The sequence below is a fragment of the Delphinapterus leucas genome, unplaced genomic scaffold (genome assembly GCF_059928025.1).
Source record: "Delphinapterus leucas isolate spDelLeu-1000000601 "Yukka" unplaced genomic scaffold, BTC_Dleu_Yukka2 spDelLeu_asBTCV2_sq53, whole genome shotgun sequence".
Taxonomy (NCBI): domain Eukaryota; kingdom Metazoa; phylum Chordata; class Mammalia; order Artiodactyla; family Monodontidae; genus Delphinapterus; species Delphinapterus leucas.
Genome location: NW_028322262.1, coordinates 2,967,375 through 3,111,553, shown reverse-complemented (window position 1 = coordinate 3,111,553; position 144,179 = coordinate 2,967,375). Strand labels below are relative to the sequence as shown.

Sequence of the window (144,179 nt, the reverse complement as noted above, 5' to 3'; positions counted from 1 at the left end):
TATTCTATATAACACAATATATAATGTATTAGTATAATTGTATAATATAAATATAATACATATATAAAACTATATATCTTTTAGTTATACATTACACATACGAGTATGTATAGCTATTTATAATTTTATTTACATAGGAATCTGGTCATCATAACAATTGATGTAAAAATATGCAATATTTTCAATCAAATGGGCCTTAACCTCACTACCTACACATAACTACTTTTAAAATCTTGAACCCTGTCTAACTCATGCTTCCATATCTCTCAACCGGCTTTTCTACACATGCACGTAGACACACATTTATACACGGTATACATGTATACTACCAGTTTTCAGTTCAATGTATATAAATATATAATATATAATTATATTCCTGTGTATGTATACAAATATAAATCAAAGGTATGTGTATAGGTAGTATTTCATATGTTTATATAAATATATCATACAAATAATGTATGTGTATATAAATACATGACTGTATACATACATACACAGAAATATACTTATTTAAACAAAAGGGACCTAAATAAACATAGCTCTCTAAGAATAAAAAGTTATGTCTCACTGTTTCAATAACAGTTTATAGTTTTCTACTGTATGTGCTTCTATAATTGTTATGAACATTTCCCATTTTTGTTGAATGTTAAGTTGTTTTAATTTTTTGCCTTTTTTTGTTTTTTGTTCGTTTTTTTTTTTTGGTACGTAGGCCTCTCACTGTTGCGGCCTCTCCCGTTGCGGAGCACAGGCTCCGGACGCACAGGCTCAGCGGCCATGGCTCACGGGCCCAGCCGCTCCGCGGCATGTGGGATCTTCCCGGACCGGGGCACGAACCCGTGTCCCCTGCATCGGCAGGCGGACTCTCAACCACTGCGCCACCAGGTAAGCCCAGTTTTTTGCCATTATTAATGAAGTTCTGAAGAGTACGGTGGGCAAGATTACTTGAAAAACTCTCCTAAAAGAAATGGGTTAGGTATGCTAGGTTAAATGTACACAACTTATTTTTAAGTGCGTGGTTGATTTTGGAAGTGTGCAGTCGAAATTTCCAGGACCCATGAAGGAAGGGTGGTACATGTGTAAGAGGTATAGCTCTATTAAGAGTGGATTGAAGATCTTGATAGCTTAGAACAGAAGCTGGAAATCCTGTTTTTATGGAGCCAAATGGCAAATATTTTAGGCTTTGTAGACCAAAGAGGCAAAATTGAGGATATTATTTAGGTACTTAGGTAACCATTTAAAATGTTACCAGTTAAAACGTGAAAATTATTCATAGCTCATAGGCCATAAAAAATAGGCAGCTGTCTGGATTTGGAATACAGGCCGTAGTTGAATGACACACCTGGTATAGAGACTTGTTTTTAAATGGCCATGACCACATGGGAGGCAGGAGGTAAGACTCCATCCCTACTAGATGGGAAGTTAGAACTAAACCTATCTATCCCTAGCTTCACCTTTAATGAAAGGGTGTGCCAGGAGAAAAAAATATCTGCTGGCAAAGGGAGACTAAGACCAAATTCTCTTGGCCTCTGCTCTGGGTAGGAAACAGGTAGGAAATCTTGAGAATTCTGAACCGCCGATCTGTGTTCACAGTGTTTGGGTTGCAAATTTATTTGCGGTCTTGCAAACAGAAGCCAAGAAATTAACTTAAAATGCTCCCAAATCGGTGGTATTCCAAACACAAAACTAAACCCTTTCTGGAGAGGTAGACCCTCAACACAGGCCTATGGCGTTCCCACAGATAAAGTTTAGCTAAACGTGAGCTCATGATCTAAATTTACACAATAATGAAGAAATCAGCTACAAGTGGAGAGAATCAGCAAAAACAATCAATACCAGAATTAAATTCCCAAGGCCATCCATCAGATGTTGGAATAATCAGGTGCCAGGCAGAAAATATACATAAAACTAGAACTGAAACAAGGAGCAAGGATGTTTTAAAAGACTGGGTAGGATCTTTCAAACATTTTTAAAGTACATGTCATTGATAAAGCTAAAAACTCGAAGGTCGTGTAATACAGCAGATTAATCGTGGAGAAGAGTGAAATTATGCTGTTTTTTAAAATATGGCAGATCAGATTTCCTGCCTAATTATATAAGTTGATTTATCTTAAAAAATACACAGTATTTTAAAGACTTATTGGCTGTAAAATAAGTTAAGGGTATTTCAAAGGGCTTCTCTGCAAAGAAAGGTGAGAAGTAGCAAAACACAGAAAGTCGAGGGGAATAAATGTCAATATATACATTGCTATAGGGTGAACTAAGCCTTAGGCCAGCAACTATGAGGAGGAGCTGACCCTTAGATACGTACAACTAAGCTGGAACCTTCAAAAAGTTCAACTATTTATAAGTAAAAAGATTTATTAAAATTAATAACCAAGTGTTTTAATTGACATCAGAAGAGTAAAACAATAAACCCTGAGAACATAGAAAAATAGACAATAAAGATATGAGCAGAACTTAATAAAACAGAAAAAAGTATAAAATTGAGGTGATTTAGTAAGTCAAAAGAATATTCTTTGAAAAGATTTAAAAAAACAAACTTTGATTAAGCAAAACAAAAACGTAAGTAAATAATATACAGAAAGAATCAGGACAATGTTATAGCAGAGAGTACAAACAGAGAATATATGAAATGCCAGTAAATTTGAACATTTCTGTAAAGTGGACAATTTCCTAGCTCCTAAAGTTTACCAAAACTGACACAAGAGGAAATTTGTAGCTGGAGTTCTTGCACCAGTAAAGGAATTAAGTCAATAGTTTACAATCTTTCACCAAGAAAATACCAGACCCGGCCAGATCATTTGGGAGGTGAATTCTATCAAACTTCTGTTAAACAGATAACATCAATATTAACAAAGAAAAACTTCTAGAGAGTAGCAAAGGAACAATGCTCCTTTATTCATCTTATGAAGTCTATATAATCCTAATACTGAAAACAGATTAGGACTGTAAGGAAAAAGAAATTTACAGGTCAAATTTACTTGTAACTATAAAAGGAAAAATTTTTAACTATGATATTAGCTACCCAAGTTCACTAGAGTAAGAAAAAGCATGAGCAAGTTAGGTCATCCAGTGAATGAAAAGGTAGTTTAATGTCAAGAATATATATCAATGGATTGAAATCACCACATTTTATCTCTTTCACCTGTCTCTTTAAAAAATTGGTAAGTACTTATATTGATCTCTCTTGTAGTAGGCACTGTGCCAAGTCACTTACATATTTACTCCTTTAAACCTTCTATCATCCCTGCGGGAAAGTTCTATTTTGCTTCCATTTCTTAGCTAAGACTCTAACCCCCAGGAAAGTAAAGCAACATTTGTAAGTTTTTGTGGATGGTCAGTGACGGGACCAGTACGGGAACATCCAAAGTCTGTGCTTGGAAACAGTGCCCCATGTTGACACTCACATTACAGATGAAAGGAAAGGAACCATGCACTTACCATATAGATTAAATCTCACATTACAGGTTAAAGGAAAGGAACCATGCACTTACATTATAGATTAATACCCACATAACAGGTTAAAGGAAAAAGAAACATGTGCTTCTCTCAAAAGTTGTAAAGAAGGCCTATCCATTTCTAAATATATTTCCCAATTTCTTTGGCTTGTTTTCTGACCTTTGTAGTGCATTTTGCCATGAGGAAAATTTTAATTCTTTTTTTTTTTAATTCTTATATAATTAAATGTATCCTTTTTTCTTTGTATCTTAGAAAGGTATTCCTCATGAATAATTTATTTCAAGTCTCCCAGGTTTCTGATACTTTTACACTTTCATTATTTTTTAACTTTTAACTCGTTGCTGTATCTAGAATTTACTAATTCTATGATAGCTATATTTTCCCACTTTTGTTGAATAATTTTTGCTGATCCAAAACGTGAATTTTATTTTAATCTCAATTCCCTTACGCTCTTGCATCTAATTTTAAGATGCTTCCTATTCCACTGGTTGTTTTGTCTATCTAAAACAAAATGCTACCTTAAAAATAATGTAATTATAATATAATAAATGTCATTAGTAAACAGAATACAATATATAATAAATAACATAATATACAATAACAAAATACAATTTACCATATAACAAGGTCAAAGGAGAGCAAAACTATACAATCACTTGAAATATCCCCCAAAAGATATTTTATAAAATTCAATATTCATTTGTAATTTAAAAGAAAGAGTAAAATAGGGATTGATGAATGCTTCCAAAATAAGAAGAAATTATATGTCTAAAAGAGAAAGAGGTAAGTGGTAGACTTTAGTAACACTGGCAATAAATGCAGGACAAGATGAGGATGCCTGATATAATGTTAAAGAAAAAGTATTATGTAACATTGTTTTTGCAGCACTGATGAGTTCAGTGAAAAGAGAATCTCATAGAAAAGAGTATCTCGTTCTTCTTAATGTATGTACACTTGTCCATTGCATGAGCATAACAGCTTATTTAACCAATATGTTACTGATCTGCATCTGGAGTTCTAGGTTTTCATGGAATTTTATTATGCACAGTTGTTTCAAACACTAGGACTTCCTCTTATGTTTATATCTTTTGAAAGAAACAATATCTCCACAGATGATTTATCTGTGCTGGCTGCTAGCTGACTTTGGGTACTTCTCAGTTCTTCCCTTTACCTTCCTAGTCAATATGAAAAGGGAAGGCAAGAAGGTCTCCTGTTTAGAGACTGTAAAGATAGGTCTTGGTGATAAAGTCTTGGTGGTAAAGGCTAAAAGTATTAACCCAGAACAAATGTTTTTCCAGCTGTAACTGTGTGTGATTCCCTTGGCTTGATTCCGTAGAGGATGTAAGACAAGACTGTAGAATCTGCCCTCAAAGTGCTTCCAGTGGGATGAGCTAAGTCAAGTATGGTGGCATATCTAATTCAAGACAAAATATAATGTCTCCTTTTCTCTCCTGGCAAAACTTGGTGGAGTGAATGTAGAAGTCACTGTATGCTTTAAATTAAAGCAACACAATAAATCTTGTATTGGAAGGTGCTTATTCTGGTCTCTTTGTGGAGACGAATTGGAAATTGTCTAGAAGAAGGAAAATTAGGTTCACCAAAGTTAAACTCATAAATAATTGAGCATTAATTAAATATCTGTGGTCTGTGTTTCTCTTTGATCATAATTTCTCCCAATTTATAGACCTCTTTGATACCTGATTAATCCTTGTCAAAGATGCAGTTAACAATGATTATTACTGTGTATTAGGTTTTGCCTGGGCCCTGAAGAAACTATCCTAAATCACCAGCTATGCTTGTCACTTGATTTCCTCACAGAGAACAATCAGAACTCCTTGTCTTAAGTGGCTTGGGATGAGAAACTAGTTAGTCTCTTAGATACTGTTAGAGGACCCTACAGAGCCCATTGGTGAAAGTTTGGAAAACACTGGGCTTCTTAAAATTGATTCTTGTAGTGCTTCAGGAAAGATCACTGAACCAAAAGGATAACGGTGTTTCTTGTTCTGTTGTTAGTGCTCTCCATGGAAACATTGCTGAAGCTTCTGGACTCAATTTCCTTCCCCATGTGTGAATGTCACTGAAAATATCCAACTCCATTCTATCCCCATATAACTTCAGAAACTAAGCAAAATGAAGACTCAAAATTCATTTCAAATAATGAAATGAATATATAACGTAGAATGGAACTGGGAAAATACCTGGTTTAAATTCTGGAAAGTACCAACTCTACAATTCTGGATAAGTTGCTTAATCTTGCTTAGTCTAATTTAATGCCCATCTCACAGGATGTTATGATAATTAATTTAATATCTTTGTATAACATACAGTGTTATGTAATTTCTTCTTGTCTTTCTTGAGTAAATTCATATCCTTAAGCAACTCACTGTAAACAACAGTTACTTGCTTAAATTACTCTTATCTTCTATTATCAGCTGAATTGTGTCCTGCTCAAGTTAATATGTGTAAGTCTTAACCCCCAGTACCTCGTAATATGACTGTATTTGGAGATAAGGCCCTTACATAGGTAATTGAGGTCAAATGAGGTCAAATGGGTGGGCTCTAATCCAATATGACTGGTGTCCTTATAAAAAGAAAATATTAGGACACACACATGCACAGAGAGAAGACCATGTGAAGACAAAAGGAAAACATGGCATCTACAAACCAAGAAGAGATACTTGAGAAGAAATCAATCCTGCTGACACCTTATCTCAGATTTCTAGCCTCTAGACCTGTGAGTGAGTAAATTTCTGTTGTTTAACCTCCTCAGTCCCTGGTACTTTGTCATGGCAGCTCTAGGAAACTAATACAACTTTTTATGGCCTCCTTGTCTCAAGTTGAAAGTTCAATATTTGGCATCATAGCTAGGAAACAAAAATATCATCTACATTCCTTGTTGTAGTCTTTCTTCCCCATTCTCATTGCTAGTAATTTCCATATTTGGGTCTGTTTTCTGTGCCTTGTAAACAGAGCGTTACGCTCATTTCTGGTCTTATTGCTAATATACAGTAAATGTGCAGATACTGAATAGATTTTGGAGAAGTGCAACATATAGTTGGCACATGTGTGTATGTGTGTGTATTCATATAATTTATACTTTTTCTCTATTTTTTTCCTTTGGTGTGAGCTAAGATTCTCTGCTTTTGTGACGAGTACTCCTGAATACTAATCCCTGAATTTACCAAGGTATTGATCTCCAACTATTATTTTAGAACTATCTATTTCTTCCTTCAATTCTGTCAATGTCTGCTTCACATATTTGGGGGATGTTTGGTACATATATGTTTATAGTTGTTATATCTTCTTGATAGATTGAACTTGTTATCAACATATAGTGGCCTCCTCTTCCTCTTGTGATAGTTTTTGATTTAAAGTTTATTTTGTGTGATATTAACGTAGCCATCCCAGATCTATCTTCCTTCCTTCCTTCCTTTCTTTTTCTCTCTCTCTTTCTTTCTTTTTGTTACTATTTGCATGGGATATTTTATTCTATGCTTTAACTTTCAACCAACTTGTGTCTCTTGTAATCAAGTGAGTTTTTTGCGGACAGCATGTACTTGGATTATGGTTGTTTTTAAAGTCCATTGGCCAATATGTATATGTTTATTGGAGAGCTTAATCCACTTACTTTTTCAAAAATTACTGATGAGGAAGAACTTAATTCTGTCTGTTTCCTGGTTGTTTTCTGTATGTCTTATGCATTTTTTGCCGCTTATTTACTCCATTACTGACTTCTTCTGTGGTTTGCCGATTTTCTTGTAGTGAACTCTTGATCCCTTTTTCATTTATTTTTGCATATAGTCTATTGATATTTTCTTTGTGGTTATCACGAAGATTACATTTACCCTTCTAAAGTTCAACCAATATCATTTGAATTGAAACCAACTTCAATAGCACACAGAAACTCTGTTCCTCTACAGTTCCATTCCTCCTCTTTACATTATTGTTGTCACAAATTACACCTTTATACTTTGTGAGCCCAATAACATGGACTTATAATTATTTTATGCATTTGTTTTTTCAATCATGTAAGAAATAAAAAGTAGGGTTACAAGCCAGTAGCGCAATACTGGCTTTAGTATCTGCCCATGTATTTATCTTTACTGGAGATTTCTATTTCTTTATAGAGCTTCGAGTTGCTGTCCAGTGTCCTTTCATTTCAACCTGAAGGTTCAATTTAGCATTTGTCATAGGGCAGTGTTAGGAAGTTGTAAAACAAATGCCCTCAGCCTTTGTTCATCTGGGAATGTGTTAATTTCTCCCTAAGTTTTGAAACCATTTTGGCCAAATATAGAATTCTTGGTGGACAGTTTCTTTCTTTCAGCACTTTAAATATGTCTGGCCTCTTGCTTCCGTGGTTTCAGATAGAAAATTAGCTATGAATCTTTTTGAGGATCCCTGCTTTGTAACAAATTTGTGTTTTCTTTCTCCTTTGGGAGAAAAGATTCTTTCTCTGTCTTTTGGCATCTGAGAGTTTGATTATACTGTTTCTTGTTGTGGGGTTCCTTGAGTTTCTCTTAGTCCTGAAATCAGCCAAAGATTTACAGCAACCACACACATACTGAACCAGGGAAGAGGCAATTGGAAAATGGCAGGAAAGCTTTGTGGCATTTTTACTTGCCCTTGCCCCATCCACTGTTAGTGTAGAGATGGTCTTAAAGTGGTGGAGTCTTAATGCAGTGATAGTCTTAAAGTAGCAGCAGACCATTCGTAGTATGGGACCCTCAATCCTGCTTCAGGAGGGAGCAGAAGAGACTGTACTCTCAGATTATTATGTGCATCTGTTCTAACCTGTCTGGGAGCTACCTGAAGGACTGACACAAGATGCTTATCTCTGTCTTAGCTAACCTGGAACACAGTCTGGAAAAGCAGCGGTCATTGCTGAAAATAAAGTGCAAGGTGAGCTAACAAAGCACAGATGGCTGGGGCAGAAGACTGTGCATTGAAATACAATAGACCACATAAGATGCAGGAGCAAAAGTTGGGGGAGATTCTTTGGGAACTTAGAACATACCAAAAGTACACATGTGTCCAGAGAAATTAAGAAAGCCGCATGCATACTCAAGATAAGATGCATGTTCTGAAAACACCAGAGGAGTCTCTAAGCTTTTACCATGGGCTGAGCCCTGAACTCAGTGCAGGTCAGTTAAATGTTGAAGGAGTGATCCAGCAATCTGCACAATGGGGAGAGGTGTGTGGTTTTGAGTGTGCATGTGGATGTGCTTGTGTATATTTGTTTCTGTTTGTCTTAGGTGCAGGAATTCAAGGACATCTCTGTCAAAACATTAGCTAAACATGAACTAAAGGAACAGAGACTTCAGTGCCTACATACGATAAGGAGTCATTGCAAAGCTATTTTGGAAAGTCAAAGTCGTTACAGTCATTGCAAAGCTAGTTTGGAAAGGTCCCTAAACAAACAGACTACTACAGCCTTCAACAATCAAAAGCCCAGAAAACCCTGGGAAAGTGGGAGAATCTGATTTCCATAGACACCACATGATAATATTTGAAAGCCAAATGTTCAACCAAAAAACTCACAAGGTATACAAAGACATGGAAAAGTATGGTCCATTTAAGAAAACAAATTAATTGATGAAACCATCCCTAAGGAAGCCCAGACTTTTCTCCATTGCATATTCTTGCCTCCTTTGTCATAGATTCATTGACCATAAGTGCATGGGTTTCTTTCTGGGCTCTCTATTCTGTTCCAGTGATGGATGTTTTTGTGCCGGTACCATACTGTTTTGATTACTGTAGGTTTGTAGCACAGTCTGAAGCCAGGGAGCATGATTCCTCCAGTTGTGTTCTTCTTTCTCAAGATTGTTTTAGCTATTCAGCATCTTTTGTGTTTCCATACAAACTTTAAAATTATTTGTTCTAGGTCTGTGGAAAATGCCCTTGATATGTTGATACAGACTGCATTGAATCCGTAGATTTCCTTGGGTATGATGGTCATTTTAACAATATGAATTCTTCCAATCCGTGACCATGGTATATCTTTCCAGCTGTTTGTGTCATCTTTCATTTCTTTTATGAGTGTCATATAGTTTCCTGGGTACAGGTCTTTTACCTCCTTAGGCAGGTTTATTCTTATGTATTTTATTCATTTTTGTGCGATTGTAAATGGGATTGTTTCCTTAATTTCTCTTTCTGATAGTTCACTGTGAGTGTATAGAAATACAAAATTTATATATAGAAATCTATTGTATCCTGCAAATTTACCAAGTTCATGTTTGAGCTCGAATAGGTTTTTGATGGTGTCTTTCAGATTTTCTATGTATCATGCCATCTGCAAACAGTGACAGTTTTACTTTTTCCTTTCCATTTTGGAGCCCTTTTATTTATTTTTTCTTGTCTGATTGCTGTGGCTAGGACTTCCAAAACTCTGTTCAATAAAAGTGGTGAGAGTGGGCATCCTTGTCTTGTTCCTGGTCTTAGGGGAAATGCTTTCAGCTTTTCACCATTGAGTATGTTAGCTATGGGCTTGTCATATATGGCCTTTATTATGTTGAGGTATGTTCCCTCTATGCCCACTTTCTGGAGAGTTTTTACCATGAATGGATATTGAATTTTTTCAAAAGCTTTTTCTGCATCTGTTGAGGTGATCGTACGGTTTTTAGTCTTCAACTTGTTACTGTGATGATAAGAGACCTAAGACAGCTACAGAGGCTAAGTGACCTTTCCTTCCCTGAATGGGTAGGTATCCTTGTTCTGCCTTCTAATTGAGTTAGCATCTGAGTAAAGAACTGCCAGGTGTCATTTAGTTCACAATACACTGCTGTGGCAATATAGAAATGAATTTGCCTAAGTCATTTGGCTTTTCTCAATTATAGTAAATGAATATACTGAATGAATACTTCAACTTAAGGAAATGTTCTTAAAAATATGTTAATGTAGGCAACTTCAGTGGAGAACTGAAAACAAAACAAAACATTCAGGTAAAGGGTTGAAATAAAAGTACACTCAGTTGTATCCAGTTTCCTCTTGTAAATCTCTCTTTTTAATTTGAGTGGACAGTCACTTGAGAATATCTGACTTGGGGCTAAGGAAATCTAAGCCTTCTTGGCCACACTGTATTCTCTTATGTCATTTAATAAAGACACCAGTTGGGTTGCTGAAAAAAGCGTGGGAAAAATCAATCCCTCACATCCAAAGGGCGGCTCTTGAAAATATGTGGGTTGTTGTAGTTATTTTGCTCTTCTGGACTCAGAAGTTCTAATCTTAACCTTAACCCCTCATGGAGAGAGACTTTGTAAACCAATTGCCACATTACTCGTTATGTGACTGTTGAAAAAGAGAAACCCAGCTCTTTTCCTGTGCTTTCAACCAGTTATCTTCTTCAAAAATCTGTTTGGATTGTTATACCTTAATCTTGCCTGGCAAGGGACTTACGGGAAGGTGCTTATTGTTTGAAAGTTTGGTGCCAGTATCTGCAAAGAAAGAAGAAAGGTGTGTTTATCAAACATCCCAATAGTGAAGGTGTGTGAAAGCAACTTTTGAAAAAGTTAATCTGTCAGAGTTTAGCCGTATTATTACATTTTATTTTATTCATTGAAAATGAATAGTTATCAATGAATCCTTTCTAGATTTTCTAGTTTCCCAAAGTTCCCTGTATTCACATTCTAAGAGGAAAAAATGGTATTTTAAGTCACTGCTCTCCACCTTATATTATTTATAATCACTCCTCGTGACCTCTTCCTTCCAAGAAACGTGATCCTGAGAAGTGTCCTTTGTTTGTCTTTGTGGAATAAGTGATGAGGATGCATCCTGGAGACCTGTGAGATGTTCAACTTGTGGCATAATGAAAGTAGGATGGGGAGTTCTGGAAAGATCTGGAAAGGTGGCTGGTAGAGTGTGGCCAGATGTGGGAGAAGAGAGACGTACAGAGAGAGGGAGAGGAAATTTTCAGAGGGAGAAAATGAAACAAATAATTAAATAAGTTTTGTTGTGTGGTGTGGGATGCAAGCCTCTCTCTCCCCCTTTCCTTCACAATGCCTTTGTTAAAGACTGTGTTTTTCATTAGTTTTACTAAGATAGGATTTGCCGTTTTGTTTGGATACTGAGAATGGACCCATGGAAACAGTTACATTTGGGTTATCTCTGACTGTCTTTAATGAAGAACATAAATATTGGCCACACTATCTATGCACATGCTATCACCATGCCTTTTTTGTTCTGTGTTCATATATCTAAGTCCTCTTCTTTCTTTAAGGTCAATCTCAAATCTCATCTGAAATGTACATTTATTGATAGATTCAACCCATAATGAACTGTCCCTTCTTTGTCCTCCTTAGGCTCTGATTATTTATAAAAACTCATTTTTGAACTTAGAAACTGTCCAATGTGATATATTAGTTATTTCACCAGCATGTGTTATATCCTCAACACAATTATACGCTTTTGTGGGGCTGGGATCATACATTCTGTAATTTTTCTCAGTACTTACACTTACTTTGATAAAAAGCACATTCATTCATCTAAACATCATTTATTGGGTGTTAATTAAATATCTCAACTCAGTAAATATTGTTTGAATGAGTGCATGCATGAATGAGGGAGTGTGCAATAGGTAGCCTAATGTACCGCCCAATGTGAGAAAACCAAAACCATAAACACAAAAGCAAGCCAAAAAGTGGACCAGGACTTTCTGTAAAATATCCTGCTTTTTGTTGGATGATGCCATGAAAATCAAGATGCTCCTGAAAGGTCTTAATAGCTGACCAAGAATAGTAAACAATTGAAATTCTCTCAGGCTTCTTCAACCCTATCACTGGACACATTTATACCTCTCAGGAATGATATTAAAAGAAGAGATTAATAAAGCTTTTATAGATGAGTTGATAAATCTCTAAAGATTTAAGTCTTCATTGCCTCCTAGGTTTTCTCTATTTTGGGTTTCCAAAAGATTTCAATAAACCACAGGATAATTAAAAATTAGACATTCTCTTTCTTACCTTGATGTTTTTTGATGGTAAACACCTTTTTATCGTCTCCATAGTGCTGCCCAATTTCCACCAGTACAGTACTTAAGTGAATTTTGCTCTGGATGGTGGGATATATAAGATGTAAACGAATTGTTTGTATATGTTTTAGAATTCTTCAAAAGGGCCTGGCCATGGAAATGCATTGAATATTACTTAAATAACTAAAGTAACTTCCTCAGAATTATTATTCTGTTCTGGTTAGGATACTATCTGCTCTGGTTTGTTAAAATTTCCCTTTAGAGTGGTTTTAATTTTGTTTCTGATAGGGTCCTAGGATTTATTGCCACACCCATCCTGCATCTGTTTTTCTTTGAATTACTCTCCTTGCAGTTTCTGATTCATACAGGGCCTTACAGGTTAGTGACAACCTGGCCATCACAACGCTGGGAAGGACAGGCCTACTTTTCAGAGGTGTTTATGTTTTCTGTACCTGAAGGTTTTCAGGAGATATCAATCTTCCTCACCACCGCCCTTGGCCCTCTTAATGGACTAAGCAGTTCCTCATGAAATTTCTGTAGGATATCTGTACCAACTTCTCAGTATTGTTCCATCCTGAGTCTAAATTCCTGGCCTCAAGGTAATGTTAGATTTCTAGCTCCAGCCCCTATTTACATAAGGCCTATACTAAGGAACGGAACCCACAGACATCAGTCCGCTCTTCTTTCTCTGGATTTAATTTCTCTGTTACTTTCTGAAACATGCAGGTGTTCCTTTCTTTCTTTTAATCTCAGCTAGGTGCTTTTAACTTTTTCAAAATTGACCCAGAATTTACATGTGTCTCCAGTAAGAGTACATTAAATTGAGCTTAGTCTGCTATTCTACTGGCATGTTTGAGATCCAGATAATTTGCTACTTAACTGGATTCAATGACCTGTATATTTCAGGCATCTAAAACTCACCACGTTCCAAATTTCCCTCCTTATAGTTAGTAATTTTCTTGGGAATCTGGATGACATTAAATGGAATAAAGTTAGTGAGTGGCCCAGGAATGCCTGAAAGTTTGTTTGTCAGAGTGGCCAGGGAAAGTGAAGCAAGGAAGAAAAGCAAATGAAAAACAGAATCACATTATTATGGCTGAGTTTACTCCCAGGATTCCATGCAGAGCTCTCTGTAGACCTGGGTTGGGTTATAACTTATGCCAGAGCTCTACGTGGGGCTGACACCATCTCATGCCAAGCTCTCAGTTCTGGGCTCACGTCATCTCTGGTCCACTCTGTGGAGTGGAAACTTTGGAGGAATGGCCAGTGTGTTCCGCGGCATAGGAAGAGGGAAATTGTGAATGTGACTTTCTAAATTGTGGAGGAGCTAACCACTGTAAATGTGCCTTGAACTATGTTGTTTAATTTGACCAGTCAGATCAATGACTTTCCCCTTGAATGAAATGCTGCTACGTATATGAGCAGAAAAACAAAACTGGTATAAGGAAGAGATAGCTAGTGGGAAGCAGCCGCATAGCACAGGGAGATGCGCTCGGTGCTTTGTGACCACCCAGAGGGGTGGGATAGGGAGGGTGGGAGGGAGGGAGATGCAAGAGGGAGGAGATACGGGGACATATGTATAACTGATTTACTTTGTTATAAAGCAGAAACTAACACACCATTGTAAAGCAATTATACTCCAATAAAGATGTTAAAAAAAAAACTGGTATAAGGAGATGGAGAGACTGGGAGTCTTATTTTCCCACCAATTAACTCTGCCTCTGACCATGACCTTCCCTTTGAGTCTCCTAGACCTTGGGGATGATCGCAGCCCCTTGGGTTGGGTGACGGCAACCCCATCTTCACTAGAACCTCTATAGTTAACTTTGATTTTTCCCACTCCGTCTATCCATCCCATGTATGCAGTCAGACATTTGATCTTGGACTTTTCCTGACAAAATATGCTTGAATATAACCATTTCTTTTCACTCCCACTGCTACTGCTATTGTCACTGCCTTAACTAGGGCTTTATCTTTAAGTTCTTTATATAAATATATAAATATCTATATATAAATATAACATACAAATAAATAAAATATTAATTCTGATGATTTTGAAGTCTTTTCTTGATAAAGACTTTTCCTGATAAAGATACACAATATCTTATATAAATATTTTTGTATTATCTGTTCTTTTCTTAGAATTTTAGCCATATGATTCTATCTCTTGGTTTGTCTAGAACTTTTTGATTGAATGCTGGCTATTTTATTTGGCTTTTTTTGTTTTTCTCAGTGGAAACGTTGTTTTGCTTCAAAATATTTTATTCTACCTGGGAGTAGCAAGTCTTCAAATTACAATTTTTTAAATGCTTTCAAATATCAATACTATAGGTGTCACAAAATCTAGAAAAATGACATTTAAAAATTAACTACTGCCAGATGTGTCTCTATAAAACTTTTCCCCCACTCTTTTAGCTATATATTCTTTAACTGCCTCCTCATACGACAGTTTATGTATTTTCGAAATAAAATTTTAAGAAATAAACTTTGTAGTTTTTAGACATAGATTTCTTGTAACATGGTTGATTAGAATTTGCTTCTAGTTATTAATAGTTTAGAAAAGTTTATTTCAGCTTCACAATTTATTATTGATAATGTCACATTAATTTTCATTGTTAACTTTGAGAAAACCTCTATGGATTACTTCCTCATAAGTATTTACTATTATAAATGCATTACTGATTTCAGTACTGCTATAGGTTTGTGCATTACAGGGATTCTGATAAAATGCTCACTCACACCATTCCATTACACACATTGTTGATGGCGTATATTCATTTATTTATTTATTTATTTATTTATTTTTGGCTGTGTTGGGTCTTCGTTGCTGTGCGCAGGCTTTCTCTACTTGCAGGGACTGGGGGCCACTCTTCGTTGCGGTGCACAGGCTTCTCATTGCGGTGGCTTCTCTTGTTGCAGAGCACGGGCGCTAGGCACGGAGGCTTCAGTAGTTGTGGCTCGCAGGCTCAATAGTCGTGGCTCACGGGCTCTAGAGCACAGGTTCCGTAGTTGTGGCACACCGGCTTAGTTGCTCCGTGGCATGTGGGATCTTCCCGGACCAGGGCTCGAACCCTTGTCCCCTGCATTGGCAGGTGGCTTCTTAACCACTGCGCCATCAGGGAAGCCCCTGGAGTATATTCTTGACAGAAGAAAATTTCCGTTTTGACTAAGCATTGATGAGAACTGAATCTTTGACTTATCTTTCACATGCCTGATGATTGAAATAATTTTCCACAGAATAGCTTCTGGTTTTGTACTTTTCAGTTGTTTCTTTCTTCTTCAAACGCACATGCTTTGAGAGCTGTGAAGTGCAAGACATGGCTATATTGTAAGGTGGTTTTTGTCCTTATGCTTCTGTGTCTTGTGCTAGGTTAAGTCAGTAGAGTAGTCAGTATGAGTACTGGAAGTTATTCCTGTAATGGGATAGTATATAGTCAATTACATACGGCGGTGTCTGAAAATCACATAATAGCCTCACTTAAAACATCTCCTTAGGGCTTCCCTGGTGGCGCAGTGGTTGAGAGTCCACCTGCCGACGCAGGGGACACGGGTTCGTGTCCCGGTCCGGGAAGATCCCACATGCCGCGGAGCGGCTAGGCCCGTGAGCCATGGCCGCTGAGCCTGTGCGTCCAGAGCCTGTGCTCCACAACGGGAGAGGCCACAACAGTGAGAGGCCCGCGTACCACAGAAAAAAGAAAATCTCCTTAGCCAGATTTCAAAAAAGCCTGTGGCCATTCCAATATGATCCAACATAGCGGAATATGATAGAAGGAAAATTGGCAAAGAAAGAGACGCTGGTCTTACCTGATGGAAGTTAAAACATCTCGCTTTTGACAATTTTGCAAAAACTTATAATTCCATGAACTAATTTCTAGGGTTCTTCATAGGACCTAAAAAGGAACCCATAGAGTTGTGGAACAACAATAGAAGCTGCTGTGATGAGAAGCCCGGGCACCGCAACAAGGAGTAGCCCCCGCTCGCCGCAACTAGAGAAAGTCTGCACGCAGCATTGAAGACCCAACGCAGCCAAAATAAAAATAAATAAAGATAAATAGATTTATTTTTTAAAAGTAATACTCAGGTTTGAGGCATGAGAAATATGATGAGGAGAAATTAGCTAATCCTTTCAGAACTTTTAAAATATCAAACTCAGTCTCTAAGATTTTAGCATTATATACAACGTTGGTTACTTATTAGTGGTTTGGGAAGGCCAATTTAAAATTTTCTGATCTTACTGTATTGAAATACACGGCCCTAATGTTTTCCACATTGACTATATGAATGATGAAGTAAAGTCAATCATGTATTTCCTTTCCAACTGGACAGAAAACAAAAATTTTAAAAGTGTTTGGACTACTGACTTTTGATTTCTTCTAAGGCAAGTGTATAGCTAATTTTTATTCCCTGATTAGGAGAAAAATGGTGGAAGAGGGCAGGGTTAAGAATTAAGATTTCAAGAGCGTGAGAGGTAGATGGCCAACCAGAGTTCCTAAGGTTCGGTGCCTGTAACTGTTGCCGCCACTTAAGCCTGCCAAAGCAGTGGTACGGCTGCTGCCCTCGTATTTGCTACCTCTGGAAACATTCTTGCCAGTAGTGGCGGCAGCGGGACTCAATTACCCCCTTTTCTCACTCTCTCCAGAAGCTCCAGATGGCGTCTTCTTTGGGCAACGTGGCCGACAGCACAGAACCAACGAAACGTATGCTTTCCTTCCAAGGGTTAGCTGAGTTGGCACATCGAGAATATCAGGCAGGAGATTTTGAGGCAGCTGAGAGACACTGCATGCAGCTGTGGAGACAAGAGCCAGACAATACTGGAGTACTTTTATTACTTTCATCTCTACACTTCCAGTGTCGAAGGCTGGACAGATCTGCCCACTTTAGTACTCTGGCAATTAAACAGAACCCTCTTCTGGCAGAAGCCTATTCGAATTTGGGGAATGTGTACAGGGAAAGAGGGCAGTTGCAGGAAGCAATGGAGCATTACCGGCATGCATTGCATCTCAAACCAGATTTCATCGATGGCTATATTAACCTGGCAGCCGCTTTGGTAGCAGCAGGCGACATGCAAGGGGCAGTACAAGCTTACGTCTCTGCTCTTCAGTGCAATCCTGATTTGTACTGTGTTCGCAGTGACCTGGGGAACCTGCTCAAAGCCCTGGGTCGCTTGGAAGGGGCCAAGGCATGTTATTTGAAAGCAGTGGAGACGCAACCGAACTTTGCAGTAGCTTGGAGTAATCTTGGCTGTGTTTTCAATGCACAAGGGGAGATTTGGCTTGCAATTCATCACTTTGAAAAGGCTGTCACCCTTGACCCCAATTTTCTGGATGCTTATATCAATTTAGGAAATGTCTTGAAAGAGGCACGGATTTTTGACAGAGCTGTGGCAGCTTACCTTTGTGCCCTAAGCTTGAGCCCAAATCATGCAGTGGTACGTGCCAACCTGGCTTGTGTATACTATGAGCAAGGCCTGATGGATCTGGCAATAGACACCTACAGGCGAGCTATTGAATTGCAACCACATTTCCCTGATGCCTACTGCAACCTAGCCAACGCTCTGGAAGAGAAGGGCCGTGTTGCCGAAGCAGAAGATTGTTATAATACAGCTCTGCGGCTGTGCCCCACCCATGCAGACTCTCTGAATAACCTAGCCAATATCAAAGGAGACCAGGGAAACATTGAAGAGGCAGTTCGCTTGTATCGTAAAGCATTAGAAGTCTTCCCAGAGTTTGCTGTTGCCCATTCAAATTTAGCAAGTGTATTGGAGCAGCAGGGAAAACTGCAGGAAGCTCTGATGCATTATAAGGAGGCTGTTCGAATCAGTCCTACCTTTGCTGATGCCTACTGTAACATGGGAAACACTCTAAAGAAGATGCAGGATGTTCAGGGAGCCTTGCAGTGTTATACTCGTGCCATTCAGATTAACCCTGCACTTGCGGATGCCCACAGCAATCTGGCTTCCGTTCACAAGTATTCAGGGAATATTCCAGAAGCAATTGCTTCTTATCGCACTGCTCTGAAGCTTGAACCTGACTTTCCTGACGCTTATTGTGATTTGGCTCATTGCCTGCAGATTGTGTGTGATTGGACAGACTATGATGAGCGAATGAAGAAGTTGGTCAGCATTGTGGCTGACCAGCTGGAGAAGAATAGGTTGCCTTCTGTGCAGCCTCATCATAGTATGCTCTATCCTCTTTCTCATGGCTTCAGGAAGGCTATTGCTGAGAGCCATGGGAACCTCTGCTTGGATGAGATCAGTGTCCTTCATAAACCACCGTACGAACATCCAAAAGACTTGAAGCTCAGTGATGGTCGACTGCGTGTAGGATACGTGAGTTCTGACTTTGGGAATCATCCTACTTCTCATCTTATGCAGTCTATTCCAGGCACGCACAATCCTGATAAATTTGAGGTATTCTGTTATGCCCTGAGCCCAGATGATGGCACAAACTTCCGAGCGAAGGTGATGGCAGAAGCCCATCATTTCGTTGATCTTTCTCAGATTCCATGCAACGGGAAAGCAGCTGATCGCATCCATCAAGATGGTATACACATCCTTGTAAATATGAATGGTTATACCAGGGGTGCTCGAAATGAACTCTTTGCTCTCAGGCCAGCTCCTATTCAGGCAATGTGGCTGGGCTACCCTGGGACCAGTGGCGTGCTTTTCATGGATTATATCATCACTGATCAGGAAACTTCACCTGCTGAAGTTGCTGAGCAGTATTCTGAGAAACTGGCTTATATGCCCCATACTTTCTTTATTGGTGATCATGCTAATATGTTCCCTCACCTGAAGAAGAAAGCGGTCATCGATTTTAAGTCCAATGGGCACATTTATGACAATCGGATTGTGCTGAATGGCATCGACCTCAAAGCATTTCTTGATAGTCTCCCAGATGTGCAAATTGTCAAGATGAAATGTCCTGAGGGAGGAGACACCGCAGACAGCAGTAATACAGCTCTTAATATGCCTGTCATTCCTATGAATACTATTGCAGAGGCAGTTATTGACATGATTAACAGAGGACAAATTCAGATAACAATTAATGGATTCAGTCTTAGCAATGGACTGGCAACTACCCAGATCAACATTAAGGCTGCCACTGGAGAGGAGGTTCCCCGTACCATTATTGTAACCACACGTTCTCAGTACGGGTTACCGGAAGATGCCATTGTGTACTGTAACTTCAATCAGTTATATAAAATTGACCCATCTACTTTGCAGATGTGGGCAAACATTCTGAAGCGTGTTCCCAATAGTGTACTGTGGCTGTTGCGTTTTCCAGCAGTAGGAGAGCCTAATATTCAACAGTACGCACAAAATATGGGCCTTCCCCAGAACCGTATCATTTTTTCACCTGTTGCTCCTAAAGAGGAACATGTTCGGAGAGGCCAGCTGGCTGATGTCTGCTTGGACACTCCACTCTGTAATGGACACACCACAGGGATGGATGTCCTTTGGTCAGGGACACCCATGGTGACTATGCCAGGAGAGACTCTTGCTTCCCGAGTTGCAGCTTCCCAGCTCACTTGTTTAGGCTGTCTTGAGCTTATTGCTAAAAATAGTCAAGAATATGAAGACATAGCTGTAAAACTGGGAACTGATCTAGAATACCTGAAGAAAATTCGTGGCAAAGTCTGGAAGCAGAGAACATCTAGCCCTCTGTTCAATACCAAACAATACACAGTGGACCTAGAGCGGCTCTATCTACAGATGTGGGAGCATTACGCAGCTGGCAACAAACCTGATCACATGATTAAGCCTGTTGAAGTCACTGAGTCGGCCTAAATAATGACTGTGTGCACAGGAGAATTACCCTGTACCTGAGCCTCAACCTTCTGGGGGAAAGGGAACTACTTTCTCCTTATCCGTACAATACCATGTTGCAGATGGGTGACAGACAATGATAAGAAATAGCACAGCTAGACTTGCTTCCTGCATGATCATGATCGTGATAGGGAGAGACACAAGAGATGGGAAACTGCTGTTCCACAAGGAGTCTCCATAGAATTTTGCAGCATCCAGGTGTCTGGAAGGTCTGGAAGGTAAGTCTGGAAGGTCTGATCTCCCTTGGTCTTCCATGGGATGGATGGTTAGTGTGGAAGGGAGATAGAGACTGCCCAGCCATTTTGTGATTATCGTGGATTGATTGAGTCTTCTGGATTAATATTTTTCTTTATATTTTGGGTATTGGAGCTTTTAAAAATGTTTGGTTTCGTGTATTTTTATTCATGTGAAGTGTATGATTCTCTTGAGATAAGGTTTTAAGCTAAAGTATTCCTTGTTTTAGTTTCTGAACTCTACAGATAAATGGGGACTTTGCTGGTGTAGTCTTTTTATAGGTTTTATAAACCACTGGAGCCTATATCAGTCATTTTAGTTTGTGACATAATGTTTGGAACTATCAGTGCTTTGTTGGTTTATAGATGATGGCTTAAATTCTTTTCCTGGTCCGTTTCCTTCTTCCCTTCCCCCCACTTTAAAAATTCTCCTGTAACTTGGCGAACAAAAAACCAAGACTGATTCAAAACCTCCCAGAGTGTTTCTCTTAAACACATCATCTGATGCCAAATAAAGTTTCTTAGGAGCGATTATTAATTCTGAAGGGCACAGTTGTGGTACTGTCACTGATGATAATAATAATGGGTTTTTGGCCTAGAGTTTTGACCTATTTCACCAGTGTTTTACCGTTGACTGCCCCTCTATGCTGCTTCCAAAAGTGATAGTGTGTGTTAAGATTTTTACTTTCACTTCTAAAGTTTGGTTTTTTTTTTTAGTGAGTCCTGTTCTTCCTTTTTCTTTCAGCAGAAATGAAATCCCAGGTAAGTATAAGTATTCAAATATTTGATCAGTAAGTCACAGTTATCTCCAGTACATTAAATAAGTTTCATCAAAAAACATGTTATAGGTAAAAAGCTCTGAAGGACCAGCTATGTATATGATAATTATGTTTCAGACCTTCTAGGGTATTATATATAATAACTTGTCTTCTGGACGTGGTCTTGAAGTCTTTATGGATTCAGCCTCAGTAGTAGCGAACTGCACTGCTACTTGGTTTGGAGTACAAATTAGACTTTAGCCCTCCTGGAGGTTGAGTTGTTGGTATTGAAAACCATAGGAATGAAATTATTGTATTTCAACAAAGGATCGAGGGCTTGAGGCTTAAACAAGGCAACATATGTGTGGGAAGCAGTCAGCCTTGAGAGCAGGTAAGGACATGCCAGGCATGCGGCCGCTGCTCGAAGGAACTGTCCCTACTTGTTCCCCTCCTTGTTCCATTCCATGGGAGATAAATCACCAGGGCCCAGAGATCAGAAAGAATGTAAAATGAGACAAGCAAAGCTGTCTGCCCCCTGCACATGCAGGTTATTTTTGATGCTTCTGGGTTTATGGGTTTTCTCCCAGGGAAGTTAACCTTGAGCCGAGACAGTCTGTAGATAATGGAAACCACCATCTGGCAACCTTCCGATTTCTAGTCTATATAATCTGCAACTGTAGCATAATAAAATTTGCCTTGCAACCATCAGTTGTCTTGGTCCTTCTGACCCCATCCGTCGGTGCTACTTCAGTTCCTTACCCCTTCCCTTCTGACCCTGGGCGGTGAGATCCTCTTTCTCCGGCTGGTCCGCGGCAAGTGGCACTCGAACAGGGACCTGAAGCGTGAAGGCAATTAAAAGAAAAAGAAAGTGCAGGTAAGAGAACCCTTATGCAAAATATGTGTGGCCACCAGTAAAAGTGCAACTAATAGAGGCATAAGGCAATAGTCAGAAGTAAAATAAGATGGGGCAAAAGGGCTCAAAGGAGTGTGAATTATTTGCTCAGGTTTTACTTTCGATGCTTAAAGCTCGGGGTGATAAAGTTTCTACCTCACAGTTGACTGAATTTTTACAGCATATCCATGGTGTATCTCCCTGGTTTCCTGATGGCGGCTCTGTTGACATAGAAATCTGGCAGAAATTTGGAGAAGATTTAAAAAATTATTATGAGTCTCGAGGGCCTACTCATACTCCTGTTGTTACATATAGTTTGTGGACTCTGATAAAAATATGTTTAGATTCTTCTCATGATAGTGTTGATTTGAATGTAAAGTCAGAAAAACATAAGCCTCTGACAGAAGGAGAGGCTGTATTATCAGCTACTGTGTCGCCACTTCCTAAACCGAAAGAGCTAATTAATTTAAATATTTTAGATGAAGAGGAACATTTTGACTTAACAGATGAGGCTTGTAAACATAAAAGAGAGAAATATCCTGAGGATGATTTTCTAATGGCTATGATAGATAAGTCAGTGAAAAAGCTGCAGGTTAATAAGGACTGTCTTCCTCAAAAATCTACATCTGTAAAAATGCTCAGTCCCTTGCAGCGCGCTGTACAAGGAGCAATAAAACGAGGAGAAGATCCTATTTTCTGTTGTCCCGTCATAGAAAGACCTGATCCTAGTAATCCTCAACAAGCTACTAGGGAGCATCAGGCTCTCCCTTTTAAAGTTTTGAAAGATTGAAAATCTGCCTGTGCTCAGTATGGGCCCACTGCTCCTTTTACTACTGTATGGTTGACAGGAGAAGCTATTGCAGGAGAAGCTCTTCCCCCCGCCGATTGGAAGTCTATTGCACGAGCTTGTTTAAATGGTGGAGATTATTTAATATGGAAGTTTGATTTTTATGAACGGGCTGCTGAACAAGCAGAAAAGAATGCTGCCCATAATGTTCCAGTTGATTATCATATGCTGATTGGGGAAGGACAATATCTTTCTTTACAAGATCAATTAACTTATCCCTTTGTTGCTTATCCTCAAATAAATCATTTGGCATTACAAGCCTGGAGGAAATGACCTTCTACACACAAAACTGAGGATCTTTCAACAATTAGACAGGGACCTGATGAACCATATGCTGATTTGGTAGATAGATTGTCACAGGCGGTGGGGAGACTCATTGTGGACGGACTCACTGGTACAATTGTAGTAGAGCAGCTTGCTTTTGAGAATGCTAATAATGCATGTCAGGCTGCGATTCGACCTTGGAGAAAACGGGGAACACTGGAGGATTATATTCGCCTTTGTGCAGACATTGGGCCTACTTACATACAGGGTGCTGCTGTGGCTGCAGCATTAACTAAAGTGGGGTTTAAAAACAATCAAAAGAAAACAAAGACTTGTTTTAAATGCGGAAAGGCAGGTCATTTTGCTAGAGAATGTAGATCTTTTAATTCTAACCCTAGTCCTTCCTTCCTTACTCAGAAACCTCCAGATGGTCAGAAAATCCCTGGTTTATGCCCTAAATGCAATAGGGGAAAACATTGGGCACAAGATGGTTGCTCAGTGGCCCACAAGGATGGGCCACCATTGTCGGGGAACTCCTCCCGGGGCCTTCCCCGGCCCCAACAAATAATAAGGGCAATGTCTGTGTATCCTCCTCAAATTATCAATCAGACATTAACCAAAAACAAAAATATACAATATCCTCGCTCTCCAGAGCAACACCGGGAAGCGCAGGACTGGAGCTCAGTACCTCCGCCCGATATGTATTAACTCCTGAAATGGGTCCTCAGGCCCTCTCTACGGGCATCTGTGGACCTTTACCCAAGGGTTTGATGGGACTATTATTGGGAAGAAGTAGTGTCACCATGAAAGGTTTAACTGTTATGCCAGGAGTCACAGATTCTGACTACGAAGGAGAAATAAAAGTCATGGCACAAACTATTAAAAATATAATAACTATTTCTCCTGGTGATAAAATTGCACAATTGCTACTTTTGCCCTTTGTACCTCATGGACAAATTTGACAACATCAAAAGAGAGAAACAAAGGCTTTTGGATCGTCTAATGCTGCCTACTGGATTCAGAATATAGGGAAAGAACGTCCAGAAATGAAATGAACCATTAATGGAAAGGTTTTTTCAGGTTTGTTAGACACTGGAGCTGATGTCTCTGTTATGACGCAGATACACTGGCCTAAACATTGGCCCATTAGTCCTACTATTACAGAACTTCACGTAATAGGACAAAGTTCTTCTCCTATGCAAAGTAGTCAGTTTTTATTATGGCAAGATAGTGAGGGCCATTCAGGATACTTCCAGCCTTATGTTTTGCCTGGGCTACCTTTAAACCTCTGGGGCCAAGATATATTAAAAGAAATGGGAGTATTACTTTATAGTCCAAACTCTCAAGTCTCTAATATGATGTTGGATCAAGGATTTCTTCCCACAAAAGGGCTGGGAACAAATCAACAAGGAACTGTCTATCCTATTGATGTGAAAATAAAAAAATGATAGACTAGGTTTGGGTTTTTCTTAGGGGCCTTGGATTCTCCTCCACTCACTGCTGATCCAATTACTTGGCTGACTGATGACCCTGTATGGGTGGACCAATGGCCCCTCACAAAGGAGAAGTTAGAAGCTGCAGAACAATTAGTACTGAAACAATTAGGGCATTTAGAAATTTCCAGTAGTCCTTGGAATACTCCTATTTTTATTATCAAGAAAAAATCTGGAAAATATAGGTTATTACAGGATCTAAGAGCTGTTAATAAAACTATGCTAATAATGGGAACTCTTCAACCAGGCCTACCCTCTCCAACAGCCATACCACACAATTATCATCTTTTAGTTATAGATTTAAAAGATTGTTTTTTCACTATTCCTTTGTTTCCTGAAGATAGAAAACATTTTGCTTTTAGCTTGCCTTCCTTAAATTTTAAGGAAGCCACGAGGAGATTTCAATGGAAAGTATTGCCTCAGGGCATGGCAAATAGTCCTACATTATGCCAAAAGTATGTGGCTCAGGCCTTGACTCCTGTGAGAAAAAGGTTTCCATCGTTATATCTCATACATTATATGGATGATATACTTTTAGCCACTGATAATATTTCTTTATTAGAGACTGCTTTTCAATTTTTACAACAGTCCTTACAATCATTTGGCTTGGTCGTTGCCTCAAAAAAAATTCAAAGACAATCTCCATTTTTATATTTGGGAAAATACATTGATAACACTACTATTAGGCCTCAAAGACTGCAAATTCGAGTTGATAATTTAAAAACATTAAATGGTTTTCAAAAATTAGTTGGAGATATTAATTGGCTAAGGCCTTCCTTAAAACTTACTACTGCTCAATTACAGCCTTTGTTTGATATTCTTAAAGGTGACTCAGATCCTTCTTCTTCACGCTCTATGACTCCAGAAGGATTTCAAGCTTTACAAATAGTCAATCAGTTCTACACAATTAACTAGAATTCATACTCACCTTCCAATTTTCTTAATAATTTGTCCCACTCCTCATGTGCCTACTGCCGTCTTATGGCAAACTGTTGGAATTATTGAATAGATTCATATGAAAACTACACCCTCTAAAGTTATTAACCCTTATTATGAACTTATTAGTAATTTAATAATGCAAGGTAGAACTAGATGCTTACAACCTATAAGTATAGAACCTTCTCAAATTATTATCCCTTATTCAGTTAGTCAACAAAATTGGCTTTTTCAACATAGTAATGAATGGGGTCTTGCTCTTGCAGGATTTTCAGGTACCTTGGAACGCCATTACCCTGCTGATAAATTGATCCAATTCAGCAAACTTAACTCATATCTTTCCTTCTATAATTAGGCAACAGCCTGTTCCTCATGTACCTTTGGTTTTTACGGACGGTTCTTCTTCAGGAGTGGCTACTGTAATCATTGACGACGGAACAAACCTCATTAAAGAAACTTCCTTGACTTCAGCTCAACGTGTTGAACTGTATGCTGTCATTATGGCTTTTAAACATTTGCCTTCTATATCTTTTAATTTGTTTTCTGGTAGTAAATATCTTATTAGCTTATGCTTTCTTCTGGAGACTGCGACCATAGGACATACTAATAACCCTGAATTATCATCCTCTTTTCGTTTGCTTCAACAGCTTATTCGTTCCCACGATGGTCCTGTTGCAGGTCTGTATATCCGTGCTCATTCTAACTTGCCTGGTCCATTGACTAAACTTAATGCGACTGCAGATGTTTTAACTCGATCTAAACGTGATCTTTATCCTGTACATTTTCCTCCCAAGAATAGAGTTGAAGTTACTCCTCCTCCTCAATCTCTTTTCCCTAAAGCAGGACATGTCCCAATTTACTGTACTCCTCCTTTCCGTTCGTCATGCTGTCAAGAATGGCTGATGTACTGCATTCATTATCTTCATACTGTTGATACTCATGGTCCATGTCCTGGACACCCTCATATTACGGTAAGTTATGATCAAACTGCTTCACAAGCAGCACAGCCGTTGCACACTCTACACCGTCAGTCGACGGCTACATTACACACACAATTCTCCCTTACTCGTGAAGCCGCCCGACAAATTGTTAAGCAATGCCCACAATGCTTACCTCACCTTCCTGTTCCACATTATGTTGTTAATCCTCGTGGATTATTACCTAGACATTTATGGCAAATGGATGTTACTCATATCCCGTCTTTTGGGAAATTACAGTTTGTTCATGTCACTATCAATACTTATTCTGATTTCCTCTGTGCTACAGCACAGACCGGAGGAGCTACTAAACATGTTATCACTCATTTATTACACTGTTTTGCTTTCATGAACCTTCCCAAAATTATTAAAACAGATAATGGGCCCGCTGCTTTTGCAACATTTTGTAATTCATTACAAAATTACCCATATTACAGGCATTCCATATAACCCTCAAGGACAAGGTATTATAGAACGTGCAAATAGATCTTTAAAGCTAACTATTGAAAAAATAAAAAGGGGGGAATTGTCTAGAACAACACCACATAACCTTATAAATCATGCTCTGTTTATTTTAAATGTTCTCACTGTTGACAAATTTGGCTGCTCTGCAGGGGGAAGGTTTGTGGCTGAGCCAAGATTGGCCTCTTAATCTCCGGAGGTCCTCTGGAAAGATCCGTTAACCAGCACTTGGCGTGGTCCTGATCCTGTGTTGATTTGGGGACGTGGTCACGTGTGTGTCTTATCCCAGATCAGCGCCTGGACCTTGCTGGCTTCCTGAGCGCTTAGTCAAGCAAATAGATGGCTCGCCGCAGCTCACCTAGTTCAGAAGATGAAGAAGCTCTGCACCTCTCCGGAAAATTTGACAGTCTTGATTCAGAAGAAGAAGAGGAGACCACTTGCCAGGACGACTCAAAGGAGTGATGTTCCAACTTGGGGACAAATTAAACAACTGGTTTCACGAGCTCAAGAGTCAGTGAAACAACAGAATAATCCTGTTACACCTGTAACTTTATTTTTGGTTATGTTGGCAACCATTTCATGTGTTCCCTCTGTTAATGCAGCAACTTACTAGGCCTATGTACCTGATCCTCCACTATTACAACCCATATCTTGGTCTGAAGCACAGTTTCCTGTATTTTACAATGATAACTGTTTATGGGCCTCTTATTGGGAATATAAAACAAATCAATATGTAAATTATACTAACTGGTTTAGTACCTATCCTGTCTGTCTTAGCCCATTGCATCTGGAAACTGGATGTGTAAAGGCTATTAGTTATGAGCATACAGATGTTTATGAGGGAACGGATCAATCAATGAGTGTGTCAGGCTCTCCAGGCATCCTTCGTTTTACAGGAACCAACATTACTCTTACATGCCCGGCTACCAGCCGACGAGAGGATCTTAAGGATACCATCATTTGGTATAAAATGGGCAAGCTATTAATATTAGAGGTCAAATCTCATACGCCTCACCACTTAGGGATTCCGCTATTACTATAGCCAAGGTTACAGGTGAAGATTCAGGAAATTATTTCTGTATGAAGCGTTTACTTGGAGGACAAGGGATACTTATAGCTGGACATAAGGTTACTATGCTTAACAGAAAATCAAAAAATCAATTGCCTCCTTTTATGACTGTTAACTTTCCTGGATCCAGTTTTGAACGTTGCAATGCATCTTGGAATAATAACCAAATATGGTGTACTATAGATTATACCAAGGTGTCAATTCTTATCTCTTCTTTTCCCATCATAGATAGGTTTATCACATTTCAAAAGAACAGGGATATATGGAAACTAGCTCTAACTTATTCCAGTACACCTGTTATAACTTGTGTTGCTCCTCCATATACACGTTTGTGTGGTTCTATTAACATTGGTAATTCTTCCAAAGGAGAATATAATATTAGCTGTGTTAATTGTATTTTTAGCAGTTGTATGTTCCCTTCTGCAGGAACGCAATCTGTGCTTATACTAAAGCAACCCATGTATGTTATGGTGCCTGTACATCTGAGAGAACCTTGGTGTGAAGATACTGGAGTACAGGCATGGGTGGAACTCTCTAAAGCCTTGCAGAGAAGGAGACGCTTTCTTGGGTGGCTAATAGTAAGTTTACTTGCCTCGGCTGCTCTGTCTGCTACCGTGGCTACTGCCGGTCTTGCTCTTTCACAGAGTATTCATCATGCTCACTTTGCTAATCAGTTATCTCAACATACCAGTCTTGCTTTATCTTTACAAAGTCACATAGATTTACAGATTAATAACAAGTTAGATGAATTTAAAAACGCAGTTTGGGGGATTGGAGATCAGATGGCAGCATTAAAATTGAGGATGCGTTTAGCTTGTCATGCAAAGTATACATGGATGTGTGTTACTCCTTAAAAGTTCAGTGACTGTATTTGGGAATGGGAAAAAGTAAAAATGCATCTGCTGAGTGTTTGGTCAGATAATAATATTAGTCTTAAGAAATTAAATGCTGAAATTCAGGATATACAAAGTACACATCTTGATGACGTTTCGCCAGAAGATGTAATTCAAACTTTACTGGATCATTTAAAGTGGTTAAACCCTCAGTCTTGGATTACTGGAAGGTTGTCAGGATTTATTACCCTGGCCATAATCTGCCTATTATTGATAGTAATCTTCTCATGTCTGTTTCGTATCCTCATGCAACAGTATACTACTCTCGGCACTAAACTTCATGGCATTATTTTGCAGCAAAAGTTAAAAAATAAAAAAGGGGGACCTGCGGGAAGCAGTCAGCCTTGAGAGCAGGTAAGGACATGCCAGGCATGCCGCCGCTGCTCGAAGGGACTGTCCCACTTGTTCCCCTCCTTCTTCCATTCCATGGGAGATAAATCACCAGGGCCCAGAGATCAGAAAGAATGTAAAATGAGACAAGCAAAGCTGTCTCCCCCCTGCACATGCAGGTTATTTTTGATGCTTCTGGGTTTATGGATTTTCTCCCAGGGAAGTTAACCTTGAGCCGAGACAGTCTGTAGATAATGTAAACCACCATCTGGCAGCCTTCCTTTTTCTAGTCTAGATAATCTGCAACTGTAGCATAATAAAATTTGCCTTGCAACCATCAGTTGTCTCGGTCCTTCTGACCCCATTCGTCGGTGCTACTTCAGTTCCTTACGCCTTCCCTTCTGAACCTGGGCGGTGAAATCCTCTCTCTCTGGCTGGTCCGCGGCACACATGAATATATGTTTTTGTCTTGCTGTACTGCACCTGTGCTGTCTAGTAACAGATATTTTGTCTGCTAGTAGTGTTCTGGATTATGTCTCTCCACAGCGCTGAGGCAGTGCACCTATTCTGTAGTTGCAGCTGATGCCGAATGTATCCTAGCTGACAAATTATTGATTAATAAGAACTTGAATTTCTGAAAGATTGGTACTGTTAACCAAAATCTGAGCAAGGAGTCTCAAATGTAATTCTTAGCCAGAATTACATGTTAATGAACCATTTAACAGTGTAAATCAAGGAACATCAGTGTAAGGATTTCTTTTAATTTATTTCTTACCTGCTTGAAATATCAGTTAAAGTTTGCCAGCTTGGTTGCAGATGAACGGACGTTTGAAGTTCACCAAACTACTTAATGTGGGATAGGATAATAGACTTCCAGCGCCCTCAAGGCTGTGACCTTGCAGCCATTTTACATAGCACATCCTCCTCCTATAGGGATGAACCTTTCCCTGGCCCGAAAAGTAGCAGCTCTGTTGAAGCTTTGCTTATTGTAACAGGCTTTTGTTTCCAGGTTACATGTCTGTGGAAGACTTAATTCTGAATAGAGATATAGATATTACTGGAAACTAAATGTATTTTCTATTATACTCTGCTTTATCAAAAAAGTAAAATATTTAAATTGTGCTACAGAAATTCAGAAGTTGTCTTGCAATCTTTAAACAATAAATGAATGAGTTGCCCTTAAAAAAAAAAAGAATTAAGCAGTTAGGCTTTGTGGACCATATACAGTTTCTGTAACTTCTCCTACCCTTTTTTCTTCGACAACCTTTCTAAACGTGAGACATTATTAGCTCACAGTCCCACAGATCCAGGCTGAGAGCCTGATTTGATTTGTGGCCATTATTTGCCGATTCCTGCTCTGCGTCCTTACTGAGGAGGGGGACCATGTTTGAGGAATCACTTCTTTGAATCAACTATTGGTCTTCTGGGGCTTGTCCTTACTCTCCTACAGTCTCTAATCAACATGGCGTCCAGAGAAATCTTGTTAAAACGTAAGTGAGATCATGTCACTTAAGTCTCTTCAATGGCTCCTTCACAGGAAAAGCAAAGTCCTCAAAGTGCGTCCACAGCCCTAGAAATGTGGGCCCCTGTTTCCTGTCTGACTGTTTCCTCCTCCTCTCCACTTTGCTCCCTCTGTTTTCCACACACTGACATCCTTTCTGCTCCTTGGATACTCCAAGCCCACTCTTGCCTCATTGCTTTTCCATCTGACTGTTCCCTCTGCTTGTACTATTCACTTCCCAGATATGCACCTTGCTCCCTCTCACAACCTTAAGTTCCCTCTTATATTTTATCTTCCCCAGAAAGCCCTCATCGATCACTTAGTTTCAGATCGCAGCCTCCTCCTACCAGCTAACAATCTCCATCTCCCTTCCCTGCTTGCTGTTTTTCTCCAACACTTACCTGATATACTATTCTATCCATTTATTTAGTTTTTATTTACATATTTATACTTTTTTTTTTTGCGGTATGCAGGCCTCTCACGGTTGTGACCTCTCCCATTGTGGAGCACACCCGGACGCAGAGGCTCAGCGGCCATGGCTCACGGGGCTAGCCGCTCCGCGGCATGTGGGATCTACCCGGACCGGGGCACGAACCCGTGTCCCCTGCATTGGCAGGGGGACTTTCAACCACTGCACTACCAGGGAAGCCCTATACTTATGATTTTATATTTGCTTATTTACTTTTGTCTCCCCCCTCAGCTCAAGAGAGACTATATTCATCTGTGTTAATCACTGCTGTGTTTCCTGAACATGTCTATAAATCATACTGAAGAATGGTGCCTGAACTTTGGTAAGGAATCAATCAATTTCCTTGGCTGGATGAAGAAATGTGTTCATAAATTAATGAACAGATCTTCGGGGCTTCTGACTTGAGGACTAATGGGAAGAGGATGGCAAATGGTTGGGACAGGGTACAGCAAGTAGTAGTATTTGGAGTACTCTGATAGCTATCCTAACAGATAAGATTGTGTTCATTTAAGTAGTTTTAATGAGAGAGCTGGGAACTAGGGACGCACAGCATTAAGGTTTTTATAATGCATTCTGTAGAGTTCTTTTTAAGTCTGTACAAATATCATTGAAAATATATGCATACATATACACCGCTGTTACTTTATTTAGTGCTTTACAAGAGTCCCTCAAGGAAGGGATAGTAGCAACTCTCAGTATCCTTCCTTTATGATGAGCTTAATTTATTCAAAGTTACATCATAATTTATTTGTAACTGTGAAACTAGACTTAGTTATTGAATAGACCCTCCCTAGAAACGTATGACATTAATAAAACCAACAAAACTTTGTTCAGTTTCCAATGATAGACACACTACAGACTCAATTATGGGCCATCCAGTTTAATGAAGGGAAGAAGTGATTGAACAAATATAGAGCAAACAGAATATGAAGTTTTATCCTCCATTAATATTAGTAACGGATACTGTGGGCTCCAATGCCTTCAAGATAGCTTGAGACCATCATCTCTGTGTCATGGGCAGGGGGATGTTCAGCCAGGATGTCTTTCACTGTCACTGAGAAAAATTTCCATAATATATAATGATACCTACTGAAACTGATATGGGGTATTTGGGTAATAAGGAATCAATTAGCATATTTTTCCGGAAGCCCTGACTACAAAATGAAGACAGTAGATTTGGACACTTTCAGCCATGAAGTTGTTTGGATATTCATCTTTATGCCTAATGAAATAAGCTTATTTCATCTCTGCAGCTTCCCATATACCATTTTCCCACCTCTGTTTTATGTTTGGAAAGACTTTTAGAAATTGAAAGTCAAGTTAAAAAGTGAGTGACAACTTAAATGATATATGGAATATTTTGCTGACTTACAAGAGCATGCAGAATTAAATATGACCCAGTTCAAATGTTTATTTTAACGTGTATGTTGAGGTGGAGTTTTCAAGGTGCCAGAAAACGAGAATTCACCTTCCAGTGTGTGCTACCAGTTCTGTTCATTGCACAGAATCATCTTCATAAAACATACTGTTTTCTATGTACCTGGTATATATCTCAATTAGTTTGAAGAATTTCTCAGATACCTCTTAATATGTAGTGCTCCAATTCCAATCTCGCCATGTCCTGTACCAGTGACACAGCACACAGGAGTTTTATTTCTCTTTATTTCTCTGGGTTGTTCAGAACCCAATGAAAGAACGATGGAATGGGATCAAAGAGATCAGGGTTCTTGTCCCAGATTTACCATAAAATAATTGTGTCCTCTTGGGAAAATTATAGTCATTCTAGGTCCCTTTTCTTTACTTTGACAGAGCTGCACTAGATGACCCCAAATAATATAGCACTCTTTCAGTAGTAGCTTAGATGTCATTGGTATTCTGAAACAAATGAAGACAATGACACATGGAGCTGTGCAACATCTCTGTAACTCTGTTGTCTTAGAGTTGCCTCCATTTTACAGATGATAAGATGACTGTGCATAGAAGTAGATGTTTGGAACCAGCGGTTCCAAAGTAAGTGGAGGTCAACCACAAATTTCCTTCCTTCCTGAAGCTCACTTAGCCAAAACATAGGCTTCTGAATAGTAAGCTGTAAAGCATATTATCAGTACATTTTAAAAGAAGCTATTCTTCTAGGATTTCCAATTAATAGCAGGAGGTTTTGAAATTCTTAAAAGATCATCTAATTTTGTGAGATTTACAGCTCTATTTTCCTGTCAAGCAAGTTGTATTAGTGCCAGACAGTCATCTGAGCTTCTGGATGCTTCTCTGAACCTCTTGAAGTTTTCTTCTTGCTATCTGAAATTCATGCCAGAGAAGCCTTTTTCTAGAGCGTATGTACAGACTTGTGTATTTTTATATAGGAAAGCGATGCAGTGAGTCAAGTCGGGGGTTAAGCCCTCATTCTCAGAGTGGTATTGAGCTCCTGGTGAAATATAATCATCATTTCGTCAGAATCGAAAAGCAGTTATCTCAGGTGTATAATCCCATTAACGATTTATACATTTACGTATGATACATGTATTCATTGTACCTACGAGGTGTGTTCTCTTTGGGAAGTACAAAGCTCTTAGAGACATAGGTTGTTCATTTTTTTGTTTTCCCACAAATACTGTGACCCTTTGAGCAGGAAGGTCTATATTTTACTAACATCTAGAACCAGCAGTTAACACGGTGTCTAAGATGTAGTCAATAAATATGAATTAGATAAATGAACACATTTTTATGTAAGAGCCAGGACATGGACAAATAGAAATTTTTCATTTTCAGTCACAAAGCAACAACAGACATAATAATGATACAGACAACAAGTGCTACGGTCATTCAAAGAAGGCATAGAATAGATAGAAGGATTTCCTCTGTGGCACAGGGAACTATACTCAATATTTTGTAATAACATCTGTATGGGGCACCTGCTCCACACCAGGCCCTATGACAGGTGCTTACATACTTTCCCTCTCCCCCATCCTATGGGGAAAGTACCTCTGCTATAGATTTAATATTTGCCTCCCCCATTAATAACTTTTTTAAACCTTATTCACATTGCATCAAAGGGATGCTTTGATGCAATGCTGAGGTCTTCTCAGCAAAGCTCATGGGAATTTGGTATATGAGGATCCATAATAGCGATCCATTTCATCGGTGTCAATCTTTCTGGATAGTTTGGGTGGAAAGGACAATTCCTGAAGGTGCGATACCTTCACCGCATGTACTAGCATTGGGTCTTGCTTGTGTGTGTGTCACCGACTTCAGCCTTGCTGTAGCAATAATAGCTAAGATACTGTACAGCTGAGAGGCTATTTAAGTATTTATAGATATATACATAAGATAAAAGCACCTAACTTTTTTCTACCTATTGCTTACTTTCCACAGCAGTGTACACACCACACTTTAGGAAACAGTGATGTTGTCCAATTTGTCTTCTCATTTGAAGATGAGAAATGAAGGTCTGGAGACCTTTCATTGCTCAAGGTCATTCGAGTGTTTAAGGGCGGGGTGCTGGGGTTCCTGACTTCCAGGGAACCTAACTTTTCTCTGAAATTATACTGCTCCTTAATCTCTTAGCAGTACATAAAACAAATATTGGTGACCTCGTGACATACCAGCCCTTGGGTGAAATGGATATCTGTGACTGGTTCTCAAACTTTGAAGAAATGGGAGTCTAGAAAAATAAACCCAAAACAGTCATGCAAAGACTCATTGGGCTGGAAGGGGAGCCCGTGGTCGTCTAGCTCAGTGCTGGGCTGAACCCTGGATCGTCCAAGGAGGGTCTTGGAGGCCTCTCTGCAGGCCAAGTAGTCAAGGCATAAGGGGGAATCAGGCAGGTTTGCTTCTGTTTCTTCATGTTATTTTCATGTAAGATAGCACTGAAAACTTCAGAAGTAACACTGGAAATGTGCTGTGCTTGTCCATTTTCATCTTATAGGTAATGACAGGAAGGCTCAAAGGGGGATCATGTTTTTCTAGCTGATAACAGACAACATTCCTCATCCAGCATTCCTATAGCTTAAAAAAGCAATAGAGGCAAGTGGGTCCATGAACGTGGGTTTTGTGGTCACGCAGATTTGAACTTGCATCCCAGCAGGGCTTGAATGGAGTTTTTCTCTCCAAATTAGGCAAATTGCTTCTCCAAGGCTCATGGGGTGGTCAGTGTTGTTATAGGGGAGTGAGGTAAAAGCATTTTCTTCACCATATCCTGCCCCAGACATGTTATCTGAAAGGAAGGAAGGAAAAATGGGAGGGATATATGGAGAAAGAGGGAGGAAACTAAGGTGGCAGAGAACATTCCTAAAAGTCCTCCATGTTACTTCTGCTGTGCTTCCACACGCTCCTTGGGACCTCGCTTGCCAACAGAAATGTTGATTAAGCACTCTGGTTCTTATGTACTTTCTGCATTGGGAACACTTATAGTTAGGTTTCAGGGCTCTGAACTCCCCAAACTGGGGAACTTGTCATTAGAAGGTCCTTTTAAAAAGCACAAGTGCCCCAAAGTTTAATGGCATTAGATTTTGGCAATGATTTCTTGAATATGACACCGAAGGCACAGGCAACAAAAGGAAAATAGAGAGATTGGACTTCATGAAAATTTTTAAAACTCTGTGCATCAAGACCCTATCAACAGAGGAAAAGGGCAATCACAGAATGAGAGGAGATGTTTGGAAATCATATATCTGATAAGGGATTAATATCTAGAGTGTACAGAGAACTCCTAAAACTCAGCCACAAAGCAAACAACCTGGCTAAAAAATGGGCAAAGGACTTGATTAGACATTTCTGCTAAGAAGATACATAAATGGCCCATAAACACCTCAAAAGATGCTCAGCATCACTGATCATTAGGGAAATGCAAGTCAAGACTACAGTGAGACACCACCTTACACACTTTAGGGTGGCTACTATGAAAACAAAAAATAACAAGGGTTGATGAGGATGTAGGAAATTGGAACCCTGTGCGCTACTGGTGAGAATGTAAAATGGTACAGCCATTGTGCAAAATATCATGGTGGTTCCTCAAAATGAAAAGTAGGATTACCATATGGTCCAGTTCCACTTCTGGGTATATACCCAACATAACTGAAAGCAGGTTTTCCAAGATACTTTGTATACCTATGTTCATAGCAGCATTGTTCACAATAACTAAACTATGGAAGCAACCCAACTGCCCACTGACAGATGAATAGATAAGCAAAACGGGGTGTATACACAACAGAATATTATTCAGCCTTAAAGAGGAAGTTCTGACACAGGCTACAACATGGATGAATCTTGAGGACATGATGCTAACCTACCAGTCACAGAAAGACAAATGCTCTCGATTCCACTTGTATGAGGCACCTAGAGTGGTCAAGTTCGTACAGACAGAAAGTCGAATGGTGGGTGCCAGGTGCTGGGGGTAGCGGTTGCTGGAGGGCAGAGAGTTCCAGTTTTTCCAGAAGAAAAGAGTTCTGGAGATTGGCTGCCGCACAACGTGAATCTCCTGAACGTTTCTAAACGCTACACTCATAAGTGATACGATGATACAATTTTATGTGCATTTCACTACAATTAAAAACCAAACATGGACTTCCCTGGTGGCGCAGTGGTTAAGAATCCGCCTGCCAATGCAGGAGACACGGGTTCGAGCCCTGGTCCGGGAAGATCCCACATGCCGTGGAACAACTAAGCCCGTGCTCCACAACTACTGAGCCTGCACTCTAGAGCCTGCGAGCCACAGCTACTGAAGCCCGTGTGCCACAACTACTGAAGTGCATGCACCTAGAGCCCGTGCTCCGCAACAAGAGAAGCCACCACAGTGAGAAGCCCACACACCGCAACGAGGAGTAGCCCCCGCTCGCCGCAACTAGAGAAAGCCCGCGCACAGCAACGAAGACCCAACGCAGCCAAAAATAAATTAATTCAAAAAACTATTAAAAAATAAAACACCAAACACAAGTGGCCCTCGGAGACACAGTAAATATTTTTGTCATTCACAGTTTAGAGCTGCCTCATTGTCAGGGTGCTAGTCTTCAGTCAACTAGCTGAGAACTGGTATGGAGGGGATGGGAACTTCCATGAAAGAGCTTCTGAAGCTAAGTAGCCTGGTCCATTTCCTAATTTCTTCAACGAATATCTGAGTGCTTGCTGGAGCCAGTCACTGCACTTGGTCCTCGAGATAGACAGCTGTGAAAACATTATACAGAGAGCCTTGCAATCTGGGAGTGAGAGGTGGGGTAGGGAAGGACCCGCAAATGAAAGCATGGAAGTTTTTAGCATGTTACCAGATGATGCAGGTTACGGGAACAATAAAGCATCAAAGGGAAAGAGGGCTACCCTAATTAGAAGGGGACATGTGGACAGACCGGAGAGAGCAGCCCCTGTAGATACGGAGAGAAAGAACCTTCTAGGCAGAGAGAATAGTAAGTGCAGGAGGCTATGGGGAGGGAGCTGCTAGGAACAGCCAGGGACAGCGTGCCAGTGTGTCTGGAAGGGCTTGAGGGAAGGGGAGGGACGGTGTGTGTGTGTGTGTGTGTGTGTGTGTGTGTGTGTGTGTGAGAGAGAGAGAGAGAGAGATGGGGGGGATGGGGAGGGGGAGAGAGGGAGAAGACTGCTTTTATTCGAACCCAGATGGGAGCCTCTGAAGGGTTTTGAGCTCCGAGCAACACGATCTGACTTGGGACTTACCAGGATCACCGTGACCACTGTACCTAGAACGGATTGAATGGGAGGGGGCAAAGCAGAAAAACGCATTTGAAAGGGGTGCACAGAAGGGGGGAGCAGGGCTGGTGGGACCTGAGGGGAGAGGTTTTCTGTCTCTTGCAGGGTGCCGGCTAGGGTTTAGTCTGGGAGTGGCCGCCCCGCTCCCCATCTGCAGCACTCTGCCCTCCTCACCTCCTGTAAACGGAGGCCAAGTGCATCCTTGAGGCTCTCCCAGAGAGTTGATGGCCTGCCTGGGACAGTCCTGAGTCACAGCCCCTTGGCTGTCACCAGCTCCGGGGATGCTCCTGTCCTGAGCATTAACCTCCCTCAGGGGGAGTCCTCATTCTCCAGGGAGGAAATGGATATCTCACTGCTGCGGGCTCTTAACTCCTGTAAAGAGTTGTCCTGCAGGACAAATGACTTCGCTGAACATGCTTCATGCAGGGAAGAATGGGTAATCTCAGAGAAGGGAATAAAACTTCTCAAAACTCCGAACCAGGGGATTGTAGAGAAGCTCGCTGTCTTCCCTCTTGGGTGCGTGTGTGTGAATTGGGTCTCAATTCGCCCCCGCGGACCATTCTTCCAGGGCAAGTTTTTCTTAGCGTCACTCGATTTCCTGAAGTGGGAGAATGAATACCCAGTGTAGAAAAGGGGGAAGAAAAGCGTGTTAGTTAGCATGAAATATGGTCATCTGATGACTTGTCCATTATGTATTTGAGGAAGCGAAGATTCTGAAGACCTTCACCTACTCAAAGAGAGGAAATTGCCTCTCTCTACACCAGGACCTCTTACTTTTGCCACTGGTGACATTTTGTGTCCGATAATTCTTTGCTGTGGGCTGTCCTGGGCATTGCGGGATACTCCTACAGTATCCCTGGCCTCTGCCCAGCGGACGCCAGCAGTCCTTCCCCAGCTGTGACAGCAGAAATGCCTCCTGAACTTGTCAATTGTCCGGGGGGCGGGGAGCTGGGGGGAGGGGGGCAGAATTGCTCTGGGTTGAGAGCCCCTGACCCAGGCTCAGCAGGCACATGGGTGAAGTCAGGACTGTGTATGTCATGTCCTCTCTGGCTAACAATAATCGATGGAGTTAAAACTAATAGCGGCTTCTGCTCGGTCACTGGGACAGCAGAGCATTCACTGTTCTGCCTTGAGAGAACAATTTTCCTGTGTTTTAACTAATAAGGCCCTTGTGATGGCTGGATTCTGGGCACTCCAAATAATAAGCGTGCCTATAAGGCAAAGAAACCAAAACCAACGTCCTCCCTGATTGCCAGGGAGGGGGCATGTTTTCTTTCCCCTCCCTCTCCTGGATCCATGCAGTAATTAGCCAAAGTAAAATGAATATTAGCTCATGCTTAATTGCCTTTACAGTGTACTCGCCAGCACTGATGCAGTAGTGCTAAAGCAATGTTTTTTAATAAATTGTTTTAAATTTATTTTTATTTTTGGCTACCTTAGGTCTTTGTTGCTGCGCGTGGGCTTTCTCTAGTTGTGGTGAGCAGGGGTTACTCTTCGTTGCGGTTCACGGGCTTCTCACTGGGTGACTTCTCTTGTTGCAGAGCACGGGCTTTAGGCGCGTGGGCTTCAGTAGTTGTGGCACGCAGTCTCCGTAGTTGTGGCACACGGGCTTAGTTGCTCCACGGCATGTGGGATCTTCCCGGACCAGGGCTCGAACTCGTGTTCCCTGCACTGGCAGGAGGATTCTTAACCACTGCACCACCAGGGAAGTCCCTAAAGCAATTATTTTTTTAACTTTATGGCTTTAAATAATCCTTGGCTCTGAAATTCCCTGTACCCCTCAGCTACGTAACCACAGGCCCCTCTGCCCTAAATCCTTTTCTTACACTTTGTAGCTTTTTAAGCAACGCCCCTCTTTAGGAAGACATAATTCCTTCTCTGTAGAAAACATGAAAGACCTGAACAAATCAAGATTTCTCCATGGAGAATTCAGCTAGTCCTGTGCTTAGCTCCGAACAAGGAAATCCATCTCTACACCAAGCACGCCATTACCCGGACTAATGCCTGACTTGAATAACAAGCAAATTATTGTGCTTTTAATTGTACCCTCCTCGGTCACAAAGTACGTGTGAGAGAGGAATGTGCCCACTTCTCCAGGAGAAACAGGTCAGGCCTCTAATCCTCCTTTTCTGTCACCTTCCCCTCCCCCTTTCCAATCCTTTCTCTTCTCAGCAGAGCAGAGGGACAAAAAAGAGACAACTAAATTATGTTTAAAATGGAAGAGTCTAAAAGAAGAAAAATGGCGGTCAGTACTGACTTGGGAGAGGATGCATTATCTATCCACAGCCTCTGCAGTGTGGGCCGAGGACTATCAGTGTTCTAACCGGCTTGCTGGAGGGCGATATCTGCGAGCCTAAACCAGGCTTTCTCAGCCTCAGCACGACTGCTGGGTGGGGTTGGATGCTTCTTTGCTGTGGGCCTGTCCTGTGATGGAAGAACTTTTAGCCTCCCCTAAGCTGTGACCATCCAAAGTGTCCCAAGACACTTTCAAATGTCTCCTGGGTGCAAAATTGCCCCTGGTTGAGAACCACGGCCCCAAGCCCTTCCATATTGGGATGTACTTGCTCTCTCTCCCGTTCTCTCCACCCCCCCATACACAAAACCCAAGAAAATCATGGTTCCTGTGTTAAAACTGGGGACATCAATGTGCTCTTCATGTAGGTAGAATGAGCGGAAAGGAAAAAGACACTGACTTGTGTGTAGTCAGGGGACAGAGTGGGAACCCCCTCAACGCCAAGACTGAAAAGAGTCTTAGGATGTGGGTGTGTTTCTGGCTCCCTCTGGGAAGTGGCAATGCCCCTGGTTGAACAAGCCAACTTTCGAACGCCTCTACCCTGTGCACTTTGGAATCGGGCTTGCTGTGGGCGAGATGAGGAGTGATGGCGAGGCTGCAGAGATGAAGGCGTCTGTGAAGGTGCTGACTGTCTCCTCCCACACTACTTGGGACAGGGGAGAACTACCCAGCTTCGGAGAGATACCCATTGCTCAGACAATGACGATCCTGTCTTGGACCTAAACATCGGGATGAAAGAGGGCTACTGACAAGACAGACGTTGTGCAAGCATGGGGTTGCACTTTCATTCCAGACATTGAGGCAAACATTTCACTCCTGGTGATATAAGACCTCCCCTATTTTTAGGAACTTACAAGAAGCATTATTGCTTGTTCTTACCGGCCAGAAGGAAAGGCTGGAGAACGAGCACACTGCAGTGAGCCCCCATCTCCACTAGATGGCGGTGTACACCTTCCTCAGAAGCCAGGCGGGCAGCGCTCCGGGCAGCTCGTTGGCCTAAGCAAGACAAGGGCCACTCTTCTTTCGGGAGACAGGCGTCTCCTGTCATTGTCGGCACAAACAGCCCCAAACAATTGCACTGACCACACAGCTGGGCACTGCCGTCTGTTCAGGAGTGAATGCTGGGAAAATGAACCACGCTGCTAATTTGCTTGATTGGGCGGAAAATAAGATCTCAAGTGACAGTGGGGGTAATTTATTTTTCCAACAAGAATAGGGGCAAAGCCATTTCACCACCCCCCAAGTGCTACCATAAATGAAAGCAATCACCTAATTAGTCCTGAATTACTAACTGGCAGGGTAAAGATCTGCTGGAAGTCAAGCTGAAGTGGGGAGTCTGGAGAAAGGGATGTGATTTCTGCAGGGGAGGAGGGGAGGGGTAGGGCGGGGTGGGAGGGGCGGGAGGGGAGGGGAAGGCCTGAAGCCCATTGTGAGGTCCTGCGCCCCTGTGGTCTGGGAGCCGTGCTGGCCCTGACCCTGGGAGAAAAAGAGGCTCAGTGATGTCTTCAGGCCGTTTATTTTGTGCAGGAGAATGACTTTATAAAGTGAAGGAAAAAGAACCTGTTGGAGAAAACCTATCCGAGAGTTTCTCTGAAAATGCTACAGATGGAGATGAACTGGCTTGGGAAGGAGAGCACAGCCCTGTGGCGCCTGGCCACCCCGCTGCTGGTGGACCCCCCAGGAAGGTTCTGTCACGGAAACGACAGGCAGATCTGAAACCAAGTTGGGCTTTACGTCATTAAGAAATCCCCCAAAGGAATGGAATAAAGGCCTCCTTTCACACTTTGGGTTTTGCATGTGTCCTGAGGAAGCGCCTCTTCCCCAGCTGAGACAGCGCGCTGTCCCCGCGACCCAGTGAGCGGCCCTCGTCCTGCGGGGAAAGCAAAACAGCAGCGGGGTGGGTGCGCGCCCAGAGCTGCCCCTCTCCCAATTGATCTGTTCAGGGATGACTTCTTGCGTTCTAGTTAGATGTGACTTTAATCGAAGTGCTTTCCTAAGGAGATTTATCACAACTGTGAACCGTCAGTTTGCACAGCTGCTGCTCTTTTAGGGAAACGCACAGGCTCGGGAGACGGAGGGGCCGGCGCGGGCTCCCCTCTTTCCCACGGACCGGCCCGCGTGCCCCTCGCCCACCAGAAATATGTGCGCCGCGTCCTCAGAGGCCGCCGCTTCTGTGCTCGGGCTCCTCTGCTGTTTCTGGCTGCTGAACAGCCATCTCCTCTCTCCTGGGAGGGACAGCTGGTTTCCTTTTGGGGCGCTCCCCTTCTCCCCGTCTCAGCTCCTGCAGCGGAGACGAGGCTGCCTCTCTCTCCCTGCACGCTGTGGGCTGGGTGTGCAACCCGGCTCGGGCCACAGTCCCCCACCGTGCCCTCCGACTCCGCTCGGCACCCACCACAGCCGGCAAAGCCCACACCACAGCCGGCAAAGCCCACACGGGGCGCCCAGTTAAAGGTGAACCGCAGATGAAAACCACGACTTTTTAGGGTGTCTTCAACATTGCATGCAACATACTTCTACTAAAAAAATTACTGTTTATCTGAAGTTCAGCTTTAACGAGGCGGGCATCCTGTATTTTGTCTGGCAGCCTTCTTGGTTCTAAAGGAAATGTTTGTCCAGAGCAGGTCAAATTGCAATCAGCCTAGGACTTTTAACTGGAGCTTTGGGGAAAAAATACTTAAAAGGTATCTGTTGGGACTGCTAGGCTGGTAGGATTCATGCTTGCAACTGCTGGGAGCCAGCTTTGCTATCATGTGGGGAGAGCTGCTTGAACTAGAAGCCAACACCACAGAGAGCAGACCTGTTTCATTTGAACAGGTGGATCCAGCTGTTCTTGAAGCTGGCCCGGTGGGTGGTAGAGGTCAGGGTGCTGATGGCCAGGAGGGATAATAATTTCCTACCCCTCAAATCTGGGAAATGAAAACAGCAGGGCTGAATGTGCCCACGGGGCATGGCTTCTGTTCAACTGGAAGAGTGGTGAATGGCTATTGGGTGACAAAAACAGTCGGTCTACTATATTCTTACTTTGTTTGCTAATTGTTTTGCTGTATGTAAACTCTTTGTTGCATTAGCTCTTGTTCATGACATCATGTCTGGAGACAGGGTCTGATAGACTTACATGTGGAATTGGAGACTTAAATTTCAAATCTGCCTCTGCCTGGTTGAGTGGTTTTAGGGTCCTCGTAACCTCTACAAAGTTGAGTTTCTGGGTCTGAAACCTAAGGACAGAGGTTATCGTAATCCATTTGGGCTGCTATAACAAAATACCAGAGCCTGGGTAGCTTATGAACAACAGAAATTTATTTCTCATAGTTCTGGAGGTTGGAAGTCTAAGGTCAGGGTGCGAGCAAATTCACAGTCCGGTGAGTATGCTCTACCTGGGTCACAGCTGGCGTGTTTTCTCTGTAACCTCCCATGGCAGAAAAGTCGAGGGACCTCTGTGGGGTCTCTTTTATGAGGGCACTAATTTTGTTCATGAGGGCTCTACCCTCATGACCTTATCACCTCCCAAATGCCACACCTCCTGATACCATCACTTTGGGGGTTAGGATTTCAACATATGAATTTTGGGGAAGGCAAATGTTAAATCTATAGCAGAGTACTTTCCCCATAGGATGGGGGAGAGGGAAAGTATGTAAGCACCTGTCATAGGGCCTGGTGTGGAGCAGGTGCCCCATACAGATGTTATTACAAAATATTGAGTATAGTTCCCTGTGCCACAGAGGAGATCCTTCTATCTATTCTATGCCTTCTTTGAATGACCATAGCACTTGTTGTCTGTATCATTATTATGTCTGTTGTTGCTTTGTGACTGAAAATGAAAAATTTCTATTTGTCCATGTCCTGGCCCTTACATAAAAATGTGTTCATCTATCTAATTCATATTTATTGACTACATCTTAGACACCGTGTTAGCTGCTTGTTCTAGATGTTAGTAAAACATAGACCTTCCTGCTCAAAGGGTCACAGTATTTGTGGGAAAACAAAAAAATGAACAACTTACGTCTCAAATAGCTTTGTACTTCCCAAAGAGAGCACACCTCGTAGGTACAATAAATATATGTATTATACATAAATGTATAAAGAGTTAATGGCATTAAAAACGTGAGATAACTGCTTTTCTATTCTGAGGAAATGAGGATTACATTTCACCAGGAGCTCAATACCACTCTGAGAATGAGGGCTTAACCCCCGACTTGACTCACTGCATCGCTTTCCTATATAAAAATACACAAGTCTGTACATACGCTCTAAAAAAAGGCTTCTCTGGCATGAATTTCAGATAGCAAGAAGAAAACTTCAAGAGGTTCAGAGAAGCATCCAGAAGCTCAGATGACTGTCTGGCACTAATACAACTTGCTTGACAGGAAAATAGAGCTGTAAATCTCACAAAATTAGATGATCTTTTAAGAATTTCAAAACCTCCTGCTATTAATTGGAAATCCTAGAAGAATAGCTTCTTTTAAAATGTACTGATAATATGCTTTACAGCTTACTATTCAGAAGCCTATGTTTTGGCTAAGTGAGCTTCAGGAAGGAAGGAAATTTGTGGTTGACCTCCACTTACTTTGGAACCGCTGGTTCCAAACATCTACTTCTATGCACAGTCATCTTATCATCTGTAAAATGGAGGCAACTCTAAGACAACAGAGTTACAGAGATGTTGCACAGCTCCATGTGTCATTGTCTTCATTTGTTTCAGAATACCAATGACATCTAAGCTACTACTGAAAGAGTGCTATATTATTTGGGGTCATCTAGTGCAGCTCTGTCAAAGTAAAGAAAAGGGACCTAGAATGACTATAATTTTCCCAAGAGGACACAATTATTTTATGGTAAATCTGGGACAAGAACCCTGATCTCTTTGATCCCATTCCATCGTTCTTTCATTGGGTTCTGAACAACCCAGAGAAATAAAGAGAAATAAAACTCCTGTGTGCTGTGTCACTGGTACAGGACATGGCGAGATTGGAATTGGAGCACTACATATTAAGAGGTATCTGAGAAATTCTTCAAACTAATTGAGATATATACCAGGTACATAGCAAACCGTATGTTTTATGAAGATGATTCTGTGCAATGAACAGAACTGGTAGCACACACTGGAAGGTGAATTCTCATTTTCTGGCACCTTGAAAACTCCACCTCAACAGACACGTTAAAATAAACATTTGAACTGGGTCATATTTAATTCTGCATGCTCTTGTAAGTCAGCAAAATATTCCATATATCATTTAAGTTGTCACTCACTTTTTAACTTGACTTTCAATTTCTAAAAGTCTTTCCAAACATAAAACAGAGGTAGGAAAATGGTATATGGGAAGCTGCAGAGATGAAATAAGCTTATTTCATTAGGCATAAAGATGAATATCCAAACAACTTCTTCATGGCTGAAAGTGTCCAAATCTACTATCTTCGTTTTGTAGTCAAGGCTTCCGGAAAAATATGCTAATGGATTCCTAATTACCCAAATGCCCCATATCAGTTTCAGTAGGTATCATTATATATTATGGAAATTTTTCTCAGTGACAGTGAAAGACATCCTGGCTGAACATCCCCCTGCCCATGACACAGAGATGATGGTCTCAAGCTATCTTGAAGGCATTGGAGCCCACACTATCCGTTACTAATATTAATGGAGGATAAAACTTCATATTCTGTTTGCTCTGTATTTGTTCAATCACTTCTTCCCTTCATTAAACTGGATGGCCCATAATTGAGTCTGTAGTGTGTCTATCATTGGAAACTGAACAAAGTTTTGTTGGTTTTATTAATGTCATACGTTTCTAGGGAGGGTCTATTCAATAACTAAGTCTAGTTTCACAGTTACAAATAAATTATGATGTAACTTTGAATAAATTAAGCTCATCATAAAGGAAGGATACTGAGAGTTGCTACTATCCCTTCCTTGAGGGGCTCTTGTAAAGCACTAAGTAAAGTAACAGAGGTGTATATGTATGCATATATTTTCAATGATATTTGTACAGACTTAAAAAGAACTCTACAGAATGCATTATAAAAACCTTAATGCTGTGTGTCCCTAGTTCCCAGCTCTCTCATTAAAACTACTTAAATGAACACAATCTTATCTGTTAGGATAGCTATCAGAGTACTCCACATACTACTTCTTGCAGTACCCTGTCCCAACCACTTGCCATCCTCTTCCCATTAGTCCTCAAGTCAGAAGCTCCGAAGATCTGTTCATTAATTTATGAACACATTTCTTCATCCAGCCAAGAAAATTGATGGATCCCTTACCAAATTTCAGGCACCATTCTTCAGTATGATTTATAGGCATGTTCAGGAAACACAGCAGTGATTAACACAGATGAATATAGTCTCTCTTGAGCTGAGGGGGGAGACAAAAGTAAATAAGCAAATATAAAATCATAAGTATAGTGCTTCCGTGGTGGCGCAGTGGTTGAAAGTCCCCCTGCCAATGCAGGGGACACGGGTTTGTGCCCCAGTCCGGGAAGATGCCACATGCCGCGGAGCGGCTGGGCCCGTGAGCCATGGCCGCTGAGCCTGCGCGTCCGGAGCCTGTGCTCCGCGTCGGGAGAGGCCACAACAGTGAGAGGCCCGCGTACCGCCAAAAAAAAAAAAAAGCTATGAAAACAAAACCTATGGATGGAGACCTACATGAAAGATGGAAGCGTTTAATAATGGCCAGAGTACATTACTGTGGCAGAAGCAGCAGCCCTTAAGGAGGACAACTTTATAAATTACAAATTGGATTTAAATAGACAGGGAATTGAAAGTGGAGACAGTATTTTCTGCAGAAGATGATGGACAGGGGAGAATAAAGAAAATAAAACTGAGATTGTTAACAAAATACAATGCTAAGCATATAAGTTAGGACTGAGTCCTTAACTTTCAGTTTTATTAATGAGTGGCTGAGTACAGATTACTGACTACACAGAACCAAGCCTGGGAACACATTTTATATTTATGATCTTTGTGCCTAAAACTAGATTCTCCTGCAATTTAATATGACACTAGGACAATGACTGGCCAAGTTTTAGATTAATCACTCTTACACAAAGATTTTTCATTCATATAATCTCAAACAAATACTGCGTCACCGATTAAGTTCCAGATCCTGTGCACTCTGGCTGAAGATATAAATATCTTGCAAGCCCAGCGTCACTTTCCTCTTTCTCTGGTAATAAATCACACTTTCTATTATGACAATGGCCCCAGTTATCGGCCCAGGAATAAACACTTGACTCAGGAAGAGCCAATTAAAGCCTTCCTTTAGAGTTGATCGAGAGCTTTAAGGTTAGAGTATTTCAATCTTATGAAATTTTTGTAAAACAAAATTATTTCAAAATCTACTAATTATTCTTTAAGTTCTAGAAACTGCATTCTGTGACTAAGAGGACAATTTATTTGCCGTCGTTTCTGCTCTGCCCACTTTATGTTTCTGTTATTGTGAGATAAAGGCAGTGGGGAATGGCAAACCATTTCTGATTCATTCAACACATGAGTGCTTCTTAGGTACAAAACACCATTCTGAACATTGTCCGAGGTAAAAAGATAAATAATACCTAGCCGCTTACCCTCAAGGATCTTCCAGCTTAGCAAGGGAAATAAAATATGCACACAGATGACTGCAACAAAAAGAAGATAACGATTGCTGCCAGATATTTGGGGAGAATGAGTAGAGCAAAGAGAGAACACAGAATAAGGCAACATTCAACAGTCAGCCAAGAACTATTTGTTGAGCAATTGCAAGCTGTGACCTGGAAATGGAAGAGGAGAACATAGATCTTCACGTGGGCAGGTGAAAAATCAAGTGTTATTACTTGTAACACAGCTCTTCAAATATATTTTTTGGCACCAAGTGCCTACTAAACAGCCTTAAATTAAAAACTAAATAAGGATACAGTCTCTATCAAATATAGCCTGAGGTACTGATGCCTAAATACTAGGATCACAGTATTTGTGTTCCCAAGGATGCCTTTCTATTGCTTTGCTTCTTTCCCCCTTTCCAAATTAGCTAATGCTGCCTTAACAGGATATCTATTTCACTTGTTCCAGCCTTTTTGATCCAATGTATTGAATAGCAGAATAGGTGAGTTACAAGAGGATATTTTGACTTCAAACAACAGAAATAAAATACTATATAATTGAAAAAAAAGAGGCAATCTTTCAGGCACATGTGGATCCAGGAGTTCACATGTTTTAACCAGGTCCCTTTCTCTCTTCCCCACCCCTTCTTCTCTCTGCCTTTTCTCCTCTCTGGTATCTCTCATTATGGGATTCAAATATTTCCCTGTTTATGTGGGAGCTTCTGGCACAGCTGCGGGCTTATACGCTCGCAGCTCCAGGGCTGGCTGGAAGGGGCGGGCGCATCACAGCATAAGGTTGCACGAGGTGTGCACTTATATAGCAGGGCATCACATCTATGAGTGATGGATGATCACATTGTATACAGGGATAGCTTCGCATAGCTTTTACATCACTTTTCTTGAAGATGGCAGTAAAATGGTATGTGTTTACAAAATCAAATAGTGTAACATTGTCCAAAGATATACATAAAGCATTTAGAGGAAGGAGGCTCCTTTTTCTTTTAACTCCGGCACGGATTGTCTATTGGACAGTGGTAAGCCTATGTCATCAACCTCGTTACTCCAGCAGAAGTCCAGGGATTAGCCCTGCCTAGCTCTTGTTAGCCTCTATTCCCTTCCTTGAACACTGTAGCCAGAAGGTTTTTTTCCTCCTCAAACCTTAAGTATTGAAACCTGGAGGAGGGGCATGTCTGAAAAGAAAATGATGGACTGGACTCTCCCTAGAAGGAAGATAAATGGGTGGTCAACAAGAAAAAAAAAAAATCCTCTGTACCAGGAAATGTTTGAAGTGTTGTTTGGGTATCAAAAAACGGGTGCCCTACACATAAAGCAACAAAGGATATTGGTCTAAAAAGAACACCATGGCCAAAGGTGCATGGCCTATTTCAACAGAAGATTTGAAAGTTAAAAGTTAACCTGTAAAACATTCAATTCAATTTCATCATTTTACAGATGGGCAAAGTAAAATTCAGGCACAGGAACAGAAGTGCCAAGGTCATACAGGTGGTTGGTGGAAGAGACAACCAACTTCCCAACTTCTGACGTTTTAGGTGTGTGTGTGTGTGTTGTTTTGTTTACGTGCAAGGACATTTTTCTTTAGTACACTAACATTACAACAGAAAGTATAGTCTTGTTTTGGTTTTCTCTGCGCCCTCAATTCTGTATAAGACAGTTTCCCTGCACTCCAACAGAAAGGCTCAGCAAGAGTAGAGACCACCATAAGCAGTACACGTGGGCACCAAGGGCAGATACATTGCCCTTCCTTGTGTAGGAACTAGGGCCACTTGTTGCTTTAATGGGCCAAGTTTGGGCTGGACCTGCAGGAGGGGACACCTTTGAAAAACAGCTTCCTAACTGCACTACAACCTGCTCTGGCATCCTGATTCCACTCCCCAACCCCCCCCAAATCTTCAGCCAGAAAAAAAAAAAAAGAATGGATCACTGGATCGATGGGGAGATTTCTGTCTGCTCCTCCTACTGTCACCTCTTTCTTGCTATTTCCTGCCCGAGGAAACCTGACATCAGCCCAAAAGCATCTCTGGAAATGGGTAGGAGGGAGCCTTACACCTGTCAGCGCCAGAGAAGAAAGTGCGCTCTGCAGAGTTCTCAGTTGTTCCATCTCTTGCGATGAAAGGAAGAAAAGGAGCGAATCCGCCACAGATTTACTGGAGACCAGGGTTACTTCATACGGCTCCGGCCACAGTAACCCCTGAAGACCAAAGATGCATTTCCATTCCCAGCATTTCCTGTTGGCGTCTTTCCCTACAGGCTAGCCCTGTGCCTGGCCCCGGAGAAGTCTCTGCGTAAAGGTTCTTTAGGTCATAGATCAGGCTCCTGTGTGTATGTGTGTTTTTCTTAGGAAAAACTGGCACAGACGAATTAGCAGTAGAGACTGGGGTCTCCCTACTACCCTTCATGCTTGGCGGCATCACCTTCGACTACCTCGCATTCTCCCGGCGCTGACAGCCCCGGCTCCGGACCTCAGGGTTGGAAGCAGTCAGCCCCAGCTAGAACCGCCCTGTCCGGGGCTGATGCCACCCTGTGCCTAGAATGTGCGTGTGGGTGCAGGCGGGCGAGCGAGCGGCTTCTACAGTGAGACCGAAGCAGGAGCTCAGCCTTCGACTGCGACCTGCAATCCCCAGATTCCCTGGGGACCTCGAAACTCCCAATCGGAGTTACTACCCCCCCCCACAGCCGCCCACCCTTTCCCTCCCCCTTTACCTCAGCACGCAGCCCCTCCCTGCGTGATGATGCAAAACCGTGGGAAGGGTGGGCGCTGGGAAGGGTGGGGAGAGCCTGAGAGCGAGCGAGGGTGGGAGGGAGTGGGCCGAGGAGGAGAGGGAGCCGAACGCGCGTTTAAAGCGATAGCCATCCTCGCTCTCTCCCCAGTGCTGGGCTGTTGGAGAGCTCGAGCTGCAAGCCACCAAGCGCGAGCTTGAGCGCGGCGCGCTGGCCGGGGAACCCAAGAGCGCACGGCGCCCCAAGCTGGCAGGCGCCGCGGGGCCCCCCACCCTCGCCGGCTGCCCTTCCCCGGGTGCCCCTACCCTCCTCGCCCGCAGGAGACCCTGGGCTTCCCCGGAGGAGCTCACCCCAAGGGGCCAGGACTCCGGCGAGCCCGCCACCGTCCCCTCGAGTGCCGCCGCCACCACCGCAGCCGCGGGAGCAGCATGGTCCAGCTGGGGAAGCTGCTCCGCGCCCTGACTTTGATGAACTTTCCCTGCTGCGCGCTGGAGGTGCTTCTGTGCGCGCTGGCGGCGGCGGCGCGCGGCCAGGAGATGTACGCCCCGCACTCCATTCGGATCGAGGGGGACGTCACCCTCGGGGGGCTGTTCACGGTGCACGCGAAGGGTCCCAGCGGAGTGCCCTGTGGCGACATCAAGAGGGAGAACGGGATCCACAGGCTGGAAGCGATGCTCTACGCCCTGGACCAGATCAACAGGGATCCCAACCTGCTGCCCAACGTGACGCTGGGAGCGCGGATCCTGGACACTTGTTCCAGGGACACTTATGCGCTCGAACAGTCGCTCACTTTCGTCCAGGCGCTCATCCAGAAGGACACCTCCGAAGTGCGCTGCACCAACGGCGAGCCTCCGGTTTTCGTCAAGCCCGAGAAAGTAGTTGGAGTGATTGGGGCTTCGGGGAGTTCGGTCTCCATCATGGTAGCCAACATCCTGAGGCTTTTCCAGGTAGGGGGGCGCTCCCTCCGGGGCAGAGCGCGCCGTAGCTCCCCGCGCTCTTTTTCCTGAAGGCTGGCTTGGACTCCAGGGGTGCGGGGTCTGGTCAGCCTTCGCTCATTTCCACCCTGGAGATCCTGCCGAATCCCTCCCACCTCACCCGAGGAGGTACTTTCCCTGTTTGATTCATTTCCCTTCCACCTCTCCCCTGTCCGCGCTCCACTCCATCCGGCTTGACTTTCTGGATTTATGGCCCCATTGACAAGAAACAGTCTCCGAAAAACAAGGGGATGATTTAAATGGGTTTGCATTAGAGTGAAATATGGTTCCAAAACAGGCTTGTAAAAGTGCCGGACTCCTATGAGAGCCACTTAGGCGCAAGGAATATGAAAGATGAGAAGACGCCTAGAAACTAGGCATTTCTCAACTCCCCAGCTTCCCTGCCCCAAGCCGCCCGACAAGCTGCAGCTCCCTTGGAAAATTTCGAGAAGAGCTTAGGGAGGCAGTTCTTAAACCGAAGGCTAGTTCTTCACCTACATTTGGACGTGAATTGCCCATTTCGCTCGGGTTGGATTTCCCGACCTGTAACCTGTCTCTGCGAGGGCATGGGGCGGAAGGCGTGGGGACTGTCCTCAAGCGGGGAGAAGCCACCCGCAGACGTGCCCCCAGGTGATTTGCTCTGGGCAGTTGTTTGCACCGTCTAAACTGCCTTTGCGATTCGGCCACTGGCAGGAGCCGGGCGATCAGCTTTCTACTCCTGCCAGCTCAGAGCCCGGAGGTGAGCTCATGCTAACTGCGAAACACAGTCGCTTTTTCTGCACCCACCCTGTGCCCATCCTTTCCCACGACCTCCCTAACGCAGCCCCCAACCCCAGTCCTGGGTTTTGAGGGCGATTCTCAGAGCCAGACAAGAAGGCGCCTGGAGGGAGGCAGTAGGGTGCGCTGAGCAAGGCCGGGCGGTCCTCTAGCTCCGGGTGCAGGCGGGCAACGGCGGAAGATGCGAGGTCGGCGGATCGAGCCAGCTGAGCCGTGGGCGGTGCTGCAGTGCTCTCTCACCGCCTGCTCCCGCAGCCTCGGCCCCACGGCTCCTGTGCCGCCCTAGGTATAGATGGATGGCTTCTGTATGAAGAAATTGAGTTTCAGGGTATGCGTGACTATGGGTTCTCTTGTTTCTCTGTCTTTCTTCCTGTGTGTCTCTCTCCTTGTGTCTCTTTCTCCCTGCTTTTTTTTTTTTTTTTTGTCTCTCTGTTTTTATGTTCTCCCTTTCAATTTCTGCCTCTCTTTTCCTTCTCTACCCCTATCTCCAAGTTTTTTGTTCATCTCTGTCTTGAAGTGATCCTTTCCTAATGCACAGCTCTCTCCCTGCCTGGTAGGACCCAAGCTCAGTTAGTCCCTTCTCCAGATGTTCTGGCTGACCCTTATGCTCCCCGTAGCTAAAAAGTTGGCTCCCTCTCAAGTGCCTTTCCTGAAGCATGTTGGGTTTCTGGAGGGGACTCCTTGTGAGATTCAAGCTGTCACTACATCAGCACCCAGGGGTATGAAGTTTGTGTTTGTGCCAGAAGGAGGGGTGTCTGTCTAAAGCTGCAGCCTGGTATGGCCCCTCTGAGCCTCTGAGCATCCCTAGCACCTGTTGAGTATGTCACCTCTAGATGTTTGCAAGGCCAAAAGTGCTTCTGGGCAGCCTTCACTTTGAGGTAATGCTTTCAGGAAGAGCCTGGGTTGTTGTAAGCAAAACCCAGAAGCACTTCCTTTACCTCTGAGCTTAACCTAGAGAACCTGAGGAGGCAGCGCTGCAGGGAGGATGAGGCCAGAAGTCACCTGAGAACCACAGGCGCAACTCACCGTGTTTTTACTGGAGCTCTGGGGGTTGAAGGCACATTTGCTGTTTGACATTTTAAAAATTATTTTGGTGCCTTCACTTGGAGCTTGGGAGCTTGCAGATGGGCCTGCCTGTCGAAAAAAGAGTGAAATCTTAAAGTCAAGAGAGAGCTTGCAGACTAGGCTGAAGGATTGTGTTTGCTGAAAAAGATTCCAGGGGGAGCTGATTCCTTCTCTGGTGTGTGGATCTGAGGCACTTGCAAGAAAAGAGAACGCTTGCCTTATGCTTAGTTCCCCCGTTCCCTGGGCTGGGAAGGAAAGGAACTGAATGCCAGCATTAGCAGTGTGGGTTGGGACCAAAACCATTCAGAGAAAACTCTGTCATTTTCCTCTAATTTGCAAATTGCAGCTATTCATGTTGGATTGAACAGCTGAGGGAAAAGAGCCCCCAGTTTTCACCTGCATTTATTGAGAAGAGGCTGGTAGTAGGAGGGATGCACCAACTTGTAGCTTGTGCTGCAAGCTGGATATAAGCTTGGTGTGAGCATCCTGGTTAACCACTGCCCATGTTCAAATATACAGAGATAGATTCCAACAATCTCTTCCCGCAGCCTTATTTTTGCGTGTGATCTTAGAAGCTCCTGGCATGTAAGTCCAGTCCCCAGTTTCCCAGCCTCTGTAAACCTGCAAAATGAATAGAGAGTATAGTGGAACACAGACCCATTGTTCAAAGACACAGTCACTTTAGGGAAAGAGGAAAAGAACGGGTAGGTGAATCTTCTCTGGGATTGCAGGGTTCAGCTCAATGAAGACGGTCCTGTATAAAAGAAACTTCTCTAAATGGTTGAATTCTTAGCTCTCCAGAGATCTGAGTTTTCTTTTCCCCAGTCCCTGTGGGTTGCTGTGGGGAATGTGCCAAACCTATCATTTGAGATAAAAAGTTATGGTGAGGTAAGCTTCTAGGCTGGGGGAAGGAAGACTTAGTGACTGAAATGGGGGATGCTAAGCACTGGGGGGCAGGAAGGAAGAAGGAGCTAGTAATGGATGTAACAAATGCTGCAGCTGCCGGCAAAGCCTGGATTGAAGTTCCTTCCTGAAAATGAGGACCCGGGCAAGAATGACCACTCAGATGTAAACAGTGTCTCTGACTGGGAATTCTCATCTGCCTGCCGGTGGGCCAGAGCTGAGCAAGTCCTTTCTCTCCTCTGTATGCACACTGAATTGGTTAGTAAGTGACGTGTCAGAGGACAGGAATCATATTCAGTGGATCTTTCAAATCCAGGAGTTTGAGGCTAATGAAATTAGTGTGTGGCCAGGGCTCTGCCAACTAGAATTAAGTCACTGCAGCCACACTGCAATGCATTTTCAGCCTGAAGGGAGCATCAGGGAGGAATTTCGGGAGATTTGTTTCTGAGCCTGTACAAAATAATACTCATAATGCTAAGAAAGATTAAATGTAAATTAATATTGACTACGAGTAACATATTTAAAAAATAATCGCCGAGTGGGGGATGGCTTAAAGTGGAGAGATTATATAATATGGTGTCCAAAGAATAAATCTCCCCTGACCACTGTTTCATGGGCTATAAGTAAGATATATTACAATGGAAAGTAATGGGAACGTTTTTAGTCAAGGCTTCTCTGCTATTGACTTGAGAGCAAATACTCTGAGAGTATAAATTACTCTTGCTATGTGCTGACTCTGAATGAACAATATTTCGTGTGCAGTGACATGGTCTAAGCTATAGACTTGGAATTGAATGGCATCTGTTTCAATTGTTTTGTTCTCTCAAGAGCAACTAGATAGAAAAAAGTGGTCAATTTGACCCTTGTGGGAGCGTGTTGCAAATCTAAACCTGTGTCCCTCATACCATAAATGAAATACATTTGTAAATTTGTAAGTGTTTTCTTTCTGTTCATTGATGCTTGAGTATAATCTCAAACTTTGGGAGCAACATTTTATACATAAGTAGTTGGTTTTCTTCCTTTCTTCTTTCTCTTTCTCCTCTCTCTCCCTCTCTCTGTTTCTATCTCTCTCTCTTTCTCCATCTTATGTAATTGGATAGAACTGGGCACCTAGGATGATGTGGTGTTACTATAGTGGGATTTTTTTTTTTAAAAAAACAACTCTAACTTACCCTTTTAAAAATTTCATAAATACAGGTGTCAGTGCCATTTGGAATAGTCTCTATAACAATTTCTGTCTCCACATTTACTGTGTTTCAGCAAATTTACCTAATAGATGGTGAGTGAGCGATTTTTAAAGGGGCATTTTTTAGAAGAGCGGAGAGGGAAGGAATAGAGACAGGCACATACTGGATTTGAAGTTACCTCCACGTGTATTTTATGTATGTATACCCATACAATTAAGAAGTCTTTGGATGTTTTATCTTCAAGAATAATTCAGATAATGGATTACTTGAATATCATAAACATTTAGGGTTTAACAGATTTGTTACATATAGACGTTGTATCATGGATTTAAAAGACCATAGCCAGCGGGCAGCGGCGGGCGGAGCGACCGCGGGGCGGCGCGGGCTGGGCGGCGGGTGCGGGGGTCCGTGCTTCCTCGCGGTGGAGGGCTGGGGTTCGCCGAAGACGCCGGGTTGCGCCGCGTTGCCAGGTTACCGAGCGCGTGCCCCGCGCCCGCTCTTCCGCCCGGGCCGCCCTCGGCGCCGCCTTAGCCGCGGTGCGGGCTGCGCGGGGCGCCGGTTCCGCGGAAGCCTGGGTCGGGCGCTGCGTGCGGGACTCTCGTCGCTCGTGGACGGGGCGCGAGCGCGCGGGGGACGTAGGGCGCCGACCTGGGCCTCCCCGGCGCTCCGGCTCCGCTCAGGGCGCCCGCTCAGGGGCCTCCGGCGCGAGGCCCCCTTTGTGGTCAAGATGGCGGCGCCCAGGCGGGCGGCGCCGAGGTGAGCTGGAGTCGGGCCCGGAGAGGGGCGAGTCTGCCACGCCCAGGACTTGGACCCCGGGCAGGTCTCCCGTCTCCCGCGGAGCGGCAGGTGAGTGGGCGCGGCCGCGCGTAGGTCCCTCTCGTGGGGTGGTCAGCTCTCCGTGCGTCCGCAGACTTCTGTCGTCTGATAGTCAGATCTGGGGTGGCCCAGGTTGGAGGCGAGGGTGCTTGATTGGGGAAACCTGAGGGGTTTAAGGACTCTATTGGGATCGTTTCAGACCCCAGCAAGAAGCTGAGCAAGTTTCCTCCTGACTCTCTTCCCGGCTAAGTTTTCTCCCTTCTCTGAAGGCGCCAGCTTTTCTGAATCACCTTGTTACCCGGGGGGATACAGTTGGTGGTTCTGACCGTGGAACGGAGGACCTGGCGCGGGGAAGCCTGAGCTGGTTCTAGTTACTTTGTTTGCAAAGCACTTGTTTTGTCTTTGGAATCTTTGTGTATGTTAACCAACGTTGGGAAGAGCCAGCGTTTTCTCCTCCAAAACACTGTGAGGGGTAACTTTATACGTAAGAAACAAGATGGCGTTCACATCCGTCTCTTTTCCAACCACTGAGTTTTGGTTGTGTTTCCTTTCTTTAAGTTTGTCTCGTTCTGAAGTGATAACAAACAAACAAACAAAAAGACCATAGCCAATTACACAAAGTATACTCTAGTCTCAGTCCTGCCATTAATTAGCTTAAGTCATTTAATTTTTCTAGGCCTCATTTTTCTCGTGTGATGTTTTTTCTTTGAAAAAGTATAGTTTCTAGAAGTCTCTAATCTCTGTGTCATAGTTCAGCTTGGAGAAAACCTGTTCTTATCCAAACTCCATGACATTGTATTTCCAGCTCCAACTTTGGACTTTGAGTGAGTTGGGGGCAACTTTTTCAGGATATTTTCACACAGCTTTTTTAGTTAATACCAGTCTAGCTGACTTGTCATACTCAGACTTTCGTCCATATTCTTTTACCAGTGTGTTCCTTAGTCATATATATAAAGACTGTTGTGCGCAAAATGACCTCCTGGGTCAGCTTACTGCATGGTCATCGACAACAGGGCAGGGAGTAAGATTCTGTGGATTTTACAGAAGCAGATACAGGTTTCATTATCCATGTCCTCTCCCCTTTCATCTTACAAAAACAGCAGGCTTTTCTTGGAGAACTGCCAGATAATGCCATCCTGCCTCCTCACGGCCCCGGGGATGAACTCCAGTAAAGCAGGTGATTGGCTCATGGGTAGGCATCTGACCTCGGCTGAGTCTATCAGACTCCTCCCCAGGACTTTTCTCTCAGAGAAAAATGGAAGAATTGTCTTTTCTCTCTGGAATTTCTAAGCTGGGGAGATATGACTCTGGGACTCCCAGTGACCATCCAGCACAAGAAGAGACTTTCTGTAAAATAAAGTCTTGCAGAGGTAAGCAGGGCTGAGCGATGGAGAGAGAGCTGGAACCCTGCTGATACTCTGGAACTTGCAGATCCAACTGTATCTGAATATGGCTGCATCCCTGAATTTCTAGTACTTGTTTGTTGAGGTGGTTGTTGTTGTTTGGTTTTTGTTTTTAAATTTCCTTTGACTATTTTGAATTTGTTTTCAGTAATGTGCATTTGAAAGCATCATAGCTAAAAGAGCTAATTTCCTACATTAATGTCAGGTTTGCTGAGTGGCATTCCTTAAGTGAAAAATAATATCCGTTATTTTCTTTAAATAAAATCCTTCTAGCTCAGGTTTGAGATACTCAAAACTCTGCCTCCTACCCCCCTCTTTTCCAACATTTACTATATCACCTTGAAGCATTTGTGACCACATCTTTCCCATCTAGACGCAGTTGAGAGAGAGAGCAAAGACTTGTGATATAAACTGCAACCTATATGCCTCCTACCTGGAAGCTTTAGAACATACTTGATTCTTGTCATTAAAGCAAATCTTTTGTTGTTGTCTCCAGGACACAGAAGCATTTTCATGGCATAATGGAGTACAAAGTACATTAAGCCTAACTCTACTTCTCACCCTCTTTTACTTTAAATAGGCAGAAAAGAACAATCTCAAACACATTTTCCCAACAAATAAAATACATATACGATTATGTTTAGAAGACGTTTATGCAACACATAGTTAGACTGATTAATTAATGGACCTTTTGCCAATTGGCACAGTAAATATATATGTTCAATGTGCTTAATTAAAAAGAAGACAATAACATATTTTTACAGGTTAATTATCTGAGAAGAGTATTGTGCCAGCACACTTGATGCTACAGTATTTCATGTTTGACAGGTAATCTTCTTTCAATTATATTTACTGCTAAATGTTTCTTGGATCAAGCTATTAAATTATAAGGTCAAAAGTAAAATGATACGAAATTACAATGATAAAGGGACACATATCCCACTTTATGAGAATAGAAGTTCTAATTTCTTTTCAATACTACTAGTAGTGACCACAGTACTAATTTGAGCCCTTACTATGAGCCACTGTGCCCATATGCATTTAGTTCTTACAGTAGTTCTGCAAAGGGCATATAATAATCCACACTGCAAAGCTGAAGAAAGTGATTCTCATAGCTGAAAGTCACATAGCTGGTGAGTGGCAAAGTCTAGATTCAAACTTAGAGTCGTCTGACAATGCCCAGGTTGTTGACCACTATGTACACTGCTCAATTGTTGCACCAATAAAGAAGTGCTTGAAATAATTATAGATTTGCCTACCCTGAAACTGCAGTGATTTAAAGACATCAAAGTTGCCAGTTGCTTAACCACATCTACTTACAGTAAGAAATTACATTTTATTTCATTTCTAAAACAAGATTAATTCTGCAGGCCCATAGAAACTTGAGCACACAAATCCTACCTCCAAATGAAAGATGCTTGTTTTCCACTATTCAACAGATGGCCCTGTACAGAGGCAATAAATATATAGTAGAATTTTCATTCAAATAAATGAGAAGAGAGGTTTCTTCTTGTCCTGATTCAGTGCCCATCATTATGGATTATGATGGCTCTTCCCAAACTTTACTTCATTCACTCCACTCTTTCTACAAAACTCCAGTAATGGAATCCATCATTCAGATATATGTGCAAAGCGAAAGGACTGTATTAATACAGTTGCTGAAAGTCAAGTTGATAGAGCACAGGAAATACATCCTAATAAATGCAACATTAATGTTTGTGTGGGCCTTGGAGTTAGCGGTAGAAAACTTTTCAGTTTAATGGAATATTTTGCCTCTTGCTGTGGAAGTGTGGCTTAATAGTCTTGTAATTGGTCATTTACAGAATCCTCCATCTCTGGGTTTCATGCTTTCTTTACTCTGCAGCTGTTGATTCCTTCTCTTGTTCTGGATGGAAGATAGCAACGAAGCCACTTCAAAGGGCTCAGCCTGCCTTTTTGTGTTATTGTTTAGATGAAGATATTTCCATTTATTAAAGCACACTATTTAAACATTTTTATCATGTTTCAAAGTTGACTGTGTTCTGAAGGTATGAGCACAGGCAGACATAATGGGGGATGTTTTCCAGGAGAGAACATACCCTTATCAAAGGAATTATCAGAATTTTCATGTATGGATTGAGAATCAAATTCTGGAGTTAGACCTGAATTTAAATTCATACTCACAACTTATTACCAGTCTCATCTTGATCAAACGGTTACCACACTTCTCATCAATTTCCTTATCTTTGAAAGCGGAATAAGAGAAGTATGCCTGGTGGAGTTACACATAAAGCTCATCTGATAGAATATTCATAAGGATTTTGCACAAAATATACATGGATATATTTTAGCACCGAGTTTAGCATGCGATTCGTCTTCAATACATTTAAGAGCTATTATTTTATTATTATTATGCTATCGTTAAATATCACTATTACTTAAATGTCATTATTGCTAAAATTGCTGTAAAACTACCGCAATAACCCATGATGAATTCCCCTCTTCTGTTTCCTTTGTTTAAATGGAAAATATATATATAAATCTAGACAGAGAACACTTTAGTGATCCTATTCAGTGGAGTGAGAATTTCCATGGCACTGATTAAAACAAATCCTGAATTGCATGGACTTAAGATAGCAGAGAGGGGCTTCCCTGGTGGCGCAGTGGTTGAGAGTTTGTGACCCGATCCGGGAAGATCCCACATGCTGCGGAGCGGCTGGGCCTGTGAGCCATGGCTGCTGAGCCTGCGCGTCCGGAGCCTGTGCTCCGCAACGGGAGAGGCTGCAACAGTGAGAGGCCCGCGTACCGCAAAGAAGAAAAAAAAAAAAGATAGCAGAGAGGCTAAGAGATTTGAAGTTAGACATCCCCAGGTGTGAATTCTACTGTGACCCTCTTCTAGCTCTAGAACCTTGAGGAAGTTACTTAAACTTTCTGAGCTTCACTACTAGTTTCCTCATCTGTATCTTTTTCAGGACTATTTATCAAGCATCTTCCTGTTCTCTATGCTTGGACGTATCAATGAATAAATCAGACAAGAGCCTTTGCCTGCGTGCTCCTTCTTGCATGCTTTCTCCCTCCTTACACTCTCGTGTGGAAACGGATGTTATAAATAAATTCTGTGCTTTGTCACAAGTTGACGGGCGCTGGGGGATAAGGAAAAGGATGTGAAGCTCACTGAAGAGGCTTGGGTTGGGAGTGCTGGAGGAGTGTACAGGTAGGTTCCGATTTTAAATAGGGTAGTCAGGGTGGATTTTATAAGTTGACATTTGAGCAAAGACTTGAAGTGAGGGAGTTGTCAGAATGTATGATGGGGAGACCACTCCCTGGGAGCAAGAATAACCAGTCCCCAAACTCTAAGGCAGAAATATGCCGGGCAGCTTGGAGGAATATCAAGGAGGCCACCCTGGCTGACTTAGTCAGTGGGGAGGAAGAGACAGCAGGAGGGCTGGAGGTCGGATATGTGATGGGTTGGATTGGGTAAGTCCTGGGAGGCCATCACATGCATTGTGTCTTTTACTCTAAATGTAGGCAGCCAGGGGCAGGATTTTAGCCGAGGTGTGGTATGAACTGTCTCTTGTTTGAAAAGCATAACTCTATCTGTGGCCTTGAGGATGTGGGGAGAGAGTGGAGTCAGGGAGAATCTCGGGAGGCAACTACAGGATCCTCGAGGTCTATGCTGGTGGCCTGCACCAGGCTGCTAGCGGCTGGTAATTCTCAGAAGTGGCACATTGGGAAGGTTGTGACAGCATTTCGTGGTAGATTGAATGCAAGAATGGAAAGGAAGAGGGAGTCAAGGGTGAATTCGAGATTTAGGGCCTGGGAAACTGGAAAGGTGTGGTTACTGTCACCCAAGATGGAAAAAGTTTGGGGTAGAGCGTGTTTGGGGGATTAAAGACCAGTTTTGGAGGTATAAGATTTGAGATGTTTTCGTGACGTCCAAGCAGAGATGCTGAGTACACAGTTGGATACACAAGTCTGCAGTTCTGAAGAAAGGTCTGAACTAGAGATACACTTTAATACAATGGAGATATTAAGAATAATGACATGGAAGCGCTATTTTAAAGATAAAATGAAGTCATGCAATTAGCACTCTGTCTTCTCAAAACATTGAATAACTGTTAGCTAAAATAATTACCTGAAATGAAAAAATACCTATAGTTTGTTTTGTTGTTTGCAGTAAAAGTGAATAAAATGTCACAATTATTTTAATAGTATTTGTGACACAGTAGTTTTAGTTAAGACACCATGACTACAAACATTTACAAGAAACCTTTCCGTCTCCTACTTTTCACTCTGATAGGGTACTTGGAACCATATTTTGTAAGGTTTAAGTTAGTTGCCATAGGGTACCTCTTTAATTAGAAGTAATTCTGAACTTTCTAGTTCCATGCAGTTTTGTATACATATATGTATAATTATTATTTTATGATTTATCAAACTCAGTTGAAAATTTGCATCACTGATATACATTAGAATTTAAGCATTTACCCAGGTATTCAAGGGAAAAAATGTACTTGTCTTGTAATTTCCATAGGGGAAATTACACATCTTCCCTTCACTTTGCAATTGAAAACATGGCAGGGGAAATACTTGTAATTTCCTTAGGGGAAATTACACATCTTCCCTTCACTTTGCAATTGAATTTGCAATTGAATGCAGGGGAAATACTATCTTACTGGTCTTTGAGTTCCCCTTAGCTATCTGCAAGTCCTTAAACAGCCTTTGTGGCTTAACCAAAATTGTCTTCCATCTTCATTCCGCTAACAGATATTGGTCTAAGCATGTGCTTATACTAAAAAATGCATGACCACGTTGTCTCTACACATCTATAATTTTATGTTAACACTATCATTATGTAAGCTATACTTGAATTGTAATTATAACAGATTTTATGTCAACACACATCCATTTCTAGTGTTCATCTGGTGTTCAAGGGGAGAGCAGCATGTCGTAAATTTTATCAAAATATAACATCTGAAGAGTAGAACAGAGGGTAATTGTGTAATTCTGTATTCACTCTAATTAAGTTCAGTGGAGTTGGCATAATAGAATTAAGGTGAAAAAAAAAAAAGACATTGAGGTACCATGGCTCCCTCTCCTAACACACCCTTTTTGTATCCGAGAGCAGAGACTCAGCACCTTTCTGTACAGAAATGGAGACAGGAAGAGGCCAGAGGATGAATGACAGGCACGAATGAGGTGGAACTTTGAAGAGCAACATGGAAATGAAATAATTCTTTTGTATTTGGTAGGTGGGGAAAATGTACCAGCGTGTATGCCTGCTGGGACCACGTTTTCCAGAACAGTTAATCCCAGTGTCAACTATGCTGTCCCACCTTCCTCGTAAGTAGGAACATACTGTTACTTGAATCTTTGCTTCCTGTTTCTTGATACCTGGTTGAGAAGATTATCACAAGAACTGCATCTTGTTAGCAAATACACTGTTTTGAAATGATTGACACTCACTGAAGAGTGGCAACTCCAAGCTTGCTCTCTCTTGATCTTGGAGTATTTAAGTCTGGAGTGCAGGAGTGGGTTATGGGGAAAGACCATTGGAATTCTTATGTCTTCAGCATAATGGTTATAGCATAATGGTTAGGAGTGTAGGTGCTGGTTCCAATCTCTGCTTTCCACTTGCTAACCATATGAGCTTGGGCAATTTACCTGATTACCTGAACCTCAATACTCCTGCCTATAAAATGATGTTAATAATATTTCATCCCCATAGACTTGTTTTCAATGTTAAAATGAAGTCACTTACACCAAGCACTTAATACAATGCCTAGAGCATAGTAAAGTCTATTATTATTACTATTACTACTACTACTATTATTATTATTACTATCACGATGCCAGGTGCTATTTTTCCTATGCCTTATTCCATTATCTTCTGCCCTGTTCCCCCATTTCTGTCTTGTTTCTGTACAAGGGTAGGTTTGTCACAGAGCATTTTCTTTCCCTAGTGTCTGACTCTTAGTCATCAAGGTGACTGGTCCACGACCCCGGCATTCATTGCTGCTCGTTGAAGCAACCCATTTTGAGAAGGGGAGTTGGATATTGATGCCAAGTTGGGTCAAGGAGAGAGAATTTTCTCTCTTCTGCACTCAGAGAGCTAAGTGAAATATTCAGGCCTCAGAAGGAGAATCAGGCAAAGGGCAACATGCTTAATTTCATACCTTAGTGATTAAGAACAAGTCAGACAGGCTGGATTTGAACTCATTTCCGTCATGTACTGACAACGGGATCTTAGGTGCTTTTGTAACCCGTCTGAGGCTCAGTCAACATCTGAAAGAGACGAATAACATTATCAGAACCTAGTGTATAGCCTCGTTGTAATAAGTGAGTAAATCCTTTTAAAACGCTCAGCACGTTGTTTGGCATATAAACACTTAATAAAATTTAGCTTCTTTGACTACTACCGCTGCTAATATTATTAAGTAGCTGAGCAGATCCGAGGCCCATTTTTTTCTTAGATTGCACATAATCATTTGGACAACCAGCTCACATTGATCAACCGTTGCTTATATATAAACCCCCATGAACCCAAAGGTGCTTTAACTCTCTCCCAGTCAGAGCCTGTTCTGGGGGCAGAAGCAACACCGGCACTACCCCCGTCATCTTTGCCTTTATTGTCACTACACTCGCCTGCCGTACTGAGCACTTTCTGTTTGCCAGGCACCAAATTTAGCCCTGCGTATGCACTATATCATGTAGGTCTCACACTCCACTCAGGTGGGAGACATTATCATCATCCCCAGTTTTCAGGTAAAGACGCTGAGGTGTTGGAAAGGCAAGAAACTTGACCCACAGCAAGAGATGGAGCCGGAGTATTCAAACCCTTCTCTCTGACCTCAAGAACCCTTAAATATTAGCATACTACTACATCCTGGTAAGAAAATCTGCTTCCAGCCACTCTGGTGAGAGTAGAAATGATTCTCAGTCCCCACATTCCTCTATTGCCCATGCCACCCTAGCCTCAGGACTAGGGGGGAAAGGAAGTGATCTCTTCAAAGAGCAGCCAAAGGGAACCTACTCCCTTCTGCCTTTTCGTAATCAACTAACCAATATTTTATTTCCTTCTTAAGAGTCCCCACATGTTCCTTTTGGTACTTAGCTTGGCCTTTTAGAATTCTGACATTCTGTACGTGACTCATCCACTGTATTTCATGTTAATTTATTGAGGTCAAGTATAGGGTCTTACTCATCCTGAAGTCCAGTTATCCCCTGTCACATCTAACTCTGTTCTCTTCTTCTTGTAGGACATCTGCAGGTATTTATTTGAATTTTGTTGCATTGTTCTCATCAATAGTACATTAAAAGTTATACAGAAAGTGCTTTCTTATAAGGAAAACCATCTAAATAGATTTCTAGCTCTTTACTTTTTATAGCACTATTGTAGAGATTATAGATCTCCAGGTAATATTTTTTAGATTGAGTTCTTCATATCATCTTATTTTTACATATAATGATAAATCTGAATTTTCTCTATCAAACCTCCGAGACTTCACTGGCTTGTAACTTAGCTTGTTGATTATGTGTTGTTGACTTTTCCATTTACAATGATATTTGATCCTGGTAAGGATGGGGCTGGGTGGGAAGGTACATCTTAGGGCCATAAATTGGTTTTGTAGAGAACTAACATAAAGATCTAAAGCCTCATCATATTTCTGCAGAACTCATGAATCATTTTATTATAATTCCATTCATTCAGGGAGTATAAAACCATTTTCCAATTGTTATTCCTAATTTGTTCATCTTCTCTTCCTTAGTCTTAGTGAGAAGAGAGCAGGCTGAATGGAAGAAAGTCATTATGACCACTGGGGCCCCTAGGGTAGGCATCAGTCCCAGAGTTTTGTTTTCATCTCTCCGCTATTAATATTGGCTAATGTCTTGAGTGCTTACTTGGTGCAAATTACTTAGCCGACCATGGCAAATGGATTGTGTCATTTCATCCCCTGATAGTCATACAATTAATGTATGTATTATTATGATATCCCATAATGCATACATGGAACAGAGCCTCAGAAGTAGTTATTTGCTCACCAAAATATGGTAGATGTGGAATTTGGACTCAGGTCTGATAGACTCCTAAATCACTCCTAGTGATTTTTACCACTAAATTAAAGTTGTATACCTCTGGAGAGTAGATAGTTTCTAAAATTTCCTCAGCTCTAACGTTTTATAATTAAATTTTTGTCTGATGGCAAGCTTAACAGTTAAGATGGGTAGGAAGGAATGCCAGCCTGTTGAATGGAATTTCCCTGAAATAAGCCTGTTTTATGACACCAGTTCACTCATTCATTCACTCAGCATGTATTGAATGTTTGCTCTGTGCAAAGGCATTTTAGGCATCACAGTGGAGTGAGCGCCCCTTCCATAGACTCTCCTGCAGCACTCAGAGAAGTCTTGGACTGGTTTGCCTGTTATGGAATGGGGCTTGGTGATAGAAGCCTGGTTTGTCCTCCACTGATATAACTAAGACATACTCATATGAGTTTATAGGCATCTTGAAGCCGTGGGATAGTAACACACATGAATCTTACCATTTTTGCCTGGGATTAATGATATAAAGGCTTTGGATTTGGGTATGGAAAATGGGTGCAATTATGGGCGTGTTGGTTCTACATATATATGGACATCACGTGTCATCAGCCTGCAGCTACCTGCCATTCCTCACTACTTCTTTTCACAAACCAAACAAGTACCTTCTTATCTCTCCTGTGGATAAGCTCTTGACAGTGGCACTAGGGCCTCCCTCAATAAGTACATCATTGGCTAAACCAGTGCTTTCTCAGATATGCTCATTGAACAGCCCTTAAGGTGGACTGACATTCCACTGCCTAGAATAGAATATGGTGTTCTTTAGAAATCGGGGGGAAAAAATAGGCCACCAGATGTACTTTCTTTACTTTAAATTGTATATATATATATATATATATATATATATATATACGAACAATTGTTATATATGTGTATGTATACTTGTTCATATATATGAATGATTTAAAATTGAAGAGAGATATATATATACACACACATATATATATGTATATTTAAATTTTGGCTTCTGTTAGCAAGTAGTAAATTAAATTATTAGCAGATCCATACTGCAGGGAAATAACCAATCAGATTTCATTCAATAGCTTGCTTTTTTGTAGATTTATGGTTGTGATTTTATATCTGCAGGTATGTTTGCTGAAGAAAATATTTCTACCACTTTACGCAAAATTAAATTCATTTAATACCAATGCGGCATGTCCCAAATGTCTTAATACAGTTTTAATCTTTAATCGCATCAGAAGTATGGAATTAGAAACATACCCCAAAATCATTTGAAGATATAATTACTTTCATTTCCCTTATACTTCTGAGACTTTTGAAAAATAAGTATTTAGTTGTACTTATCTGTTTCTGTCTCTCTAAGGATAGCAAACACTGAAACACAATTATTTTTAAAAGTCAATATTAAAAGTATATTGTCCAAGATGATCAAAACTAAGGAAGTGGCAAAGAAATTCAAAAATTTAAACTTTCAAAGGGTGCTTTTTTTGTGAATGTGTAGTACTTGTTCTTCTGAAGGAATTAATCTTTTTAAAAATTTAATTAACTTATTTTTTATTGAAGTATACTTGGTTTACAGCATTGTGTTAATTACTGCTGTCCAGCAAAGTGACTCTGTTATACATATGTATATACATTCTTTTTCATATTCTTTTCCATTATGGTTTATCACAGGATATTGAATATAGTTCCCTGTGCTATATAGTAGGACCTTGTTGTTTAGCCAATCTATATATACCAGTTTGCGTCTGCTAATCCCAAACTCCCAGTTCATCCCTCTCCCACCTGCTTCCCCCTTGGCAGCCACCAGTCTATTCTCTATGTCTCTGATTCTGTTTCTGTTTCATAGATAGGTTCATTTGTGTCATATTTTAGATTCCACATATAAGTGGTATCATGGCATTTGTCTTTCTCTTTCTGACTTACTTTGCTTAGTATGATAATCTCTAGTTGCATCCATGTTGCTGCTGCAAACGGCGTTATTTCATTCTTTTTTTTATGGCTGAGTAGTATTTCATTGTATATATGTACCACATCGTCTTTATCCATTCATCTGTTGATGGACATTTAGGTTGTTTCCATGTCTTGGCTATTGTGAATATTGCTGCTGTGAAGATCAGGGTGAATGTGTCTTTTTGAATTATAGTTTGGTCTGGATATACGCCCAGGAGTGGGATTGCTGGATCATGTGGTAGGTCTATTTTTAGTTTTCTGAGGAACCTCCATACTGTTTTCCACAGTGGCTGCACCAACTTACATTCCCACCAACAGTGTTGTAGGAGGGTTCCCTTTTCTCCACACCCTCTCCAGCATATGTTATTTGTAGACTTTTTAATGATGGCCATTCTGACTGGTGTGAGGTGGTACCTCATGGTAGTTTTGATTTGCATTTCTTTAATAATTGGCAGTGTTGAGCATCTTTTCATGTGCCTATTGGCCATCTGTATTTCTTCTTTGGAGAAATGTCTCTTTAAGTCTTCTGCCTATTTTTTTGATTGGGTTGTTTGCTTCTGTTGTCATCAAGTTGTATGAGCTGTTTGTGTATTTTGGAAATTAAGCCCTTGCTGGTCGCATCATTTGCAAATATTTTCTCCCATTCTGTAGGTAGTCTTTTCATTTTGTTTATGGTTTCCTTTGCTGTGCAAAAGCTTGTAAGTTTGATTCTGTCCCCTTTGTTTATTTTCATTTTTATTTCTATTGTCTTGGGAGACTGACCTAAGAAAACATCGGTATGATTTATGTCAGAGAATATTTTGCCTGTGTTCTCTTCTAGAAGTTTTATGGTGTCATGTCTTATGTTTAAGTCTTTAAGACATTTTGAGTTTATTTTCGTGTGTAGATAGGTTCATTTGTGAAAGGATGTGTTCTAACTTCACTGGTTTATATAAGGCTGTCCAACTTTACCAACACCACTTGCGGAAGAGACTGTCTCTTTCCCATTATATATTCTTGCCTCCTTTGTCAAAGATTAATTGTCAAAGATTAAGTGAGGTGTGTGGGTTTATTTCTGGGCTCTGTATTCTGTTCCATTGATCCATATGTCTGTTTTTGTGCCAATACCACGCTGTTTTGATTACTGTGACTTTGGAGTACTGTCTGAGTCTGGGGTGGCTATGCCTCCAACGTTGTTCTTTTTCTTCAGGATTGCTTTGGCAATTCTGGGTCTTTTATGGTTCTGTATGAATTTTAGGATTATTTGTTCTAATTGCGTGAAAAATGTCATGGGTAATTTGATAGGGATCGCATTAAATCTGTAGATTGCTTTGGGTAGTATGAGCATTTTAACAATATTAGTTCCTCCAACCCAAGAACATGAGATGTCTTTCCATTTCTTTGAATCATCTTCACTTTCCTTTATTAATGTCTTACAGTTCTCAGTGTATAAGTCTTTTGCCTTCTTGGTGATGTTTATTCCTAAGTATTTTATTTTTGGGGTTGTGATTTTAAAAGGCATTGTTTTTTTACATTCCCTTTCCGATATTTCATTGTTGGTATAAAGAAATGCCACCAATTTCTGTATGTTAATCTTGTATTCTGCTACCTTGCTGAATTCGTTTATCAGTTGTAGTAGTTTTCATGTAGAGTCTTTAGGGTTTTCTATATATAGTATCATATCATCTGCATCTAATGACAATTTTACCTCTTCCTGAAGGAATTAATCTTGAAGTTCTACTAAGACTTTTGGGATACCTGTTTTAATGAGCCATTACTTCCTGCCTGAGATTGCACTATGCACCAGAGATTCTAGAATTAGCATAATAAAACTAATAATGCAAACAACAGCAACAAATCTTCACAAACCTTCCTTGCAAGGAAGTAAAGTCCACTGGAAAAACAGACAAGTGAAACACACATTCAAAATGGCAGTGATTCTCAAACATTTATGTGCTGAAAAATCATGACAAGCATGATAACCAGGGCAATTACTAGACCCCTTCTCCAGCTGGTCAGGTGTAAGGCCCTGTAACTCTATTTTTGGTGAATGCCTCCAGGAGAGTCTGAGACAGATGTTCTCAGTTGTCGTCAACCTTTAGTGTGCATCAGATTTGCCTGAGAATATTGTTAAAACACAGATTGCTGGGCTCCAGTGCCAGAGTTCTAACCAGTTCCCAGGTGTGGCTGATATTGCTGGCCCAGGGACCACATTTTGAGAACCACCTTTCAAAACGCTGCAGTATGCGGTTGTGTGTGTTGTGAATGAGACGGGCCCAGAGAACCACAGGAGGGCAAAGGGACTCTGCCCTAAATTAGTCAAAGGTAACAATAGCAGCTAGAATTGATTGACCCAAGAAAAAATTATAAGAACTTTACCTGCATTTGCTCATTTAATCCTTTCAGTAAGGTACATAGGTGCTACTTAGTGTTCCTCTTTTACAGGGGTGTCCAGAGAAGGTAACTACTTTGCCCACGTCCTAAACTGGTAAGTAACAGATTAAGAATTCAAGTCTAGGAAGTCTACCCTTTCTGCATGTAGAGAGGAGTAAAGGGTTGTCAGTGAAGCCTTCCTGGGGGCCCTGGCCTCTGAGTGTAGATAGAAGGATGAGTGGACATAAAGATCATTATTTGTGTGTGGTGGGGGTAGGGGAGGAAGTATGAGGGCTTCCAGAGAGCCCGCCCTCCCCATGCATCTGCTATAAGCAAGTCTGATGATCAGGAGTCTGGAACATGAGTATGACTATGGGATACTGAGAAGGGTTCTAGAACCCTGTGGTTAGAGTTCTGGATCAGTTAGTAGGTAACAGAAAGTGAATGAGTGATTTACCTTACTTTCCACGGGTAGCAGGAAGTTTGGAGATAGTCCCTCTAGCGTTAGTCCAGCTGCTGAAGGGCATCACCAGGGGACTGGGTTGCTTCGCTCTTCCAGCTTCCACATCTCTAGCACGTCCACATAGCTTCAAAGTGACCCCAGAATCTCCAGTAGTGTTCCAACAATTTGGGCAGGAAGAAAGAAAAGGAAAAAAAAAGAAATTAAGTAAGAAAAGAAAGGCAGTGTCTAACTCAGAGAGCAAATTTTTTACCACAGATGGTCAGCAGACTTGCACTTAGATCTCATCAGCTCAGATTTTAAACTGGCCACCTTAGCCTTAAGGATAATGGGGTCTCCTAAACCAGGGCTCTGATAGTAAGGAATAAGGAGAGAGTGGTACTGATTAGCAGTGCCTGCTGTCCCAAACAAATATTATCCCCAAACTATTTTTTTTTATCCTATATTTTACTTTAAAGAATGGAGGGGAAACATTATGTATCTGTAAATAGCCTTTTAGAAAGGGTACAATTATATAGTTATACAACCCCCTGGAGGGCTCCTTTCTTCTAAAATCTCTTTAAAAACTGTTCAAGGTTAAGGACATTTTTATCTTAATTTAGTAACTTGCAGTCGATTATCTTGGAATGACATCCTCTCTCTGCAGATGTTCTGTCAGGCTTTAGAAAATTCTAGAAGTGGACGGAGAAGTGTTATGGTACATGTATTTGCAGTATGCACGTCTTTGAAATGAAATCCATTTAGGGACCAAAAGGCATTTCATGTCTTTGCTATACATTTTCACATATTTGCCTTTCCAGAATTCCTTTGAGCAAATCTGTTAGATGTAACCCATCCGTTTCTCCCATCTGAATTGTTTATTACTAAACGTTCTTCAGTATGCTCTCACTCCCCTCTGTCAAAGGCGTTTCTCTGGGTCCTCACCCTTCTCATCTCATATGTGAATGCGTATCTTAAACTGAAGCAACAGTCTGCTATGACTTCTCCATAACTTGAAGAACCCGTCTTTGTGGGAAAAAAAAGTAGACTTACTAACTTAAAAGGTAAAATGCGCGCAATGTTTCTGAGAATTAAAAACTAAGATAAAAACATAAGCAATGGAAAAAACTTACAGTGGATCCTTTTCAAAGACTTTATTTTACAGAGAAGGCAACTGAGGTGTAAAGAAAAAATGCGTTAGTTAAACGCTAAATAATAAACCTTAAACCTCAGTGGAGCAACACATGGACAGTTCATTTCTCACTCACTCAGGAGTGTAGTATGGACTTTGGTGGTCTGAGGGTCAGTTTTCTGCTCAGTTATTCAGGGACCCACCACCTTCATCAAGTGGCTCTACGTTTGTCCTAAAAAGGAAAGGAGAGAGGAAGCTGCAAGCTACAATTATCAACTCGTTATCCTTCAGACATAAACTCTTGAGGTCACCTCTGGTCACATTCTTTGGGATAGAACCATACCCAGATGCAAGCGGAGATGGAGAATGTTGTTCCTATCTTGGTCCTAGTGATGCCTCTACAGGCTGGAGGAGCTAATTAAAGTGTAGTCAACAGCTCGTTGTTTCTGCCACAATGAGTGATTAGCCTAAGACTGTGGATTAATTATGTGTGTGTGTCACATATACATATAATACACACAAACATGTATGTGTGTGTATATATCCATTTTTTAGCATGAGTTGACACATGGGGCTTCTGCCGTATCAAAAGAGTACAAACTGCCTCTTGTTGCTTTTCCTTAATTGAAGTTGACTACTACTATCTATTTCCCTTCATTTTGCTACCTCCCACCCCCCGCCTTTCAGTATTATATGAAAATTCTGAAAGAAATAATTTCAAAGTTTCCAGTGCTTTTCAACGTAATAGAATACTCAGACCTTAACAATTTTCCTGTGTGAAACTTTTGCCAGACTAAAATAGTTAACTTATGAAAAGTAAATTTAGATTGATACAAAAGAGAAAATAAGCTGATTTTTTTTTTTTTACACAAATACCCCGAGCCAGGGTGGAAAATAAATGGAAAACTGGAGGAATTTAGATCCTTTTGTTGTAAATTTAAATATTTTTAATTGTAAAAATAATACAGGCTCATTGCAGAAACTCCAAAATTGAAAGGATTTAAAGAAAAAAGGAAAAATAACTCAAAATCCCATTTCTGATAAATCATCTCTGTAACATTTTTGAGGGTATCTTTGGAAACTTTTCTGTGACGGGGTGCATATAAATACAATGCAAGTATAAAATACCTTTAATTATTATATCAAACTACAAAACAGTTCTATAGCATTTTTATTTAGTAATATAAGTATGATTAGTCATCACCTAATAAAAATCTGCAGCATCATTTTTAATGGTTGAACAGCATTCTATTATTTATTTAACCAGTCCCTGCTGTTCAACATTTAGATTATTCCTGTTTTGCTTTGCTAAACAATGAGACAAGCATCCTTGTTCATATGTCTTTGAGCATTTGTTTATTTCCTTAGAATGGACTTCTAGAACTTGAATGGCTGGTTGTCAGTTCTGGTACATACTGACATATTGTCTTCCAGAAAGGTTACCGTGCTTTTTATTTCTACCAAGAATTTAACATCCAGTGTGGTTTCTTACACACACTCATCAGTACCAGTATTATCAATATCAATACCAGTATTATCAAGTTTTTTAAAACTTTGTCATTCTAGTCAGTAAAATATGACACCTGAATTATTTTATTTGTATTTCTTTGATTAATAATAGCAAGGTTGAACATATTTTCATATCTTTATTGGCTGTTAATACTTTTTAGTTTGTGACTTTATAACATCCATTTTTCATCGATGTATAACAACCTTTTATATATCAATGTGTTTATTTTGTTGTTTGTTGTAAATGCAATTTTTTTCTCTTCATTTATTAATTTTTATTTTGTGTGTGTTAAACTTCTTTAATACTGTCAAGTCTATTCAAAAACCCTTTAATGAACACAACAAATGTGGAAAATCAGTCATTCTCCTGCATTTTGTAATCAGTTTATTTCCTTTTGGGCAGTATGGAAATGTAAGTTCTTATTTCATCTTAAGGTTGGAAAGAATCTATTCCCTCGGAAAGGGATTATAGTCTCCATGATGCAGTAATGGGAGATTTTATAGGGTAGGCAGGGTCTACAGAAGAAAAAACCCTAAATCACACTCCATTGGTGGTTGCCTTATTTATAAAAATGGCATTTGAGGTTGTGTGACTGCCATCAGGTAAGCAAAATTAATTTTTAGCATGAAGTACTCCTATCAGCAAGAACAGCCTAGGATAGGCTAGCAGTAAGAAGTGAGGGGTTATGGGATTGGGGCATAGCCTCTGTTTCCTCCAATGCAGCTGGAAATTTAAACTCTGGGGCTCCTGCTTGATCCAATCAGCCCAGCTAGTATGTGTTGCCAGGTAGGGTGAATAGACTCAGAAGTACAAGAGCTCATCCTTGGTCCCCTCTGGAAATGAGCAGAGAATACTGTGTCAAGCAGAGGTGATCAGTCCATGGTCTGGAGACTTGGATCTCCTCACATAGTCCTTAAAGTCAGGGTGAGACAAAAGGCCAATACAAATTATATTGATGACAGTATCAATGAGGTGACATTGAGTCCTTTGACCCAACGTGTGTCTGCAGTGTGCCATCCGTTAGTAAATGGGCAAAGCCATTTGACAGATCTATCTGATACAATGAATGAATCTGACACTTATATTTTGAAAAACTGAAACTGTATCCATTTGTCAAGAACAGTGGCTACTTGTTCTGCTTTATTCCCCCTGGTAGAACTAGGTAACATTGCAGGCAGTAGGACGTTCCAGCATTTCACCCTGGAGTAGCCCCAAAACTGAAGAAGCTGTCTTATCAGTAGTTAGCTCCTTGTCACCAAGAATATTAAAGTAGATTTGTATGATTAGCAAATTAAAGAGACTGTAGTGCCTACCACTACTGTATTCACTAAGGCACCCAAGTTATTCTAAAGAAATCCTAATAATACATTAGGACCGTTTTGAATATTTTTATTTGATTAGCCGTAATCTTCTAGTTATAACATCCATCACCATTTTGACCACTGAAACTTGGCCTTCTTTTCTTACAGCCTAGCCCTGTGGTCTTGGGCTAATCACTAACCTGCTTACATACAATTTTCTTCTCTATGAATTAGAAACAATATTATATGCTTTGAAGGACTGCAGGAAGATGAGCTGTAATGTTTATCAAGTGCCTAGTAAGTAGCCTGGCCCATAATAAATACTTGGCTAATTGTAGATGTTAGTTTCATTTTTAGTTTTATTTCCAAACATTGCTCTTTACTTTTGGAACTCTAAAATTTGTTTTGAGAGTGGAGGACTTGTTGTTTGGATTCCTCCAACACTCTCTGTATACTCTGTACTTCTATCCCTAGATCATTTATATTAATGGAATAAATGATCTTTGGTCTGGTGATTCCAAGGTGACGAGGAGCTAAATGGAGGTTCAGTATACACCTGGAAGTATGGATTTTCATGCCCAGTGCAAATGTGGGAAAGGCATCATTCCCACATTATAAAGGGGGTAAAGACCTCCAACTTGAGGAGACTCTGGGTTGAGAGATGAGAGATTTACAGGTACTGTGTTTATCCTACAGGGTACCACAGGGGCTTTTATGTTCTGTAGCAAGAATTTGCACCTTATACCCTTGTAGTTAGAAGTAAAGCATACCACATAACTAATATCTAGTAAGCATTAGAGTTAGAATAAATACCATTTATTTAACGTTTCCTTTGTGTTAAGCAATTTACAGTTACAACATATGGATGGATACTATATTGTAATGGTTAAGAGTGTAGTTTTTTGAGCTGGATAATCCTGGATTGGAGTCTCATCTTTATTACCTCTTTTTTTTTTTTCTGTTTTATTGAGGTATAATTGACAAAATTGTAAGATAGTCAAAGAGTATATCATGATGATTTGATATACATATCTGTTGTAAAAGGATCTTTCCCATCACGTTAATTAATACATCTAACAGCTCATGACACCTTTTTCCTTTGTTTCTTTTTTTGGTGAGAACACTTAAGTTGTATTCTCTCAGAAAATGTTAGTTATACAATACAGTATTATTGACTGTAGTAACTATGTTATACAGTAGATCCTCAGACCTTATTCATCCTGCAGCTGAAAGTTTGTACCCTTTTACCAGTCTTCCCCTCTTTTCCCCACCCACACCCCAGCCCCTGGCAACCAGTTTTCTACTCTGTTTCTATGAGTGTGGCTTTTTTTCTTTTTAGATTCCATTTATAAATGATATCATTCGTATTTATCCTGTCTGGCTTATTTCGTCAGCATAATGCACTCCTGTTTCATCTATATGGTCACAAATGAAAGGATCTCCTTCATTTTTTTAAGGCTGAATAATATTCCATTACCTCTTAAATGAGTGACTTTTGGTACATTGTTTACACTTTCTAAGCCTCAGGGTTTCTTTTCTTCTGTAAAAAAAAAAATATATATATATATATATACATACTAACAAGTTATTTTCTGATACGTGGAATGTTTGTTGTTTTTTTTTTTTTTTTTTTTTTTTTTTTTGCGGTACGCAGGCCTCTCACTGTTGTGGCCTCTCCCGTTGCAGAGCACAGGTTCCAGACGCGCAGGCTCCGCGGCCATGGCACGGCATGTGGGATCTTCCTGGACCGGGGCACGAACCCCTGTCTCCTGCATCGTCAGGCGGACTCTCAACCACTACGCCACCAGGGAAGCCCCTGGAATGTTTGTTGAATCAACAGATAATTAGTTGAGATCATAAATGTGACACTTAGCACTGTATTAACATTTATTAATACTCTCCCTGTTAATTTCTACAATAAATTGTATAATAAGTAACAATAATAATAGTACTACTAGTAGTTTTAGAAAATGCATAGGATGTGCCAGGCATCATATACTGTACTACCCTCCTTCATGTGTACCACAAGTTACATGTGGATATCATCTTCCACGTTGTTTCCTTTAAAGAAAATTGAAGCTCAGCAAGATTGAGTAGCTTGCTCCAGATGTGAACTCAGGTCTGAATCACTCCACATATAGGTTCTTAATGACTCCATGTCTTTAATTCCACATCTGCATTTGTTTGCTGTTGTTGTTTTTAACTTTCCAAGCATCTGATCTGAAATTCCTTTCTCTTTGGGGAATTTTCCACTTTGTGGGTCTTGGTGAGAAGCAGAGCCTTCCTCCCATTATACAAGCTGAACATGTCAGATACACTGTTTACTCACATGCTCAGTCTCCCTTACAGATGGAAAACAGTCGGGCGACCTCGGGTTGGCCAACTGCACCCCTCTCTTGGATTTTGAATTACAAATAAATGATGTAAAGAAGCAAGGCCAGCAGTGCTGGGTCAACCTCCTGTTTCCTGTTCCTGCTTGGTAGCAAGGCCAGCTAGGACTTATAACATCACTTTGGCCTGATCCTATAATTGCAATAGCATAGCCTTGGCTTTCGGTTGTTTAGTCTGCTTCTAGTTACTGAGACCTAACCATAAACTTTCAAAAGTTTCCTTTTCTGCTCAAATTAGCCGTATCTGGTTCCTGATGATTACAAATAAGACCTTTCCTGATATACAGTGGTGACCTACTTATCCAGGCAGATGTAACATCGTCCTGGCAGGGACAGAGGACAGGCAAGTTCCTTGAACAGCTGAACAAGAAGAAAAAGACCTAAGAAGGAAGAATTGAAGCCAGTTCTGCTTGTGTTATAATTCTACCCGCAGCTGCCTCTGTTTCACAGACCACATGCTAAGGACCATGTCCCTTCCCCTGTAACAGACAAGCAAAGTAGACCCAGGCCTTCCAACCCAGAGACCAGCTGAGCTGTACCGTGGACAATCTAGGATGTGAAAGACTTCACTCAATGTCTTTGTCACTTGACACATTGCTCCTCTCTTTGGGAAGTAGCTTCTTTGTGTGACAAGAATATGCTAAACCAACACTTAAGTGGACAGAGGTGAAAGATGCCGAAATTAGCTACAGAAAAAAAGGCGTAAAGACTTGTATTTTCTGTTATTTGAAGGTGTTAAGACCCCACATAGAATATGAGTCCTTTAAAGGAAAGTTGTGAATGGCCCAGGGAATGTTGAATTTCCATGTGGCAATATGTTCTTGATCGGTCATGATGATGATGATGGTAGCATCGGTAGCATTTATCAGTGTTTCCTGGGTGAGAGGCACTTTGTCCTAATGACCTTTTAACCCCATGATGACCCTGTGAAGTAGGAAATACTGTTTCAGCATCTTCAGGGTTTTTCTTTTTTTTTTTTTTATCAGGAATTTACCCTAGATCACAGTTGGGTGGTAGAACGACCAGAACTGGACACTAGCCTTTCCTGAATTCCCAGAGTGTGATCTTAGCAGTTATATTGCCTGATGCAGAGCCATGTAAATGTTGCCAAAGCAATGAAACGTGTACCTATTTCTAACAGATTCTAACTCAGAAGCTCTGGGGTTAAGTGCAGAGCAGTTGAGTGTGATTGTCTTTACAGACAGTAGATAAGAGAAGTTGTTTAAAAGTATATTTGCATATTGCACTACACTGTCATATCTGTGATTGGTTAGCTATTGAGTAACTAACACAAATCCCAATCCCATCTCTAATCTCATTCATCTCTTGTATGATATTTGACCTAATTGAGGCAGTTTTTTTTTTTGTTCTTTCCCACAAACACACATCGAACATCCAAAACATGCTTACCATTTGTGAGCATATTAGTTATTTAGGAGTTGAGTAAGAGTGAGAGAGAAGGGCTTCCCTCGTGGCGCAGTGGTTCAGTGCTCTGCCTGCCGATGCAGGGAACGCGGGTTCGTGCCCCGGTCCGGGAAGATCCCACATGCCGCGGAGCGGCTGGGCCCGTGAGCCATGGCCACTGAGCTTGCGCGTCCGGAGCCTGTGCTCCGCAACGGGAGAGGCCACAACAGTGAGAGGCCCGCGTACCGCAAAAAAAAAAAAAAGAGAAAAAGACACATAAATATGAAATACGGTCATCATTTATTTAATATCCTTTATGTTGTTAATCCCTCTTAGCATTTACTGCCATTCACTCATTTGTATTATTTGGGGTATAGCAGTTTATTCACACAGCATTTTTACATATGGCTTATCATTTGTATTCTATTTTAATAACACTAATAATTGTAGACTATTGACAAACTCATCAGACCCTACATATTCATTTCAAAATCATGAAAATAAGGTGGAAAATGAGGTGTAAAGTGGAAAATCTATGTGTATGTTTTCATTGGTGGAATGAGGAGCTACCTGAATATCACTCCTTCAGCTTTTCCTTCAAATGGTGCACTTTTTCCTCCATGCATAAGAGTCTCTTCCATTAGGTAAACAGTAGTCTTGAGGGCAAACCTCAGAAGTAGAAACAGGAGAACTTTTCAGTTGTGATAAAATCAAACATATTTTTCTTCAGTAGTGAAAAAAACATTCTTCACGAGAAGTTCAACCACCGTGAGTTCCATGGTGAAAAACTTTACACTTATAGATGCAACTTCCCCCAGAATTCTGAGAAATGTCGGTAGTAGAGAGGGGTGTTGCATACACCTGTTTCATTTCCCTCTGACTTTTCCTTCTCCTTTCTCTGTTGACATTAAAATCTATAGTGAAAGCACATAGTAAGCAATCTAGGACAATTGATATGACATTTGATCTAAATCTCCAAAGTCTATTTTAGATGGGGATGCTATGAGAGTCACAGGAGGGGAAAAAATCTAGAATTATTCTTATGTGATGAAATGTACTAAAATAACAAAAGCAAATCTTATTTCTAGCTAATAAAATAGCATTCCTTATATGATGTCATATTATGGCAGAAAAGAAATATATGCGTCTATTTTCTTCTATATTAAAACTGCTAAGGAGTGGGGACCAATGAACTAAATCAATTGTTTTGGGTTCAAGTTGTAGTTTTTAGTAGCCATCCTTCTTAGCAAGTTTTCAGAAGCAAATGTAGTTCCTTTACTATCACCACTAAATGTGCAATTGTGTAGATTTGTGGAAAAAAGTATTATCAAATATATATACTTCAAAATGATTTGTGTAAATTTTTCTATTCATATTATTATTCTCCCCAAGTAAATCAAAATCTACTATATACTGTGTTTTTCTTCTATAGCTTAAAAGGGGAATGTATGTTGAAACTTATTCAAATATTTATTAGGTGTCTACTAAGTGCCAGGCACTCTACTAGGCAGTAGAGATGTTGTATTAGAGGTGGAAAATGTCCTTGACCTCCAGAACTGATACTCTTGTAAGAGAAATACTGGGTCAAACTAAGTCAACAGTTTCTTTGCTACAGAGCTTTTTACGAGTCTTGTGAATTATGAGTCTCTGATAAGGAGATGTAGTGGACAACAGATCCCAAATTTATTTGAAATCTTTTCCTTCATGGACTGTCTCATAGGATTTATGATCCACTGAACACACCTTGAGAGACACTAGTATTCTGCAGTGGTTAGTTAATTGTTTTCTATTAAACAACTATATACTGAATCCATGATATTATTATCTGGATTTTTTGGAGGATACAATGATGTACATGGCCACTGTGATGATAAGGGGGTCCAGTTTAGTTAAGAAGAGAAACCACAGGAGTTATAACTTAATGTAACAAAGAAATACACACACATATACATATATTTATATGTAAATTACTATTTATATAGTATACAGTGTCTTCTGAAGAAGATCGAGTTGTTTGTAACTTGGGATCTCACAGGAGGTTTCACAGAGAAGGTAGACCCTGAGCTGGGCAGAATTTCAGTAAGTTAATTTGGTTCTGACCGTACAATAAAATCAGGTATTTGCACTGGTCAATCTGACCTTGATGGAACAGCATTCCATTTGCAGGGAATAGTGTGATCAAACATGCAGTGGTGGAGATTGCCAGATTGTAATATTCCAGTACCTGGAAAGTGTTGGAACATCTGCTTTCTCCACGGTCTAGAAAAGTGAATCTCGAGTGAAATGCAAGTATAATGGAGGCCAGTGCTCTTTGCTTTGTACACTGCTTTGATTCTACAACATGCAACAATGTAGTGATCTGTTTCAGATTGTCATTATTCGAGAGGGTTCTTAGCAACAGGAGTGGAAAAGGAAGACCTCTCTTCCTGTGTTTCTGCCCTATGCTCTTAAGCCAGAAAAGGTACCAACATCACTGACCTGACCTTGTCTCAGGTATCTATCAGGATCTACTAGAATCATTCTAGTGAAAGGTAACTAGATGTCCAAAGGACTTAAAAGATACACTATAACCTTTGTATACTTTATATACCTGGTGAAACAAAAATGTCACCTGAGTGGTCCCCTTCCCTAGAAATACCAGTATGTTTTTCCAGTGCATGGCAGAACTTTGCAGGTAAAACTGGGATAAAGGTGAAGAACAGTCTTAAAATTCTAGTCCTTGAACAGCACCTAACACAAAACAGGTTTTCAATAATCTTAGCAACAGTATTCACAAATAATGACCATCAGCGTAACTGCTCTTTTGTGCCAAAATACATTACCATATTACTTTTTTTCCTTCAGCTTTACAACTTGGGTTCTATTATTGTTTTCATTTTACAGGTTAGGAAGTGAGGCTCAGAGATGCTAAGTCACTTGGGCAAGGTCACAGAGCTTGTAGGAGATAAACCTGTACGCTTACTGTTGGATCCTACAAACCAGACCATAATTTAAGTCCTTCAAAATATACCTCAGGACATTTGAGTAAATTAATGAATAAATCCTCCTAGTCAGACTGACCAGATCATTATATTAGGTTCAGCTATAAGTGGAGGAAAGTCATAATCATAGTTGGACAGTTAATACAGTAATTTACTTGCTTTGAATTTTCTAAATGATGTTTAGCTGGTAGTTTCATGATGATAACCATCGAATAAAAACAGGCATATTTTGGTGTTTGGAATAAGATCTCATATTGAGTAAAATACATATTGATTTCTAGACCTATATGATGTGAGTAACAGATGACATTGAGATGTCATCTAGAAGTACTCCTGTGCAGTTCATCATGTCAACCCAGCTAATAATTTTAGAATGTTCAGAGGGAATAATATATGCAGCCATAAAGCATATTTCTAATCAATGCAAATAATATTTTTCCTATGCTAAACCCAGAGTTAAGTTATAACACGCATCATAAGATTAATGGGCCATTTTTTCTTCATCACTTTGCTAAATGACTTAGTCTGGAAACCATTCAGAAGGTTGCGAATTGGAGCTGAGCAGTAGTAGTGAGACTGTGCCTCTGATGATGAAACTATTTCCACCCCGACCCCTACCGTTCCCTTCTTGGGAAAGAAGGCAACACTTCTCCTAGAAAAAGTCACAGGTTCATAAGCTGGCTTGTATAATACGTTTGGAGGAATAGTGTGTCTTTTAAGCAGAGCCTATCTCGGCATATAAAATAATTTTTACCTACCATTTAATGAAATTAACACTCGCTTTGAGGCTAGGTCTTTTGCCATTTGACTCCTGGATCACGTCTATGGATATATTTTTTTCTTGAGACGAAGTGTGAACCCAATATAGTATCCATCATTCAGTCTATGTAGCTGATGTACATCATCTGAAGCACAAGCTCCCTGAGGCCAGGCACTTTATCTGCTCTATCAGTGTAGCCCTGATGCCTAGTGTCTAGCTTTTGGAGATTCTTAATAAACATTTGTACTGAATAAGGTATGTATATGGTGAGCAAAAGTTGGCTTCCCATTTTACAGTCAAGAGTATCCCACTCATGTTCTGTGAACACTGGATAGCAGAATCTTACTATGTTATTTTTCTGTTCCCTTTGCAAGTTTCCTGAAAGGGCATTCCTGTCCTTAGAATGTCCATCTCCTCCCATCTTCCTGGAGAATAACTCTTCTTTCTTAAATACTTAGCCCCGTTATTGACTCTTTAAGATTGAATGTATTACCTCCTTACACACAGGAAAATGCAGTGCTTTTTTTTTTTTTTCGACAATTTATCACCAGAAAATTATTCTAACACCTTAAATTCTGGACCTAAAATGCCTGGACTAGTGGTTCTCAAAGTCTGGTACCCAGACCAGCACATCAGCTGCACGTAGGAATTTTTAGAAGTGAAAGTCTTGGGCCCTGCTCCAGACCTACAGACTGGGACACTCTGGGGGTGGGGCCCGCTACCTGTTTCAGCAAGCTCTCTTGGTGATGCTGATGCGTACTCAAGTTTGAGACCCACTGCTTAGACCTAGAACTTAAGGTTTAGGCTTTGGACAGATCTGAGTCCTAAACACTACTGAGACACTGGAGTGACCATGAGCAAGTTACTTCTGGGAACCTCTTAGCATCTGTGTGCCTTGCTTAGCTAATAGTGATTTTAATTAATTAGAATAATGCACACGGTGTACTCAAGAGAGTAACCAAAGCATACTTTATGTTCCATAAATTCTAGCTGTTTACCATTATCATCAATCAGAGCTTACTGACACGTCCTGAAGACATTCTTCTAATAAGTGTAATAATGTGGTTTGTAAAATTAACAGCTTAGAAGAGCATATTACGAAGTTCATCAGACAGGGTCTCAGCAGAAAATCAGGGGTACATCAATAAGGATAAATTGAGCCCAATGTAGAGAATCAAGAGATAGTGTAGTGCCCTGGGTTCAGTAAAAGTGTGGCTACTTTATAAGAGATGAAAGAGAAAGGAAGCCTTGCTGGAGAGAGAGTCCTCCCCAAAGATGCTGTGATGCCCCACAGAGAAGCACTATACGTTAGTTGGGGGATGCAGCCAACTCCCAGCAATTTGGCAAGAATTAATACCCTAACTTCACTCCCCTCCTTCATTCCCTACAGTCTTCTATTGGTACTCTTCATTGGTGAGCCAAACAGAAGCCAGAGCAAGGACACTTACTAAGATAGGCCATGCAAGCCATCCATATAGAATTGGGTGGAGAAAGGATGTGGAAGGGCAGATAGGACATATTTCCCGCAGGTGGTGAGTGAGCTGTAAAATCACTCGCCCTTCTAACATCATTGCCATTGCAGGAGCACGGAGGAGCCAGTGGTTAGTTCTGACTTGGCAGATCCAGGAGACTGCAGGACAGAACTGGTATATGAGTTGGGCTTTAAAGGTAGATTTGAATTTTAATGGAGAGTATGGAGTAAGAAATGGTGAACCAAGGGAAAGGGAGATTCATTGCAAATGGAGAAAAGAAAAGTGGCATAAAGACAAGAAAAGTCAAGACTTATGGAAGAGATAGCAAATACTCTGCGTGTGACTGGAGCAGAGAATGGGTAGACGAAGGCTGGAAGTTAAGATGAAGTCATCCTTGAATAACATTAAAGTTTCCTCCTTTAACCTCAATTTCCACCTTCTACTCCCTTCACTAACATTGGTAAATTAAAAGTGAATTTGACTGGGTTGGTGGCAATGGCAGTATGAAGCAAAGAGAGGAGAATAAGAGTAAAAAATTTAGTAGTACCTTGGTGAAGCTGGGTAAATGATGGGTGGTGGTGTCACGTCAAAGCATGGGCAAGTGATTGTGACAAATATAGGCTTATTTCTTGACTATATGACTTCAGTTAAGGTACTTAAGCCCTCTAGGCTGCAGTCTCCCAACCTGTAAAATGGGGATAAAACCTCGCTTCCTCCAAGGTTTCTGTGAGGATCTGATGAGAAATGGAAGTAAAGAGTTGAGTCCAGCAATCAGTTTTTAATACATATAAACTAATGTGAGGATAAGGGTAAGAATACTTGCTATCATTTATTGAATACTTATTATGTGTCCAATATTGTGCTAGTCTATTTACATATCTTTTCTCACTTAGCTTTCTTTTCTCTTATCTGCCTTTCTATAGGCAAGAGATAACTGATGGCTCAGTTATGAGGAAACGCAGTTGTGAGGAAAATGTCAGAGGGAAAATGTACCAGAGAGTTAATTCCTAATGGATCTGTCAGCCTTAAACAGAGCATGTCTGTGCTAAAATGTGTAAAATATCTGTGCTAAAACTACTCAGTTGGACAAGTTTTGATAAAGTATTAACGAATAGGCATAAACAGCTTGGAGCTTTTTGGGGGGTATGTGGTAATATTAGTATTGGTGTGATGACTTTTGAAAGTTCTATGGCGTATAGAAGTCAAAAAGAAGACCCGGAAAGGGGGAAAACTCTCTCTGAAAGTTATTGGGGAAGTCTGGCTAGTAAGACTCCAAAAGGGAGAATCAGTAAGAGGCCAGGTTATTCATAGGCCTTCTAGGAATGTGTCCATGAGAAATATTTACAATGATTGGATGCCGGAATAAAGGAGAACACTGGCTCCATAAATGGTAACTTATTTTCCACAAACAGGCTAATGATAAAAATAATGAAAATCTGATGGATTTTTGAGAGTTTCATTGACCAAACTGAGACAAAAGTACATAACAGCTAGATGCTCATAGTTTTAATCAGTTCACTTTGGAGTCAAGCAAAGATAGCACCTGAAATGGTAAGGGACGTTTATGCAAAGTCACAAAGATTTTTGGTGGTGCATTTGGGATATAAACCCATTTCCGTAAGAATTCTTTCAGAAGTCAAATGTTTGCTTGTCAAAAGTAGCATGAACTTACTTCCAGGAAAAGTTCCTAAGAAAAAATAATTTGAGTAATGAAGAACACTGATGTAACAATTAATTTAAGAACCCAGAAACAGAGGTAAAGAGTAAAGCAATTATGGGTTAAGAGTCTGCATAGGCAGAAGGAGCGGAGCGGCTGCTGCTCAATGGCGGAAAAGCGGCCGGTGTTCTGACCGCTTCGTCCCCCTAGCAGTTGCGGGGGAGTTTCCCGCCGGCGCGGCTGGAGTCTCTGTTTCTCAGGGTTCGGTGGCTGGAAGATGCTCCAGAGAGACGAGGCTGCGGCGGAGGAGGTGGCGGCGGCCGAATCGGCAACGGCGCTAGGGTGGAGAGAAGGCGGCGTGCGGGGCCCAACGGTGTAAACAGCCCCGGAGGCGGCGGAGGCGGTGGCCAAGACCCCGAGGGGGAAGCGGCGCCTCCTGTGGAAGCCTGGGCTGAGTGCAGCAGAGAGGTTCTGCGGCGGGCGCGAGCGGACGCCCTAGACCTTGCCTCCCTCCCTCGCCCCAGGTAAGGCCGCTGGGCGCCCCGCCGCAGGGGGAATGGCTCGCGGGCACCGCCGAGGCCCCGGACCGTTTTCGGGGTGCCGCCGAGCTGCGGCCGGGACCTCTCCCCGCTTAATCCTCGCCTCTTTCCCTCGGCCGCGGAGCCCAGAGGAGCGGGACGCCGGGCCTGGCTCCTGGCTAGGCCCCTTCCCCAGCCGCCGCCTCCGCGCTCGGCCGAGGCTGGGAGAGGCTCGGGGCAGGGAATTTTAGTTTGCTCCAAAGCCTGGAAGTAAACTGCTTGTCCCTGTTCTCTGCGAGCATCTCTTTCACCTGAAAGCACTGGGGCTACTCCAGGCCGTAACTCGTCCCTTCCTGGTGCATGCCTGTTTGAAAACACTACCTTTTCCCATTTGTTTCCTCATTAGCTTCTGCCTTCCTCTGCGCTCCATTTCACTTCTTCGTTAAATCTTCTTTCTCGCTCTTCTGTCTACGTGTCTCACCACCTCCTTCCTCCTTAGCGACTTTATTTAAATCGTTTCTCTTTTTCTTCTCAGGAGACTCCGGTCTTCTCTTCCCTGTCTTCCCCAGCAGTCCTTTTCGGATGTCATTCTTTTTACTAGTGAAGTTCTTATATGAAACTGCTATCGTCAGTATCCCAAATCTACCAGAGGCCCATTAAGAATAGACTCACCAGCTTTAAGTGGCAGATCAGTTTCTGATTTCACCGAGCCTAACATCCTTTTTTAAAAATTGTATTATTAAATGTAGAGTGTGGAAATAGCCCTGAAGCTATTTTTAAAATGAAGGGCTCAATGAGTGTTGGAAATAGTTATTTCATTTTTTCACGTTGCATGACCTCTAATGTCAGATTGAGCAGATCTAGAACATTTTTGCCCATCTTGTCTGGCAGAATGCTTCTTAAGCGTTTTGATAGTTGCTCACATTCATCACTATTCAAGTTGGCTTAAAAGCAGTTTGAAAACTTTAGAAAAAAGACATTATGAGAACAACTAGGAAGCTGTTTTGATGAAGTCACTGTTAAATACCTTTTAAAATAGGCTTCACATGTTTAATGTATCAAAATAAAGTTGGCGTGGGTCTTGTAAAAAGGATTATTTAGGAATTTGAGTAGTCTTAAGAGTTATGTAGCTATTTTGGGAAAAACATTCTTTTTCTGTTAACAAACGTTTACAACTCCTGTGATGTGAGAATTACCGAGGTTTACTGTGGGATTAACACAGGAACTCATTTTATTTGAGCTACTATATGGATGTAGAAGTGGTAAATTGCTCAGGTTAGAGTAAATCAGTATGTAGAAGAAAAAAAAAACAAGAGTCTGCATAAATTCCCCTGGAAGGGGGATATGGTCAGACATGGCAATTTGAAAACAGTGAGTCACCAAAAGTAAAAGTAAATTACAAGCTGTTTTGGGGGTCTTCAAGAGAGATTTTATAGATTGACCAACAACAGCAGCAAGGATAAAATATAACGCTGTCATGTAGACTGCAGCCTGAAAAGAAAGCATTGCAGAAAAGCCACATCATCCTGAATTTATATTTCCGTGCATTTGAACAGATTGGAGAGCAGTAAAGTTGTTTTAAGAGCGAGTGATTTAAGTCAGCCAGCTTGTGAATAATACAAGATATTTTTGCATTTACATTAACTTATGTCCATAAATAACGAACTTTAACAATGAACAAAATCCATAATCCTGATAATGCTAAGAAAACTGGAAAGATACCTTTACCTTGAAAAGACAGGATAAAGAAGACAGCATAGAAATTTAGGGAGATTGCAGTTTTGGAAAAATTATATTAACATTTATTAGCTGCTACAGCTTTGAAATGTGATGATTTAAAGAAAGAAGTAGACTGTTGATTTCTAAAAGGTAATGTGTTGGCTGAAAGAGAAGAGAATCTTGTTGAGACCTAAAGTGTTCTTTTAAGGATATATTTCAATGTCATTTCAAAAAATAAACACATTTCCCATAACAAAACAGTGAGGTTAATGGAATAATGCAGGTGAAAGCTTTTTGGCCCAAAGGAGTTCCGTCCTTTGGAACAAAGTTTTATTGTTGAACACACCATGACCCAGGCCTGTGAGTGCCAGCACGGTGGCTGTTTTTACAAGATCTGGTACAATATTCACAGTAGTTCTGGCCTTAGCACTAGGCAAGGATCATTCTTTTTGTATCTTCCTGATTGCTTCCTCTACAGAAATGGGATAATCCCTCCTCTTCTAAACTGGAAAGTAGTTTCTTCCCTCAATAAAACTAGTTTCTTCTCCAGGTTGAGCTTTTCCAAATCTTAGAGGTCTAAAATGAATGATACGAAACATACTATATTTGCATCTGTTTTTATTTAAGAGTTCTCTAAGGAGATTTACCTAATTAAATAGGAATTTCCTAAGAGATGCCAAAATAAACAATCAACAAGTTTTCTTTAGAGATCATATATATTATATAACAAGATCCACCTAAGAGTTAAAATATAAGTAGGTATACAATTTAACTATTTGAAGATAATTTTTCTTCTTACCACTGAAGCAATAAGCAGGTAGTAGTACAATTTGGGGAAAACAATATTTCTGGCTTTTGTTTTATTTTAATTTGTGATATTCATGAGATCTTTTGTGAATCTTTTGGGTATATAGTAAAATTCATGGGTTTTTAACTTTGTATTGACTCGTATTTTTGTAGGTTTAAAATTTTTCTTCTGGCTTTAATTTATACTATCTCCTTTTACTTTTTCATTTAGAAATAATGTATTTTTCTCAGGATTGCAATCTCAGTGCAGTCCTCTACTTTTCTATCTCTTAGACGTCTACATTTTTGTCTAGTTAGTACATTTCTAGTGTTTTATACAATTGATAAGAACTCTTTAATCTTATGAATTCTTTATATTTTCTCTTTGGAGACAAGACTTATAGGGATTTCCTTGGGCTTAAACTAGAAAGAAAAACGAATTTGCATATGAAATGTTGAAGGCTTTGTTACAAAGAGGGTTAACATTATATGTATGTTTGAAATAAACTACTTCAACCAGAGCACCTAGCTGTTAGCCTCCAGATTAATATCTATCATAAAATATGTGCATGCTTCCAACACATGGCATTGCCTCCTATTACTGCATGTCCAGGAGAAATTGTTTTGTCTTGTAGCAAAGGGCATTAGCTCTTTGCACGTTTTTTTTTTTTTTTTTAATGACAGCTATCCAAAAATCAAGCTGAACCCTTGTATATGAGGACAGAAAAGGACAATTTTTAGACAGGTCTAATATCCAGTTGTACCTTTCAGTCACTTAGAGAGAAGGCTTAGACCCCTGAAGCCCAAAGTCACAGGTTTTTTAGGATTATGGTGGTATATACCTCCAGTTTATAGAAAAAAAATGCGTTGTAGAAAGTCCAAGTTAAATTAGGACTAAAATCCAAGTTAAATCTAGAACTAAAGTTTTACTGCCCCAAATACTTGTAAACTCTAGGTTACTGCTCTGTTGTCCATTTCATCAGTTGCAAAATATTCAAGTTAGTCTTTCAATGCTAACAAGAACATAAAAATGCATTATGTCTAAAAGCAGAACATGAATGCTAAGCCAGATCGGCGCATTACCTGAGAGTTTGGGGGGCCACCCAAGCGGCATCTACTTGTTTGCTACTGACCTTCTGTTAGACTTGCTCAAGAATTGTTACCATGAAATAACATACACCTTATGTACTCTTGAGTTTATTGAAAACACACAGCAAATGTGCACACACACACACACACACATACACACCAGCACACCAGCACGCACCTACTCTAGAGCCTAGAATTTTAAGAGTCAGAACTTTTTACTTGCTTCTGGATTAAGATGGACCCTGTATTTCCTCAGCATGCTAATTAGAAACTCTATAAACAATTCAAAACCAGCTTCTTAAAATTCTGTTTTAAAAAAATTGATGTTAAATATTATCCTCAGAGAGTTCTACTGTGACTTTTCAAATTGTTTTTTTCTCCCTTCATGGGATAAACAGTTAGGGTTTCTTTTTGTTTGTTTTTTTATCTCTCATTGTAAAAAATTCTATCTTAAAAGCTGATTTATTATTTCTTCCTTAGCATGGATGACATGGGAACAAAGCTGATATTTCATCAGTCTTGTTTTTATTGAAGTTGAAAGGTTATATATTTCTACTATCTACTGCAATAATGCCAAATATTTTTATAGTGCTTGTAAATCTTATGACATTATTTTTTTAGTTTGTATTTAAGGCATTTACTCAAAAGGGACCATATGCCTCAGTTCATGTTACTCTATCATCAGTGTGTACGGTCACTCTATTTTCTAATACTTTTAAGATTGGTTTTGGCCCCGACGTTCCTCTGCCAGATTTATTTCCTTTATTTTCCCCTATATAGCACCATTTGGGCCATTTAATATGTAATTTCCCAACTCACCTTTCATAGTTATTTTAAACGTGTATATATTTGAAATATCGAATTGTTTTGTATTTTCTAATTTTTGCAAAAGTAGTATCGACTAAAAATCACATCCTGTTCTTTTATTTTTTCTACACAAAATTATTGTTTTAAAATTTGTGTTGCTCCATAGAAATTATTGCTTCTGGCCACTGTCTAATATTCCACCATATGTTAATACCATGTTTTGCTTATCCATTACCCTGGTGATACATACTTAGGCTATTTTCAACACTTTATGTCCACCATAAGGCATTAATACACTCTTTCCACATGTCCCCTTGAGTAACAGTGCAGCTGTGGAATGGCTGAGGTGGAAGTCATATATATGCCTTATTTCACAGATTCCTCCCCAGAATAGCTGTACCATTTCCCCCTCACCAGCAATACTTGGAATTTCTCTCTTGCCATATCCTTTGTCACCACATGCTGTTAATCTGCATTTTAAAAAATTAATTAATTTATTTATTTTTGGCTGCATTGGGTCTTCGTTGCTACACTCAGGCTCTCTCTAGTTGCAGCGAGAGGGGTCTACTCTTCGTTGCGGTGCGCAGGCTTCTCATTGCAGTGGCTTCTCTTGTTGCGGAGCACAGGCTCTAGGCGCGCGGGCTCAGTAGTTGTGGCTCCCAGGCTCTAGAGCGCAGGCTCAGTAGTTGTGATGCACAGGCGTAGTTGCTCCACAGCATAATTTGCATTTTAACTTCTGGAAATTTGGCATGTGTGGGTTCATATGAAGTAAGGTGTTTTAATTCTGCATTGCTCTGATTCTAGAAAAGTTAGGCCTTCATATACTTTCTTGCTATTCATGTTTTCCATTCTATGAATTGCCTATCATGACCTTCGCTCATTTTTCTATTGAGTATTCTGTGTCTTTAGAGATGTAGAAGTTTTTGTATTCAGATGTTGAGTCCTTTATTGGGTTTTGGGTAATGTATGTCTTCTACCCATCAACTGTTTTTCAGTCTGACTTTGGTATCCTTTATTGTACATAAAATTCTAATTTTTATTAAAGTATAATTGATTTACAATACTATGTTAATTTCAGGTGTACAACGTGGTGATTCAATATTTTTATAGATTATGCTCCATTGAAAGTTACTATAAAATATTGGCTATATTCCCCATGCCCTACAATATATCCTTGTATCTCATTTATTTTATACATAAGTTGTCTGCACTTCCTAATTCCCAGTCTGTATCTTGCCCCTCTCGCTTCCCTCTCCCCACTGGTAACCACTAGATTGTTTTCTATATCTGTGAATCTGTTTCTGTTCTGTTGTATCCATTCATTTGTCTTATTTTTTAGATTCTACTTATAAGTGATATCATTACAGTATTTGTCTTTGTCTGACTTATTTCACTAAGCATAATACCCTCCAGGTCCATCTATGTTGTTGCAAATGGCACAATTTAATCATTTTTTATGGCTGAGCAGTGTTCCATTGTGTATATATGGCGCGTATTCTTTATTCATTCATCTGTTGATGGACACTTAGGTTGCTTCCATATCTTGGCTATTGTAAACAATGCTGTTATAAACACTGGATGTGGGTGCATGCATCTTTTCAAATCAGTGTTTCTGTTTTCTTCAGATATATACCCAGGAGTGGAATTACTGGATGATATGGTTGTTCTGTTTTGTTTTTGTTTTTATTAACATCTTTATTGGAGTATAGTTGCTTTACAATGGTGCGTTAGTTTCTGCTTTATAACAAAGTGAGTCAGCTATACATATACATATGTCCCCATATCTTCTTCCTCTTGTGTCTCCCTCCCACCCTCCCTGTCCCACCCCTCTAGTGGCTACATCAGTTAACATTCCCACCAACAGTGTACCAGGGTTCCCTTTTCTCCACATCCTCGCCAAGGCTTGTTAGTTTTGTTCTTTTTTATGATAGCCATTCTGACATGTGTGAGGTGATCTCTCATTGTGGTTTTGATTTGCATTTCCCTGATGGCTAGTGATGTTGAGCATCTTTTCATGTGCCTGTTGGCCATCTGTATGTTTTCTTTGGAAAAATGTCTATTCAGCTCTTCTGCCCATTTTTTTAAATCAGATTTTTTATATTAATAAATTTATAATTTTAATATAGTTAAATTCATCACTTTTGCTTCATACAATGTATGTTTCTTTATTTTTCAAAGATCTATTTCATCTCTTACCCTGAAATCACAAATATATTCCCTTGCAATTTCTTTTATTCTCTCTAGATTTTATTTTTCACATTTAGATATTAAAACTATTGTATTTTAGTTTTGTACATTAGGTGGAATTATATAACATAATGGTTAATAGAATGATTTCTGTGGGGTTTAAGTTCCAGCTCCACCATGTACTTCTTAGGCTAGTCATTTTATCTCTCATACCTCAGTTTTTCCACCTGTAAAATGAGGATAATAGTTTATGCCTTGTGGATTTTTTTGTGAAGATTAGGTGAGCTATATAGGACTGGGTACAACATAAGTGATATCACTAGGTTAAGATCCAGTCTCATATCTCTTTTGAAAATGAGACTGTTTCCCCAAAAGCTGTAATTCAACTTCCTCCATTGGACTATGATTCCATCTCTTTCATGTGCCAACTTCCTCTCTGTATACAGCTCTATTTCTAGGCCACCTGTTTGATTTGTTTTCTTGTTTGCTGTTTCTTCCAAGGGCATCACAGTTCTTATCTATCATGACTTCCCAATATATCTTAATGTGTAGGGCACATTCTCCATTTTGAGCTTATTTTTCAAAACTACCTTAGCTGTATGGAGAACTTTATTCTTCCAGATACATTTTATTTTATTTTATTTTAATGTTTTTATAGGAGATAGAGCAATCTGCTCTTTTTTTTTCTTTCTTTTTTTTTTTTTTTGGCTGCGTTGGGTCTTCATTGCTGCGTGTGAGCTTTGTCTAGTTGCAGCGAGGGGTGGGGCAGGAGGCTACTCTTTGTTGTGGTGCACAGGCTTCTCATTGCAGTGGCTTCCCTTGTTGCGGAGCACAGGCTCCAGGCTCGTGGGCTTCAGTAGTTGTGGCTCGTGGGCTCTAGAGTGCAGGCTCAGCAGTTGTGGTGCACCAGCTCAGTTGCTCCGTGGCATGTGGGATCTTCGTGGACCAGGGATTGAACCCATGTTCCCTCCATTGGCAGGCAGATTCTCAACCACTGCACCACCAGGGAAGTCCCCCAGATACATTTTAGAATCACTTTTTTATGCTGTCCCTCAAAAAAAAAGAGCTTGGCCTTTTATTACAGTTGCATTTAATTTTATAGATTAATATAAGGACATTTATATTATTATAGTAAGTCATCTCATCCATACCTGTGATATATATTTCTTTTACTCATGTGTCCTCTAATAAAGTTTTCATTATGAAGATTTTCTGCATAATTTATTAGGTGAAACCCCATACTCTCTATAGGTTTTGTTACTATGGTAAATTCATCTTGTATTGTATCTAGATACTGATGCTATGGAGGAACACAGTTGATTTTGGTGCATTAATTTTTTTCCAGCCCCTATGTTGAGCTCTTTTCTTAGATTTAATAGCTTATTGATTTTCCTGTGTTTCCAATGAAATACATAATCAAAACAATCTATAAATATGACATTTTTATCTATATTCTTCTAAACCTTCTCTCTCTATTCCTCTCAATACACAGCTCCGAAAAGGTCGGTTCCAATAGACCAGTAATGTTAGAAATCTTTATCTCAATTCTCTCCTTAAAGGAAATGCTAATTTTTAAAAAAAATTAGTAGTATAATAATTTTTGTTAGTGTATACATGTGCCATGTATTTTTGGTATATAGCCTTTATCAAGGAAAGATAGTTATTATTTGGATCTAGTTTTATAAAATTTACCCTACCCAATAGATTTTGAACCTCATGGGATGCTTTTTATCTCTTCTATCTAAAAAGAAAGATGATACAATTTTCTCCTTTTATTTAACTAATACAGTGAATCACATGATATGACTGGCTGATACTGAACCAACCTTGCATTCTCAAGGATAAACCCACTTGACCAAATCGTATTATAGTATAGGTTAGCTTTTGCTGTATTACAAACCACCTCAAAACTTAGTGGCTTAGGGAGATCAGCTTGGTGCTTTGTGACCACCTAGAGGGGTGGGATAGGGAGGGTGGGAGGGAGGGAGACACAAGAGGGAAGAGATATGGGAACATATGTATATGTATAACTGATTCACTTTGTTATAAAGCAGAAACTAACAGACCATTGTAAAGAAATTATACTCCAATAAAGATATAAAAAACAAAACAACAACAACAAAAAACTTAGTGGCTTAAAATAGCAATTACTTGGCAATTTGGGACTGGATTCATCTGGGTAGTGTTTTACTTTCGGTTTTTTCTGGGCTCCTTCATGCAGTTTTAGTCAACTGATGGATCAGCTGAGTGAGAGCTGGTCTGAGACAGCCTCACTCACAGGTTTGGTGGTTGGCATGGGCAGTGGGAGCACCTGGTCCACTTGTCTTCAGAACCTAGTGGGCTAGTCCTCGGCAGCTGAGCCATCAAGCTCTTTTGCTATTGTCTCATCATGTGGGTTGAGTATGCCAAAGCCCAGTCCTGCTGAAGTGGTGACTCAGGAATGAGGGTGTCAGAAGGGGATTGTACCATAATTTTTGAAACATCCTATCACAATGTTTTTAATATACCTTAAAACTCTGTGGAATAATATTGTATTTAGGTTTTTGACTTATATTTTTAATAAGGAAAATTTGATTGTAATGTGTTTTTATATTGCCCCTGTTTGGTATAATATTCTTCTTGCACCTCTAGCCCCATTATTCTAGCTTGGGGTACTTAAAATGTATTGAAGGGGATAGAAATGAGTATTGCATCTTAAATAAAATAGTCTTGGACAAGTGGTTCCCACTTATCACCGAGGTTGTTCAACAGGCTGCACTCTCACAGTGGACTATTGAACCCTTATGCACACCAAGCATTACATCTCACTTATACCTTACTAGCATTCTTGTGCTGGTTCCTTGATTTTAATTTAAAAAGTAATAAGTCCTTGAAAAAATACAAAGTAAGAAGCAAAAACCCTCCATCACTCTAGTCTCTTTCCCTCACAGGGGAAGCAACTATAAAGTTAAGATGTCAATTAAAAAATATTTACAAGATGAAAATGATTCTTAAAAGTCCTTGGGGGCATTTAATCATTGAAGGGTATGCTGAAGAAGGTAAGTAACAGTTTGACCTCCAATCCAGAGACTATTGGCAATAAGTGTAAACAGTGCTCTAACAACATGGCCTAATAGAACTATAGAACTAAAGAAAAGGCTAGGATTAGGATTATTGGGCCCAAATTCACATTGTTCCTAATGAAGAACCTTAAAATCATGAAATATTGACTGATCTCTAATTCTAATTCTAAGTCATTCCAGAATGCTATTTTCTGTGTCGAGGAGTGGAGTTTGAGAGAGAAATAAGAAGGAATAAAGTCCAGTTTGGTTTTAAAGAATCATGGAGAAATGAAGATTATTTCTTTCATAATTTCCCTGTAGATAGAGCTCTTCTATGACTGACTGTTTCACTAAAGCAGGGAAATACAGGGTGTTATCCAGATAATCATATCAGTTTACTTCCAGTCAGTCCTCTTCTGGGCAAACACATCTTTAACTTCATTTGTATTATATAGTATTTTAAATTATGAATTGTTTTGTCTTCTCAGGTCAGTTTCTTTTAGCCACGTGGGTTTGCTCTCTGTTTATTCCCTCCCCCTTCCCTCTCTTCCTTCTCTCCTGTACTCCCTTTTTTATTAGTGAATTGGAAAGACGATTTCCTTATATATGCTAAACTATGCAATTGCAAAACCCAAAAATATAACTAACGTTTTATGAAGAAGACAATAACGAAAAAAAATTATAGTGGAAAAATCTTAGGAAACTGGAAGGAATTTGGGGGTCTTTCTGTCTCGAAGTAGATTTGGAATGTGAATTTCAGGTTCTCTTTTTTAATGCAGGGTTGCTAGTTGAGCCTTTATTTTATTTTCAGAAAAACAATCAGCTTACATATTTTTTTAACAAGGTTTTCTTCACCTTTGGAAATTAGTAATGATTAAAAAGAATATTATATAGTTAAGTGATGTCTAATTTTTTTCCTCATGGGTTCACCGTAGTTCAGGTTATAGCCCTGATCTGTTTAATCCTCCAACAATCCTGAGAGGGAGCAAAGGGGCAGATGTTCTTTCCTCATTTCACAGATGAGAAAACTGAGATTCAAAGTGAGGTTAAGTGCTTCTGCCAAGGTCATTCTGTGAGGTGAAGCCGGAGCCAGGAATAGCACCTCATCCTCTTGTTTTCTCTCATGTGATTCTCCATCCGCTGACCCACTCTCACTATAAAAACACACTGTACCAGGCCTCACACAATCCCTGAAACGTCCTTTTTGTAGGACACTATGGTAGTGACAAGATTGAACAGATATAAAGAATGCTGTAAAAAAGGACCTGTCTTTTTTGTTGACTCCATCCCATAAACTTCCACAGCCACACTGCCTGAGAAACATGAGGCATCCATTAAGATCATGTTCCCATTAGTTCCCAAAATCTAGCTAGAACTAGGTTTTGCAGAAATTGAAGACACATCTTGTGGCCTGACTGCTGAAAATGAGTGTCTCAGGAGTCAGAGAGGCATTGCTGCTCAACGAAGTCAAGAATGCCCTTTGCTAATTGTTTCTCCTCCATTTCTGAGGGAATTTAAATTCATGATCGGCACCATATATTATACTTCAATACTATTCACCATCCATCTTGTACGTATTTGCAGGAAAGAATGTTGCCCAAGTCATTATATCCCGCCATGATTCACAGTCGTATGACCTTAGGTGGCAGCTCAGCAGGAGCTTACCGGTGCCTTAAATCATCCCTGTTGTGGACATACAAGAGCGTGACCTCCGACTTCCCAAGCTGTCTCTTCATGAAATGAAAATGGAACTGAGAGTTTAGGGGAACGTTTTGAAAGTGTCTGGCTCTTGTAGTCATCTAATGAGGTCCCTCATTTCTAGCTGCTAAGCATGCCCTTTAATTGGTGGTCACTCGAAAATCAATGATAATATAACTGTCCAACTCTTTGGAGCTATTTTTCTCTCTGCTTTCTATCTTGCAAGTGCACGATAAAAGAAACCACCCATTCAGCCATTATCTTGTGTCACTTACTATTCAGAGATCAGTCTTCCTTTATGTGCTCTTTCAGGAAAGACCTGGGTTGTATTTTTCACTTGCCTTTCAGGCAGAGAGTAGAGTCCTTGGCACAGATTAAGTCCTCAAAAATGTTAGATGCGTGGATGGGTGGGCAGTGGATTGCAGCACATGAGCAACTACAGTAACATTGTGATTTTTTACTGTACATGACAAGGAAATGACCTCAGTTGGGGAAATAAATGCCTAGCCCATATGCCACCACTTTCCCCTTCCATCTTCATTACAGTCCTTACTAATCTATTATGACATTTTTTCCCATTGGGTCTAGACATGACCTCAGGATGCTTGTAGAATATAAACAGTCCTGTGCAATGTAAACCTTGTATAATGTAAACAATGCTTTACTGTTTGATTTGAGTTGGGACACGAGAAGAATCCTATTTTCCGTCCATAACATAGACGTTGGGAATAATAGCTAATGCTTATGTAAACATATAGATTCATAGGATAGAAAAAATAATTTTTAAGAAATGACCTAGTACAGACTCGGGGGAAAATATATGTTAACTTGATTATAGAAATTTGGTTCAGCCACTCAGCTTCAACCTTCAAAAATCATGTCACTTTTTATTTTAAACCAACATATGAATCCAAGGTATAGCAAAATAAACCATAAACCTTGCAGAACAGGGCCCTTCTAGATACGATCTCGTTAGGACCTGATTCTCCATGGTTGTATCTACACAGAGGGGTAATGCCAGGTCCCCTACTGGGAAGCTGAATTGGAGGAAGAGATAGACATAGAGGTACTATGGATAATTCTAGACTGACATGGTCATCAAGAAGTCCTATGAAAAATAATTTCTGGTGAGTATAGAGTAAATCAGCAATGAGAAACGGAGAGGATTGGAATTAAGTAGACTCATCACTAGTCCGTGGTTATTACCAGTGTAGCAGTTTAGCAATGAATTACTCAAGGTAATTGGTGCTAGGTAGTCTAACAAACACTCCTGAAAGCCAAGTGTCTTAACTTAATAAATGTTTATTTCTCTTGTCAGAGACCAGTGTGAATTAGGTGGTTCATTCTTAGCAGATTGCTTTCAAGTAGTGAATCAGGAACCCGTGCCCCCTCCACCTTGAGGTGTTGTCTTAAATGCATGACTACCTAAACTACAGCAGAAGGGAACATGGGCAATCATGCATAATATCTCCTGGCCGGGCCTGAAAGGGGTAGACCCATACCCTTTCAACAAGAATGCAAAAACTTGACCTCTGCCTGGCTCCAAGGGAGGTTAGAAAAGGTCATTGTTCTGTGTGTCCATGAAGAGGAGAATGAAATGCATCTCACTGTCTCATCCATAGCTGAAGGCAGGTAATCTGTGAGAGAGAGCAATGTTTGCAGATGGTGATACATGAAGATTGAGGAAGATGGATTTCTCAATCATTGAGGAGTACTGTTCCATCTAACTGAGTTCGGAATGGTAATAAAGTCATCCACTGAAAACTTACCAATCTAGTTTGTGTGCAAGATATTATGAATTATAGTCTGACCGTTAATTTAGCAGACCCACAAATATTTACATCTACCAAGCACCGTGCTGGCAACTGCAGCTTACCAGTACTTCTTTCCTGGGCCCTGGATAATTTCCAGTAGTTGGTATCAGGATCTAAGCTATCCACTTGATGTGGACACTAGTCCCCTTGTAGCCCTCTCACAGGAGCCTTTAACCATTCGTGGCCAAAAACAAAGGAAATGGGCAAGAGTTACTGCTCTGCTTATCAGAAAGTGTCTCCTAAAGTCTTGTCTCCTAAATCATTTTTCTGGCCCCTTTATAGTAATTCTTTCTTTATTCACATTTCTTGGCCTACTGAACGCTATAGTCAAATCCTCCCTCAATTTTCTTTTTTCTGAAGTATATAAAACTACATTTTCTTCAGCCTTTTTTTAAAAAAATGATAATTATCTTGTTTATTGGTATTTGGAAAATCTAATGAGATCACATATTTAAAAATCACATACTATCAAAAGATAAATAGTAGTAGTAATTCCTTCTGGAATATTTTTGCCCCTCATCCAACCAATGTTAGGTCCCTTACTCCCTTTCTTAGCAACTTTTATTAATTTCTTATGTGTCTATCAGAAGTTTTTTGTGGCAAAGGTACATGTGTATGTTTCAGAGGTTACTGTTGTCATGAATTCACAGAAGCCAGAGCCTGGAAAGCATTAAGTGGTCCTGAGCACCCCATTTCCAATGAGAGAGCGTAGCAGTGCTCAAACGGCTGGGTGTCCTATAATTCAACTCAATTCTGGCACTATCTACCTGTAGATAGCATCAGATCTCACATGTTAAGGGCTCAGTCCAGCAGGAATGCACACACACACTTCAGGTGCCAGTCACCAAGTATATGTTGTCACCTGTGCTTCTGACCCTTGTACCACAGATCAGAGGTTCCAACGAACCCCTTCTTAGCTTTAATTAATTTGCTCAAGTGACTCATAGTACTCACAGAAATATCCTATTAAGTAGATTAACCGGTGTATTATAAAATGATAAAACTCAGCAACAGCCAGATAGAAAACATGTATAGGATGAGGTATGGGGAGAAAGCATGGAGCCCACTCTCCCCAAATCTCCATGTGCTCACCAACTGGGAAGCTCCCTGAACCCTGTCCTTGGGGGTTTATGGAGGCTTCAGTACACAGGTGTGACTGAATAACTCATTGGCCATGGGCGATTGAGCTCAATCTTGAGTGGCTCTTCCCTGCCCTGAGGGCAAGGGGGTGGGACTGAAAGTTCCAACCTCTAATCACAATGTTGGCTCCACAGGCTGCCTGCTCCCATCCTTAAGTGCTTTCCAAAGATCACCTTGTTAACATAACAAAAGACACCATTATCATCTCATCACTTAGGAAATCCCAAGGGTTTTAGAAACTGTGGCAGAAACTGGGACAGAGACCAAAAATATAATTCTTATTACTCCTAAATCACAGTTATCTAGGTAAATGTTTGTATCACCCCAAACAGGCAGTAGTCACCAGGGAAAATAAGTTAATTGCCAGTCTTTTCTATTAATTTTTAAAAATCAGATTTAAGAAGAGAATTTTTTTAATGGCCAGTGAAAATGTCTCTTTAGCTCTTGCCTTTTTCTAGTTATTATTTATTTTTTCAATTTTTAGTTTAGTGTTGAAAAGTGTCTTTAAGTTATTTTAAGGTTAGAACCGAACCTTCCAGGGTTAAAAAACTATTGCGTCTCTTGAAAGAGATTATTTTAGACTTAGTGAAATGGATTTGATGCTAGAGAACATGTGACATCATACATTTGACCTTTTTGAAATGATTTACATTATATCAGCTACATTTTAAGTCCAGCAACTGTAACCAAAAAAAAAGAAAAAAACCCCTACTAATTAAGGCAACTTTGCAGATTGATGGCATTAGATTATCAATTAAGATCTCAGTTTTAAACCAGATTTTTCCTCTAAATAGTGATCCAAAGAGCACTAGTTTTACGGTCATTCTAATTAGTCAGGCTTCTGATTGTTTAGTGCCTTCACTTGAAGTTTGTTAAATATTTTGAATATCACCTATGCTCCCATGGGACATCAGTGAATGTGAAGTCAACAAAAAAGAAAAAAAAGTAAGAAAAAGGATTTTGTAGTAAAATAAACTTGAGAAATCCTGGGTTCAGTAAATTTAAACATGTTTCGTGACTGGAGGACTTTTGAGATGTGGAATGAGCTATAATGTGCTCTGTGAATTTCACTGTTAAGTAGAGTTTTGTCTGAAGTGTTTTTAAACTTTATTTGGCTCTACAACCCTTTGTCAGTGGAACATTTTAAAGGACTCTGTTTCTAGCAACTTTGGAAAATGCTGTTCTGGTCTCAGTTGAGCCCTTGAAATCTTAGCATTTGGAAGGAGATCCACACACAAGCTCATCCAATTTCTGGTACAGAAATCTACCATGTATCCACGCTATAGGCTCACTCAGCTGTGGATGAGTATTTTGATAAATGAGTATTTTGATAACAAAATGCTCGCTACCCATAAATCAGCTGATTCTATAGTCGGAATGCTGGTCTGTTAGGAGGTTTTAACTTTTTAAGTGCCTTTTACTATTAGAAAATTTTAAGTTTTAAAATTTTGTCTATTGGACCTAGATCTGATCTCTGGATTAAGATAAGTCCTACTCAAGTAAAAGAATCCTTATTTTTCAAGGATGATTTGTACATAAAAAAAAAAATCCATATACTTAAAATCATCTGTAAATAGTGACTGAAGAGTAATTGAAAATACATTTGAAAATAATTTTCATTTGAAATTTATGTCAAACTATGTTATTATATAAACGAATCCAGTATATTTTCTCTTATAGCCAGTAAAATTTAGGTTAAATTTTAATTAAGCACAAGTGCTACAATTAAAAAAAAGAATTACATTCTGTTTCGAGTGATTATTTCAGCAAAACTGGTTTATGGGACAGTAAACTGTCCTTCACTGCATGTTCAATGTTAGCAGCTCAAACAGGCTAATTCTGGTAAAAATTCAACAGTTTTCCAAGGCCTTCTCTTAATTATTTGATACTCAATTGTTTTTTCTTTTACTTCTATTGTATCTCTTTTTTAAATTGTTAACTACACATCCTCATTTATCAATGGCTTTGTATGTTTAACCCAGCAGATCTCTGGTATTATTTACAATGGCTTCATGATATTATAGCTTTAAAATTCAGAATTTCACTTTAAAGTTGATTTGAATTTTATTTCTATTAAACGGTATTATGTTTATGTTATGAATCCATCAGTGAGTAGTTTTCTGAAACAGGATGAGCAGTTTGCTGACTTAGAAGGGCTGGAATCTATAGACACCTTAAAATTAGGATGTAGATAACGAATAGTTGGATGACAAGAAACCCTGTTATATGAATACAGGAATAATAATGAGTGTTCCAAATCTTATCTTTTCTGTTCTTACTTTTCTCCAAAGGTTAGTTCTAGAGTCCTTAATTCTCCATTCAGTATTAAATGATTGACTATTTGCAGCCATCCCACCATTCTCCCCACTTCTAGGTCTGAGTTTGATAAACCTTTTGGTTTCATCCTTTATTTGTGAAGTAGTGTTCCTAGTCAAGCCAGAAGGCTGTTCCATTAAAGGTTTAGCATTTTAGTGATTTTAGTAGTAAGGGTAAGGATAAGTGGTCTTCAGCCCGTCACAGTCTTCCACCCAACCTTTCTTCATATGAATTTCCTGCAGTAGAAAAATTAGACAACCAGGCTGAATGATTGAGTCCCTGACTATGACTAGCAATGAACTACTCAGCCCTGGCTTCCTGGGCATGCCATCCTTCAAAAACAGCCTGCCAGATGGAATCTCAATCCCCTAGCTTGGCATTCAAGACACTCATACTCTAATCCACCAAAATCCACTTCCAGTAGTTCTCCCCACTTCTTTCATACAGCAAATATCCATTCACCCAACTGCATTCACTTATCTGGAGTGCAAGTTCTTTTCCTTATTTTCCAATATATCCCTATTTCATCTGCCTAGGAAGTCTTTCAATTTCTTCACAATCTTAAATCCTACATGGTCTTTACTTTCCTACCTTTACAACTTGACCTTAAGAAAATTTTTGCTTTCCAAGATCTATAAGTCAATCAATCAATAAACCATTAATAAGTTCATAGAAAAAAAAAAAAAGTTCATAGGCTGCTTCAATACAGTTCTCCTCAATACAAATATAGTTGTCAATCCTTAATAATAACAGCTTATATTTGATCACATAGAAATGTATTTTAACTCACATATTTGTTATCTAAAATGATAGTATAGCACTCTTCATTTCGTTGGTTATTTTCTCACATATTTTAATGTCAGTATCACCTCTTTGAAGACTTAAAGTATATGTTGTCCATTTTTTCAGTATTTTAGTATCCTGCCCTGTTTTACACTTAGTGGGTGTTCAATAAATGACTTCGACACTTCACAGAATGGAGAAAATTTTCCCAAATCCTACAAGCGTTGACCCTCTCTGACTTTGCACATCACTTGTTAATGGCAGCTGGGTAGTTGTGTTTGATAGAAATTCAAGAAAAAATTTCTACATGTTTCAAGACCAAAGCCACAGTCATATGAGGACCTTAGCATCATGAATATATTTTTAAATATATACAATGGAGAATTGCACTTTTATGATTTTGTGATGAATCACATGTAAAACAGTCATTCACATTTTATTTATTTATTATTATTTTTAAATATCTTTATTGGAGTATAATTGCTTTACAATGGTGTGTTAGTTTCTGCTTTATAACAAAGTGAATCAGCTGTACATATACATATATCCCCACATCTCCTCCCTCTTGCATCTCCCTCCCACCGTCCCTATCCCACCCCTCTAGGTGGTCACAAAGCACTGAGCTGATCTCCCTGTGCTATGTGGCTACTTCCCACTAGCTGTCTATTTTACATTTGGTAGTGTATATATGTCCATGCCACTCTCTCTTTGTCCCAGCTTACCCTTCCCCCTTCCTATGTCCTCAAGTCCATTCTCTATGTCTGCGTCTTTATTCCTGTCCTGCCCTTAGGTTCTTCAGAACCATTTTTTCTTTCTTTCTTTCTTTTTTTTTTAGATTCCATATATATGTGTTAGCATACAGTATTTGTTTTTCTCTTTCTGACTTACTTCACTTTGTATGACAGACTCTAGGTCAATCCACCTCACTATGAATAACTCAATTTCATTTCTCTTTACAGCTGAGTAATATTCCATTGTATATATGTGCCACATCTTCATTATCCATTCATCTGTCGCTGGACACTTAGGATGCTTCCATGTCCTGGCTATTGTAAATAGAGCTTCAAAGAACATTCTGGTACATGTCTCTTTTTGAATGATGATTTTCTCAGGGTATATGCCCAGCAGTGGGATTGCTGGGTCGTATGGTAGTTCTATTTTTAGTTTTTTAAGGACCCGACATACGGTTCTCCATAGTGACTGTATCAATTTACATTCCCACCAACAGTACAAGAGTGTTCCCTTTTCTCCACACCCTCTCCAGCATTTATTGTTTGTAGATTTTTTTGATGATGGCCATTCTGACCTGTGTGAGGTGATACCTCATTGCACTTTTGATTTGCATTTCTCTAATGATTAGTGATGTTGAACATCCTTTCATGGGTTTGTTGTCAATCTGTATATTTTCTTTGGAGAAATGTCTGTTTAGGGCTTCTGTCCATTTTGGGATTGGCTTGTTTGTTTTTTTGATGTTGAGCTGCATGAGCTGCTTGTATATTTTGAGATTAATCCTTTGTCAGTTGCTTCATTTGCAAATATTTTCTCCCATTCTCAGGATTGTCTTTTCATCTTGTTTATGGTTTCCTTTGCTGTGCAAAAGCTTTTAAGTTTCATTAGGTCCCATTTGTTTATTTTTGTTTTTATTTCCATTTCTCTAGGAGGTGGGTCAAAAAGGATCTTGCTGTGATTTATGTCATAGAGTATTCTGCCTATGTTTTCCTCTAAGAGTTTTATAGCGTCTGGTCTTACATTTAGGTCTTTAATCCATTTTGAGTTTATTTTTGTGTGTGGTGTTAGGGAGTGTTCTAATTTCGTTCTTTTAAATGTAGCTGTCCAGTTTTCCCAGCACCATTATTGAAGAGGCTGTCTTTTCTCCATTGTATATTCTTGCCTCCTTTATGAAAAATAAGGTGACCATATGTGCGTGGGTTTCTCTCTGGGCTTTCTATCCTGTTCCATTGATGTATATTTCTGTCTTTGTGCCAGTACCATACTGTCTTGGTTACTGTACCTTTGTAATATAGTCTGAGGCCTGGGAGCGTAATTCCTCTAGCTCTGTTTTTCTTTCTCAAGATTGCTTTTGGTATTCAGGGTCTTTTGTGTTTCCATACAAATTGTGAAATTTTTTGTTCTAATTCTGTGAAAAATGCCGTTGGTAGTTGGATAGGTATTGCATTGAATCTGTAGATTGCTGTGGGTAGTATTGTCATTTTCACAATGTTGATTCTTCCAATCCAAGAACATGGTATATCTCTCCATCTGTTTGTATCATGTTTAATTTCTTTCCTCAGTGTCTTACCGTTTTCTGCATAAAGGTCTTTTGTCTCCTTAGGTAGGTTTATTCCTAGGTATTTTATTCTTTTTGTTGCAGTGGTAAATGGGAGTGTTTCCTTAATTTGTGTTTCAGATTTTTCATTATTAGTGTATAGGAATGCAAGAGATTTCTGTTCATTTATTTTGTATCCTGCTATATAACCAAATTCATTTATTAGCTCTAGTTAGTGTTCTGGTAGCATCTTTAGCATTCTCTATGTATAGTGTCATGTCATCTGCAAACAGTGACAGCTTTACTTCTTCTTTTCCAATTCGGATTCCTTTTATTTCTTTTTCTTCTCTGATTTCTGTGGCTAGAACTTCCAAAACTATGTTGAATAATAGTGGTGAGAGTGAACAACCTTGTCTTGTTCCTCATCTTAGAGGAAATGGTTTCAGTTTTTCACCATTGAAAACGGTGTTGGCTGTGGGTTTGTCATATATGGCCTTTATTATGTTGAGGCAAGTTCCCTCTATGCCTACTTTCTGGAGGGTTTTTATCATAAATGGGTGTTGAATTTTGTGGAAAGCTTTTCCTGCATCTATTGAGATGATCATATGGTTTTTCTCCTTCTGTTTGTTAATATGGTTTATCACATTGATTGATTTGCATATATTGAAGAATGCTTTCATTCCTGGGATAAACCCCACTTGATCATGGTGTAGGATCCTTTTAATGTGCTGTTGGATTCTGTTTGCTAGTATTTTGTTGAGGATTTTTGCATCTATGTTCATCAGTGATATTGGTCTGTAGTTTTCTTTCTTTGTGACATCTTTGTCTGGTTTTGGTATCAGGGTGATGGTGGCCTCGTAGAATGAGTTTGGGAATGTTTCTCCCTCTGCTATATTTTGGAAGAGTTTGAGAAGGGTAGGTGTTAGCTCTTGTCTAAATGTTTGCTAGAACTCGCCTGTGAAACCATCTGGTCCTGGGCTTTTGTTTGTTGGAAGATTTTTAATCACAGTCTCTATTTCAGTGCTTCTGATTGGTGTCTTTATATTTTCTATTTCTTCCTGGGTCAGTCTCAGAAGGTTGTGCATTTCTAAGAATTTGTGTGTTTCTTCCAGGTTGTCCATTTTATTGGCACAGAGTTGCTTGCAGTGATCTCTCATGATCCATTGTATTTCTGCAGTGTCTGTTGTTACTTCTCCTTTTTCATTTCTAATTCTATTGATTTGAGTCTTCTTCCTTTTTTTCTTAATGAGTCTGGCTAATGGTTTATCAATTTTGTTTATCTTCTCAAAGAACCAGCTTTTAGTTTTATTGATTTTTGCTCTCGTTTCCTTCATTTGTTTTTCATTTATTTCTGATCTGATTTTTATGATTTCTTTCCTTCTGCTAACTTTGGGGGTTTTTTTGTTCTTCTTTCCCTATTTGCTTTAAGTGTAAGGTTAGATTGTTTATTTGAGTTGTTTCTTCCTTCTTGAGGTAGGCTTGTATTGCTATAAACTGCCCTCTTACAACTGCTTTTGCAGCATCCCGTAGGTTTTGCGTCATCGTGTTTTCATTGTCATTCGTTTCTAGGTATTTTTTGATTTCTTCAGTGATCTCTTGGTAATTTAGTAACATATTGTTTAGCCTCCATGTTTTTGTATTTTGTACAGTTTTTTTCCTGTAATTGATATCTAGTCTTGTAGCATTATGGTCAGAATAGGTACTTGATACGATTTTAATTTTCTTACATTTACCAGGGCTTGACTTGTGACAAGTCAATATATGATCTATCCTGGAGAATGTTCCATGAGCACTTGAGAAGAAAGTGTATTCTGTTCTTTATGGATGGATGGAATGTTCTATAAATATCAATTAAGTCCATCTTGTTTAATGTGTCGTTTAAAGCTTGTGTTTCCTTATTTATTTTCATTTTGGATGATCTGTCCTTTGGTGAAAGTGGGGTGTTAAAGTCCCCTCCTATGATTGTGTTACTGTTGATTTCCCCTTCTATGGCTGTTAGCATTTGCCTTATGTATTGAGGTGCTCCTATTTTAGGTGCGTAAATATTTACAATTGTTATATCTTTCTCTTGGATCGATCCCTTGATCATTATGTAGTGTCCTTCTTTGTCTCTTGTAATAGTCTTTATTTTAAAGTCTATTTTGTCTGATATGAGAATTGCTATTCCAGCTTTCTTTTGATATCCATTTGCATGGAATATCTTTTTCCATCCCCTCACTTTCAGTCCGTATGTGTCCCTAGTATGTGTCTGAAGTGGTTCCTTTGTAGACAGTATATATAGGGGTCTTGTTTTTGTGTCCATTCAGCCAGTCTATGTCCTTTGGTTGGAGCATTTAATTCATTTACATTAAGGTAGTTATTGATATGTATGTTCCTATTCCCATTTTCTTAATTCTTTTGGGTTTGTTATTGGAGGTTTTTTCCTTCTCTTGTGTTTCCTATCTAGAGAATTTCCTTTAGCATTTGTAGTAAAGCTGGTTTTGTGGTGCTGAATTCTCTTAGCCTTGGCTTGTCTGTAAAGGTTTTAATTTCTCCGTGAAATCTGAATGAGATCCTTGCTGGTAGAATTATCTTGGTTGTAGGTTTTTCCCTTTCATCACTTTGAATATGTCTTGCCACTCCCTTCTGGCTTGCAGAGTTTCTGCTGAAAGGTCAGTTGTTAACCTTATGGGGATTCCCTTGTATGTTATTTGTTGTTTTCCCTTGCTGCTTTTAATATTTTTTCTTTGTATTTAATTTTTGATAGTTTGATTAATATGTGTCTTGGCATGTTTCTCCTTGGATATTTCCTGTATGGCACTGTCTGCGCTTCCTGGACTTGATTGCCTATTTCCTTTCCCATATAAGGGAAGTTTCTAACTGTATTCTCCTCAAATATTTTCTCAGTCCCTTTCTTTTTCTCTTCTTCTTCTGCGACCCCTATAATTCGAATGTTGGTGTGTTTAATGTTGTCCCAGAGGTCTCTGAGACTGTCCTCAATTCTTTTCATTCTTTTTTCTTTATTCTGCTCTGCAGTAGTTATTTCTACTATTTTATCTTCCAGGTCACTTTTCTGTTCTTCTGCCTCAGTTATTCTGCTATTGATTCCTTACAGAGAATTTTTAATTTCATTTATTGTGTTCTTCATCATTGTTTGTTTGCTCCTTAGTTCTTCTAGGTCCTTGTTAAACGTTTATTGTATTTTCTCCATTCTATTTCCTAGCTTTTGGCTCATGTTTACTATGATTACTCTGAGTTCTTTTTCAGGTGGACTGCCTATTTCCTCCTCATTTGTTTGGTCTGGTGGGTTTTTTCCTTGTTCCTTCATCTGCTGTGTATTTCTCTGTATTCTCATTTTGCTTAACTTACTGTGTTTGGGGTCTCCTTTTTGCAGGCTGCAGGTTCGTAGTTCCTGCTGTTTTTGGTGTCTGCCCCCAATGGCTAAGGTAGGTTCAGTGGGTTGTGTAGGCTTCCTGGTGGATGGGAGTGGTGCCTGTGTTCTGGTGGATGAGGCTGCATCTTGTCTTTCAGGTGGGCAGGACCACATCCTGTGGTGTGTTTTGGGGTGTCTGTGAGCTTATTATGATTTTAGGCAGCCTGTGTGCTAATGGGTGGAGTTATGTTCCTCTCTTGCTAGTTGTTTGGCATAGGGTTTCCAGCACTGTAGCTTGCTGGTCGTTGAGTGGAGCTGGGTGTTAGCGTTTAGATGGAGATCTCTGGGAGAGCTTTCGCCTTTTGATATTACGTGGTGCCGGGGGGGGGGTCTCTCGTGGACCAATGTCCTGAACTTGGCGCTCCTGCCTCAGAGGCACAGGCCTGACACCCTTCAGAGCACCAAGACCCTGTCAGCCACACAGCTCAGAACAAAAGGGAGAAAAAAAGAAAGAAAGAAAGTAAAAAATAAATAAAATAAAGTTATTAAAATAAAAAAAAATTAAAAAGTAATTTAAAAAAAGAAAGAAAGAAGAGAGCAACCAAACCAAAAAAGAAATCCACCAATGATAACAAGCCCTATAAACTATACTAAAAAGCAAAAAAAACAAAAGACGTACAGACAGAACCATAGGACAAATGGTATAAGCAAAGCTATACAGACAAAATCACAGAAAATCCACCGCCTCAATTTTGGGATGATTCATTGTCTATTCAGGTATTCCACTGCTGGGATAGATTTCCCTTTTTCTTCTTTGTTCGCACAGCTCCTGGGGCTCAGCTTTGGATTTGGCCCCGCCTCTGCGTGTAGGTCACCTGAGGGCGTCTTTTCTTCACCCAGACAGTACAGGGTTAAAGGAGCAGCTGCTTCGGGGGCTCTGGCTCACTCAGGCCGGGGGGAGGGTGGGGTATGGAGTGCGGGGCGAGCCTGCCGCAGCAGAGGCCAGCGTGAGGTTGCACCAGCCTGAGGCGCACCGTGCGTTCTCCCGCGGAAGTTGTCCCTGGAATTCGGGACCCTGGCAATGGCGGGCTGCAAAAGCTCCCGGGAGGGAAAGTGTGGACAGTGGCTTGTGCTTTCACACAGGATTCTTGGTGGCTGCAACAGCAGCCTTAGCATCTTATGCCTGTTTCTGGGGTCCGCGCTGATAGCCACGGCTCACGCCCATCTCTGGAGCTCGTTTCGCCAGTGCTTTATTAATCCCCTCTCCTTGTGCACCCCGAAACAGTGGTGTCTTGCCTCTTAGGCAGATCCAGACATTTTCCTGGACTCCCTCCCAGCTAGCTGTGGCACACTAGCCCCCTTCAGGCTGTGTTCACGCAGCCAACCCCAGTCCTCTACCTGGGATCTCACCTCTGAAGCCCGAGCCTCAGCTCCCAGCCCCCACCTGCCCTGGCAGGTGAGCAGAGAAGCCTCTGAGGCTGGTGAGTGCTGGTCAGCACCGATCTGTGCGGGATGCTCTCCGCTTTGCCTTTCGCACCCCTGTTGTTGTGCTCTCCTCCGTGTCTCCAAAGCTTCCCCCCACCCACTACTCCCTGTCTCTACCAGTGAAGGGGCTTCATAGTGTGTGGAAACTTTTCCTCCTTCACAGCTCCCTCCCAAAGGTGCAGGTCCCATCCCTATTCTTTTGTCTCTGTTTTTTCTTTTTTCTTTTGCCCTACCCAAGTACGTGAGGAGTTTCTTGCCTTTTGGGAAGTCTGAGGTCTTCTGCCAGTGTTCAGTAGGTGTTCTGTAGTTGTTCCACATGTAGATGTATTTCTGATGTATTTGTGGAGAGGAAGGTGATCTCCACATCTTACTCCTCTGCCATCTTGAAGGTTCATTCATATTTTAAATACTCTTCAGAGCACAATTTTTAAACTTCTGTTTCTCTAAACATAATGATTTAATAATTAAGAGGTGTCAGAATATTACAGTTGGTTTTTCTTGTCATTCTGTTTGTTTGTTTGATCCCATATTGTATCTTGGAGATTTTGGGGCAACTTATATTCTGTAGCAGTATACAGTATATATGCACAATGTTTTAAAAATCTGATGTATAAATATTGAGTTTTACTGTCACCTAGATGGCAGATATGCAAAAAATAAATTCATTAAAATATTTCTAATGTCCTGGTTTTAAAATAGGGAGCACTTTCTCGATGTTCATCTCCTCACATAGTCATAAAGTTTCCTACTTTAACAAAAGTCACTTGGTTCTCTGCACGCCAATGAACTTGAATGTTAAATTTACAAGTTCATGCTAATGTGTTCTCTGCTAAATTTGGGAATTTTCTTTCTGTGTATCCATTGATATTTCACTGTTTATCATGGTGGTGTAAATGCTTGGGTTAGCTTGACCTAAAGGCATCCAAATTCATGGAAATGAATGTGGAAATGGGACGATATAATTAAATATCACAATTAATGGGCTTGATGCTCCTATTTCATTCTTCACACAAACATATTAAAAGTAGATTTATTTTTTATTACGTAAGACTTGGTTCTATATATAGTTCAGCCAGAAGTAAAATTATTCCTAAATCACCCTGTCTCTCAACCTAATGCATCAGCTTCAGCCTGTACACATAATGACAGTCAGACCTTGATTGGCTTTTTTCTCTTCCAACTGGTGGTGTAGACCGCAAACAGGAACCCTGTCTGAGAAGAGTTTGTGTATAGACCCAGAGAAAAACTTTAACATGGCACTGTTGTTTATGTTATGATCGACCAAATTTATTGATCCAGTCATTTATTTATTTGTTCTTACAAAGTCCTGTTTTCATCCATCCAGCACATTTCCTGAATACTTACCATGCACCAAATACTGAAACTACAGTAATAAGCAAAACAGACATAGCCCACGTAGTCCCGGATTTCATAATTTGGAAAGCACAGCTGGACTAGAGTTACCCTTAGGAAAAATACGTTCAGATATAATTAGATAATCACACAAATATGTGAAATGAATAATAAACATATGATGCTGTAAAAGCAACGAGACCCAGTATTTTCAGGAGGTCAAAGAAAGGCTTTTTTGTGTCAGTGCCATTTGAACTGAGATGGGAAGGACGCATTAACTAAACAGTGGTGGTGATGGGGAAAGTAATCACTAGCTATCTGACCTCAGACAGGTTACTTAACCAGTTTATGCATCAGTTTTCTCATCTATCAAATGACAAGGTTAATAGTACCTACTTTATAGGGTCTGGTGAGGATTTGGTAAGAGTTTAGGACTATGTTCACTACATGGGCTCTATGTAAATATTACATATTGTTGTTACATGGCATTTTTACCCATAGTTTGCTAAGCTAGAAACATACTGAAGAAAATGAAAATAATTAAATAATACTGAATGTTGATTTCAGATTTATTCAAAGTAAGATGCAAGTGATAAATAAAACTTTCCATACAAAAAGTCACAATTCAGGTAGGGAGACAACATGGAAAATGTTGAAAGCGATGAAAATGATGATGTGAACTGCTTACAATATAGGCATTATGAAATGACACCTAGGAAAACTGGCAATCAATGAAGTGTTAATTGCTATTTTTTCTGGAAAGGGAAGATGGATGCTTGCAATAAACTTAAATGAAAGATTTTTAAAAATGGTGCCCTGGGAACAGAGAGGCACAAAAGCATGCTCATAATTTTGTGGCTTGGGCTGAAGCATTTCTCAAATGTCCTTGAAAGTTTCCAAAGACAGTCTTTCCTCAGGAAAGTATTTCTCCTGTGAGTAAATAATGTTCTTGCCTAGAAATGAAATGCATTAATATATTACATTGCAAGTGAACTGTTAGCAAGACTGGCAGCAGAAGTTCAGAAACAAATGTCGCATTGCAATCTAGAGTTTGAGGTTCTGTGTCTGAACTTCCATAACTTCTAAAGGGATGCCCTTTGTATGAAATCAAAGTAGTCCAGAGAAGAATTTTGACTTCTCTTTACTTAACTATTAGAAGGATTTATTTGGAATTATTATTGTGTCATGCATGTTCTGCCTTAAATTTTCTGTGGTTGAGTTGCACAATTGATAAGCTAAGGTTTCTTTCCACCATAAAAAGGCTCCTTTTAAGGAGTCCTATAATAATGACAATTAAAATACTTGCTTGCTTTTGAAGAAAGCTTCATGCTTGGGCTTCCCTGGTGGTGCAGTGGTTGAGAGTCCGCCTGCCGATGCAGGGGACACAGGGTCGTGCCCCGGTCCGGGAAGATCCCGCATGCCGTGGAGCGGCTGGGCCCGTGAGCCATGGCTGCTGAGCCTGCGCATCCGGAGCCTGTGCTCCGCAACAGGAGAGGCCACAACAGTGAGAGGCCCAAGTACCGGAAAAAAAAAAAAAAGAAAGAAAGCTTCATGCTTTCCAAAGTGCTTTATAAACGCATTTCTATGAGGCAGGTGGAACATGTCCTGTCAACAGTATTTTACAGAAAAGAAAATGGAGGCTGTAAAGGAAAGCTGCTTGGTCAAGGTCATTCAGTGCGTTAGGCGAGTTTTCATCACAGGAGTACGCACAGTTGAGCAGGGAATCCAGCAGGGAAAGCTTAAGGCTTTAGTCTATCTTTACACACGTATTTTTGCATAAATGAAAAATCTACCCAAAATGAAGTGCATTAGGTACCTAGTACTGCCTTCTTGTTCCTTAGAGTCTAGTGAGGGATATAGACTGAGCATATTCTATCCCAATGAAGATAACTTAGATTATTCTGAGGATGATCACTTGGGCTTCAGAATCTGAATTCCAGCTTGACCCCTAACATGAAGGAAGTTACTTAATCTTTCAGAGCCTGTTTCTCCATCCCTTAAATGGCAATTTGAATGCTCTCTTATATGTTTATTAACTCATTCACTTAACAAAGCACCTGCTAGATCTCAAGTACTCTGCTAAGAATGGTGAAGCTTTTCTAGGAAGCCAGAAGGCATCCTCCAGTGGATAGCGGAGGTCAAGAGAGGTTAGAGTTAACACTTGAATTTGACAGTGGGAGAAGATGAAAGGTTCACACGGCAAGGAAAAGAGAAAAAGACTATTATACAGGTTAAAGAGCTAGACCTGGAGATATTTGGAGTGACAAAATTTCTGAATTTTGATGTACCATACTTCCTGCCTCAGTTTCCACATCTTGGAAATGGGAATAATGATTAAACATGTTTCACAGTATTCATTTGGTAGAGATTAAATGAGGATTAAAAAAGCATGGAAAGTGGCATAGGACAAATTTGATAAATTATTATGTATGAAAGTGTGTATAAATAAAATCAATTGCCATGACCCCTCTTCGTACCAAGTGATCACAGCACGCTTTAATTTTCTAGCTGAGTCTGGATATGGATTCGTAACTTTATTCAAACAGTTTGGATTGGCTGGAAATTTTTGCTCCTCTGCTCTAATACAATTTAATTTTAATTTTGGTTTTTAAGGTACATGGGTATAAATAAGAAGAGTATTAAAAGAAATGTATTTCAGATTTTAAATTCAAAAATGTAGAAAAACTTTCTTTTACTATTTTTCATTTTACCTTTGGGTGCACTGATCAGCTACTTTTTCTTCTGCACCCAGGCAAAAGGGATTCTGAAGAAAACACTTTAGAATTTTGATTTCATATATAAGATAGTGGGAGCCTCTGCCTGCTTGATTTACACTTGTGCTCACCTTCCACTTTATGTGGGAGGGGGCATACGAGTAAAGGAAATTTTTATATGATTTCAAGTTATTTAATTCCTGATATTATATTTAGCCATGATAGAGTGTTATGATTTGCCTACAACATCCATCCTTCCTTTTCTTGTACCTTACCTTGTTCAGAGAGGACTTGTGCCTGTTCTGCTTTGAATTTCTCAACCAGTTCAGCTGCTAAAATCACAGGTGAAGCTTAGTTTCTGCTGATTTAATCCACCCAATCGAGATAGAGTTTCTCATTTTATTCAGCAAATATTTACTATGCCTTAAGAAAAGATTTTTAAAAAATGCATGGTCTTATTTGCTAATGCTGCTGGGAATTAATTAATTAAGTTTTAGGTTCACAGTAAAATTGAGCACAAGGTACAGAGATTTCCCACACATTCCTCTGGTGGGAATGTAATAAATTGGTACAGCCACTGTGGAAAACAGTACGGAGGTCCCTCAAAAGCTAAAAATAGAATTCCCATATGATCCAGCAATCCCACTCCTGGGCATATATCCAGACAAAACTATAATTCAAAAAGATACATGCACCCCAATGTTCGCAGCATCATAGAGGCGTTATTTACGATTGCCAAGACGTGGAAACAACCTGAGTGTCCATCAACAGATCAATGGATAAAGAAGATTTTTTATATACATATTATATATATATATATAATATATATATAATTAAAATTTATATATTTGCATACATATATATATAAATACTACTCAGCCATAAAAAAGAATGAAATTAATTTTGCCATTTGCAGCAACATGGATGGACTTGGAGGGCATTATTCTAAGAGAAACAAGTCAGACAGAGAAAGACAAATACTGTATGATATCGCTTATATGTGGAATCTAAGAAATAAAACAAACTTGTGAATATAACAAAAGAAGCAGACTCACAGATATAGAGAACAAACTAGTAATTGCCAGTGGGGGAGGGGGGAAAGGCAATTTAAGAGTTGGAATTGGGAAGTGGGAAGTACAAACTATTTGGTGTAAAGTAGGCTCCAGGAATGTATTATACAACAGGGGGAATATAGCCAATATTTTGTAATAAATGGAAAGTAGTCTTTAAAATTGTATAGAAATATTTTCTTTTTTAAAAAAGATACTTCTTAGCTGATAGAAGCTTTAGAAGTCTACAGAGGCAGATAATTTTTAAATTGCAGCATATAACTTCTGGAGCCTGGCTGACGTTCTCATAGGAAGCAGCATGAAAATTACTTTCAAAGGCATTCATCACCTTAGCTTACAGGAGTCTGTTCCTTCAGTGTGTATTAGTCCATGGTGCATCCTTACTTTGACTTATCTGTGAGGTTCACTTCTCACCCCCAGGAACAAAGCCTGCAGAGGGGCAACTTGTTTGGCTTGGGAGCCTGCCCAGTATGAAAAGTTTGCAGGCAAAATCAGAAAGAACAGCTGCAGGAGGAGAGATGAGGGTTGCCGACAGCTAATGAATGATTCAGAAAGCAATTTGCATGAGAGCCTTCTGCTTAGCAGGAGGCAGCATGTGCTGGGCAATGGTTTACCATCCACTGCCAAGCTGGTTTCTACACCCTGAGTCCTCATTCCATCAAAACACGTGTCCTGAGGGAACGCCCAGCCACCAGCTTCCACTTACCTGAGCTAGCATGACCTGCCATCTAGAATTTCAGAGAGCTTTTCATTTATTAACTCACATGAATCTACTTTATCCTGAGGCTCTGGATACTAGTCCCATGCAAACTGACTTAATAACAAACATTTAAGTGCAAATCCAAGGTCATCTAGATAATATTCTTTGACAGCTTATTGCATGTGAGGCACTGCACTGTGCCCTTTTTATACCATATCGGACTTCATAACAGACCTCTGAAGTGGGTGGTTAAGTTTCCTGCCAAGGGATCCATACACAAGAAACGATAATCAGAAAAGACCAAAGTATTATTTATTACTAGTGAGCTAGCCGCTGTTACTTCATTTTGGAATTCTAATTGAGGCTTTCCTTCTCTCTTTCTCTTGCCCCCAAATCACAGATGACTAGGTCATGGGACAAGCTTAAGCTAACATGCCTTATTCTGTGAATCATAAGCTGAGCTACTGGGACAGAACCATGTGACACGTTTGTCACTTTCAAATGTAATAATTCTACCCATTGCTCCATAGATGTTCTGGTTACTGACCAATAACATTAACAGTTCCTCTTCCAAGAATAGGATGGAGGGGAAAGGCACTGGATCTCCTATGCCTCCCAAACATGTGAAGGCCAAAGCATGGTGGGAGGAGAAGCGTATCTCTTTGTAATATGTTTTATTCCCTGTTTTATAGATGGGCATATGGAAGATTAGAAAGGCTGAGTAACTTGTCCATGTCATGTAGCCCATGCTTTTAACTTTTTTATTATACCACTTATCCTTCTCACCTATCAATTTGCCTTTTATACTGATGTCCTGAGAAACAGACCACTGTATGGTATAGAAATGAACAACCATAAATAAGCTGGAAATGCATTTCTATTTACATTAACTAAGATAGTCACTTGTTTCTTTTAAGCGAGGTCCTCCACCTTTTTAGGGACCTGAGTAAACTAACGATGTGCTTCCATTGATTAAACAAGAATTCTCCAATATTCCATAGAAGAATCATACATTTCTTTAAGCCCTGTGTATGCTTCTAGGGTTTAGATTCTAAATCAAATAGGTTTCTGTTTTTCATTTAAAACAACGAACACAGGATTTCACTTGTAAATGTATTAACTTTTTTTTTCTGTCTAGCAACAAGCAGTGACTATTGCTGGGTTGGTGGACATAGTAGAGATGGCCATTCAGAAAATCACAAATTTTAGGAACTCTAGCATTCATGTAGCTCAGAACTGTAAGAAGAGACCAGAGGAAGATCAACATGCTTTAAAGTATATTACAAATCAATATTGAAATAGAGCTTAACATATAATTCATCTGGAAAGAAGCTCAGAACATGATTGCCAGTTATTTAATATTCTGGTCAAAGACAATGGAAGCACTATTAAAGTATGGCATTTTGACTGCCATTGGAAAGGTCAGGTTTCAAACAGCAGTGCACTAGTTGTGCTCAAAATGCCTAAAGAATGATGAATATTTAAGTGAAGAGGAAATGGGAGCACCTGCATTCTAATCTTGTTTTGGCCACTGATGGGAATCATGTGGACTTTAAGCCCATCACACAGTCATGTACCACCTTGGCTTTCTCCCCTGTAAAATGAGGGAGTTCTTTAATAATCCTTGATGGTCTTTAGCGCTATGATTCTAGAAGCATCTTGATTTAATACAGTTTGAGGATTTATGTCTAAACTCTAGCAAGCAGAAAAATGTTCTTTTATTTCTAAAATGGACTTGACATTGCGTTAACAGAGCAAATGAAATCTTTTGAAGATTGTTCAAAGAATCACCAACTTAAAATTCATCTCCATTGTTGGTTTTTATTGCCTGTTTAACTCTTACTAGATCTATAATAGTTTTATTTATTTTCCTTTGCACCTGGACTGGCAGCCTGTGTGGTTGGAGAAACACATCACCACTTATTTTAGATACTTTGTTATCAGAGCCAACTCTGTAATCTTTGCTCTGCCCGTGAATTATTTATTTAATTTGATGTGTTTTTTCCTGGATTCATAGAATTTCCTTTTGTCATGATTCTTCTTTCCATTTATGGGACTGTAAATACAGCTGACTAAACCTCTCTAGTGGCCGAATACATATCAGGTCTTTTGTGTGAAGGATGCTAGCTAATCTTCCCGTTCATAGGCTGACTACATTTTTATTCATTTGCTTTTTTTCTACTCACCCCTGACAGTAGTATCTGTGGAATAAATAAAATAATGATACCTACTACTTATTTAACTCAGATCAGAAAACTTGACCTTTTCCTAATTTTTTACATTTGCTAGCTTTGTGGCAATATGCACCCCTATTTTTCTCTGAATCTCAGTTCACCCTCTACATGGGAATAATTATGCCTACCATACAACGTGGTGATCATAAAAGAAATTCTACCCATCTCCTACCATATTGGGGAAAAAAATTTGGATTGACTTTGACCAGACTTGGAGGCACATGTTTGCAGTGGCCTGTTTGAATATCCTGACTACATGGGGTACAGTGGGATGCTCTGAAGGCACCTTACAGAGGTAGATAATATCTCTCCCAGGGCATCAACGCTAAAAGTGAGAAGCATTTTGATTTCTCATCAAGAAAGAAATGTTCTATGATGTTAATGGTTCTTAACTTTTGGTGATTCATTGAAATCTCCTGGGGAGCTTTTGATAATCTTAAAGCCCAGCCTGTAATTTATACCAATTAAATATGAATTTCTGGGGGTTGGACTGAGGCATTGGTATATTTTAAGGTTTGCAGAATGTAATGGTTAATTTTAAGTATCAACTCTCAACTATATCCTGAGATACACAGATATTTTGCTAAACATTATTTCTGGGTGGGTCTGTGAGGGTGTTCCCAGATGAGATTAGCATTTGAATTGGTAGATGGAGTAAAGCAGATTTCCCTCTCCAGTGTAGGTGGACCTCATCCAATCTCTTGAGGGCCCCAAAAGAATAAAAAGTCAGAGGAAAGGAGAATTTGCTCTCTCTGCCTGAGTGTTTGATCTGATCCCCTGCCCTCTGACTGTGGCTTACGTCAGTTCTGAAAACTACACCCCTGGATTTCCTAGTTTCCAGCTTATATTTAATATACAATATATTTAATATGTTTAATATCAATTACATATGTTAAAGCAATTACATATATTACGTTATATTTATTATATATCTCCTATTGGTTCTGTTTCTCTGGAGTACCCTGACTAATATGGCGCTTCCAATACACTGTAAATATTGAGAACTACTATATATGTTAAAATACTATGGCTAAGGTATTACAAAAGTGGATGCCCTGACAGTGCAGTTCTGCTTCTTAAATGGGCAACTCAATGAGGATAAGTAGCAATGTAAATTATTTTTTTCATTTTAAATGGTGGCCAGTCATATATATATAAACACTTTGGGAGGCTATAAGACAGTAATTAAAAGAACTTATAGGATATAAGCAGTAAAACCACATCGACTCACCACTCAGTAGAAGGAATTCTAGGCCCAAGATACAGAAACCTCCATACCTGAATCATTGGAAAAGATGTAGAAAAGACTCTAAAACGATTGAAATGTTCAGAGATCCCTTGTGACCCTTTTGGAGGTCATATCAGGACTCACTGTCCCCTGAGTCTTGTTTTGTAATACAGAGAGGGACCCACAGTTACATAGTAAATTGACACCTGAGACTTGTTTTTTTTTCAGCTAGAAGTGGAAAGGAGAAATATCTTTCACTGAAGCAGAGAGTAGAGGTATAAGTGGGGAAGACAAGGTAAAGAAAGAGAAAAGAAAATAATCCATTTAGAGAAGGCTTGCTCTTGGGGCAAGCCCTGGACATATAGTCATTTATATATCCTATTTCAGGATACATTGCATGCTTTACTGGAAGTAAGCATTTAATGATTTGTCTTCCACATACTTTGCTTCATTAAAGAGATTCACTTCTGCTGGCATTTTGTTTCATGGGATCCCAGGCCCTTAGCATAGTCCCTTAGTAAAGTATTTGTGGAATGAATCAGTCAATGTGTCCTCAAACTCAGTACCCTTCTCAAATCAGTTACCTGCTTTATACCATAACTGAGATTATATTATCATAGTGTTAGGACTCAAAGGGAAATACCTCGATTTTAGAAGTTGACGTCATCTGTTTTATCACCTCATCCAATGTAAGAATTCATGCTATAAAAGTACTGGTAATCTGGCCTCTGTTTGAGCACTCCTCGTATCTTGAATGCTCTACTTGGTGAGTTAAGTCATCCAGCATACGAACAGCTATAATTTCTACAAAGTACTTCCTTATAGTTGCCTTCCTGAAGCATGTCACCCATTGGTCTTAGCTTGACCTGATGGAACTACAGAGAAAAATATTTGAGTTTCAAATACCCATGTTTGCACTTCACATCTTTGTAGTCCATTATCACACAACTGAAGTCTACTTTTCTTCAGGAAAACATCTAATGTTTTTTCCTAAAAATCCTGTGAAAGTATGTCTAGGCCCTTCCCCATCTTGTTTATTGATGTTTGTACTTGCTTTTGTTTTCTAAAATACTCCCAAAAAGGCAATGCTCAGAACTGGATCTAGTGCTTCTGACATGGTCCTTTTGAGACAGAATGAGACAACATATGCAAAAAAGGAAATCTATATTTCTATTAAGTATAATTATCTAATTCTTATAAAATCTGCATGTGTTTGTTTCAAAAATAAAAATACAGAATAGTATAAATATACAATATTTTATATAATAGAATATAGATATAGAGTAGTATGGAAAAAAACCCCTGAAGTCATTCAAAATAACCCATTACCCAAAGAAAAGTACTTTCAGATCCATTCATCTCTGCTTTTTATCTCCCTATATTGTGTGTATGTTCATTTGTGTGAACATCACACAAACATACTAATATATACACATAGTTTAACCTAAATAAAAACATAATGTTTTAAACCCGTTTTAAAATTTAATGTAAGCATTGGACACTATTACATAGTTATAAATTTAATTCTGCATCAAAGTTTGCAAACTCTTGGCTGACTAGTTAAATTCAGCCCGTAGACATTTTATTTCCCACCCCCCAGTCCCACCCCCGGGCCTGCACAACATCTGAAAAGCCTAGGCGTGTTGCAGCTTCTCCTGAAAAGTGGACAGTCTGGTGATACTTGGTGTGCAGCCTTACCTGGATGTGGGGGAAGTTGAAGCGCAGGTACATCTGATGCCCTGGGAGGTGTTCTCCAACGAGAGCTTCATCGTCAGCGTTTCCTATTTGATGCAAACAGCCTGCAAGAACAGCCCCTCCTGGGTGAATTTGTGTTGCCGGAACACGATCATTTTAATAGCTGTAGCTCTAGGCAGTGGTTGTACCACCATTCATTTCATAAATCCCCTTTCGGTAGACCTTAATGTTGGTTCCTTGTTTCTCCTATTATAAATAGTGTTGCAGCAAATATCTTTTTCACCCAGTTGCTTGATAGTCTTATGATGAGCTCCCAGACTAGATGTGGAATTGTGTGGCCAAAGTAGACTTCGAGGTCTCAGAACTCGTTTTAGTCTTTTAAACATCATGAGAACCACAAAAACAGCCTTTAATTTTCACTTGCACTCTGTTAAGCAAACACGTGACCACTCTATATGTAAAAACAATTTTAAAAAATAGAGTTGTTCAAAAATACATAGTAATTAAATTAATATTTTATGGTAGAAAAATTATCAAATACAGAAAAATGTAAAGGAAAAATATAAATACACTTGCAGAACTCTGATATAAATATTATCTTTTCCATTTTTGCATTTTCCCACTTATATATGCATATATATTTATATAAAAATATATTTACATGTATTTTATACATACATTATTTAATAAGGATAAGATATACTGTTTATATAATTTTTGTTTCTAGTACCTTTTCACCTGATGTTATCATGACAATTTCCCACATGATCTAATATTCCTCATTTAGAAAATTTAAAATTTATTTAATATTTCAACATATGATATCACTTATTTAAACAATGCCCTATTGTTGGAAACAAATTATTTCCAAGTTTTTCTTTTTTACAAATAGTATTCCAATTAATGCCATGGTACCTAGATTTCTGTGAAATCCTTAGAATAAATTTCTACACGTGTACTCACTAGGTCAAATATCCAACTCGTGCAGACAATTTTTTAAAAATCTATATTCAGACCTTTACATTCACAACTATATTAAGTATATTGATTTCATTTGTTTTGCTCTTTTGTTTTCACCCTGTTGATAGATAGATAGAGAGAGGGAGGCATTTCTTTTAATTTAATACATCTCTCATTGATCTTGTTGCCTCATGTGTCTGCCTCTTCTAAATATTTTTGCACAGTTTTGGCGTTAACTGGGTGTTTTGCCAAAAAGTTAGTTCAGTGTTCCTCAGATAGTTGTTCAATACTGCCCGCCTCTTCAGGTGCTGAAAAAGGAAATTCTAATGATTTGTTAACACTTGTTAATATAGATAAGATTAAGGCCCCAATTTTCTTATGAAAGCTTACTACTTGGGGCTGGTTTCACAGAAATTTCATAACATTATATGCAGTCAAGTTGCACTGATATTCCATATGAGGAAACAAAATCTGTGAAAGGATTTAAATATGAAAATAATTATGTAAATGATAAGTATTATTTATTATTAAGTATAATTAGTAGTTGTCAAGCAGATCCTTTTCTCCCAAAGAGCCACAAATCTTTCAAAATGAATGCTTGCAATTAATAATATTTAGATAGGGGAAAAATGAGTTTTTCTCAGCTTTTCCATCATAGCCTAGATACTGCCAGGCAAACAACTTGATAGAATCAGTGGAAGCTTAAACAGGTGATAATCTCCTCTTGCTCTGCAATTTATCACTAAATGGCTTTTCTGTGGACTGCAATCATTGAAAGGTAATTGTAGCCTTCTGCTATATTTACCATTAGAAGATTTCTTTTTACATGGAGCGTGCTGTTCTAATAAGCAGTGGGTTTTTCACAAACTTGTTTATCATTCACAATGATTAGGTTCCCCCTTATTTGAACTGGTGCATAAAATGCCACTTATGGGTTTTTTTTATTTTTTAATTTTATTTTATTATTTTATACAGCAGGTTCTCATTAGTTATCCATTTTATACATATTAGTGTATATACGTCAATCCGAATCTCCCAATTCATCCCACCACCACCCTCCCCTCGCCACTTTCCCCCCTTGGTGTCCATACATTTGTTCTCTACATCTGTGTTCTCTACATCATGTTTTTAAATGATTTTTTCTCTCTGCCTTTCCTGTTAGTGTAACCGGAGGTGGGGTCTAGCTGCTCGCCGCTCAAAAGCAAGTAAAGAGGCAAGGTTGGTGGAAAGGAAAGTTTACTTTGTTTTGGGTGCCGGCGACCAGGGGGTGTGGGAGGGAGGACGCCTGTGCGAAGGCCAACTCCCCGCACCCACCCAATGAGGGGGCAAGAGCTTTTATAGACGGAGGGAGGGGGGCTACACGCAGAAACAGCACAGTCAGCTCTGACCGTCATCTTGAAATTGGTCATCGGTGGTCTGACCAGTGTCATCTTGATTGTTTTAAGTACAGTTAGTCTTCAGTCCCAGGGTCGGTTCGTTCTCATTTCTTTGAGGCCAGTTCTCAGAATTGTGAATTGTGGCAGCTTATGTCATGCCTACAGTCTGGTCATCATGTACTTAACTTCTTCACCTAGTGGGGTTTCACACAGCTCACAGGATATGGCTCAGAATATTATCTATAGCCATTGAGGAGGAACTAAAGGTCCTTAACTTTGCTTACTGATAAATTATTATTGTTTTTTCCTGTTTGCTTTTATTTTTTGCTTCTGCATTTTCTCACTTCTCTGATTAAACTTAATTTTGGGCTAAAGTTTTTCCACAGACAAAAAGCAGGCAGAGGACATGGTTAGGGGAAAGGATCATAGGGTCCTGCTCTGTCTCATTAGGAGTCTCATTTAGGTACATAGTTAATGTCTGCATCGCTTGGCCTCTGCTAGAAGAGGAGTGAGGTGCACAGGACGCCCACGGCCTGCTCAGAAAGCCTACAAACATTGGAAAAGGATGGCGGTATCTGCCACACTGTCAACCTGTTCTACTCGGTGTGCTACCGCTGTTATAGCACATGCTGAGCTGTCAATAAAAATCAGTCAAAGCATTCTGTGTAGCGTAGGGAGGTGTGGGAAAAGGGGTCATTCCAGTTGCATAAAGATGATGCATCTGGTTGGCAAGAGGACCCATATTCATGTTTAATCATGTATGGAGCCTCTGTCCTCCTTCCTGGTCCCCGTTACTCATCTGTTCAGGTCTCCCTGCCTCCCTGACCGCCTCCCCCATCTTCCCAGCTGCTCATCTCTGTACTTGATTCAGAGTATCTATGAGAGTCGGCCCTGAGCTGCAGGGCCTGATCTCTGCAAAAATGGATTGGTCTGTCGTGAGCCGCACAAAATAAAACGAAAATCAGGAAACGAGTGAAAGCATCTGTGAGCTGAAGTGGAATAATTATACCTCGGTACCCTGTTTATAAAGATATATAGCAGACTTCCTGCCATATTATCACCCAGTAAGTGTACTTTTTTTTTTTTCCTTTTAGTGAAGAGAGAATGCTTTTATGTCAATCTATTCACGCTTAAGACTCACAGTACCTATTGTCTATAACTGTGAGATACAACTCGGGAAGGATATAGATGGAGTATTTGGCTTCAATAAAGTGGGTGGAGCAGGAAATGGGCCCTACACCTGGCCCTGTTTACAACGAGTGACTTGTTAAAATGAGCATCTATACCAGGAAAAATTAATCAGCATATGTAACCATAAGGAAGGTGGAAAGTGCTGATCACATACATTGCTCAGGTGCTGTCAGAGAGATTCCAGGGCTGATGGAGGCCATACAAGCCCTAGCATCAGATGGGAACAACTCTCTCCCCCACAAGCTAGCCCGCTTTCCCCCTTCCTAAAGGCAGGCCCTTACAAGTGTGGTGTCTGGGGTGGTCCTCTAATTTTCCCTAATCTGTGTGTGGCTGTGGAATGAGACAGAGCTAACGTGCAAAGAAAGGGTAGTGAAAATGACATGAGCTCTGGAGTGAGACAGAACTGCAAGTCCCATCCCTATCATTGATTTAGTTACGTAAATTGAACAAGTTCCTTAAATTCTCTGAACTGCAGTTGCCTTGTCTGTGAGGTAGAAATCAGGTCAGTCTTTACTGGGTTATTATATGCATTATAAATAATATATATAAAAGGCCTAGCAGGGCACTGACATAAAACAGACACTCAAAGTGGTAACTATTACTATAACTCAGGAAAACTACTCTGCCCAACATAGGCAGTTCTAAAGTGCAACAATATATAATAAAATCTTATTCAGAAGAACTTATAAGTAGGCAGTGGATTGGGTAGCTATATTTTATGGCTAGGTCTCAGTGCATCAATTCATATCCAAGGAGATTCTCAACATGTAGTAGATGCAACGTATTTCCAATTAATATCATCATAAGAACTAAACCTCTGTATTTCTTTGGTTTCTAAGAAATTTTCAACCTTAATAATATGTTAGAGTACTTCTGGGTTTAGCTCTTACTAAATTATAAATGCTATCATTTTATACCTAAGATGCATGGTTCACTCAGTGCAGATGGGGGAAAACTGAATGTTTTAGACTGGCTAACTCTGGCTTGCTGAAGTTCTGGTACACGGACTACTTGTGGTGAAGTCAGTAAAGCTGATGAGGTTTCATTTCTAAATGTACTAGGACTAGGTCAAGATGCTAGTTTCCAACTGCATATATCCTTTCTGATGATGATCTTTTTTTTTTTTTTGCTTGAGTGTAAAGATATTCTTTTCTCTGTATTTTTGAGAAAATATTAGCTTGGCTGTCCCAAGCTAACATATGACGTTATGTTAGCTAAAAACGACGTTATGAAAGAGTGACTTCAGTGACTCAGTGCTTCCCACTTGGTAATTTCTCTCACCCTCAGGAGTAGCCTCAAATGCTAGCTCCCATCAATTACTGGATGCCCCATATTTTCCCAGCATCATTATAATCACTCCTATCAATTCAGCACCTGTAATGAGCCAGGCTGCTTATCCATTTACAACCTTCACTGCTTTATATATATTAGCTCAGTTTGCTACCTCTTGTCCCCCTCAAGCCAATATCAAATGTTTATTAATTAGGTAAAAATGGTATTAACCGCTTACATCAGGAAGGGCAAAAGGGTATCATCTTGAGTGCCCATTTTGAATGAGTGGTAATGGTTGGCAGAAGCACTGAATTAAGAAAAAAATTTAAGCTCTGTCCAGCCTTAGGGGGGAAGAATGCCGTGATTGATTAGCAATGTCTGCCTTGGTTAAAAGAAAAAAGAATAGAAATAGGTTGAGTGACTTGCAGGACGGAAAGGATGGGGATTCTCGGGCTCAATTTCCTTGCTGTTTATAAGCTTCTTAGAGACACAGGTAATGTTTCAACTTTCCATCATGTTGCCACAGTGTTCATTTCCAAATCATTTATTTCTTCACCCCTCCATTTATTCCTGCTGAGTTCTCCTGGACTCAGAAACTTCACACACTCTATTCCCTTATGTTGAGCCTCACATACTTCCAAGTGGTTTCCAAGTGGCCTCCAAGGTGGCCTTGTCCTGTTTATCCCGAGAAATTCCCCCAGGTTAACATGTGTCGCAACGTCTTTCTCTTTTATACTATAGAACTTATATGAATTTGTAATTATTTGTTAGAATGTTTTCTTGTTAATTTACTGTTTCCCTCACTGAACTCTAAATTCCATGAGCCCAAGAACCGCATCTCTCTTTTTGACAAGCCACCTTATTTATACCCAGCACACACATCTGGGAAAGAGTAGACATTTAATAAATATTTGTTGAAACAGCAAATCCACTAAACTTCGGAGATTCAAACTTAATAAAACATGGATCCTGGCTTCACAGAACTCATATTGTAGTGAAGCAGAAAGTTGATTAAGTAAATGGTTATGATGCAATGTGATAAAAGAAACATAGACGTAAGGAAATATCACTGCCTGCCTGGATCAGGGGGCAGGTGTTGGGGACGCATTCTAAAAGTGATGTCAAGATTGAAGAGTAAGGAGTAAAAATGGACCTTTTAAGAAAAATCAAGCGCTGCAACTTGTGCGATTTGAATTTGATATGTTCCACCATTAAATTTTTTTTTAAAATCAAGCAGGGTATATTAACATGCATCTGTAGTATTGCCCTAAAAGCATTTTAAAAGAAATATGGATGTCTTACCTACAGAGGCACACAATTAGGCTTTTCCCTCAAGGTATTCTTAGTGTTAACCCTTTATATTGCTTTTTACTTGATGTACCCACCAATTGTTCTGATCCAGTGGCCTTGATGAAATTTTTGGTCATTTGCAAAAGTGTCAGTGGGGATTATGTGAGCACGAGTCTTTCAGAATTTTAAGTAGAAAATGGCTCAAGCATCTCCTACAGTTAGGGTACACGTGGTTACAGTAGATTAATTTAGAGAAGTGAAATTGGGTTTGTCTCTTTAGGTTTAAATATATGACTTGGGGATAATAAAGGAAAATCATTACTAGCACAACAAGGGATATTTAAAATAAAAGATGGTTTTAGGTACACCACTAACTTTCTTACAGCATCAATGATAAATTGTTAGGTATTATATTGATGGTAGCAGGCGGTAACATGTCCCTTTGTAGTTGAAGCTTTTTTTAAAGCTTATTTTTATTTTTTTTTAACATCTTTATTGGAGTATAATTGCTTTACAATGGTGTGTTAGTTTCTGCTTTATAACAAAGTGAATCAGCTATACACATACATATATCCCCATATCTCCTCCCTCTTGCGTCTTCCTCCCTCCCACCCTCCCTATCCCACCCCTCTAAGTGGTCACAAAGCACCGAGCTGATCTCCCTGTGCTATGCAGCTGCTTCCCACTAGCTATCTGTTTTACATTTGGTAGTGTATATATGTCCATGCCACTCTCTCACTACGTCCCAGCTTACCCTTCCCCCTCCCCGTGTCCTCAAGTCCATTCTCTACATCTGCGTCTTTATTCCTGTCCTGCCCCTAGGTTCTTCAGAGCCTTTTTTTTTTTTTTTAGATTCCATATATATGTGTTAGCATACAGTATTTGTTTTTCTCTTTCTGACTTACTTCACTCTGTATGACAGACTCTAGGTCCATCCACCTCACTACAAATAACGCAATTTCATTTCTTTTTATGGCTGAGTAATATTCCATTGCATATATGTGCCACATCTTTATCCATTCATCCGTCGCTGGACACTTAGGTTGCTAGTTGAAGCTTTTTTTTACAAATAAGCTGGAGGGGGTTTTTTTTGGCTCGATTATATATTCTTTTATAAGGCAGAGAGGAAGAAAGGGAGGGATAGACTAAGAAAGTATGGAGCAAAACATTTCCTTAAATCACATTTAAAATAAGGTAGAGTGTAGTAAAATACAGGAAGGTAGACTGAAAGGCAACAGTAAATTTTTTTTAAAGAACTTTTATAATTATATTACATCACTTGACAGAGCTGTAGTGCTTTGTGTAGGCCTTTAAAACTTCCCCCAAACATGTTCATTCACCTTGATTCAGTCATGTGCATAGAAGAAGTTCCTTGTTGGGTTGGTAAAGCAGAATCATATCCAGGCTCTAGCTAGATCCAAACACTATTGCAGTTCTGTACAAACCTGTGTGGTATGTACAGGTAGAAACAATAATATGTAAACCTGTTCACCTTTGGTACATTGATCATTTCCTAAACTTATTTCACCTGTACCCAACACCCCTCCCCATACACACACACAAAGCACTGATACCCCTGTAAGATATATTAAATGTGTTGATTTGGATAACTAGAATTTGATGGACAGAATTCCTCCAGCAAGAGGGAGTTTTAGGTAGAATGGAAGAGAAACTCATGGAAACGCTTGAATGGTCCTTTCCTTGATTCCACAAAATGAGTACGACTGATCGAGTCCCTTTAATATGCAGCATCCATATTGCATTTGTTCTTACATTTTATGCTGTAATTAAATACAGAGTAAAAGTTATTGAGTGAATATTAAGTTTTTTGGGTAGCTGAGTTGATAATTGTATTTTATTTTTGTGCATTGGAAATCTATGTACATTTATATTGTAGGAATATGGCAATGCTCCAAGAAAAATGAGAAATTCACTGGTAATTTCCCACCCAAAGAGAGCCATTGTTAACGTTTTAATATTATATACTCTTTGTGTCAGTTTGTTTTTTAGTCAAAAATGGCATCTTATTGCTTGAATTTGCATTTCACTGATTATGTGATAAAAACTCCTTTTTAGGGCTTCCCTGGTGGCGCAGTGGTTGAGAGTCTGCCTGCCGATGCAGGGGACGCGGATTCGTGCCCCGGTCCGAGAAGATCCCACAGGCCGCGGAGTGGCTGGGCCCGTGAGCCATGGCCGCTGAGCCTGCGCGTCCAGAGCCTGTGCTCCGCAACGGGAGAGGCCACAACAGTGAGAGGCCCGTGTAGCGCCAAAAAAAAAAACAAAAAAAACAACTCCGTTTAAATTTAATTTTTCTTGAGGTAACATTGGTTACCGCCTCTCAGCTCGAAATTCACTCTTTTGTTACTTGCTCTGTGGAAAGTGCTATGGGTCCTTTAAATAGTTTTTCTTTGGCCACCTCGTGTGATGTTAGGCTTTCCTAATTGATGGCACCTGAGGAAGGTGTTGCTTCGTGATGCCCCGGTGCTTGCTGGGAGGGCTCTTGGTGGCGTCTTCAGCACCCACTCACTCCTGCAGCTCCGAGGGCGTCCTCAGCCCTGCTCCCGGGGCTCACAACTTCTCCGGTAGTCGGCTTCAGCAGTGCGTAGAGAGAGCAGTGGACGACAGCTTCCATCAGCATCTTCTATCAAGCAGTTCTGGAGTAGCGCCTCAGGTGAGAAATCTCCCCGTGCATAGTTTTACTGGAACCCTAGAATGTGGATTTCCAGCAACTTACAGAGGGCATATTTCCAGAAAGTTCCACCATGAGACACCACAGCAGCTTCTTTACCATCCAGTGAGCCACAGTCATGCTCTTTTCAACCGGGTCTGGACCTCAGTCCTGTGGGCAGGGAGGAGGAGGTCTTCTTTTCAACTGGAGGGTTAGCGGCTCTCCTTATTTCTGCTAACTGTGTGTTTTGGCGTTCTCTTTACTTGTCGCTGGCCATTCCTTCCTTACTCTAATCCTCTTTCATAATTAATAGTTTTTTCATTACACTTTCCATGCTCAAATTACTGTTTGTTTTTCTTCTGGTTGGACCCAGAATAATAACTAAATAATCTAATATTAGTGTGTTACTGTTTTATTTTAAAACCCGTTTTTCACATTTTTTTGTTTCTACATCATTATTTTAATGGTTTCATAGTAGTCCATGTAGTAGTAAATACTTCATGCCTATTGTTATACAGTTTATAATATATGTTTTCATTTTCACAATTGTAGACAATGCTTTAGTGAACATGTTGGTACACATCCTTTGCTCCTATCCATAATGATTTTCATTAATTCTCAGTCATTTGGACATTTTAGTCAGAGGCAAATGATGAACACACCACGTAATGTGCTTTATATATTTCCAGGGGAATACTGAACATATTATTTAGTGCCATAGCAAAACATCAGAAAAAAGTGAGGAAATCATGATTTTTATTGTCTTCTGCCAAACTCTCATAGCAAGAATCTGAAAATTTTCTGGTGAAACACAACTGAAACTAGATTTGAGATTGAGCCATTAAATCCCAGTTATCACCAATCACTTCTGGCTGCTTCTGATTCAACACTTTCTTTGTGTTTACGATTGGGGAATCCACCTCATGAAAAGAATGGCAAATGGGAAAGAAGTAAATGATTCAGAATATCTTGGTCGTTCCTGGGAGAGAGTGCTCTGACAAAGCAAACGGTTTACCTGAATGTCTTAAGCAAACTGAGCTTGGCTGATTTCCTGTGCTTACAGAAAAGAACCGCCGTAGCTTCAGCTGGAAACCCTAAGCCAGTGGCTCAGTGGTTGTTGTTTTGACGTGCCTGCATCACAGGTATAAACAATCTGCGATGTTGAGCTAAACATACCTAAACTGCTGAGGATCTTTCAGGTTAATTTAAACCAACAGGGAATGATCCTGACTGGCGACAATAGAAGATTCTCTCCCAGCAGGAAGTGCATGGGGGCATCCCTTCTAGATCAGACATGCTTCAGAGACTGCTTCTGGAAGCGGTCGTCTTAATTGAATGTTTGTGTCTGAATGTTTGTTGCTCACAGATGTTTCTCACCAATACTGTTGAGCCTTTTGGTGGTTTCTAAAAGAGGCTATGTTAATCTCAGAACAAGGAGATACAACATATATGACGTGTAATCACACTATAATGATAAAAATAGACACATGCCATCATTGTTGTCATGGGCATTATCAACAACAACACAATCACTGTAACTTATTGGGCACCTGTTATTTAGACAACATGTCTCTTGTCCATGGATTAGTGTAGTTAATCCTCACAAAGCTCTTAAGAAGTAAGTACCAATAATATCCCCATTTTACAGATGAAGACACTGAGGAAGAGAAAAGTTAAGAATTTGCCTATGATCAGTTATCCATCTGTTCAGCCAGTGCACAAATTACACTGCCCAACTCCAAGACCAGGTGAGTACCATGGCCTGAGCACCATGCTTTACTGCTTCCCACATATTTAGGAGCTAAAAGAAATCAAGTAGTGGACCTTAAAGAAAATCTTCCTCTACCTTCGTTCAACTCTTTTCGCTTTCATTGTGGTGGAGTCTGTGAGAGACTTAATGTATCATGTAGAATTATCAAGTTAAATGACTGCATTTTTCCCTTAATTGACCATTTTGAATTGAATTGCTTGGATTTATCAGATTTTTTGTAATGCAGTGTGGTCTACAATAGCTATTACCAGCCTCTTTCCCACCATCACTACCACTGAAAAATAAAATTCAGACATATGACATTCTATCATGTGCTTATCCAGAATTAATGCACAAAGCTGCATAAGTAAAAATCTGTGGTTTATGCACAGTTTCTTCCAGGCCAGCTGCTGTGTCTCCCAGTCACCCTAGGGTCTGCAGTTAAGGACCTGCAAGTCTAGAGAAACTGAGAGAGACGTGTTGGCTTGGCCAGTACATCTTGAGCACCTATAAAGTGCAAGGAGCTGCATCACTGTGGTGGACTTGTCGGGGATTTAAAAATAATAAGACAGCCTAGGAGACAGGCTTTGACACCACTGACAAAAATACACTTCAATTACCAGGCAGTGAGAAAAGGAGGGACGTGGGTAGAGGAACATGTCAGCAGGGTGTGCTGCGTGTGGCCCATCTTCAAGTCTCAGTTGACTCCTACTGTTCAAACGTGGGCCACTTGTGGGAAATTCTGTACCATGAGGGTTTTGCTTAATGTTTACAAAGTCTTACAAAAAGATGAATAGGAGACATAGCAGGTGGCAAATCAGAAAGTTGTGTCTTGTAAACAGGGGGAGGTCAATCCAACCTCCAAATCCCAAAATATATCAATATCCCATAATAGAGAATCACTATCAGGGAACTTGCTGTTTGTTTATTAGTGGCAGCATGGCATAAAATCAGGATAATTCAGCGTTTAAAATCCCTACTTTGTTTGAATTTATAACTAGTATAAATACTTCTAAGATTATATACATTTAAATTTTTTCTGCAACAAGTTAGACAGGATCACAAATTCACATGATGCTCAAAAGAACACTCAGAAATATTTAATGAAAACCTTCATTCTAGTGATGAGGAAACTCTAGCTCAAATAAGAAGCAAAAAACCATACTCAAGCAAACAAATCTGTAAAAGAGTTGTAATCAGAAATATCCAGTTGTCCCACCTCCTAATTTTGTGATCCATCTGCTTCAGCATCAGTCAAAAAATCTGATTCTTCGAATAAAGAACTTTGGCTTGGCTTTATAGAGTAAGATTAAAAACAAAGAAAAAACCAAACACTTAGGCAAAGGAACAAACAGCCAAAATTAAGTAAATCTGGGATTTTTTTTAAACCGGCGTTGTCTGCATTGTTATTTTGGGCTCAGAGCGATAGCTTGATGCCAAATATAAATGGAAAGCATTATCTACTCCATATTTATAAATCTTTAGATTCTGCATGTGTCATGAAAAATGTAAGTAAATTTTATAATAGTAAGGTGTGTGGGATTAATTTGTATTCTATGTTGAAAAGCTCCACGGTAGGCAATTAATTCATGAAACACCAGCGATTGCTGCCTTAAGGGCTACATTGCTAGATAAAATTACAGACCTCAAATCTTATTATTACACTGGTATTTATTTTTTGTGTGGTCTAGGGAATATATCATCTTAAATTGAATATTTACCTAATCAGTAGGCTAAGGGTATCTTCTGGGTTCTGCCCCCTTCGACTCTAGAACACATTGTCTAGTTGTGAATATTAATATGCTGCTTATATAGTTAGGTACTACTGCTTACTGTTTTCACTTCATGGCACACTTATTAAATGATACTTGTATGCTATACTAGGATAAACTAGAGGGGATCTAAATGGAGCTTGGTAAAAATTGTATAGCCTTTATATTAAACAATGATAAAGTAAAACAACTAATATAAATAATTTAAAATAACAAGCCATAATAAAGTATTGGGAAAGATATCAAATACTTAATTTACATAATTTTCAAGTAGTGCTTTTCAGGATTTTTACTGAGAAACTTGTAGTTGCTTCCACAAACATAAGTGTTTTTGGGTTTTTTTGTTTTGTTTTGTTTACCAGGTCTTATTCTTGAAGTTGTGACTGTAATTCTAATCAATGTTTTAATAACATCTCTCTCTTTTTGATCGTCACATTAGACAAGAAAATTTTAATCATTTTTACGATCTAAAATTTTCAAGCCAGTGTTTTTCAAAGAATCTAGTTTCTTCTTTCTTTGGCACACAAAAACTCATTGCAGTATCATCTGATGATGTGTATGAGACTGATTTCGTTCCAAGTTGGTGGTTGCTTTTATAAGGTATGTCCCAATAATGATGGTAGAAGGCACAGACTGTGGTAGAGCCTTCACATCCACTAGGCGGTCATATCATCTTTACATGAAGACAGAGATGGGCGGGTAACCACCTAAACCCACGCTGACAAGGTCTCCTGGGACTCCCGCCCCTGACCTGCTGTATCTTTGCTCTGGATCATTAGTTCTTGTAGCAATCCTAGCAATCTCTTGTTCACCATGAGCACTGGCATACTCGCCGCTGGCTGTTGCACAAGTTGATGCCCGCTGGTTGAATGGCGAGAGAACTTTGATGGACCCATGGGTGTGGCGTTTCTCACTGTGTCTGCCATCCGAGACCACTTTTGACCTTTTGTCTGACTCTCTCTCTCTTGGGTAACCTTCCTGGGAGACCCTAGAGAGGCTATTTGTGGCTGAATGTGAATAGTTCCAGGGTTCTGGGTAACCCAGGCTGTACCAGGCAGCCCCAAGGGTTGAGGGGATCATTATCTCATGTCCCACTTACAAACGTTAGATTCCGAACTGTATGCCTAAGCAGACTGCTTGGTACCCTCTGATTCAGGTATGCGACTTAAAACAGCCTTGAAGAACTTTGAAAGTAATATAAAAAATGGCAAACTTCTCTATTTTACCCTTTCTTTACCTAGACTAAACCTGCAGCCTCACAGGAGCTGAGAACATATTTATTCTTTATCTTTTACTTAAGACACTCAGCAGGAAGGTAACACACTTTGAATGAAAAAGGACAATTCAAGTTAGGTTGGTGCTTTGCCTAAGCCAGAAAGGTTTAGGGAGAGAAACTGAGGATGAAGAACAAAAGAGACAAGCTTTTTTCTTTTCTTTTTTTTAACCTCTCATGGTTTGACTTAATTCTATTATTTGAATGATTTTGAATTGATTTGGACACACCCACATTTAAATATAAGTTCAAAAATGCATTCTAAAGTCAAATGGAAAGTAATTTGTGTGGTCTTGTTATGAAAATAATTGTTTTATTTTCTGTATACTCCAGTCTCTCCACTCATTTATTCATCCTTGTATTCATCTATTTACACATCATTCATATATTCACAAAATATTTGTTACTGTGGATACTGTACCTGGTATTGATCTAGGTGCCGAGCTGGAAAGGTGAAAACGTCATTATCATTACCTTGGAGGGTCTCCCAGCCTTGAGGGGAGTCATAGAGGTTAACACATAATTATTGTACAGTTGGACAAGTATCATTATAGTCTTATGAACAGAATATCAGGAGAAAAATATTTTATTTAGTCTTATTATGTATTTGAGTATTCACCTGCCTAAGATGGAAATCAATCTAATAGAGTTTGTGCTTTTAAGGACATAATCCAACATGATATTTTTTATTTGCTGAGATCTTTTCTCCATGATGTGAATTAGGAGCCCAGGCTTCTTCTGTGTCCTGACTCTATTTCCTAGGGCCTCAAAGCCTTTGGAATGTAGTTGGAAGACAGAGGAGAAAAGGGTGTAGAGGCTCTGCTCTTAATCACTCCATCCCAGAAGTGACATTCATTACCTTTGCGCACATTCCATTGACAGGGTATACATGCAGGAGGTGCTGGGTCCTGCAGCCCTGGCAAGTTAACATCTAGCAATAGTTTTACACAGAGGAAGGCTAGGAGCTCTTTGCTGAATTGCTCACATTCTCTGGACAAAAGTAAGGAAGCCTGTGGCTGTTTATCCCCTTCTCAAATATATGCTTCATTTTTTTCCATCCCTCTAACTCTAATCATGGGCAGCAATATTTCTTCAATATTTTATCCACTCACACTGTCCAGGGAGGTTTCTTCGGCACAACAAGCAAGGCACACTGGGTTTATTTTTATAGCACATTTCCCACAGTCGTATCAGATAAAATGCATTACATCTCACCAGGTGACTGCTGAATAATCTCACAACTGTGGCTTCCATGTGAGAGGCAGAGATGATTAGCTTCCAAGGTGTTTGTGGGCCAGAATTGCTCTGCTTCCCTTAACTAGGTAGGTTAGTTCCTGTTGGAGTTCTTTGAGCTTTGTATACTGTTCCCTTGATTCACAGGAAGAAATCATAGACTTAATAGTCTGGTTGTGAGGATTAAATGAGATATTTTATATAAATTGCTAAGCATGGCTTTAGGCACATATAGAAAGCAATCCGTAATTGAGGCTCTTGTCATTGCTAATTAAGGATAGGATATTAAGCAAAAATGGAAGTGTCCTTTTTGTGGAGGAGGATGATATACTGAAACATTTAAACGTGTTATTTGCTGTAACTAATTTCTAATGAGATTTCAATGTGTGCTTGCTGTCTGATTCCCCAAGAGAATGGATTTTCTCCCTCACTTTATCACATAGATATTGCCTGAATAAGGTCCTAATACCTGTAACTGAATTCACTTTTAGGATTGCACTATCCTTTAAGAGGCAGCAAAATATATTAATCAAGAGTGTTAGTTCTAAACTCAGATTTCAAGTTCTAGCTGGGTTACTTATCAGCTGTGTGACCTTGATCAACCTGTTTCTGAATCTGTGAATGTTAGCCAGTGATAATCCTTTCTAGGGACATTATGCTGGGAATGAGATGATTTATATAAAACACTTAGCAGAGAAGATGGCATAGAGCAAGTACCTAATACATGTTACTTTAATCATGATGATTACACAGAATATTGGGATTGGGGTCAGATGACCTGAGTTTATATCTGGGTTCTGTTGCTTTTTTTTTTTTTTTTTTTTTTTTTTTTGCGGTACGCGGGCCTCTCACTGTTGTGGCCTCTCCCGCCGCGGAGCGCAGGCTCAGCGGCCATGGCCCACGGGCCCAGCTGCTCCGCGGCACCCTCCCGAACCGGGACACGAACCCGTGTCCCGTGCATCGGCAGGCGGACTCTCAACCACTGCGCCACCAGGGAAGCCCTGTGTTCTGTTGCTTTTAATCTTACTGAGCCTCGGTCTCCTCATCCATAAAATTGGGCTAATAAACTTCTCTTCACACAGTTGTTATGGTGATTTTAACATATGTGAAAGTTCATAGAATCTTGCCTAGAACCTGTAAAATATTAAATACGTGTTAAAATTATTCTCTTTTATTTGCGGTATCTGTGGCCCTAGGCAAGTTGATCTGCCTCTCATATTGGTTATGCCTCCTACTTGGCCTGTTATAGTTAACATCAAAAAAACCCCACAGGGTTTCCCTGGTGGCGCAGTGGTTGAGAGTCTGCCTGCCGATGCAGGGGACACGGGTTCGTGCCCCGGTCCGGGAAGATCCCACATGCCGTGGAGCGGCTGGGCCCGTGGGCCATGGCCGCTGAGCCTGTGCGTCCGGAGCCTGTGCTCCGCAATGGGAGAGGCCACGACAGTGAGAGGCCCGCGTACCGCAAAAAAAAAAAAAAAAACAAGAAAACAAACCCTTAAGCAACTCTAAAAATAGTACTATATCTAACATTATTATTTAAGAAGAGGATGGCATTCTGTTCCTGAAGGATTTGGCCATTGGAATTGTGGAGGAAGACCATCTTGGGATTTGTGTGGTGACATTTCTTAAATGCATGGTATAGCATGGGTTGCTTTCATCACACAGTAGGGAAATACTAATATCTATAATTTTATAATCCCTAACCCAGATTAATTTTAAAGCCATTAGTAAAGACGAATTCCATTTTGATATTTAGTACCCTGCTAGAGTATCTCTCACTACAGAAGTTTAAAACAAGCATAAAAATAAATCCAGAAACAGATAAAACTAGCCTGTGCTGTGGAACGCCATATTCCCAGGCAGTCCAATCTGAGGTCCACAGTCAAAAAAGATTTTAATCTATGAACTATGTCTACAGTGGGTGTTGATGGGAGACAATGAGAAATTGACGCCTTTTTACCCTCCCTCTGTCCTGAGGTGGTTTCTATTTCCGGTTCGATCATTACACCATTATCGAGAAGCCCTGCTATGCTAATATTTTTCTTAGACTTTGAACAAACTCAGACACCATAAGATTTTTTTTTTTTTTAACAAGGAGGGAAACCTGAGAGCTTTCTGTGGTATCTCTCTTGTACTCCTGTTCTCCTATGTGGATGCCCTTCTCTATATTATATCACTTCCCCAGTTCAAGAATCCTTCAAGAGTAGCCTCAAAGCCCATCTCTTCTTTGCAAAGTTACTTGTTCCATATTGCTTACATAGATCTCTCTTCTTCCAACCCCTTGAAACACTGTTCTTATCTTTCAGTTGAGTGTTGAATCACAGAATTTCTATCATATTATTTAAGTATTATTTAAGTAGCGCAGGGAGAGGCTAATCCTTGAAATCAGGAAATAATTATATCTTAAATTATAATTTACAGCTCCGTGGCAGTGAAAACAGTGGCTAAATAAATAAAAAGTTAATTAAAATGGTATGCAATGAGGGCCTTAGAAAAATGCCGTTAAGAATAACATCGTTTGCATAAAACTGAATATCTAAAAACAGCTAGATAACTATTTAACTTTCCATTTGTATGTATAGATAAAGCACAAGGATTTGCCCATTAGGATTTTATTTTCCATGGTAGTCATTTCAGATGCCGTAAGTGACCCTACAGGCATCTTTTTAAGATTACCTTTGGACCCTGGTTTTTCATCTTGGGACTGCCGCCATGTACAATCCTAAAATATTCCATAAAGGCTCAATCTTGCTTTTATTTCATGAGCCGTTTCCATTTAATTAAAATTAAACTGTCAGCTACAGGAGTATCTCCCAGGACTCAAAGCTTTTCCTTCTCAGTTAAAGCGTCTAACCTGCTAGCTTCCTGAGGGCAGTGAGCTCAGAGTGAAGCTGAATGACAGTGAAACCCCAAAGTGACGTGACATCGCTTCATTCCAGAATGGGTGTTCCCTGACGGCTGCCTCTAACATATGTACAAAATCTCCCTCTCGATTTGCACTTCCAACACCATTCCTAAAATGTAAGCATTGTTCTTTGGTGTCTCATAGGTAGCATAAATTAAATGGGATAGTTTTTATATTGTGTTGCACCTCCACGTAGATTTTTCTTTACTGGTTTCTACATGTGTCTCAAGTTAAAGCATTGTTTCCTAACTATCTCACTCCCTCTCCTGTTTACCCTCCTGTCCCTCACTTGCATATGAGAGCACAGTAAGCAGACACCTTTCCTAGTATCCACCATTGATCCATCCCCTATTGCCCTGTCCTCGTAGGACCTGATTTGATAGGAAAAGGTGTTCATTCTCAGATATTTACCAGCATGAGTGAGACTACCAATGCTTCATCCTTTCATTCACTGTGTTAGGTTTGTAAGAGGCACATGGAACAAAAGGGGCTTAATCTCTTTTGGCGCCCAGCTGGAAATCCACAGGGAGAGAAGGAGCAAACAGGTATGCTGCTAATTATCAAACAGGTTGTTATGAATGGACATAGAACAGGGAATGAGAGCTCACCTGGTTGGAAGCAGGTGATCAGGGGTTTGACTTTTTAATAACTTTATTGAGGCACAATTTACACACAATACATTGTTCATATTTAAAGTATACTAAATACTGTGAGTTTTAATATATGCGTAGACCCACAAACCCATCATCCCAATCAAAATACCAAATATGTTATAATTCCCAGTGTTTTCTTGTGCAGCTTTGCAATTCTTTCTTCTCTCTATGCTTTAATCACTATATATTAGTTTACACTTTCTAGAATTTTATAAAAATGGCATTATGCTTTTTTTTTTCTTGGTCTGGGTTATTTTACTCAGCATAATGATTTTGAGATTCATTCATGTCATTGAACATATCAATAGCTTACTCCATTTATTCACTTACTTATTTATGGCTGAATAGTATTCCATTACAAGAATATACCACAATTTAACTTTGCACTCCCTGATGGGCATTTGGGTTGTTTCCAGTCTTGTCTTTTATAACTAAATCTGTTAGGAATATTTGTCTACAAGTCTTTGTGTGGATGATATACTTTCATTTCCTCTTGGTAAAAATTTAGAAGTGGCCTTGCTGGGACATACTATCAGGACTTTTGACTGATGGAACAGCATAAGAGGTTGGAATACACACAGTAATGAACCTTTGAAGGAGGAGAGTTGGGGCACCTTTTTGTCCCTTCCCAGGGGATAAGTATATACTTCAAAGGTACCTCAAATTTGCCAAGTTTTGAGTCTCAGTTCTCGACCTTCTTTTTCAAGTGTGGTCCCTTGTCAGTATTCCTTTGTTCAGTAAATTGTACCACCATCTGTGAAGTTGGGCAACACAAAGTCAGCCTTGACACCTACCACTCTTTCACTCCCTTTATTCTATTGGTCCTCAAGTCCTACCGTTTCTCCCTCGTGAAAATCCCTACCATTCGTACTGCCCACGCTCTAGTGTGGGTCACTGCAGTCTCCCCCCTGGACCACTGGGCAGCATGCTCACCGTCCCCCATCCCTTGACTTTTACTCTCCATCCATTATCTGTGGTTAACATAAAATGACCTTTGAAACATGATATACTCAGCATAAGCCTGAGTATATCACTTCACAGATTAAACCTTTAAACAGCCCTTCATAATCCTTGGAAAAAAGCCCAAAATCTTTACCATGGTTTACACAGTCTGCATATCCATGTCCCTGCTTAATGTACGTACTCAGCGTTACAACTCAGTATTATCGTCTGGTTCCATTTTATGTTTCGCCTACAGTGAGCTTTATTCAGGTCATCAACTTTTCCAAGCTCTTTATTACCTCTGGACCTTTACACTTCCAATATCCCTTCCTTTCTCTTCATTTATTTGTCTGTCTCTTACTTAACCGAGTTAAATATCATTTCCCCTAGAAAACTCAGGTCTAGGTAAAATAACTTAAGCCTGATCCTCTGTACCAATCTTAAGATATTACAATGGCGAAGATTCTGGTCAGCCTCCCTAATTAAAAGTAGGGCCTAGCTCATCACTTTTGCATTCCTAATACCTAGTACAGCAGCACATCTTGAACATATTAAGTGCTCTAATGCATTTGATCATGAAATAAAAGACTATGACAGTGATCTAGACTTTATATAACAGATGCCTGACAAATATTTGAAAAGTTGAGATGAATTCAAGAAATGTTTCTCAGTAACCAACGTGGATGTCACCAATTTCATACACTAATATCCATGACTTTGCTTATGACAGAGGCCCTCTGGCTCTCATTCAAAATTAATTTTATACTTCGTCTACACAGTCCTAGTAAATTCAGGTATCAAGTTTGTTATACCAGAATATATTAGAAACAGAAAATCCAGTGGTTGAAGAGAAAAATTAATGCAGTTGTGTATAGGCACACACACTGCAGCAAAGAGTGAAGATACTGAAAAACACGGAACTGTAATTCAAAACCTCAGTAGCCTAGGGTCATTTTGTCGAGGGTCATATGATCTGATGCCATCATTTGATTGGAGTGGAGGCAGATTTTGATGTTACTAATTAAGGTGCTGATCTGATGAGGCTACTGATAATCATAGGTACCCTTGATTGTGTTCTGTGTGAGAGAAATGGAGCTAAGCTCTCTTTGCATTATCTCATTAAATTCTCATAATGACCCTATAAAATTGGTATTGACTTTATAGAAGAGAAAAGGAAAGTTGAGAGAAGTTAAATATCTTGGCCTTGGCTACCTAGCTTTCAGATATGACTCTAGCCTGCTTAGTCTAAGTAGTCAAGAAAGGATTAAATTATGTTCTTTTACCGTATTTAAAGAAACAACAAATTGTAAAAGAAGTTCATTGAAAACAGATTTTTTTCTTTAAATTTTGGATTCTCCAGGGGGATGTTTGAGTTATCTAAAATAATAAGGTAGGAACATTTATTTCCCAATCATGCCAAATAAATGAAGTTTTCCTGTAAATGCTTTCCCATGATTACATTACACTTCATGATTATCTGTAAAATTACGAAAAGACTGTAGCGAACAGTGCTTCCTGAAAAGTGGCAATAGCATGATGCTAATACTAGACAATGTATTACCCTATATGGGCTCATTAAGGGGCCTGGTTTTCATCTTTAATTGCAAAGAACATATATCCCTGAAATGTGTTTGTAGTCATTTTAATAAGAAGTACCAGAAGTGTAAATAGAATCTATCACCAGATCCACTTAGAACCCATTTATCTTTATGACTATATGTGTTATGGATCATCAGCCCATGATTATACAGACCCCCATCAACACTCATCTTCCTTATGGCAAGTGTAAAATGCAGTGTCTCTACTGGGAGATGAAATTTTTTTCACACTTGTGAGTGATAGACTCCTATGTTCCTAAACATATTTTACCTCAACTAATTAATTCCAGCGCTGCATTAGGTAAACCTCTACTCCCCAGCTCTGTCTTTTAAGGAGTGCTCACCACCAGGTAATGACTCAAGGACAGCCCACCCCCAATCAATTCCTCCTCTCTCCCCAACTTCTTCACATTGTCTGATTCCCGGCCTCCACTGTTTTTGATATATTTTACTCTCTTGGATTTAATAAATCGCCACCCCCCCAAATTCTGTTGTCCAAGTCGATATAGACTTCCCCTTCCCTAGCCAGGACCCCACCTCCATTTAGCATTTTGAAAGCCCACCAGTATGGTGTATAACCAGTACTCCCCACCAGTGCAGTCAGCGTGTCTCCATATCTCTGTTTTCACCACTTACCTTCCCCCAGAAGACCAGCAGGATTAATCTCATCATGCTTTTATTTCCATTTTACTCTGTAACTACCAAAAGTCCAAGCATTCAAGATATTTAAATACTAATTTTTATCCCCATAACCTCTTACATCTCTTGATCTGATCTAATCTCCCGTCTCTTTCCAATCCCTCACTCCCCAAATAGTTTCTGTGTATCCTTTAGAATATATAGTCTGTCATTATCAAAATTCCCAATCTTCAGTATTTTCCTTTAATGTTTCCTTTATCTTCTGACTTGAATAAAAAACTGATTTCCGGCCTTCCCTGGTGGCGCAGTGATTGAGAGTCCGCCTGCCGATGAAGGGGACACGGGTTCGTGCCCTGGTCCGGGAAGATCCCACATGCCGCAGATCGGTTGGGCCCGTGAGCCGTGGCCGCTGAGCCTGCGCGTCTGGAGCCTGTGCTCCGCAACGGGAGAGGTCACAACAGTGAGAAGCCCACGTACCACCAAAAAAAACCACAAAAAACTGACTTCCTCTGATGACACAGCTTTCCTTACTGTCTCCTCAGAGAAGGACAACTCTCTGTTGTAGAGCTTAGAGACTAGATTGTCATTCTCTTCCCACCCCCCCACCAGTGCTGCTTCTAAGACATTTCTCCTAATTAAAAAAGACAAAAACAAAACAACAACAAAAAACCAAAGCCTCAGCTTGTATGAAGTATGTGCCAACAAACTGTACTATCCTGGCTGTCATAATCATCTATTAAATCTCATTCATTTCTCCTCATTTCCTGAATGTTTTTGCTTGCAGCCTCCTATTTTTCTGTCACTATTCTTGTCATTATTTTTGGAGGTTTGAAAAGTCCCATAGCTCATCTGCCCGAATCCCAATTAGGAAAAAATCTGCTTTATGGTGATAAATCCCTCTTGATCATAATGACTTTTTAAAAATACGTTGCTGGAATCTATTTGTTAATATGAGGTAGAACTTAAGATCTTAAAAGAAATGTGCTTCTAGTTACTTTTGGGTAAATTTTCCATATCTGATTTTTGTATTAGGACTCTTCTAATTTTTTAATATATTGGAAAATAACTGATGTCTTTCTAAGGTGTATATCTTTGATTATATTTTCTATTTTCATAAAGCTACTTGTATTCTCTACTCAAAACAGGAGTAAATAATGGCTGCACATAAACTAATCAATAATCAGCCATTTTGTCCAGATTTTCAAATGTGTTGGTATAAAGCTACCATGGTATTCTTTTGTAATTAAAAAAACAAATCTCTCTGTTTTATAGCTAGTCCCATCACTATCATATTTGCCAAATATTGCTTATTTTATTGGTCTTTCTAAAGAACAAGCTTTTGGTTTTATTTGTCAAGTTTACTGCTTTTCTTCTCTATTTTTGACTTTTCTCTTGATTAATTTTGTCCTTCCACTCTTTGGAACTTACCTTGTTCTTTTTCTATGTCTACTGTTCATTTCCGGTAGCTTCAAGAGCCATT

General features: G+C 40.0%; 1 protein-coding gene across 1 annotated transcript; it reads left to right on the top strand.

The window, feature by feature from the left end:
• The first annotated feature begins 52,598 nt into the window (after positions 1-52,598).
• Positions 52,599-142,532, top strand: LOC149743916 (uncharacterized). The gene is made up of 6 exons (XM_089906034.1): positions 52,599-52,691; positions 55,908-56,418; positions 63,023-63,113; positions 108,720-108,771; positions 129,343-129,937; positions 131,583-142,532. The coding sequence occupies exons 1-5, from the start codon at positions 52,599-52,601 to the stop codon at positions 129,565-129,567; spliced, it is 972 nt and encodes a 323-aa protein (XP_089762160.1). The 3' UTR covers positions 129,568-129,937; positions 131,583-142,532.
• Positions 142,533-144,179: the final 1,647 nt, after the last annotated feature.

What these genes read in the sequence shown, in the direction of transcription:
- LOC149743916 (XM_089906034.1), top strand. Translation starts at nt 52,599, where the DNA reads ATGCGAGGTCGGCGGATCGAGCCAGCTGAGCCGTGGGCGGTGCTGCAG. An exon ending in GCCTCGGCCCCACGGCTCCT is followed by an intron (nt 52,692 to 55,907) that starts GTGCCGCCCTAG and finishes TGGATTTAAAAG; the next exon opens with ACCATAGCCAGCGGGCAGCG. An exon ending in GTCTGCCCCCAATGGCTAAG is followed by an intron (nt 108,772 to 129,342) that starts GTAGGTTCAGTG and finishes ACTCCTTTTTAG; the next exon opens with GGCTTCCCTGGTGGCGCAGT.